General features: G+C 31.0%; 15 protein-coding genes and 1 non-coding gene across 28 annotated transcripts; 5 read left to right on the forward strand and 11 right to left on the reverse strand.

The window, feature by feature from the left end:
- Positions 1-5317: 5317 nt before the first annotated feature.
- LOC107429861 (puromycin-sensitive aminopeptidase) lies at positions 5318-13940 on the reverse strand. The gene is made up of 32 exons (XM_016040616.4): positions 13840-13940; positions 13135-13215; positions 12905-12949; positions 12595-12732; positions 12358-12433; positions 12192-12268; positions 11902-12015; positions 11717-11791; positions 11516-11623; positions 11223-11435; positions 11057-11118; positions 10768-10795; positions 10591-10677; positions 10432-10457; positions 10109-10172; positions 9899-9979; positions 9746-9793; positions 9613-9631; positions 9424-9428; positions 9309-9320; positions 9125-9181; positions 8897-9006; positions 8726-8806; positions 8437-8620; positions 7962-8110; positions 7735-7873; positions 7509-7655; positions 7281-7362; positions 7015-7190; positions 6098-6325; positions 5925-5996; positions 5318-5736 (listed from the first exon to the last, which is right to left on the reverse strand). Exons 1-32 carry the CDS (start codon positions 13915-13917, stop codon positions 5656-5658), a joined length of 2943 nt encoding a protein of 980 aa, XP_015896102.3. The 5' UTR covers positions 13918-13940; the 3' UTR covers positions 5318-5655.
- A 7128-nt stretch (positions 13941-21068) lies between these two features.
- LOC107429855 (uncharacterized) lies at positions 21069-25812 on the forward strand. 3 transcript variants are annotated; one of them, XM_025078712.3, is made up of 3 exons: positions 21070-21451; positions 21760-21929; positions 22556-25812. In XM_025078712.3, the coding sequence occupies exon 3, from the start codon at positions 22627-22629 to the stop codon at positions 25624-25626; it is 3000 nt and encodes a 999-aa protein (XP_024934480.2). In that variant the 5' UTR covers positions 21070-21451; positions 21760-21929; positions 22556-22626; the 3' UTR covers positions 25627-25812. The 3 variants fall into 3 exon arrangements, with proteins under 3 accessions (XP_060673988.1, XP_024934480.2, XP_015896095.2); XM_060818005.1 differs by having other exon boundaries at positions 21069-21929; positions 22514-25812; XM_016040609.4 differs by having other exon boundaries at positions 21070-21929.
- A 1978-nt stretch (positions 25813-27790) lies between these two features.
- On the reverse strand, positions 27791-27862 carry TRNAT-UGU (transfer RNA threonine (anticodon UGU)). Its single transcript has one exon. It is a non-coding gene; the product is annotated as a tRNA-Thr (tRNA).
- A 387-nt stretch (positions 27863-28249) lies between these two features.
- On the forward strand, positions 28250-31721 carry LOC107429854 (uncharacterized). Of its 3 annotated transcripts, none has more exons than XR_007238031.2 (4): positions 28250-28891; positions 29108-29200; positions 29320-30707; positions 31355-31721. XR_007238031.2 is itself a non-coding variant. In XM_060818311.1 (4 exons), the coding sequence occupies exons 2-4, from the start codon at positions 29157-29159 to the stop codon at positions 31549-31551; spliced, it is 564 nt and encodes a 187-aa protein (XP_060674294.1). In that variant the 5' UTR covers positions 28289-28891; positions 29108-29156; the 3' UTR covers positions 31552-31721. The 3 variants fall into 3 exon arrangements, 2 of the variants coding, with proteins under 2 accessions (XP_048320031.2, XP_060674294.1); XM_060818311.1 differs by having other exon boundaries at positions 28289-28891; positions 30385-30707; XM_048464074.2 differs by lacking the exon at positions 29320-30707 and having other exon boundaries at positions 28272-28891.
- Positions 31722-33566: 1845 nt separating this feature from the next.
- LOC107429851 (ubiquitin-conjugating enzyme E2-23 kDa-like) lies at positions 33567-37639 on the reverse strand. The gene is made up of 6 exons (XM_016040606.3): positions 37448-37639; positions 37235-37314; positions 36558-36672; positions 36375-36427; positions 36084-36212; positions 33567-33889 (listed from the first exon to the last, which is right to left on the reverse strand). The coding sequence occupies exons 1-6, from the start codon at positions 37489-37491 to the stop codon at positions 33759-33761; spliced, it is 552 nt and encodes a 183-aa protein (XP_015896092.1). The 5' UTR covers positions 37492-37639; the 3' UTR covers positions 33567-33758.
- A 7354-nt stretch (positions 37640-44993) lies between these two features.
- Positions 44994-49011, reverse strand: LOC107429872 (AT-rich interactive domain-containing protein 2). Its single transcript, XM_025079307.3, has 2 exons — positions 47570-49011; positions 44994-46500 (listed from the first exon to the last, which is right to left on the reverse strand). Exons 1-2 carry the CDS (start codon positions 48482-48484, stop codon positions 45613-45615), a joined length of 1803 nt encoding a protein of 600 aa, XP_024935075.2. The 5' UTR covers positions 48485-49011; the 3' UTR covers positions 44994-45612.
- Positions 49012-50331: 1320 nt separating this feature from the next.
- Positions 50332-54061, reverse strand: LOC107429874 (probable E3 ubiquitin-protein ligase RHB1A). Its single transcript, XM_060818221.1, has 5 exons — positions 53895-54061; positions 52664-52790; positions 51464-51890; positions 51178-51287; positions 50332-51074 (listed from the first exon to the last, which is right to left on the reverse strand). The coding sequence occupies exons 2-5, from the start codon at positions 52727-52729 to the stop codon at positions 51045-51047; spliced, it is 633 nt and encodes a 210-aa protein (XP_060674204.1). The 5' UTR covers positions 52730-52790; positions 53895-54061; the 3' UTR covers positions 50332-51044.
- A 2257-nt stretch (positions 54062-56318) lies between these two features.
- On the reverse strand, positions 56319-60953 carry LOC107429848 (uncharacterized). Of its 2 annotated transcripts, none has more exons than XM_048463847.2 (8): positions 60683-60953; positions 59653-59841; positions 59173-59560; positions 57386-57530; positions 57147-57280; positions 56915-56977; positions 56754-56825; positions 56319-56657 (listed from the first exon to the last, which is right to left on the reverse strand). In XM_048463847.2, the coding sequence occupies exons 3-8, from the start codon at positions 59362-59364 to the stop codon at positions 56553-56555; spliced, it is 711 nt and encodes a 236-aa protein (XP_048319804.1). In that variant the 5' UTR covers positions 59365-59560; positions 59653-59841; positions 60683-60953; the 3' UTR covers positions 56319-56552. The 2 variants fall into 2 exon arrangements, with proteins under 2 accessions (XP_048319804.1, XP_048319803.1); XM_048463846.2 differs by having other exon boundaries at positions 56319-56660; positions 60683-60950.
- A 3132-nt stretch (positions 60954-64085) lies between these two features.
- On the reverse strand, positions 64086-67611 carry LOC107429849 (serine/arginine-rich splicing factor SR45a). Of its 2 annotated transcripts, none has more exons than XM_016040604.4 (7): positions 67478-67611; positions 66713-66735; positions 66509-66592; positions 66307-66418; positions 65900-66049; positions 65148-65211; positions 64086-64501 (listed from the first exon to the last, which is right to left on the reverse strand). In XM_016040604.4, exons 2-7 carry the CDS (start codon positions 66733-66735, stop codon positions 64332-64334), a joined length of 603 nt encoding a protein of 200 aa, XP_015896090.1. In that variant the 5' UTR covers positions 67478-67611; the 3' UTR covers positions 64086-64331. The 2 variants fall into 2 exon arrangements, with proteins under 2 accessions (XP_015896090.1, XP_060674480.1); XM_060818497.1 differs by lacking the exon at positions 67478-67611 and adding an exon at positions 67429-67448.
- A 1195-nt stretch (positions 67612-68806) lies between these two features.
- On the reverse strand, positions 68807-73499 carry LOC107429859 (uncharacterized). Its single transcript, XM_060818533.1, has 12 exons — positions 72797-73499; positions 72506-72612; positions 72312-72380; positions 71679-72218; positions 71029-71561; positions 70789-70853; positions 70459-70538; positions 70220-70324; positions 69705-69844; positions 69476-69604; positions 69193-69345; positions 68807-69114 (listed from the first exon to the last, which is right to left on the reverse strand). The coding sequence occupies exons 2-12, from the start codon at positions 72608-72610 to the stop codon at positions 68988-68990; spliced, it is 2046 nt and encodes a 681-aa protein (XP_060674516.1). The 5' UTR covers positions 72611-72612; positions 72797-73499; the 3' UTR covers positions 68807-68987.
- Positions 73500-76085: 2586 nt separating this feature from the next.
- LOC107429866 (beta-adaptin-like protein C) lies at positions 76086-83125 on the reverse strand. Its single transcript, XM_048464039.2, has 15 exons — positions 82924-83125; positions 81897-82094; positions 81083-81196; positions 80677-80927; positions 80334-80469; positions 80038-80217; positions 79815-79907; positions 79501-79712; positions 79349-79412; positions 79067-79246; positions 78727-78819; positions 77841-78256; positions 77408-77597; positions 77107-77310; positions 76086-76635 (listed from the first exon to the last, which is right to left on the reverse strand). Exons 1-15 carry the CDS (start codon positions 83008-83010, stop codon positions 76336-76338), a joined length of 2718 nt encoding a protein of 905 aa, XP_048319996.2. The 5' UTR covers positions 83011-83125; the 3' UTR covers positions 76086-76335.
- A 1134-nt stretch (positions 83126-84259) lies between these two features.
- On the forward strand, positions 84260-91037 carry LOC107429869 (general transcription and DNA repair factor IIH helicase subunit XPB1). Its single transcript, XM_016040627.4, has 20 exons — positions 84260-84600; positions 84737-84780; positions 84867-84942; positions 85033-85198; positions 85300-85522; positions 85623-85679; positions 86060-86203; positions 86782-86862; positions 87045-87132; positions 87631-87968; positions 88064-88139; positions 88231-88424; positions 88704-88867; positions 88964-89036; positions 89484-89597; positions 89757-89837; positions 90005-90064; positions 90213-90296; positions 90382-90524; positions 90651-91037. Exons 1-20 carry the CDS (start codon positions 84585-84587, stop codon positions 90742-90744), a joined length of 2316 nt encoding a protein of 771 aa, XP_015896113.2. The 5' UTR covers positions 84260-84584; the 3' UTR covers positions 90745-91037.
- A 7188-nt stretch (positions 91038-98225) lies between these two features.
- Positions 98226-100242, reverse strand: LOC107429860 (zinc finger protein CONSTANS-LIKE 2). 2 transcript variants are annotated; one of them, XM_060818505.1, is made up of 4 exons: positions 99287-100242; positions 98994-99170; positions 98768-98840; positions 98226-98598 (listed from the first exon to the last, which is right to left on the reverse strand). In XM_060818505.1, the coding sequence occupies exons 1-4, from the start codon at positions 99944-99946 to the stop codon at positions 98582-98584; spliced, it is 927 nt and encodes a 308-aa protein (XP_060674488.1). In that variant the 5' UTR covers positions 99947-100242; the 3' UTR covers positions 98226-98581. The 2 variants fall into 2 exon arrangements, with proteins under 2 accessions (XP_060674488.1, XP_015896101.2); XM_016040615.4 differs by having other exon boundaries at positions 98228-98598; positions 98706-98840.
- A 7720-nt stretch (positions 100243-107962) lies between these two features.
- On the forward strand, positions 107963-112398 carry LOC125419173 (zinc finger BED domain-containing protein RICESLEEPER 2-like). 5 transcript variants are annotated; one of them, XM_060818516.1, is made up of 6 exons: positions 107963-108094; positions 108294-108424; positions 108578-111751; positions 111843-111894; positions 112002-112129; positions 112230-112398. In XM_060818516.1, exon 3 carries the CDS (start codon positions 110431-110433, stop codon positions 111397-111399), a length of 969 nt encoding a protein of 322 aa, XP_060674499.1. In that variant the 5' UTR covers positions 107963-108094; positions 108294-108424; positions 108578-110430; the 3' UTR covers positions 111400-111751; positions 111843-111894; positions 112002-112129; positions 112230-112398. The 5 variants fall into 5 exon arrangements, 4 of the variants coding, with proteins under 4 accessions (XP_060674499.1, XP_060674500.1, XP_060674498.1 ...); XM_060818517.1 differs by having other exon boundaries at positions 111852-111894; XR_009639438.1 differs by lacking the exon at positions 111843-111894 and having other exon boundaries at positions 108578-108691.
- A 2153-nt stretch (positions 112399-114551) lies between these two features.
- On the forward strand, positions 114552-118957 carry LOC107429871 (uncharacterized). Of its 2 annotated transcripts, XM_016040629.4 has the most exons (8): positions 114552-115022; positions 115161-115182; positions 116919-116975; positions 117063-117144; positions 117848-117943; positions 118089-118213; positions 118309-118327; positions 118452-118957. In XM_016040629.4, exons 1-8 carry the CDS (start codon positions 114923-114925, stop codon positions 118704-118706), a joined length of 756 nt encoding a protein of 251 aa, XP_015896115.1. In that variant the 5' UTR covers positions 114552-114922; the 3' UTR covers positions 118707-118957. The 2 variants fall into 2 exon arrangements, with proteins under 2 accessions (XP_015896115.1, XP_048320012.1); XM_048464055.2 differs by lacking the exons at positions 114552-115022; positions 115161-115182 and adding an exon at positions 115281-116553.
- A 4731-nt stretch (positions 118958-123688) lies between these two features.
- LOC107430201 (brassinosteroid-responsive RING protein 1) lies at positions 123689-124613 on the reverse strand. The gene has a single exon (XM_016041010.4). It carries the CDS (start codon positions 124465-124467, stop codon positions 123970-123972), a length of 498 nt encoding a protein of 165 aa, XP_015896496.2. The 5' UTR covers positions 124468-124613; the 3' UTR covers positions 123689-123969.
- Positions 124614-138736: the final 14123 nt, after the last annotated feature.

Genomic DNA, 138736 nt, shown 5'->3' on the forward strand with positions numbered 1-138736 from the left:
CATCCCCGCTTCGCAACAATAAAAATGGATATTGTTGAGCTTGCATATTCCTTCTTAATTTTATTCTGATTAAATGTTTCCATAAATATGACTTGACCAAACTTGAATCTATAACATCTTACCTACTTGCTTTTGGAACAATGGGTAACATTTGTCGAAAATCACCACAAAAAATAACAACTTTACTATAAAAAATAAAAAATAAAAAAAAGATCACAATTGTTTATATTCAACAACATTTTATTCGATGATTTTATATTCTCTTTCCTCATCATAGAAACCTTATCCTAAATTATCAACCATGCATCCCTTAATAGTTGAGCTAATCCTTATTATTTACAGATGTTACAAATACATCTATTTTCTATAATAAGTAGAATCTTAAATCTAGAATGTGCTGTTCTACCACAGAGTAAAATAAAAGCAGCAACTTCTGAAGCAGTTGTAGCAATTGCAATTAAGCCCTTTGATCGAACAACAATCAAGACATTTCATATAAAGATGCTTCCTTTAAACATTTTTCAATATCACTATTTGTAACTAATAATTCATACAGTAATGCTGCATCACAATTAGAACAACATTGAACACCAGTTACAAATTTCAAATTTAAAAAGTTGGTCCTCTAATATGATTTAGTAATAATCTCAAATAACATTATTTCCCATCTAAAGGACTAACTGTGACGAGTCTACTAACAACAGCACAATATTTCATTCATTTTTTCACGATTTTGATTATGTATCCCAATGTAATTTGTTGGCATTTCTTTATTCAACTGCTTCTACTTTCTTGACTTATTTTATTTATAGCAAAAAACTCTATAAGCAATATTCTACTGAAAAAATTGTTATTTACTATAAATTGTAAACTATCAAAATTTTTAAAAATTACATTTTACCTCTTTTCAAGATGCACTTGTAATGTTTGTAATGTCAATGACATTTGGGTACATTTTATTCAACAAAAACAATGAATTCTCCACATTGCTTCTGGTGGTAATATCCATTTAGCACATTGAAAAATTTTTCATTTCATCAACATCTACAATATCCTTATTTGCACTAATATTCATTGCAATTTTATTATGATCTTTGTACACATATTTATAAAGATATATGACTGTTTTAATCATAGAACATATTTCAATATTCAAATGGCAATCAATTTTGCAAGTAAATAGGGATTATAAAGAATAACCCAATGATTGTCAAGCACACAATTTCTAACGACAGCATAAATATCACTATATTTTCTCCTACATTGAATAACAATCTTTTTTCCATAATAGCATTCAACATAAAATGCTTAGGATATTGATTTTAACATTGACCATTCTTTTTCATACAAACATTCTTAGGCATCAAAATACCATATGATCCATGCATCACATGTTTAATCATAGCAACATATAAATGTGAATTCCAATTTTTATCAGGAATTTCAGCACAAACAATTTTATCAAATACATCAAGAGAAACTAATTTTGTATGAGATTTCAAAATAATCATTATGTGTGCATATGCGGTAAAATTCCTTTTTGAAGTTCAATAACATACATAAAGTTTCTTTTTCAAACAACTCTTTTTTCAAAGCTTGAAATTTAGCTTTGAAAGCACGTGCAACCAAATTTGGTCTATTTTGCACATCTTCATGTTTTCTTAATTTTTGCTTAATTTCAATTTAATTTGGGTTGCATGTCATTGTAATAAAAATGTTTGGCTTTCCATACACTTGAACTAATGTCATCGCATTTAGATATCTCCTATGCGTTTTTCTAAGATCTCTTATAAAATAAATAGGAAGTATTGTTTTGTTTCCAACATTGATACTTCTTTTTTCTCCAGTATTTATACTATCCATTATCCTTTGATACAATTTAGAATGAATCTTAAACTTTTTGCTTCAAAAATAATCAAACTTGGAAGTTTCTAATTTAACATACATATCTACAACATATTGCTGCAAAAAATGACCTGTTTTGAAATCTTTGAATCACTTACTTCTCTAATCTATAACTTGTAGCAATAATACTCATGGCATGAAACCTATCTCTCTTTTTCCTCATACCCATTATTGAAAAAAAGAAGAGCACAAATATAACAAAATCACATATTAATAAAGCATTCATATTAAGCAAGAATACAAAATTATTTAATATGTACAACAAAATAACCACTTACCTTTAGCTTATTTATCAAGCATTTTTACAATATAAGCCATTTTGACTGGATCATGCCAACTGGTGTCTCATAAGTAAACATTAAGGGATATTGCAAAGCATCATAACAATCAAAATAATATTCAACCTTATGGCTATATCCATAATAACTATTAAAAATAATTTCACGACATCTATTATCAACATGTTCCATCTTTGGTCCATATGGCAACAACTTAAGATACAAAAGGAGCATTATAAACTCTTTGATCTAGACTTGTATCCGATTTTATTTAAATGGAAAAATCATTTAAATTTTCTATATCTATAAGACTATGAAAAAACTTAACATAAGAATTCACTTTTAATATATTGATTAACTTCTATAAAATATCTACATTCATTACATTAGTACAAAAAATGCGATTTTGTAATTCATGCTCAATATCATAAAAATAAAATTGTAAGTAAGAGAGTTGTTTATCAAACTAAGGTATTAATTCATAAATATAATATAATGATACATTTGACCTTGACCCGAAATGTATAAATTACATTATTTCTCTTACAAAGATTCTTATCATACTTAATACCAAACAATGAGCAAATGTATTATCGTATGTACATATGTATATTCTAAATTATTTTCCTTGTTCATTATCATTGGTAAAAATACCATACAATTCATCAGGTATTTTGCCATGGACAATAAATTTTTACCATCACCACAACAAAATCCTTTAGATTCATATCGCATTTTCTTAGCATTATAACATTTGCAAAATGTAGGTTTTTTTTTTTAATACATTAATTTTATAAGCTATATTTTCTATTTAATACATTAATTTTATAAGCTATATTTTCTATGTAATTTGCCTCATTGTTCCTTTTTCTCTTTTGAGACACCTAATTAGTCGTACCTTTTTTTTATTTTCACTAATACTTTCATCGTTTCTAATATTAATTTCTTCAATACTAACTGTAATACTAATAGATGCGTACTCCATATTTTCGATATTTATTTGATTATACGAAGATCCTAAATATATAATATGATTTTTGCTATAATCATTGGCATCTTTCTTTTTGTTTTTCAATAATCTCTTATTTTTTTTCTCTTTTGACATATTGTTGTTTCTTTCTTTCTTTTTCCCCTACTAATCTTGTTCTTTTTTTTTTTTTTTCTTTCGACATATTAGCAAATCTTCCTTCCTTTTTTTTTTTCCTTTTTTTTTTTTTTTTACTAATATCTTCTTTTTTCTCTTTCAACATATTAGCAAATCTTTCTTTCTTTCTTTTTTTTACTAATTTGTTCTTTTTACTCATTTAGACATATTGGCATCTCTTTCTTTCCGCATTTTTTTAACTTCTTTTTTTTTTTTTTTCCTTTGACATAATATCATTGCTTGGTCTACATCTTTTACTGTTATATTCCTTTTTATATTTTGATAAATCATCAATTGTTTTTTTTATTTTTATTTTTATTTTTCCATCTACAAAGAAGAGCAAACAAATACAGAAATAAAAAATATATATATACTATCTTTTTCAAAGAAGTCAAAATTACTTCCATGTATATTGAATAATTCTATAATTTACAGCAAAAGAGAAAATGATAGTTTAACTAAATGCATGAACATAATAAAGGGAGAAATAACAAATACAAATACAACATTACATATAACAAAACTATATAAATGTATACATTAAAAAACAAAAGAATATTTAATAATACCTTTCAATTTCGAAGCGGTAAGCTTTTTCAAATAACAAAACCAAAACAACTGCTAAATGTACAAAGAAATTATAATAAAACTGACAAAACATAAATACGAAAGATCTCGTATATATTAAAAAATGTCATATCTATTTCTTTGTTTTAATTTATGAAATTAATTAATTCAAAACTATTATATTCCAGCATCAAAAAAAAAAAAAAAAAAAAAAAAAACAAACCTATGTAAATAGAAAACAACAATTACAATATTCGAACACATGTAACTTAATATAACATTCTACCAGCTGTTCAAATTTTTAAATTTTACATTAAAACCAAAAAAGAAAAATCATATACACAATAAACATGAAATTTGTGTCCCACCTTAACCCCATACTCCATTCCTATAATTTTTTTTCTAAATAAAAAACCAAATATAAAATCAAAACCAATATGCATTTTTTTTATCCTCATTTTGCATAATTCTTTTAAGAATATCTAAAGACCTAAAAGTTCAAATAGCTAAAAGTATCAGTTACTTAATGCAAGTAATTAGCAAACTAAATTAGAAACAATATATATATATATATATATATGAAACCAATAAAAAGAAAACTGTAAATATAAATTGACAATACCAATAATTTTTTTATCATGCATAGATTTTTAATTTTTTAATTTTTTTTTCTTTTTTGGTTTATTCTTATTTCCCAATAACAAATCTCTTTATGTTCATTGATTCCATTTCATATTATCAAACCCTTTAAAATAGTTAATCCATTATTTAGACCAATTAACAAATTAGTGGGAGGGTGGAAGGGACCCCTATGAGACTCATTATGATTATATATATATATATAAATTTGTTCAAATTTATTCTTTCCGTTACTATAAACAAATAAAACTTATAAAGGTCCATTTCAAGTCTACTGTTCTTAGTCTACTGCTCTTTGGCTTTTGTTTTGGGTTGCTTTTGGCTTAAGACTCCTAGAATATTAATAAAATATTGCATTTAATAGATAGCCTTTGGGGGATGGCTCTCACAAATTAGTCAAAGAAATACTAAAATTATTCATATTGATTTAAAATAATAATAATAAGTAAAAGCCGAAGATATTATCCATTTTGGTGAGTAAGAAAAGACAGACGCCTAACTTAGGCAGAGAGGCTACGACTTGGACACCAAGAAATCATTATAAAATATCATCTGCTAACGTGGTGAGATTTTGAGAGAGATACGTGGCAGCCTTCTAAAATGGGTCATAGGATTTATAGCTCTAAAAAGCTGTAGGGAAGACTTCAGCAGATCATAGTAGGTCGCCTCTACTATGTCAAAACCAATCCAGCTATCTTAAAAGTCTTCCCTACATTCCTCACCAAACAATGCTCCAAGATGTAAGATCTACCTTATGATCTATTTGGAACTTTAGAAAACAAAATAGAGAATTTCATTTAGACCCTTTTAATTTTATTTAATTTTTATCTCAGTTACAATTACATCAATGCTTATTCAAAATCTTATTCAAAATCCATCTGTTAATTTCAACAACAGTTAAAAATTTGTAAAATATAATTATAGTAAAACTAAAATCTCTTTATATCATTAAACATATAAGTATGAGAATCCACAGAATTGCAAGCAGCTCTGTAGCAGACATGTAAACGGCAGAAAGCATTGCAGTGTGTATGTTCTGTAATAACCAGCCAGACCAGGATTATTTTTTCATCTCTTGTAATACTTATATGCAGTTTCCCATCCAAAAAAAGATTTAATTGGTTAAGCGGCTAAGCTTTTCGACGCAATTTCGAAGACATTCTCTGACAATCCGTTGGTAGACAAGATTTTCTCCAGTTGTACCTGCAAAACAGCGTGTACCGTTTTAAGAGCACTGTCATTGTTTGGATGCTACAAATTATAACGCCACTGTCCCATGTAAACTTGTGTCCCTATTGCGTGTTTCTTAAGTTATAACAATATATTGTCATATATTTAGATTTCTCAAACATAACATCATGTAAAATGTGTCAGCGGTAACATTTCATTACCTTGGCAAGATTCTGCCGGTTTTTATCATATCGCCTCCACCTTGAGAAGGCTGACACCATCCTTGATGCAGTCTGTAATCAGTAGAAGAAACATCGTAAGGGCAATACAACTACAGAAACACAAACAATTATAAGAACACAAAAGGTTCAAGACAGATCTTCCTTAATATGACCTGAGGATTTAGTTTGTCTAGTTGCAGCACAATTTCTCCGAGGAACTCATAGCCCGACCCATCCTTTGCATGGAAATTCACACGAGAGCCACAGAAACCTCCAATGAGTGAGTACACCTTGTTTGGATTGCGCAAGTCAAATGCTGGATGGTTTAAGAGCTTCCGAACATTCTCAATATTTCCAGGTATGTCGGACATGGCTTGAAGTGCAAACCACTTATTCACAACCTGAAGAAATATTTAACAGAAAATGATCTTACTCTATTTCTTTCTCTTTTTTTTGTTTTTTTTTTTTGGGGGGGGGGGGGGGGGTGGTGGGGGGAAAAAGGGGTTCCCCAAAGAAATCAGAGATTACAACTACAATTACAAGCTCAGAAATAATTTTGACCTCATAAACATTGGATTAAGAGGACATACTGATCAAGTATATGAGATTGGATTAAGAGGACATAACTGAAGGTCTGCCATAGGATAATTGACTATGACTAACAAGATCTCTCTTTGCTGATCAATAAACAGCAACTATCAGGGAGCACCAATAGTTAAATGTGGCCTCATAATTAATATAGGAAATGACTCAAATTAGATTTTTTGTTTTTTTGTTCCATAAATTTGATTATGACCATAAGCTATAATAGAATTTTATAGTGGGGTCATCTATAATAGAATATGCAATCATTTTTGTTAAAGAATAACAAGAATTTAATAACTACAAGTGTCCAAGATCAGCAAATATAATTAATCCTAATTAAACTCATCAGCAAGAGTTTCCAATTCTGAGGACGGATCTCATCCAAGACCCACCATACTTCCCTTTGCATAAGATATGAAAGAAAAGAGATTGTTGTTTAAACAAATCAGCGCCAAGAAAAACAAAATTTTCTAACAATTTTATAGCAATTGAATCGCAGGTTTACCAAAAAGTCATGCTGCCACTTGTTGTAAAAATCAGCCAGAACATCGTCACGTGTTTTACCAGGGTTCTGGGCTATGGCCGCCAAAGCTGCAAATTGCTCTGTCATATTTGTGGAAGCCCTATACTCATGCAGTGCAAGCTCAGTGAATTCTGGTTCGTCAAGGGATGCCAGGTATGCTATAAAAGAAAGACGATAAACATAATCAGTTAATGAAAAGCTCATAGAACTGCTCTCACTTGCTTAAGATTTAAAACAACACAACTGACCAAGAGCAATATTCTTAAGAGCACGCCTAGCCATTTGAGGATGATCAAACACATATTCTTCGGAGCATCTATTGTTTACAACCTGTGAAACAGATAAAGAGCAAGTTCATTTGCCAATAGATAAGATAGAAACTTAAGAATGGATTGGCAAATTAGTTTTCTCTATTTCATTTATTGTTCCCAGGAGGGAGACGGTGCAGCAGCAGGAAACATTAAGAAGATGCATACAGTGCTGATAAGCTCTTCTTTCAGTTCCTGTGCAAGTTGCTTCCTGATAAAAGTACGAACAGCATGCACAGCATCTGGATCTGCAACTTCCATCATGTCCATTATTTCACCTTCACCAGGCAGAGTTATTGCCTTAGCAATGAATTCCTGTTCCAAGGAAATAAAAAGTTGAATTATACTAATTCTTCTAACCCTACAAAAAGATATAAGAGAAGCCCCATCATACCTTGTCCAAGCTTGAATCACTGAGTATGCTTTTTAGGCCAAGCACAAACTTTGGGTTCAGTACCAACTGCTTGTTTTGCTGAATATCAGCAACCAAGCTGAGCATCAGCTTACGCGCCAACACTTGTCCTGCCTCCCAACTAAAACGCAAGAACAAACCAGTAAATAAATTAAAACCAGATGCTCAACTATCCTATAAGAATTTCTGTTACTTTAGAAAATACAAACCGATTGAACTCATCCGAATCATGAGCAAGGAGGAAAAACAGATCACTATCCGATAGGTCAGTTTCAAGACGAACTGGAGCACTGTAGCCACGCAATATAGAAGGGATAGGCTGCTCTGGAATGTCAGAGAACACAAATTCTTCATCTTTCTGTTGAGTAACGAGAAGAACACTCCTTGTTAACAGAGGGGTAAATAACCAACAGCTTGATCATTTCTTGTTACAAGAATTTTTCATGCATTTGGAACCTCCAATTCACATCAAACTTTGTGAAATATTAGCAAGCACAGCATTACTAGTACGTGTGACATCAATATATGACAGCTAAATCCATATCAAACACAAACACAACATCTCATAAAACCCTTTTCACCATCCCCAGTACAACTCATATCCCAACCATAAATCCATACCAAACACAAGAAGATAAAAGATTACATACAAAGCAAGCAATCACATGCAAGCTCTGTGCTGACCTTGGTTACTGGAAGAACTGCTGTGTAAACTGGCTTATTATTGATTGCAATAGACTGCAATATCCCTCCATGATACACGGAGGATAAAGGCATGTCTTTGCCAGTTGAGTCCAGCAAACCTAATGCCACAGGAATGAACATGGGTTCTTTAACCGACTGCCCAGGAGTTGGGGGTACATCTTGACTGAAAATATCCCAATTGTGCACAAGTAGTTAACAACGTCACCAGGAATAAAAATGAAACAGAAAAATAAAATAAAATACAACAAGAGTTTTCCAGGATTTATACCTAAACTTCAATGAGAAAGTATGAGCCTCAGGGTTGTAAGATGTCGTAACTTTCAAAATAGGGGTCCCAGCTTGGGAGTACCTACCATATAGTTACATATGAAAATGTCAAAAATTTAAACCCAGAAACTATGAGTGGAGAAACTCCAAACAAATGATGACAAATACAAACCAAGTTAAAAAATTAGCAAAATCTGCGTCATTGGCATCACGCATGGCAGCAAAGAAATCTTCACAGGTTACCGCTTGACCATCATGTCTCTTAAAATAGAGATCCATTCCCTGAAATTGGGAGGAAAGGTGTCAACTAACTTCAAATTGGGTAGCAACTTCTCCTTATGAACTCACATTTTTTCAAAATAAGCATTTGTTTGAGGCTCAAACAGTTTCGCAGTCTTACTTTTCTAAAACCTTGACTCCCAAGTAAAGTTTTGTACATCCTCACAACTTCAGCACCCTGTCAAGATGGACCCGAAAAAAAAAAAAAAAAGCATTCACCCATTCAATAACAATTTGTTTATGAGCACAAACCATCAGAGAGAGAGAGAGAGAGAGAGAGATTTTAGTTGCACAGAAAATTGAACCTTTTCATACACCTGACAGGAGAAAATTAAAAAGAAAAAATTACGGTTAGATATATCGAGGATGAAGGTCAAAAAATAAATATACAAGATGCAAAGTTTAACAACTAAATCATACCGTCACTGCAAGTTCAAGTTGATGATGCCCCACAATCAGAATCATATTAGAAAATAGTTGTAGAAAATAGTTGAAGAAAACCAAATAGCAGAATGTTAAAACCATGTAGCAAATTCCAACACAGAAAAAGCCTTGCAAAAAACTATTACTCCAATCAAATCATGTAAATTATGTAGGCAGGAAACTCACCTGTGTAGAAGTTATCCATCTGTCAAGATAGGCATAAACATAGTCAATATGACTGACAAACAAATATAGCACAGGCATAAAATTTATATAGCTTTAGAAAAATAAACTGTGAAATAAAGAAAAGATAGCTGACCTTGATGTATGAATGTGGCCTTACAGGATGAGCCATGGGACCAGCATCCTAATAAACCAGAAAAAATAAATTAACATTTTAAAATGACATTTATACCAAACAGTGATAGATTTTGAACATGATATAGAAAGAAAAAAGGTATTAATAATAAACCTGTGGAAACTGATAGTTCCTAAGCTTTGACACATCAGCAATCCGCTTAACAGCCCGGCTCCCCATGTCAGATGAAAATTCCTAAGAACAATGAAATTACAAAAGTCATAAGAGACAAGGATATTTAGCATGTTAACAGATCAACCTAAGAATAAATTTTCATTAAGTTATATTTGCCACCATGTAGAAGAAGTTTAGTAAAAGCTAAACCTGATCACGAAAGACGGTTAGACCTTCCTTCAGACTTAGCTGGAACCAATCACGACATGTCACTCTGCAAATTGTTTAGTCAAACACTTAATGAAAGTCGAACATACCCTTGTGATGAAAGTAATTGATAACAAGTAACATGTTAATAATACACCCACATAAGTATATGGGCAGCAAATTTTGAATGATAAACTTGCATATACTATGTGAAGCAATAAAATAGAAGAAAGAAACAATTATTCTATTTTCTAAGAAAAAATGCAACTAAGACACAAAGGAAGGATATTGTATAAAAGAAAGATGCGTTAAGCAAATGAGCTAACCTGTTGCCAGTCCAGTTGTGGAAATACTGCAAGAAATGAAACATAACCATCAAAAATAAATCAATCAAAAACAAGAACGAGGAAGGGTATGACTCCATAGTCAATGGGACAAATATGTCAATAACACTTGTCCAAGAAGGAAATAAGTCAATAACAAACCTCATGGCCAACAACTCCCAAGATTGCAGCATAATCTGCATCTGAAGCAGTTTCTGGTGATGCTAATACAAGGTTTGAATTGAATATCTGTGTAGAACCATTCAGCACAACTATGACCAACTAGATCAAATGTTAGAAATCAATATATACAAACTCCAAACTGTGCAGAGGACATACATTTAAACTCTTGTTCTCCATAGCTCCCCTAATAATTAACAAAGCAAAACATTATTATGATTAGAGCAAGGGAATAACAAAAACAAAAACTGAGCCAGATATCACTAGGACAATCCTAGCAGATGAGTAATTAACACAAAGAAAAATAAAATAAAGTAAAATGGGAATATTTTCTTTTTTGCTTGTTAAGTGAAAGTTTTCTAAGACTTGAACTCAGAACCCCTTCATCTGTGAGGTGATGTATCTTCCATCACAATATTGCCTAAGACACCAATAAAATAGGACTTACATGTTGAAATCAGGAACAGCCACAATATTGTAGAGACCCAAGTCATACTCAAGACCAAAAACCTATTAGCAGCACCACATGACAACAGAGTAGGCCTTAAATCAAGATCAATAACATAACTTAAAGATTAAAACCAAAATTATGCTTAGGGGAGGTAAAAACTGACATCCTCATCCCATTTCATAGCCGCCTTAAGTGAATACATGGCATGTGCAGTCTTTGGTACATCTTGAGATGGGGTCCAAATTCTTAGGGCCACCTTCTGACCTGAACGGGTGACAAATGAGCCATCTCTGCTCTCCAATTGTCCAGCAACTAAGGCAAACAAGTAGCAAGGTTTCTTGAAGGGATCCTCCCAAATGGCAAAATGTTTGCCCCCCTGAATAAAGCATAACATATGAATAAGCCAAAAAGTAGCATTCCAAGCGGGTGCTTTTACACAATATAATTGATGTTCACCTCCAGGTCTCCTTGCTCCACAAGGTTTCCATTAGACAACAATACAGGGTACAATGATTTATCAGCTTCAATGTAGCATGTGTATTTTGCCATTATATCAGGGCGGTCCTGCTCAGATATGGATAAATCAACTAAATGAAAATTGATTAATAATTTATAATTTAAACGACATAAATATAGATACTGCATCAAATTTGCAACCTGATAGAATGTAATCTTGCGGAAACCCTCGGCTTCACACTGTGTACAAAAATTCCCAGATGACTTGTAAAGGCCCTGCAACAAAACTAAATTTATTATAAGCACAAAAAGAAGACCACATATCTTGTAAATACTATTTGAGAAGACCACATATCTTGTAAATACTATTAGAGACCAAGACTTGCCTCCAATGATGTGTTCTTCTGAGGATAGATCTCGGTAGCAATTTCCAAGGTAAATGTACCACCAGGTGGTGAATGAAGTGTCAAATGGCGTGAATCGACGCGATAATCATTTTCCTATCAAGGGGGGGAAACGAATAGTGTAAGCATGTTTCAAAACTCATATTCCTAATCCAAAATGGACTATAGAACCAAATGAAAACATAAACAACATAGCACACACATATGAAGTAGGAAAATACACATCCACAAAATTTATAAAAGAAAAAAATTAGAGATTATGTTACACATACCTTCAGTTCTTTTCCATTGACCCGAATTGTAAGTAACTTGACATCATGCCCATCCAACACCAATGGAGAAGAAGAACCTACCGTGCAAGATGATGAATTATCATAATATCAAAGATGCAAATACTTTCTACAAAAGAAAAGTGGAGAAGAATGGTCAAAATACTACCTTCAACTCTGGGGAATACAGTAATTTTGGAACTAACAAACGTTTTCTCCTCACCGAGATAAAACTTCAAATCCACCTGAAGAAGTAGTTCAATTAGTGAACAAAAGTATTGACCAAAAAAAATAGTGAACAAAAGAAATGCCATGGAAAACAAAACAAATAAATAAATAAAAAAGCCAAAAACAAAACAAACTTAACCAGTAAATCCTATTTACTTAAAGCACACATGTATATTACCGTGTCAAAGTAGTAATCGGGCATCTTATAATCCTTCAAAAAGATTTCTTTTGGTGTATCCATTTTGGATTCAACTTGTTTTGACAGGGTTTCTGTGGCAACCGAACAAATTAGCCTCCTGCTCAAGTGATTAGCCTTCTGAAACAAGGTTGAGAATTACACATGATCACCAAAAGCCTAGGGACGAAACTACTGGAACAAAAATTTAGATATTGAAATAATATACCAAAATATGATATCCATCCAACATGTATCTGTATTAGACATATAAGGAACCACAAAAGAATCCACTAAATTCATAATAACTTACAGAGAATGAAGGATATATAAACTTAAAATTCTTTCTGCATTCGACCTGAGATTAACAATAGACAGAAACAACTCAGAAATCTACTTGTCAAACATAAAGTTACTATGCATAACAGGGGGGAAAAAAAATTATACAAAATGGAAGATAAAATTAGATGCACGCCACATGGAGGAATAAAAAGCAAAATACAATATACTACATGGAGAGAGAGAAAGAGAGAGTCCACAAACCTCTGAAGTAAAGAACCGCTTATATTTACAGATACCTTTTGCTGAATTATTAAGAATACTAACACAGCACGTAGATTGAAGCTGCAAAAAAGACAGAGTTGAAAAGAATTAGCGCAGTGCAGCTTCACCAAGAGAAACCAAGACTTAATGTCAGACTAAAGAAGCTATAAGAGTAAATACTTTGCTTCAAACTTAAATGGTGAGAACAAAGCGGGAAAGTATGGCAGAGAGAGACAAGAGAAACAAAGATGAAAACACCAAAATATTACAGAAAACTTTATGTCAAGTCACAGGTAGAACCTCATATGTTCTTCATCTTTTAAACTACCGCACTTGTACCAGTTCACTTCTACTAAAATTTTAGAAAAATTTAGCAAAATCATTGATGGCATTCAGCCTGTATTCCATTTACGACTTGCAATACTTAACATCACCACAACAGTAAATGTTATGCAAAATGATATAACAACAGATAACCATACTTAACAAAAACTGTAATGTCTGTAGGAGAAAAAGGCCTAAAAAGAAAGGTAACTAAAGCCTTGGTCCAACAAAGAGTGACTCCAAAGACGATTACCCTTTTTGTAAAAATCCAAACTTTCATATATTTTCCTACATTTTCATGGTAACCCAGTAACATTCACACACTAAAAATGCCACACACCAATCAGTTAACGAGAAAAATAAATGGGATTTGGCAATCACAGGAGCAGATGAGATCAAACTCAAAAGACTCGTCCTCGCAACACTTGAACCCTTGCACGGCAGAACCAAACGAGCCATAAACGCAGAACTCCTAGAGTAAACTGGTATAAGACAATTTTCAAATACAACCAAAAAAAAAAAAAAAAAGGAGCTTTAAGGAAAATAAGCAAAACCCAGATGGTCAAAACCCAAAGAATATCCACAAATAAAAGTCCCCCAACAACCCTAGATCAGATAGACCCACAAGAGGAAAACAGAGTCAAAAACAGAACCACAGTACCTCTTACTCCAAAAGAAGGATATATGGATAATTGAAAGTCTTGACAAGAAAAAAGCGGTTAAAAAATTTTTAAAATAAGAGGACAACAAAAGATTTTACATATCAGTGAAACATTTTTATATACACATTCCAACAAAATTAGAAAAAATAAAATGAAATAATTCTTGAAGAGAGGGATTGATGATCGCATTTTTGCTTACCTTTGGTTGATGATCCAAACACAGAGAAGTATTTTCTCAGCAACCTTAAAACAGAATCAGCCATGAGCACCACACAAAAGAAGATATTTAATATTTACAACAGGATAATGTTTATTTATTTATTTATTTTTATTTTTTTGAGGAAAAATTAATAAATATTTAATTAATTCAATCCATCAAACAAATATTTAATTAATTATTTATTCATAATTTGAAATTATATTGGCAAATAGTGGAGATGGACTGTTTTAAAACAAATCTAAATTTAAGAAAAATGAAATTTTTAACCCAAAAAAATGAAATTCGTAGTTAATTTTGTCGTAATTAACTGAAAGGACAAGTTTTAATTTTATTTTTTTCTAAGAAAAGCTTAATTTTAGTTGATTGAATTTTTTTTATTTTTTTAATTGAATTGTTTTGATTTGGTCCAACAAGATAATATACATTTGGGAAAAAAAAATCTATTAGAAAAACCTTTTTTATTTTATTTGGTAATAAGTATTAAAAATTCTTCTAAAGTTTTGTTTGCTTTAAATCCAACAAAAAATAAATTAATTAAATAATAATCATTTTAGTTGCTTGTTAGCAAAGCCAGTGAAAGTACGAGATTCTTTAGTAAGATATAATATGTACATGTTTGAGTAATTTTTCATAGACGAAAATATAACTATATAAGAGCCGTTGAAAATTTAGTTTCTTAACATTTTATTTATAAAGTTCAAAGTGAAACAATTCTTTTAAAATATATGTCGTTTTCATGTTGATTGAGAATTTAGGTTTAAATATATGTTTTTAATAACATTTCCCTTTCATTTCCAATAAGCATACAAAAGATTAGTATCTCAAAAAGTTAGGATAAATGATATGAGAACTAAAACATAGTTTAGCATCAAATTGTTTATAAATTTATCTAACTGATTTATAAAGTTTTATTTATTCATTTAAAAGTTTATAATTTATATATATATATATATATATATATATATATATATATATATATATGTATATGTACAAATATAAATATTTGAAACAGAAATTTAATTATTTATATTTAATATATTTATTTAAAGTTATTAAATAATGTGGAAAAATATTTTCACATTATTTATTTAATCAGTACTATTGAATAACAACAACATTGTTTTCTTTTTAAAAAAAAAAACACTAGCATTGTTTTTTCAAACATAATTAACTAAAATATGAAACACAATGAAAGAATTTGTAACATTAAGCTTCTTTCGATTTTTAGGCAATAGAACTGCTCATTTACCACTTACCAATAAAAACAAAAAAATAATAATAATAATATTTGTTTTATCAAAGGAAACAATTTCAACCATTTGTTTTTATGGGAGAACAAATGGGCTCTAAAAATGTGGCCCATAAAGATGGGCTAAATTGGGCTTTCAATACTGGAAATTAACTTGGACTAAAACGTAGTCCCTGAACATACATTCACCCAAAACAAATAAAATAAAAAGAAAAACTCTGAAATACAGTTTTTTTTTTTTTTTTTTGTGGGGCAAATGGGGAGAAAATGATTTTATATTAATTAAGAAAAAAATATATTCAGTTTTACTCAATATATATATATATATCATATTCATTTCTAATAAAATCTCAATAAATAAATAAATAGTCTCTCTAAATAAATAAAATTATTTAATTTTAACTTGATCCGATATGCTAAATGAATAAACTCACGAAATGCATAAGATAATAATTTATTTTAAAAATTATTAAGGACTCTTTGAATATTTAAATTAATAATCATTTAAACAGTAAAACATAAATAATATAGATAAACATTTATATAGAACAGAGAGGGCTGTGAATAGGTTTTTGAAGCTCATAAACAGCTTGAGCTCGACTCAATCTTAGTTCGCTCAAACTCAATTTGTAATGAAAATGAGCCAATTTTGAACAATAAATAAAACTTGCGAGTTGATTTTGAACAATAAATCAAGCTCCTAAATAGTTCATGAGTGATTTGAATTTGCTATTTATATAGCTATATAAAAATTATTTTATAAATTTAATCTAATTGAATATTTATAATGCCAAAATAATAATTTTTATATTTTAAATTTATAAATTTTTTTAAAATAAATTAATTTTATAACAAATTTAATAGGATAAATAAAATTAGTCAATTATGAATGTTAAAATTATTATTTAAAATAAATAAATATTAAATTTTTAAAATTTTTATATTGTAACGAGCTAAGATCAAACTTTTTATTAGCCGAGTGAGCATTCCTAAAATCATGTGAGCCAAATTTGAAAATTCTAATACTTAGCTCGACTTAAGTCATTTACACCATTAAAAACATAACAAATTTCAGTGCTACATTTATACAAAATGTATAAAAAAAGGAAATAATATTTGAAATAAGAATTTATCAATTGATTCACAATTTTTCATAAGTAAAGGCAATTAATTAACCAACTTAACAATAACTTTTTTTTTTTTTTTTTTGACATTTATTGGTGAGATTTCTTCCATTAGTATACTTATATGTGTACATGATGAAATTCTTTATTGATTTTTTCTTTATTTGTTGACTGAGTGGTAATTAATCTTGCGATTATAGATTTGATGAAATCTAATTGATCTTTTCTTTTATTAATATATATATGCTTTATAGTTTGTAAAATTATTTCTTAAAAATAGTATAAAATTCTTTTTAAATTAATAAATATTTATTTTTTGATAAATCAATAAATTATTCATTTATTGATAAATAAATAATTTTAGTAAATGAATAACTTTTCATAATCACATCAATATTCATTTTATAGAATTTACTATATTAAAATTTATAAATAAAATAAAATAAATAAAATAGGGACTGACATCATGGATTTTAATTCAAAAGCATCTTTCCATAATAAAATACACAAAAACGAATTTCAGGATTATTTTAATTTGCTTTTCAGATAATTTTGGAGAATAATATGTTTTCATATACTATATATTTGGTAAAATTGTCACTTTTGCAAAACTCTAACCTATTCATACATATTACAAAAAAAAGAACCAGAGTCTAAAGGCGTAAGAATAGTACATGTTTGGAAATTATTGAAAAATATTAATTTTCAAACCATTGGAAGAGAGAGAGAGAGATTGCTATATTAGGCCCTTGATCCCCTCCCTGTACTAATATATCTCTCTAATTTTTTTGTTATCATAATATATTACGGTAGCTTTTTGGTCATAATATATTATGCTAGTTTATTTCTCTTAACTTGACCCTTTTATAAAACCCAGTTTATAATATATATATATATATATTATTTTTTAATATATAGACCAACCTGACTATAGAATCTCTCTCTTTATATAAATATATATATATATGTATATATATATATATTTTTTTTCAAATTATTACTATTATTATAAGAACAGACATTTATTTATCTATTGCAAAGATTGTGTCACTATGACAATTATTCTTGATACCTTATTCAGAAAAATCTCTGGAAATAAAGATGTATATATCTAAGTATGCTAAATTATGGGTTGAGACTTGAAGGTCCCAAACCAACAACCAATCAATATTTCCCAAAGAAAGCAAGATTCCAATCAACATACATGCGAACATTTTGCACTTGTAAAGTGATAATAGATAACTCATAGACAAAAAAATTTAAAAACCATTATCAAATTAATGTTTCAAAATCATATGTATTTATGGAATATGAGTCTAAATAGGGGTCAGAAAAAACAAAGAATTTTTACACCTACTATAGTCCTTTTCATTGGTCGAAGTACTTAAAATCATTCAATTATGATCTACCACTTTCCCTATCTTACTTTTCTATAGGAAAAATTACCTAATAATATTGAATATATATAACTTGCCCCAAAAGTTTGTAGGTGTTCCTTTTAAGGGATCCTTCATTTTGTTCCTAATTAGGCTTTTGATTGGAGCAAAACCAGCAAATTGTACAATTAGGCTTTTGATTGGAGCAAAGCCAGCAAATTGTACATAAAACTATAGGGTTTTGTTGAATCAGGTATTGTTTAATTAGTAGACCATAGACTGGTTCACCGCATGAGCCAAAGCCAACTCAAAATAAAATATTTTAACAAGTATACAGTATACAGTCAAAAGTTCAACTATTAAAAAAAAAAAAGAAATTTTTTTAATTGAATCTTGAAGTCCATCTGTCAAGAAACACTGTGTGTTTGGTAGAACACATAGCTTATTCTTATTGGTTCATTGATAAGGATTTTGCTTAATGAAAACTGTTAAAAAAAAGTTTAGAATGTAAAACCAAAACCAATAAACTTTAATTAGAAGCACATGGGTTTGTGTTTTTAATTTAAAATTAATTAGCTAAGAGAACCAAGGCAAGCCTCCTGATTATGGGCCTCATTATGAGCATTGAAAACTGTGCATTAACAAAACCTTTCAACATGCACTTTCCAGTTGTGTTTTGGTGCATGCTTGGTTGCTCCAAAACAAAATACTATTAGAAAAAAAAAAAAAGGGAAAAAGAGAAGAAGAAATTAAAATCCCAATGCATTTATGTTTCTTGCTGGAGAACTACATAAATTAATTACAAATTGTACAATTTTGTTTTTCTTGCTGTAGATTTTGGGCATCCTGGAGTGATTTAGCTCTTCCATGCAAAGTTATTGCACTTGGAAAAGTAAAATCCATCATGCATGTGGTTTGTTTCTAGATTTTTTATATTGTTTTTTTTTTTTGTTTTTTTTGTTTTTTGGCGGCCAAACTTAGTGTATGGCTAATTTGCCATGGATGTTTCTCTAAAGTGGACAGGTGTCTATTTGGGTTTTTGATTGGATAAACTTAGGATGGTGATGGATGATAATTTTTCATTGGCCCACATGCAATTTGTAAATGGCATGAATGACCCATGAGTGAACATTTCAAAGTTTTTTGTTTTTGTCCAAATACAATAATTCTTTTCTCAAGAAAAAAATAATAATATATATATAAATATATAAAAGTTTTAGAGTATGATATTTTAAGCTCTTGTCCTCTTATTAGCTACCAAACACTATAAAAGTTAATATTTGTTTATGCTTCTCATAGTTGTACTCTCAATTTGTCTACAATTTGTGGGGGCAGGGTGTTTTTAGGGTTAGGTGTGGATTTTGCATTCAACTCAATTTCAAAACTAGCAAATCTCTCTCTCTCTGTGTGAGTGATACAAGTGTTGCAATAGGAGCCATTGATCGAATGGACAATTTACGGTTGTTAATAGATCAGAGCCTCCATTCTTGTGTGGTCTCACATGGAAGCATGTGCTAGCAAATAGTAACGAAATAGTGTTTTGGACTGATGTTGAAACAGCCAAAATCCCATTGTGATTCAAGTCAACCCAACAGTCCTTTGTTAGATAGAGATGTTATCTTCTTACCACATCATTTATCCATGAAGCCGAGACAATATAATGTGTGAACAAGCCCACATTTCAAATCTACTCCTACTTAGTATTTATGTAGAAAATAAATAAATAAAAAAACAGTACAAGTTTTTACACATAACATGTTGTAAATGATGAAAAATTGAAAAAGGGTGTGTGAGAAAAGTACAATCATTAAGATAAACCCCAAATATATATATATATATATATATACAAATTTAAACAACACCAAAAAGTGAAAAACTTGGCCCAGGAAAAAGTATAAACTCAATCAAAACTTTGCATGCAATGATTGATACATGTAAATGGAGAACTATGATATTTGAAACTACAAAACAATGGAGTATAAATTGTCTTTCTCTATTATAATGTTGCTGTTCTAGCATTATTGTGCTCAAATTATCAAAGATAATTAGGAAGAGAAGGGTGGTTAAAATAAAAATGAAAAATAAAAAATAATAATAAAAGAAGAAGTTAATGTTCGATCATAGATGTAGGATGCACAGTTATTGTTTGATAAAAGCCAGCAGGTTTGTGCATATGTTAACAGAATGCATTAAACTAGAAACATGAAAAGACAGCCGTAATCTAAAACAAAGTCAAATAATAATTGTCATTGCATAGACAATAATTGGTGTATATCTTCAAACCAACAAAAAAAAAAAAAAATGGTGTATCCTCAAGAATGTTATTAAAAATTCTAATGACCTATGTGTCTATTTTCAATCAAACATGCCAAACACAGCACAGGCTTAAGACTTTTTTACCTAGGAGAGGGGAAACCAGTGTATCATTCAAACCATTATGGGTTTCTGTCAAATCAGCCATCCAACTTTTTTCCATTGCTGTATCAAAATGTAGAAATACTATGTTCCACTTACAATTGCCCCTTTATGGGCTATAAACTCCTTCAGCATATATGTATATGTATGATATTTGAATCAGCTTATCACCATAAATAAAAGTGTAGTTTCTTTAAATTTACTAGAATGTCTCTATAGTTTTTACTTAAACCATATAAACTTGGTTACATTCAGCCTTATGACTTATGTCAAGTGTATTTATGCTCAATTTTTAGGTATTTTGTGAATGAATAGAATTTTTGATCTTTACAAGATTTTGTATTGTATAATAATAATAGTTTTTATAAAGCATTAATTGCATAATAGTTATTAGCAAATTAAAGGGTGGCATGATATGGATGGTAAATATATATAAGTTTGCTGCCACTGTGTGTGACATAATAAGCAAATCAGAATAAACCTTAACCACCCACAGGAACAACTGGACCAAATCCAAAAAGTAAACGAAAATGTGAATTCAGAAGCCGAAAAAACACAGTTTTATTTTATTTTTTGAGTTTTGTGTCTTTTTTTTTTTTTTGTTTTTGTTTTTTTCCTCTGAAAATCTCACAGCAATAAAAGGGGGGGCCATGGAGCCTACCAACCATACTTGGTCAGATCCGTTCTTTGGGCCCCATTTTCTCCTTCTCCAACGGTGTTCCTTTGCCTTCAGACCAAATGCTCAGTCCCTCAGAAATATACAGTGACTCTTAGAGAGAGAAAGATAGAGCTCATAGTGAGAGATTGAAGATGGGACTGGAGGGGTTTTAGACTTTAGAACTTTTAGTTTTAGTTATACACAGAAAGGACTCTGTGTGTTTTAAAAGCCTCAGGATCTGAGACCTCTCAGAATATATATATATGTATGCTTTCTTTTTTCTGTGAAGGTAAAACCATTTTCTGCATTCGTTTTCAACCAAATCTTCACAATGTTTTTTTAACCTTTTCTTTAAATACTTTTTTTATTTTATTTTTTTCCCTCAAATCTATCTCAAAATGGTAGAACTTGATTTTCCTTGACTTCAATTGAAATACGCAGACCAGAATCTCTTCTTGTCAACATTTGTTATATTGCACTGAAAAAAAAAAAAAGAAAGTAAAAACTTTGGCTTAAAGATGTTTTCTTTTCGATGTTTTTAGTAAAAAAACGTAGTTTTTCCCCCTATAAAATTCACTTTGTTTTTACTTTTTGCAGGGTTAGTTAAACTTCAGTTTACTAGATTGTACATAGCGCTTTTAAGCATTTTGGTTCCTGAAATTGACTATTCTTGGTCATTTTAATTCATTTTTGAGAACTGGGTTGTTTTGACTTGAAGAAGCCTGAAGATGGATTTTGAAGACACTGTGTCTCAGATTTGAGGCCTGGTAAGTATTCAGATTTGAATTACGAAGGAAATGCTTTTTCTATTCTACTTTTATACTATTCTATTCTGTTCCTTTGAGAAGTGGGTCCTTCTTTTCTGAACTACTTTAAAAGGTCCATTAGATCTATAATGCCTCAAAATTACTGGCTTTCTTGAAGTCCTTATAATTTCTTTCCTCAAATCGTTGGAAGTGAGTCTCTTTGTGTTTAGTTGAATGGTACGTGTCAATTTGTATTTGTGAAACTGTTGACTGTAATTGTTTCTTCAACATATTCTTTGTAGGCATGTAGTTTATATGCTTAATGATCCGTTTTTAGCTTCTATTCATTATATACTTTGTTGCTTCCTTCTGTATTTTCTTGGAAATTTAGTGTATTCCCTTATTCACACCCAAATCTATGGACTTTTCACTGTTTGAAAATCTGCAAGGCTCTTGTCCTTTTTGTTTGTAGAGTAAATTTTAAAAATTTTCATCAGTTTTCCTTCGGGGGGTAGCAATGATTTTATTGGGATGTCTATCTTCATTTCTTAACTATTTGAGGCAATTGTATGTTACCAGTAATTTTTGATTTCTTTCTTCTACAGTGTCAAGAAATGGAACTTACTAAACAATATTTTGGATTTCAGAGTGGCTCTCTGTGGTTCAAGTGCATGTGCAAGACTTTTGACATTTTGAGGAAGTAGGAAACCTTTTAAGGATGGATCCTGGGGAAGATAGCTCCAGGTTTGGTTCCTTACCGACCACTTTGAGGAATATGTCATCATCATCTTCAGCATTCTTTTCGGCGAATCAGTCGCCCTTCTTCTCTCCAAGATCGCCATCGTGCCAGTTATCTGAATCGACAAGGTCTGATGCTCAATGTGACAGCATTCCTTTAAGTGTTGATCCCCTTAGTTCCAGCTCTGGAATTTTACAACCTGAAACTCTAGCAAATGTAAGGTATGCACTGTCAGACATGTCACCGACTCCGACCACTTGTATTTCCAGCAATTTTCAGGAGTTTGATCGTGCAGCGTCCTCAACTGGTGTCTCTAAAAGCACCCAATCTAGTTACAGCACTGCCAATGGCAGTGGTTATTCTGGGAACAGAGAGAGACAGAAAAAGCACGTGAAACACTATGGAGCCTCATTTATGCCAGGTTTGCTTTCACTTTCCTCTAACAGAATGAGGAGCTGTGACGTATTTGTAGGCTTGCATGGGCACAAACCTTCTTTGTTAAGGTTTGCTAATTGGCTCCGTGCTGAGTTGGAGGTTCAAGGGATAAGTTGCTTTGTATCTGACAGAGCTCGTTGTCGAAACTCCCGTAAACATGGACTTGTTGAGAAGGCTATGGACATTTCCTCTTTTGGGGTTGTCATTCTCACAAGGAAGTCATTCCGAAACCCATATACCATTGAAGAACTGCGATTTTTTGCTGGCGAGAAGAACTTGGTTCCAATATTCTTTGATCTGAATCCTGGTGATTGCCTTGTCAGGGATATAGTTGAGAAGAGAGGAGAGCTGTGGGAAAAGCATGGAGGAGAGTTATGGCATTTGTATGGAGGGTTGGAAAAGGAGTGGAAAGAAGCTGTTCATGGTCTTTCTCGGGTTGATGAGTGGAAACTTGAAGCTCAGGATGGTAACTGGAGAGATTGTATATTCAGGGCTGTCACATCATTGGCAATGAGATTGGGGAGGAGAAGTGTTGTAGAGCGGTTGACCAAGTGGAGAGAGAAAGTGGAGAAAGAGGAGTTCCCTTTCCCTCAAAATGAAAATTTCATTGGTAGGAAGAAAGAACTATCTGAGCTTGAATTTATACTTTTTGGTGATATTACTGGAGATTCAGAAAGAGATTACTTTGAGCTTAAGGCTAGACCAAGGCGAAAGAATCTGGCAATTGGATGGGGTAAGAACACTGCATTTGAGGAAAAGCCGAGAGATTGGCAACTTGAGACTGGCAGTAGGAAGGGAAAAGAACCAGTTGTATGGAAGGAATCAGAAAAGGAGATTGAGATGCAAAGTACCGAACTTCCTCAAAGACAACATCAGCCGAGGCCAAAGACTGTGGGGAGGTATGCAAGAAGAAAAAGATCAATGAAGATTTTGTATGGGAAAGGAATTGCTTGTGTATCTGGTGACTCAGGAATTGGCAAGACAGAGCTTCTTCTGGAATTTGCTTACAGATATCACCAAAGGTACAAGATGGTCTTATGGGTTGGAGGGGATAGCAGGTATATTAGGCAGAACTATCTGAATCTCTGGTCATTTTTAGAAGTTGATGTGGGGCTTGAAAGTTTCTCCAAGAAAAGCAGGATTAAAACTTTTGAAGAGCAGGAAGAGGTTGCCATTTCTAGAATACGCAAAGAGCTTATGAGAAACATACCTTTCTTGGTGATCATTGATAACTTAGAGAGTGAAAAGGATTGGTGGGATCACAAGCTTGTAATGGATCTTCTTCCCCGTTTTGGTGGAGAGACCCACATAATAATATCAACGCGTCTTCCTCGTGTGATGAATTTGGAACCTTTGAAACTCTCATATTTATCCGGGGTGGAAGCAATGTCACTGATGCAGGGAAGTGTAAAAGAGTATCCAATTGCAGAAATTGATGCTCTAAGGGTTATTGAGGAGAAATTGGGAAGGTCAACATTAGGGCTTGCAATTGTCGGTGCAATATTATCTGAGCTGCCTATAACTCCAAGTAGACTATTGGAGACCACTAATAGAATGCCTTTGAAGGAGCTGACATGGAGTGGAAAGGAAGCTTATTCATTGAGGCGGAACACTTTTCTGTTACAACTCTTTGAGGTTTGTTTCTCAATATTTGATCATGCAGATGGACCTAGGAGCTTGGCAACCAGAATGGTTCTGGCAAGTGGTTGGTTTGCGCCGAGTGCGATTCCTGTCTCCCTCTTGGCCCTGGCTGCTCATAAGATTCCTGAAAAGCATAAAAAGACCCGTTTGATAAGAAAATTGTTGCATTCTTTAACTTGTGGTCTTGCTTCGTCATACACCAAGAGATCAGAATTAGAAGCATCTTCCATGTTGTTAAGGTTTAATATAGCAAGAAGCAGTACCAAGCAAGGCTACGTATATGTCAATGAGCTCATCAAGCTTTATGCTCGTAAGAGAGGGGGAGCAAGCGGAGTTCCACAAGCCATGGTTCAAGCTGTCATCAATCGTGGATCAATAACTCAACACGCAGAACACATTTGGGCAGCATGTTTCTTATTGTTTGGATTTGGTCATGATCCTGTGGTTGTTGAGCTCAAGGTTTCAGATTTGTTATACGTTGTCAAGGAAGTGGTCTTGCCTCTTTCTATTCGAACATTTATTACATTCTCTCGATGCAGTGCTGCTCTTGAACTCCTTCGACTGTGTACCAATGCCTTGGAAGCGGCAGACCAAGCGTTTGTTACCCCTGTTGAGAAGTTGCTGGACAAATCACTTTGTTGGAGGCCCATTCAGACTAATGCTCAGTTAAATCCTTGCCTTTGGCAGGAGATGGCACTATCAAGAGCTACAGTTCTAGAAACTAGGGCCAAGTTAATGATAAGAGGGGGACAGTTTGATATAGGGGATGATCTAATTAGGAAGGCTGTTTTTATTAGAACTTCTATTTGTGGTGAAGATCATCCAGACACCGTGGCTGCTCGTGAAACTCTTAACAAACTCACAAGGCTTCTCACAAATGTTCAAATTCATACGTCCCTATAGATTCTGTATTTGTAAGCAAAATTTACTCTCAAATTCATACAAAAGTCTCAAATAAAACTATTGTATACCACTCAAGGAGATTTTCTATATCATTTTTATCTGCAAAAGAGATTCTCCTGCATTTCAATAATTTCCTCTCTTATTATTTTGATTCAATAACAGTTAATGGGCCTCATGTTGACTAAATTTTTCTGGCATTTCTATACTTTGTACGTACTTAATCTGCTCTTTCTCGTGTGAAGACTTAAAAACGTAGTAATCCTATAGAAAATGTGCAGTTGATTCAATCTTCAATACTGCAACTGTTGAAGACTAGCTTCATTGTATTGCATATAGCAGTCTGAGAATTCTGTTTTGACTGGATGTTTGAAGATGCATCCAATTGAATACTAGGATGATTTCAACTATCTGATATCCTTTCCTCCTTTCTCATTTTCAATACCAGATAATAGCTGAATCTTACTTATGATATGTATGGTTTATACATTAATCATGGACCTCTATCAACAAATATGAATTGCATACTTCTCAAAACAACAGATTAACACATTAGTGACATCCTGTTCATCACAGAAACTTTATAGATAGTTACTAATATTTTTTTGGGGGTTCCACTAATAAATAATGAACTGTAAGAATACAGATTAACTGTTTAGCAAGGTTCCTCAAGATGCCAGCTAGTTTGCAAAGGTGAAACATTTGACAATTTACCAGCCAACAAGGAAAAAGCTGAAATTTGGCCAAACCAGGTAATCTCAGGTCAGGTTTCTGACTTAACCTACTGACTACCTCTAATTAATTCCTTTGCACTATTACTGCATGTGGTTGCCTTTGCCATACATTTTAGTTATTGTATCAAAGAAATTTCTATCTTCTTATTGACAGAACCGGTAGGAGGAGAAGCTGTATGGCAACCAATGAACTTTTTATTTTTCTTCTTATGGACAGAACTGGTAGGAAGAGAAGCTGTACTGCAACCAAACAGCAAGAGCTTTAGCACCAAAAAATGTTGGTAAGCTTTTAATTTCTTTTTTACATGGATTAATTAGTCGTTAAGAGTAAGTAATATATGTCGATAATGCATTTATTTATGATATTCACCCTAACTATATATTTGTTGAAGACATCTATTGCTGCATCTGTATATGTATGTCTGTTTTGTGTTGCTATCTGGAAGTGCTGGTGATATGGCTCTTCATCAGAGATGGGCGTTCTCAAAAAATAACAGTTTGAGATATTAAAAGGGAAAAAAAAAAAAAAAAAAAAAAAGGAAGAGAGAAAACAGAAACTCATCTTGACTCTTTGGTACATATTTATGAATAGTTTCTTCAGGTGTCAGATAACAATGTGGAAAATATGAAATGCTATACTGCTGTAGCAGAAGAAAAAAAGCAACAACAATCATGCTATGCCAGACAGTATTTTGAATTTTAGACATTTTGGTTTTTTAGAATTATATGGTTGTCCATTTAACCAAAAGTTTATCATTATTAATTTGAACTGGTTTTAGAGCCTATAGCTATCCAACTTGCAAGTCTGTTGCTTGCATAATACCATGGTTATCAGGGAGTTATGGCTTATTTGGGCTATGCCATAACTTTTGGTTGGTCTAAACTAATGAGCTGCTGCATTATCTATAGTGATAGTGAAAATGGAAATATACCCATTTCATTTTTTTTTTTGGGTTTATATTTATTAATTTTTCATTTTCTTCTATTCCCTCTTACCGTGTAAAATATAGTAATAAATAAATGAAAAACAAACAAAATGGTTTTACTAAACCCAAAATTTTTAGTAAATGCCATAAGACTTTTCTTTTAAAGGATATTTTATATTACAATTAGGACTTAGAAGTACAGCAAAAAATAAAAATAAAAAAAACAAAAAGCATTCTATTGTTGGCTTAAGAGGTGATTTTGGACCAAAAAGGTGGTGGCAAGTTGCGGAAAACAAGGAAAGTGTCTGGTGATGATGTGATAGTTGGCGGCAAAGTCATCTAATGATTGCCATGAATTAGTTGCCCACTTGTAAAAAGCAAAGTATATTATAAAACTGTTTGATTTGACTGAGGTGGTTAAGGTAAAAACAAAAAAAAAAATGTAAAAAAAAAATGTAAAAAAAAAATATAAAAAATTCTAAAATAATAAAAGTCAAACCCAGCACGTGCCCCCACGCAGGATTGAACTACGGACCTTCAGTTTACAAGACTGACGCTCTACCACTGAGCTATAAGGGCTTTGTTAGGATTTTTAAAACTATCTTAGTCTTTTAATTTTTATTTCGCAAGGCGTAATCATTTTCAGCTCTATCATAAAATAATTTGCATTAAATAAAACATTTAAAACTTCATTCATGAACAAAATCTTTAATACTAAAATATTTTTCGACTGTAAAAACACTTAGAACATATGATGATAAATCTATAACTTTTTTTTTTTTTTTGGTAGTGAATTTAATCCTAAAGACTTGTGGTCTTATTCCTAGTAATTGATGAAAATTGCATAAAAATAATTGGGAAATTTCCTCTCGGATGATAAAAAAAAAATAAAAAAAAAAAAGAAGAAAGAAGCAACCATAATAAACCTCCGGGGCCAGGGTCAAGGTTCGGGCTTAGTTGGGCAGGCAGATTTCTGGTCCAGGTAAACTTACATACGATGGTTATACCACATTCATGACTGTATAAAGGCCAACAGTTATTTGCAATATCAAAATAAAATGGGGAATTTGGGTGAATGCCCCTATCGGAAGGCCATTGAGGATATATAACCACCCATTTCTGAAACTTTCTATTTCACCCTCTCATTTTTTAATAATCCTAAAATACCCTTAGAAATATCAAAAACAATTTTTTTTTTTTTTGTTTCTTTCACTTCTCACCAGCTCATCTCTTCTTCTTCCTCACCCTTTCCCCTAAAAACCCCAGATTTGAGTTTTCGAGTTTCCCTCTCATCGGAGCAGAAGCTTTGCTTTATGCTTGTAGTTTCAAATTTCGCAGATAGACAGAACAAAAAAAAATGGCCAAGTGGTGGTGCTCCGGTGCCAACCGAATATATCTGGAAAGCCCTGGTTTACAGTCATGGGTTTGGCCACCACGGCTATTGTCCCCGAGCCGCTTTGTAGCGCAAGATCCAAGCCATCCCGAAGCAGAGTATCGGTAAAAGATAGAGCCCAGGGGAGAATCCCTGCCATAGTGTTCAGCCAAAGCCTCTTGGACAAAAAACCTAGCAACCGATCAAGGGGTGTGGAAGTGGTGATAATGGGAAAAGTAAGAGAAATCTTTCTAATTCGGTATCAGAATAATTTAGCAAGTTTTTTTCCTTTTTAATATCTTAATAGATGCATTTAGTACTTTTTAGTGAATTTTGTCTAGTTGAAATTTTCTTATGGTTTGTTATTTTTGGTATTACTTTTTATATCAGTTTTATGTTTCTATGAGCTTGATAAATTCTCTGATCCTGGTTCTTGATTGATTTCAAAATAGACTCGTCCAGCTGTTTTAAGTGCTTTCAAAATGGTAGATTTAATTGGAAATGGTGGCATTGTTTTTGAAGTTTCTCCTGGGGTTTTCCTACAGGTTTGTCTATTTTATTTTTTTATTTTTCAACTTTCAATTTGTTTCTTGTTATCTTGAGGTTTAATGTTTAAAAAATTGATCCTATTCTCTTAACGAATACTATTGCATGTGCTGTTCAGGTCTTTTATCTTTTTTATTTTTATTTTTTAAAATCGGGATTACAATAAGTTCTACTTTAAAGGGGAGGAGGAGGTGACTCAAATCCACGACATTAAAGGTGTGGGTGTGAGGCATACTATGTGGCCAACCTCACTTGTCAGACCTTTTATCTTTCTAAAATGGCATATTTGTAAGATGTAGATAACTTCCTCACCTTGTCTTTACTTGAAAATATTTTCTACCAAATTTTATATGTAACATTTGTCCCTTGGAAGATGTGTTAGGCAGATAGAAGAGGACTATGAAATCCACTTTCATCCCATATATTCTTTTATACTATGCATAGTGAAATACGATAGTTTCTATAGAGTGAATTATAGACTGTGTTCTTAAATTGAAGTATGTCAATCCTAGTTTTAAAAGAAATTTTCACTACTTATTATCTGTTCTCTAGTAAATTCCAAGGGTTGCTTGTTAATGGTAGACAAGGTCAGGAAATTAACAGAACGAATTTGGATTTGAATATCTGCAGAGAGGTAACACTCATCATATTTTATTATTCACCTGTTCTCATTGATTCATTTAACGACATGAGATTCTTGTGACTAAAGTATAGGCAATGACCTGAATTTGTTGGAGTCTATATGTAAGCAACTTCCTTGTAATAGGAGCATTCACCCAAATTCCCCTTTTGTTAAGTTTCTATAGCTTTATTATGAGACCATACTACTATAAATCTAGATTGGCATAATGATTTATAGGTTAGAGAGAGAGAGAGCTTAATGATATTTGCCCCTTCATTTGCTATCATTTTTTTTTCTACCCTTCCAATTTTTGTTAATCCCAAAATACCTTTAAATTCAAATTAAATATTTTTATCTTTTTTATTTTTTTTATTTTTTTATTTTTTTCTGTTATTTCTTTCTTTTCTTCACCCATTCTCTCCTCCTTCATCATCTTTGTTCAAGAAGACCCCATTGTTGATAAGCTTAGAACCCATCTCCTCCATTGAATAAAAACATTGTCGGACTGTTTGTCTTCTTCTTCTTTATCGGGGTTGCATTTGATAAGCTTTGGACTTCCAGAAAGAAGAAGAACAAATCAAGGGTTGATGAAAACCGTTGTGAAGCTTGGCCACAAGTGTCCACGAGCTTTTCATTGTTTTTGGAGAAGGATTTGCAGAGGAAAGAGTCGGTGGAATGGGTGAATATGGTGTTGGGGAGGTTATGGAAAGTGTATAGAGGTGGGATTGCGAATTGGATAATTGGGTTGCTTCAGTCCATCATTGAAAATTTGAAGAAGCCTGATTATGTTGAGAGGGTCGAAATTAAGCAATTCTCTTTGGGGATGAGTCGTTGTCTGTTAGAAATATTGAGAGATGAACTTCTCGTCGTGCAAATGACCTGCAGTAAGTTTTAAGTTTTTGCAACTTGAATTCAATCCAGTAGCAATTTCTGTTTTCATTTTTTAGCTATTACTTGTTTTCCATTGCCTCTATTATGTTTTCTTTTTGAGAAATTGCTGATTATTAGACCCCCGACTATGTATTTTTCTATTTTGTGTCTATGTTGGGGAAGTGTGGGACCTGAGAGTTAAGTAGTATGCATAGTTTGGAGACAGTAGTCTTTTGTGATATACGAGTGAAACCTGAAGCTTCTTCTTTGTTTGTATGTCAAACTATGGTTTTCATTAGATGTTATCAGTAATTTAACATTGGCTGTGAAGGGAGAATGAATAAATTTATATTTTTCTGGTAGTCTGGATTAATATTTGTTAAAGGTTGGCCATCTGCTCAATGTATTGATTGAAATTGGGGTTTTTTTGCTGTTTTGGGGATTTGGGCATTCTTTAGCAAATTAGTCTATGAGATTGGATTTTGGTTCTATACAATTCATAGAAAGCAAGGGATATTACTTGATATGAGCTATTGCCTCAATTGTTAGATTTGAACTTTTATACTTCGTTATGGATACTCTAAATATTTAATTATTTTTTTTGAAACTTGTATGCTAAATATTGTAACTAATTGTAGATATTTCGTTTGATTTCATCCAGATGTCAAATCGATCTCCGTTATAGTGGAGCTGCCCCGTATGCTTTTAATGTTATTACTAAAATTTGGCACTATACCAATTGTGGTGCCAGTTGGTGTTCGAGATTTTGACATTGATGAGAAAGTTTGGGTCAAATTGGGATTGATACCAACAGAGCCTTTTGTAGGAGCTGTAATATTATCTAGTTTTTATTCATAAAACACTTGTACATTTTTCTCTTGCTAATTCAGAATTAGTTTTTAGTTTTTCTACATGATTCTCATGTAAAAATGAAGTGTAAGGATCCAATTTCATTATGAAACTCTCCATATTGTTTGAGATGTGGAAAACCAAGAAATAAGAAGGATGAGAATTTAAATGGATGGTAATTGAGTTCTCAAATATTGGCTCTCTAGTTTGGGACTATTTGAATTTGTTTGAATGATATGCATTGAAATTTAGTTAGTTTTAAATTGGAGACTATTCCTAGCTTGAAAGCTTCTTCCAATCTCCTTTAAAAATGCGGCTCCATGGTAGTATGTCCAAAAGAGAGTAGTTAGGAGGGAATTAATTGTGCAGTTGTGGAAAATATTTAAATAAATGGATATGAAAGTATCGAATAAATGGAACCATCTTCTATTTCTCATCTACCCTCATTTCTCATTAACTGTCGAATAAAGTGGAAAATATTTTGTATGTTGTTGCATTTAACACATATTAAGGGACTTGTGGAGGCCAAAAAATTGATAAAATGTGATAACCATAGGGGTTTCGGTAATTACCGATGAAACGTACGGTAATTTTTCCAGCAACTACAAATTGATTACCATAGGTTTCATTGGTAATTACTGAAAATCCTACAGTAATCAAATTTTTGTGCCAATTTGAGAATTTTTTTCAAAATTTTTGGGATTTTTTCTCTTTAGGATCATTGAAGAAAGTATATTTTGCATGTTGTTGCATTTAACACACATTAGGGGACTTGTGGGCGCTAGAAAATCGGTAAAATGTGATTACCATAGGGTTTTGGTAATTACCGATGAAACCTATGGTAATATTTCTAGTAAGGACAAATTGATTACCGTAGATTGTATCGCTAATTACCGAAGATCCTGCGGTAATAATTTTTTTTTGTCAATTTGAGAACTTTTTTCGAAGTTTTGGAATTTTTTCTCCTTAGAATCATTGAAGAATGTATATTTTGCATGTTGTTGCATTTAACACATATTAGGGGACTTGTGGAGGCAAAAAAATTGGTAAAATGTGATTACCACAGGGGTTTCGGTAATTATCAATGAAACGTACGGTAATATTTTCAGTAAGGACAAATTGATTACCGTAGGTTTCATCGTAATTACTGAAGACCCTACAATAATCAAATTTTTTTGCCAATTTGATAACGTTTTCAGAATTTTTGGTGATTCTATTCACGGCTTCTCCGGCCTCTTTGACTCTAATTTTTCAAAAGAAACTTTGGCGAGCAACGTTAGAAACTTAAAAACACCCACAAATCCTAGTAGAACCGGAACAAAACCACCATTTGCTAAAAACCCAGATTCGTCCGATCCACCATTCAAGTATTTCTGAAGTAGCAGAGAAGAAACAACCACAAGTGAAAAGGTAAAAGCATTCCGATACTCGTAGAAATAAAAGCGAGATTGAAGATGGGCATCGTCGAGCATTAGCCTGAAGATCTGAGCATTGCTTTCTTCAAACTCAAACTTGTTGTTTTTAGATTTGATCCTCTTTCTAATCTCAGCATTGATTTTTTATGAGAAGCCAGAAGCCAAATCGGAGGAGCCACAAAAGATTTCCTTATATTAAATCTAAAATAAAGGACATACAGATCTTTTAATTTTTTTTTAAAGATGTAATGGATATTAAAGGACAAAAAAAAAAAAAAAAATTTGACCGATGAAGGAGTATATATCATCATAGCCCTTCTAAAAGGGACATTGGGTCAAATTCTCCAAATAAAATCGCACAAAATGTTATATTGAGTGTTGGATTATAAAAGGTATGTTGGCCCATATGATCAGTTGAAATTGCATATAAGTTTGCCCATGTTCAGGTCTCTCTCTCTCTCTATGGTCATTTGATTCAAATATGACTAACATAAACTCGAATGGTTTTTATTCTCTAATCCAGTTTTTTTTTTTAATAGAATTCTCTAATCCAGTTACAACTACAGAAAAGAAAAATTGCAAGAAATTTAGATTTTATATGCAAGCATGTAAAAAGAGTGCAAATAAGCAGTTAATTATTATAGTTCCAACATTAAAATGAATTATTTCAAACACTAAATCATAGTCGATTAATTTACACCACCACCATGGAAAATAAAAGGCCAAAGGAGTTTTCTTGGGTTTCCATTTTCCAGGAGCACATAATATCATTATCATGTACAGACAGACTAGGCCAGAGCATTAAGGATCAGCTTTTCCCGCGACCCCCTCATCACTGGATGGATATTCATCTTCACTCAGCTCCTCCTCGCTGGATTCTTCCTCTTGAGCTGTCCCCAGGTCTTCTGGCTTGGCATATTTCTCACAGTACTCTGCAAATCAAACACAATTTATGAACTACCATACAGCTTCAGAAAAAACATATTAATCTATGTAATAATGGATGCCAGGAAAAAGAATCAGTGATGAATATGGGCTTGTCATCTAAGAAGTAGAAAGGTAGATCATTGCATAAGAATCCCATATGGGAGATCATCAAAAGAAATCATACTCTAAAACTATACCTTTGTACCTGTAGTTTAACTAACTTTATTTAGAATGTTTATGAATCAAATAGTAACTAAAGATGCATATGATAGAGGCATGAAATTATTAGTATTACATTATGCTACTAATTCCCCTTTACATTATATATATTTTGCAAGTTCACATTGTTCAAAACTTTCAATTTAGAAGTCGTGTTCATAATCCAAATTACAATGTTCTGATTCAAGGCTACTGGTTCAAATTCATACTTTTTCTTCAACTTAAACGTTTTTCAGCTGAAAAATTAGATCAATGAAGCAGAAAACTTTCAGAGACAAATAGTCTTTAACTTGAAAATCCAAAGTTATGACTGTCCAAATATCAACAACTACAACTGAAGTTCCAGAAATCTATTCATTTTCTTCAATACTCATCAACTTCAGAACATAATAGTAATAGTTTTCTTCAATATTCTTTTATTATTATTATTATCATTATATTTTCTTCCTGTCAACATTCCAGGGCTACTTTGAACAAGAGTAAATATTCAACATCCAACTCCAGGTATTATATATCTCTAAAGAATGCCTCCAAACCCCATCATGCTAAAAAATGCTCACTGGATTTCATCTCCAAGGCACAGTGACTCTGTAACTAAATACCTTTCGCATACCCTTGCAACTGCAACCATGTTCCCTCTATGCATCAAGTTATTGGCATCCTTTGATAGAGCTCTTCTATTTTATAACTGTAACTTCAAACAAACAATAACAGACTCACCTCAAATGAAAAAACATCCCTAATATTGTTTGTCTATATTTTGTTCAATTTTTAAGATATTTGAGGAGCAAATAACTTTTCAAAAGCAGGGTATTTCCACCTAATATATAACGATTCGGATAGGATTTATATTTTGGGGAATTCAGAGAAAATAGAATTGTCAATTTTCCCCTGGATCTTCAAAGTTGGAATAAAAGATACCTTTTTGACAAACTCCTATCCACTTAATCCAATGGAAATGCTAAGACCAAAGATTATCCAAATATCAGATGCCTTCAGATGAAATTTTCTACTTGACAACTATTGAATAACAAAATCATAACATCCTAAAAGACTCAGATTCCAAGAGGAAGTGGATCGCTCATTCTTAAAATTTTAATACAAGATTCACTATAAGACATTTAAGGTGAAAATGGATATCCAATTACAGATTCAAAGAACTGCTTATGAAGAATAAAGAAAGGCATATACAGAATTACAGGTGGATCATTCAATACACAATATTTACGCACAAAAGAATTATAAAAATAATGCTCTTTGTGCAAGATATACTAGGTTTACTGTAAATTTGTGTAAATTTTTCAAAAATAGGACTTGAAATTTTGTTGAAAACTAAGGGTGATCGTGCTGACGGCACCAAAAATGAAATTAATGATTGAATAAGACCAAAGGAAGGTTTCAGAAGTCTCATACTAATTTAAAAATTATGTTCATAGATCACATTTTTTATTTTTTCATTTAAGGTTTATATGATACAATCTTTTGGGATTATTATAAACATCAATAACTATATTCACGCTCATGTTTTCTTAATATTTGCAATAGAACAGCCTATCTTATGATATCTGATATGTTACACACATGATCAACAGCAAACAAGATCCCATTTCATTTTTCTCTCTTCCCTTCTAATAACTGACTTGAGTAACAACCAACTATCTAGATAAGTTCAAATTGGCATAACTTGCCTTTCGGGATAAGTATAACAATATCCTGCAACTGAGCAAGGCCAATATCCCAAAATTATAAATTCGTTTCAACAAACAAGACACTATTGTTGTGGATAATTAATGATAAAGGACTTTCTTTTGTGCAACAATTAACTTGAGAAAGAAAATACTGGCTCCTGAAATCGATTCCCAGATCAATATAACTGAATGAAAAACCATAAACAAGAAACTGAAAAATGGAGAAGCATCTTGCATACCATGTGACAAAAATTATGTGCTTAGATAGCACAAATACTAGAGGGGTTATTACCTTTAACTCTTTGATCATAAGCAGTACGATCACGCATCATCAAAGCAGCAGCTTCTCCATTCAATGGATCAGATGGGTTTGGATACAAAAGGAGTTGAGGAAGAAATACTTCAAACACATTGACCAGGTCTGAAAAATATTTTAAAATGAAAATAATTAATTCTCAATATCCAAAAATAGCAGCATTATTACTGAGCAAGAAACAGAAATGCAAAAGGAATATATCCTGGACCATATTCCTAAACCATAAAAAAGTTTACATATACAATGAAAGTAATGACTTTGGCCTACCAAACATAGGGCTCCATGTCTGGTTGATAACATCTAAACAAACCGAGCCAGACCTGGAACTCAAGAAACATCAAATTAGTCAAGCTTCATAGTGGATTCATATCTTACAAAATATTTGATTCGAAAAGGAAAATATTACAGGGACAAGACAAAATGCTAAATCTTTAGCATCTGCCAACTCACATTTCATCAACATTTGGGTGGTAGATTTTGTTGATAAACCCAATAGATGGAGATTTATAAGGATAGGCATCTGGCAGCTCCACCCTTATCCTCCATACACCTCCCTGATAAGAACCTGACATATTCCAACCCAAAAGAAAAAGAATTCCATTCCAAGTTTTAGTTATCCAGAAACATAATCATCAATAAATCCATTAGGAAAAAGTTACGATTAATAAACTAACAATCTCTTAATGAAAAAGAATCAACGAAGAATGCAAGTAAATTTTTTGACATGTCAAAATCCGAAACTAAATTGAATGATTTGCATAGATATGTGGGCATATTTCATCAGTTAAAATGACTGAATATAAATTAAAGTTCAAATCCACACCCACCACTTAATATATATCTCCAAAAAACTTTAAAAGGGTTCACTCAAAAACCACAAAAAGTTACATATTTTACAGAACCCCCAGATATTAACCATACAAGCTTAACCAAGCCGGTGGTAAATCTAAAATCCAAAGCACACAACAAAGAATACAGATTTCAGCACCAAAAAAATAAAAAATAAAAAATAAAAATCAAGAAAACCCATAAAGTAAAAGAAATCAAAATTAGCTCCAATTCCAACAAAGATACAAATAGATCATAAGAGAAACGGAAAAAATTAGATATGGGTATAGATGATTTACTGTCTTTAGGTCCATGAAAATCCACATAAAACTCTTGCATGCCATCATTGATCATCTCCACCTTATAATCACTCATCATCCTAGTTTATACAAATCAAACAAAAAGAACAGAAAAACAAAATAAATAATCACTAGGAACAACATTAAACGGGTAATAATTAAATAATTTTATTATTATTATTATTATTATTATTATTAATTTGGAAAATATACAGTTTCATCAAATCCATCTCCCGGCGCTTGCTTGGGGAAGACATTTTTTGTTTTTTGTTTTTTTTGGGTGGTTTTGTGTGGTGGGGGTGGGGATTCAGTGGGAGGCCGAGACACAGAGAGAGAGAGAAAGAGAAAGAGAGAGAGTTTCTTCACAGACTAAGAGACGCAGAAGCGGTTCAGACATGTATGAGTGAAAAGTGGACTATATATATGTATATATACACCTCACACTCCCCTCTTATCTACGGTAAATTTCTCAATTTTACCTTCTGATTTCCGGGCTTTGCAGTAATTTTAACAGATTTTTTTTTTATGTTTTTTTTTTTTTTCACCTTTTTGGTCAACAAGTTTTCAGAGGTTTCTTTAGGTGAATCGTCAAGTTATATATAAATATTAATATATATATATATATATATATATATTGATATTGGTGCGGAAGAATTAGAAGCAAAACTGCAGTAAAAATATAAAAATAAAAAACAGTCATTTTTATTGGTTTTTAATATCAAAATTTTTATTTTTTAAAAAAAATTGAAAAAAAATTTAGATTTGAAATAAAAATGGATAGAATTTCTGTAATATCTATTAAAATTTTTGAAATTTCATCAAAACTTCTATGAAAATTTTCATTAAAATATCAATTTTAAATCTTTAATAATTTAGTTAAAAAATATATAATATCCATCATAATTTTAAAAATTTCCATATAAATTTTTAAAATTTCTATGAAAATTTTGAAAATATTTATAAAATTTTTAAAAAATTTTAATAAAAAATTTCAAAAATATTATTGATGTTTAGTAAATTATTTGACCAAATTAATTTTGGTTATATTTTTTTTTAACTTTTTGATTATCTTTTATATTTAATAATATTAATAAAACGGAATAAATTAAATTAAATAATCTTGATAAGTTCTATTGATTGATAAAGTATATATACTTACTATACATTTTGTATAAGATGAATTCATTAGAATCCAATTATTATAAGTTAATAATTGATTATATAATAATTGAAATAATAATATAAAATAATAACATGGAAATACAAATTTATGTATAATTGGAATTGATAGTATTTAAATTAATAACATTAAACAAATAAAAATAAAAAGATAATACAATATATTATACTAAACATATAAAAGAACTATATTTAATACAAAATCCTTATGATTTACATATTAATAATTACATGAAAAATTATTAAAAAAATATATTTTTAATAATTACTTTCCATATTACATCTCGAAATGATAATAAGGAAGAGATTAACAATTTTTAATTATCAAATTCTACGAGTATTGAGAAGATATTTATGAATATTATGTAATTGTAATAATTATTTTATCTTAATTAATAAACAATTTTATTAAGTTTTTTTTTTGCATATTTTTATCAATAATAGTTTATTTATAATTATTATCGTTTATTATAAATTAAATTAATTGAGATAAATATAATATCTATTCAATATTTTTGCAATTTTTAGAAACAATTTGATAATTGATTGATTAAATAAGCTAATGCTAAAGTTTCAACAACAATTTTCATTTTTTAAAATAAATTTTCATCAATTTTTATCATTTTTTATAAATTTGATTAATATTCGATACTTTCCAATATTTTAATGGAATATATCAAAAGTAAAAGTTATAAAAGCATTTATTTGTGGTAATGGATAATTAGAAAGTATTTATTTCAATATCCAAGGCCCCATTATATTTAACTGGGGCAACAATATTTTATTTTCCTAGGAATTTGTCTTGAAAATGCCTGTTTGTATGTGAATAAGCATTGCCAACATTATAGATATTAGAAAACTATATACATACAGTTAATCTCATATCAAATCGAGCTATAATATTATATTAAAACCAATCAAATAAGCTTTTTGAATTTAATTAAAAAAAACACTTAATTAATTAAACAAATTCAATAGTAGTCATTAAAACATTAGCATAATATTAACAAGTGGATTTGTGAAAAACCTTGATATATATATGTACGAAAATGCTATTATGAGTAAAGTTGTCCACCATTTGGTAAACAATATCCATTTATAACCATCAAATTGCATTACATTATGCAGGTTTAACAGCTATAAATTGTTGTTGCCTACAATATAGAGTTTGAATTTACCTATAATAGCAGTTATATATATATATCAGCGATATCCATAAGTAAATTATATTTTTCAAATAATTTTGGACATATTAGCATAATATATATATATATATATATATGATTTAAAAATTATATATATATGATTTGATTTAAATACTTAATCTATGCATACATGAAAATATGTTTTTACATATATGATAATTTATGTAACTTTTGATAAGTTTTTTAAATAATTTAAAATTCTAGAGTTCCTGTTAAATTTGAAAATCTTGGTAGTTAGATATTGTAATATTTGAATTAATGTTTTAATATTTTTGGAAATATTTGATTTTAAGGAAGAAAATTGAAAATTATATATTTCGAGGTATATATAAGTATTTTGTATTTCAAAATATTTACAAAGGTTTATGGTATTATATTTTTTTACTGTTGATATTTATATCTTGGCATGAATTGATGATTTGAAATATTTAAATAAATAATCGGGTTTGAATATTAATTCTAGATTATGGTAATATATTTGTTAGGAAAAAAATGGAAAGTATGATTTCGTAAAAGTTGCTATGAATATTGTATTATTAGTTTTTAATAGGTATGCCATATAGTACTAGTGGTTTTGTTATATATTATTAGTCTTGTATAGGCTTAGTTATTCTATGTATAGTCATGATATGAGAAAATGATGATGAGTTATATGCCATTCGATCGTGAATATAGGATAACAGATTGTTATGATATGAGAGAATGGTGATATAGTCGTTTGTTATTCTCTTGGAATGATGATGAGCAGAGTTGTGTGTTGGAGTGATGATGAGTTGTGTGCTATTCTCTTATGAGATTGGTTTCTTTGTATCTCTTTACCTTCTAATGATGTTTTGGGATGCTTTATACCAACTGACAGTGCTAAATATATCACATAGTATATAATTTTTATGGCAGGTATATATTAGTGGTTTTGCCACAATTTCATGATCGCTTCTATGATTATGATTATATTTTTTATTCCCCAACATTAAATTTATGTTTTATTGGTTATTAATATTTTAAAATTTCTCAATTATGAAATACTCATTTTATGATATTGTTTTGGGATACAAATTCGATTTTTTAAAATAGTTTTAGAAATGAAAAATTTTCAAAAGAGTAAAAGTAAGGTCTTAAGTACAAATTTTTTAAGTTTAATGAGTATTTTCATATTATGATTTTATTCCACTAACTTAATTTGTTTCATAATTTTGTTTTTAAACAGTTCCCTTGGGTTTCAGTTGATAAGTTACATCTATTACGTCCAGACTTCTTCATTCTACTGCTGATATATCGTTTTTTTCCATTGACTCTAATGATAGCAAATATTATTTCTTTCATTTAATCTTGATGTATAATTTATATCAAGCATTTTAAATATTTTGCATTTGCTAATTTGTATTTTTTAGATTGCTTTGGTAAATAAACCGATATGTATAATTTCTATATTATTTTTAATCGATGATTTTGTAGTTATATCTAAATTACAAGAATATTTTATAGGATCTTCAATAGAAAATTTAGTATAGCTTTCCCAAGCTGGACCACTTCTAGTGTTCGAGAAGGACTCCAAAAGTGGTCCTGTCAAAAATTGTATTTATTTATTACCGTATTCCTACAGAGTTCACTTATCCTAAATAGAATTTTAGTATGATATTAAATTCATATTTTATCATTTTAATATTTTAAATCATAATTTTTATTACAATTCAAGAGCTAATAAAGGAAAACATGGTACTAAAAACATCAAATCGTTTTTATGTAAGCCTTACTATCTATATATATGAATTTTATGTGTGTGTTATATAAGATATTTAATATGGGGACCAACATAAGATCTTTTTTTTTTTTTTTCGGCCCTTGAATCATAACAAATGTTAAGATTTGAATTTCTATTTATTAATCATCAGATATTGATAAAGTTCACTTTTTCTAAATAGAGTTTTAGTATGTCACTAAATTCATGTATGACTACTTTTTGGATTTTAAATCCTAGCTCTTCATATAATGCAATGGTTATCAAAGATAGATAATTATTTAATAAAGTAAGGTGACTTTACTTGAAATTGATTGTATATATATATATATATATATATATTAAGCATTCTTAGATAAATTATTAGATTATTTTAATGACTGAAATTTAAAAATATATTTAAAATTTATATAAGTTCATGATTTACTTTACCCTTCTAATAATTTTAGTATATCACTACATTTATATAGTTTAAGATTATACTTTTAAAACTTATATAAAATCCATCAAGATGTCTAAACAATATATATATGGTATATGTAGGATAAAATTTTATATATATATTTATATATTACTCAACTCAATGACCATTCTAATGAAAAACTTTCGTGGCCTTTCTTATTGGGCATTAGACCTTTTTAAGGGTTGATATTTAAATATATATTTGAAGTTTATATGCATCCTAACAAGGTTTAAACCTTAGGTTTTTATTTCACTAGACTCATATAATTCAGGACTACATTTTTAAATCTTATTTCTTAAACTAATCAAAAGGCTGATAATAAAGATATTGATAGAAAATCCTTCTGAATTTTCTAATATGAGAATAACTTATACATATATATATAAATATATATATATATATATATATATACACACAACTAGACTCACAACAAATCAACTTGATAAATTTACTATCATAACTTTCTTTATAAACCATTGGATCATTTGAAAATATAATATTTAAAAATATATTTATAGTTTATTGAATCTTGATAGTGCTTACTTTATTAAATAAGGATCTAGTATTGTTGCTAAATCTATTGATTACTTAATTTTTAAATTCCAGCATTAGCACTCAAAGCGATTCAAGTGTTGATAAATAAAACTCTTATATTTAAACTATTAGATCTATCTTGTGTGAGCTTCATTCTCTTGTCCATTATGGCTTCCTTTATTAACTTTTAAATTATTTCAATAGCTAAGATTTAAAATTGTATAAATTGTCATATGGTTTATTTTGTCCTTTTAAAATTTTTAATATTTTTATTAAACTCATATAATTGATAATTACATTTCTAAATTTCATTCTTTAAAGTAATTCAAAATTTTAAAAGTTAATAATTAATATTATGATGGATTTACTATTGAGCATCCTAATCCAATAGTCATTATAGTAGAACCTCACTTTAAAATAAAGTGTATATTACTAGAAATATAAATTCATATGATCTGTATAATTGGATGATTGTAAATGGTCATTTCTTACTATTTTTTTTCAACATTTCGTCACTATAGCTCATCCGTTTATATGTGTGTGTGTGTGTGTATATATATATATATATATGAAGTTAGATGTGATTTGGAAGTTACACAGAAAATTTATTTATTTATTTTGTGAAAAGGAAAAAGTGAACGCATTAAAAGCACGAAAGAGCATAGAAACTCGTCTTAAATAGACTACCAGGAATCTTATACACAAAGTGTTGATTTTTTTTTTTTTTTTGGGGATAAATAACACTTTATCTCCCAAATTATCACATTCGTTATATTGGCCTGTACTTGAAATGCAATTTATCATTTTAAAAGTTAGTTGTCCATATTTAAATTACAACAAAATACTATGAGTATTAAAATATTTATCAAATAATATGGTAAATGATATGGTAATTATTTAACTGTAGTTTTTTTTTAACATTTATTTATCAATTTAAAAGTTTAATAATTTGTATTGTAGTTGTTTTATTCATTTATTAATTCATTTTTAAATTATACATATGTATTAACAAATATTATATTAATATGTATTATTTGATAATTATTTTTGCTTCTCTAGCATAATTGTTTAGGTTATATTAAATTTTCAATTAATAATATACTAACATATTACTTTGTCATGATATTTGTGGAAGAATACCTATCTTTTTAATTTTCTGGAGAAATAAAAAAAGGAATCGCGGCCATATAGGAAATTTGTTGGCAAAAGTTGGTCCAGAAATTGAGTAAATAGCCACCAGAATTGGGAACTCCAGCATTAAGATGACTCATATCTATGAATGTCGTGACACAAAACAACACAAAGCAGGTAGAGAGGCATTAAGTAAAAGCAGAAATCATGAGGTGTGTGAACTTTTGGAGAAGATGGGACTGGAGGTAATAGACATTGAATGTTTTACTGGTGAAGCACATTAGACAGAAAGTAAATAAATGCTCCAGGGAAAGTAATTAGTTGAACTGCAAAAATATCCATTTATGCACACTTTGTCAATCTTGTTTCCATGGTCATAGATGAAACTGTAATCATAACTGATAAAGAAATAGACTAATTCATCCAAATCATAAATAAAATAATTTTTTTGAAGACAGTTAAATGACAATCATCGTATACTATAAATTTTTTTCATCTTTTAATTTACTATATATATCCAAAATACATGTATATATATATATATATATATATATTAATTATTCTACCATCATAAGGATCTCATGTATTTCAAATAATGCATATCTTTGAAAAGATATGTTTGAATCCACATGATAATTCTATCAGAATATTTTAATAATATATATATGAATTTGATATGGTAAAGTCTATGTGAGAAACCTCGTAGAAAGAACTTTCTATGTAGCAGCCCATATCATATAGAACTATATATATACACATAAATATAAAGGGTATTGCATGATTTGAAAGCAGAGGCTAAAATAAAGAATATAGCTCTTGGCTTTATGGTGAAAATCTCAAGAATCATATTAATTAGGAAGAAGTAGAAGGTTTTCTACTATACTATGCTAAAACAGAATGGATAAACTACACCAACCATTTAATCCCTTCTTCTTCTTCTTCCTTTATTATTCTTATTATTAGTGACCAACCACAACCATTTAACCCCTTCTTTTTCTTCTTCTTCTTCCTTTATTATTATTACCATCAGTGACCAACCACTTGCCTAGTTGTTGGTTTTCCTTTTTTTTTTTTTTTTTTTTTTTTTTTTTTTGGGTGAGAGTGGGGGAGGGTGTGGGTGAAGACATTTATTACCTTATTCCATTCTGAAATACAATGCAAAAGTGAGCCGTCGTGTGTCTAAAGATGCAGAACCCAATAACAAATTGCAAGCCAAGAGCATACTTTTACTCCCGTTTGGAACAAAGTTAGTAGCTTTAAAGATCTTCCATGCACTTGAACAGGAGAGGCCACTGATTTTATCACCTGCATTTCTCGTATGGACAACTGAGAGCTTAATAGTAATCATACAAATTGAGCACCATCTTTGGTGGTGATGTTTGAGCTATCCTTTTCAGTATTTGGTTTACTTTTGGGTACTTTCTTGAATCTTTACAGCCAAAAGCAGCTTTTACCAACTTCCCCAGTTCAACATAATGGACTAAACCAATTAAAGAAGAAGAGAAAAGGTAACAGAAAAATGGGCCTACTTATATAATTTTGATTTTATGCCCCTTCCAAATATATTACTATCAATTTTGGCTAGCAAAAACATCTTACTGCACAAAGAGAGAGTATTTGCTTAGAAAGCTACAAGCTTAGATAGAAACAGAATTTAAACAGCAGAGCCTTGAACTGAGTTCCATAACTCAGGGAAACAAGAAAAGTACAACTTGAACCACAGACTGTATCCCTCTTTCATCTTCCGCTTGTCTAAAACAAGAAGGTTTAAACAAAGTGATGAAACCTGTATTACAACACAATATTCACAAGGCAGCTCCGCACATCAAACCAAAGACTTTTGCTGAGCATCAGCAGTAAATTCTCCATCACATTTGCATAAATTCTATAATATATAAGATCAACAAGAAACCAATTATGTCTGCTTCGATCACCATGGGCAAATAACCCTCAAAACTGCATCGTTGAAGATAGTGAGTATCACAAAACATTCAAAATTCTGAAGTACGGTAAACGATGCTTTCATAGGTGATCTTGGAGTAGATGTTTTAGACAAATTCAGACTGAGAAGAAAGTTGTTAGTCTGCAATGGTTCAAATCCCATATCAAATTTTAACTCTTAAGAAAGCTATGTCTGTTCAAAATCGAAACACTGCTCATTTTTGGAACATGAAAGGGAATTTGAGCCTGAAACCTTGACTGCATCATGCCCAAAACCCTCACTTAAAGATCCTAATTCTGTTTCGTCATCATCACTATCAATATTTTTTGGAGTCACACGATTTTGATAACTTCTACGCTGGATAAGGAATACATTGAAGTAATAGCTCACCAGCTTTTCCTGTGTCTTTGTCGGAAACCACTTGACTACATCATCCCAAAAGCACTTATTGTGGGACCTTACAATATCCTTAAATCTCTTTTCCTCTTCAGCTGTCCACTGAAGTGAAACTTCTTCACCCATACGATCAAATCTCCAATGATAAAACACTGAGCCAAGTTGGAGTTTCAGTTTCATCTTTGCCTCGGCAATGTGAAATCTGACACATTCAACAGAACCTCGAAGCGGACAGCCACAAAAATCTGATCTTCCCTGGCCAATAGAATCTGTTTCAACATAAGATTTGTATGCTCCACAGTCCACTGGCCAAACCTGCATGCCTAGCCATTTTGGATCACTTTCAGCAACCACACCAGTCCATTCAGGGACATCTGCTTGAAAGAGAGGTCCCACAGAAACATGCTTCTCGAGGGGCTCATCCTTTGGCGGGCTAACTTCTGTATCAGTAACTGATAAATCTACCTCCGCAGGTGCTTCCTCCTTTGGGTCCTTTCCCAACTCTAATTTGCAAGGACTCCTCAATTTACTTTGACTGGATGAACGTGAATTACAACACGCGCATAGACGAGATTTCACTAAATTAGGAACCCTTTCACTGCATCTTAACCTCTCTGTGGAATGGTGACTGGAAGCCATGTTATCCTCATACATGGATGGATGCATCTTTTGCTTTTTCTGCAAGTTTAGACCATGATCTGCTTTATGAAATTGCCAACTAATTTAATTTCATATGCTAACAAGTACAAAAGTTAATGATCATGGATGCAAGACATTAAAATGTGAAATTAACATCTATCTCAGGTCCATTATACTTCTTTGAGTTGAGAGCAGGATTTTATGTCGAAATTTCTAAGGTAAGTTCCAAAACAAAATTTCCTGAGTTTGAAACAATCTTCTCAAGAGAACATATTTCATTAAAAATAAAAGCACTTCCCAATACCACATTAAATCATGAAATTCCTGATCTCTACAGGTTATTAACAGAGTTTTTAACTTGAGATGTAAGAAAAGCACAAACATAAAGCACCAGGCACATCATGGAAGGTTGCCGAAAATGGAAAATCTTTTATCATTGTACACTAGAGAATAGTCCTAGTAAGGTCATGAGTTTCGGTGCCATGTAAGGCATGATACAGTTTTTAAGGGTAATGGATATAATTCATTTTCCCCACGAGCCTGTTCCTCATCTCACTGCTTTGTGCAAGTGTGCATTCATGATCACCTTCAAAACATAGAGAAGCAGAGGCATGCAGGAATCAAACTGGCTTGGTAAAAAGCAACCAATGCTGACAGCTTAAAATTCACAGACATTCACACTCTCTTTCCCGGCCATTGAGACCCAAAGTAGTTTCATTGAATTAAAATTTTGGAACAGAAAAATAAAAAAAGGGGAAAATTCTAATGACAATATGAACTTACATTTTAGCAGATGCATAATTTGTACCAGACTAGCGCTCAAATCACAAATTCCCCTCTACCGCCTAAACAAGGAGAATGACATCCAACAAACTGGATCTCAATTTATTTCACGGTCTATAACAAGGTTTAAATAATGGCACCCCGTTATGGAGGTTAATTCAAAAAGGATCAAGTTGCAAACTGAACCTAGTATAACAACTTACAAAGCAAGGGATCAAACCAACATGCATTTTTATATGCTATCTTGTGATATCTACAAGCTGGCAGCAGTATGGCATCGAAAACATAAATCTGTGGAGGAATATTAGAGACATATAAATCTTACCGGCAAGGGAGATTCTTCAGTATTTGAACAGATATGCCTTCTTAAAAACAATGCCTCCCTTACCCTTATTGCCTGGAGCCAGAACTCGTTATCCTTGTGATCCTTCCACTTAGATGGCTCTGGTATCATCCCAATTGAAGGATCATCCGAACGTTTGGCTGTCTGAATCAGCCACTTAAGCATTCCAGACAATGATTCTCGTTTTCTCTTCCACTCTTTTCCTTTCTTATCAACATTTAAGTCCAATATCTGGAGATCACCATCATCATCATGCCTACTTTTTTCGTCATTATCACTGTGGTATTTTCCAAAACCTGAACTAGTTCTGTATGAATCTTCATTATCTGATTCCAATTGAATTGGTCCACCATTTTTTCCCTTCCTGACCGACCCATTAGACAACAAACCTCTAAACTCTGTCTCCAGCTCTAATGATAGAAACTGAACATTCTTATCAAATCCATACTGTTCATTTCCCAAGCTCCTATCTTTACGCATCCCTCTGAACCATTTCACCAACTCATTGACATACTTGAAGTAGATCAATTTCACAGCAGCACTAGCACCAAGACTTAAACCAGATTTCTTGGCCACAGAAGCCCACAATTTTTTCTTCGAAACCCGATCATGACCTCCTCTGTCTCTCACTGTCCTAAACAATTTGAACAAATCTACCTGCTGGCCACCACCAAGCATTGCCGGGACAGGCCTAAGTACACCCTTTTCGGCAACCTCTTTCAGAAAAAGAGACAGAACTTGATCAAAAATGCATCTTGGCCTGACTTTATAGCCATCACAGTTATCATCATCAACACCATCTTCTACAGACTTACAAGAACCATTATTCCGACAAGAAACCACATTTTCATCGCAATCTAAGACAGTCCTACTTGTTAAAATCGACCATCCTGCCATGAAACTTTGAATTTGTGCCTCGGAAAAACCCAAAAAATAATGAAAAAACCAAACTTTTCTTTTTTTTTTTTTTTTTTGACCCTTCTCAAAGATAGATGAAGAAAGCAAGTAAAGCTAAATCATTAACAAACCCATTACTTTGTTTTTCATCGTAGCGTAAACTATTTTTGGTTTCACCTCATTTTCTGGGTCGTCGAAGACGTTTTGTTGCTTCAATTGCTTCGAGATGCCGCCAGGTTTTGCAGAGACACCACAAAGAGACAAAGGGCGTGAGAGCTGAGCTGAGCTGGAACACCCAAGGAAAAAAAAAAAAAAAAAAAAAAAGAAAATAGTTGGAGCTTACAAATTTCTTCAATACGATTAGTGGGATCCAGCAAATAGATCGAACTGTTAAATCTTTAGGACATTGATCGCTAATCACTAACCTTCAAAGATAAAAAGAGTTATGAAATATTTATATATATATAATATACATAGATAATTAAAAGTTTAGGGAAAAAGAAAAAGCAGAGAAATGATGGTAGAGAAGGGGATTTTTTTTCTTAAAAAAAAAAATTGATAAGGGGAGGAGGAGGGGAAGACAAAATTGTAAAAGAAAAATGAAATTGTAAAATGACAAATTAAAATATAACCTAGTATCCGGCACAAATAATTATGATTTACTAGAAAAAAAAATAGTGCATTATTATGTATGGATATAGCTTTTAGAGATGATCAGAGAATATATGAGAAAAACATGAATACATAAATAATAGATTAAAACATAATGCTATACGTATACTAAGAGATTCAGCAAATTATTTTTGCTTGAAAACTCTACAAATGATGGTAGAGAAGGGGATTTTTTTCTTTAAAAAAAAAAAAATTGATAAGGGGAGGGGGAGGGGAAGACAAAATGTAAAGAAAAATAAAATTGTAAAATGACAAATTAAAATATAACCTAGTGTCCGGGCATAAATAATTATGATTCACCAGGAAAAAAAAAAAATAGTGCATTACTACGTATGGATAAAATTTTAAAAAATGGTTAAAGAATACATGAGAAAAACACGGATAAATAAATAGTAGATTAAAACATAATGATATACGTATGTATATATATATATGTGTGTGTATGTATGTAGTTTTTGATAAATACTATATATGCATTTAAACACCTAAATTTTCCATATAATGGAAGCTTCTAGCGAGAAACAACAAATGATGTTAGATTTATGCTCATAAGTTTAGATCCCCTGTAACTCTTCCTTCAATAAATTTGATCATTTTCTTAAAAAATTTGAGCCTTAATTTAACAAGGAAAATTTAGTTTTCATTTTGATTTTATTTCGAATGATGAAGGATGAGTCAAATATAAATGCAGGAAACCATCCTTAAAAGTTGACACAAATTCCCGATTTTCAAACATTTGCATTTGAAGTTGATTAGAAAATCGGTTACCTACCGAGTTGCATATATATGGTACGGTTGATATGGATGTAACCTACTCTCATCAGCAAAAAAGAAAAAAAATGCCTGTGGCCGCATCGTGATATGGATTTTCTGAGATAATAACGATATTTAGAAAGATGTAATCTATAATTTTCTAATCCACAAATAGAATGATTGAATGATTTTCTTATTATGCTAAACTACCACCTTCAATTCCAAAATATAACCTACTCGGAATTGCAAGATATATCAACCTTATAACTTTTTTCAGACTAAAAAATAAAATAAAAGGAAAACGATTGAGACAATCAGAATGAAACACAACCCACCTTTACAGTGTGCCATTTATTGTCTCACCAAAAAAGTATAAAAGACACTGAACTTATTATAGGGCACTTTCAAAGGCATTCAACGTCTTATCTAGGGCAAGCAAAAAGAAAACTGAAACCCCTTAATTGAAAATGTATCATGTGCATTTACAAGTCTGCGAACTGTATCAAACTTGGTGCCAAAATCAAACATATATACATGAATCATCTGAAATACAGCACGAAATTCTTAAGAGTCCAACCTTCAATGACCCAGGTCAAAACCCCTTACCAGCAACGAACCAACGTAAACTATATGCCATTTACAAAACCAACTAGAACCCAAAAAAAAAAAAAAAAAAAAAAAAAAAAATGCATTGCTCAATCAAACAAACTGACAAAAAGGGCTATAGAAAAAGATAAAAATAAAGAGAGAAAGAAGACGTTGCCTACTTTTCGTTTGTACAACAAATTTCCACTTTGGATGATCAATATTGTAACTAATATCCCAATGCATTTAAGACGGACAAGGGACCTCATGAGTGCCATCATGCCTTTGTAAAATTCTTCCCCCCTCCCTTCCCACAAACACCCCATAAAACCACTCCTACTTTTCTTCCTCTTCTTTTGCTTGCTTTTAGCTCGAAGGAAATGAATGCACAACAGGCATGACTCCAAAAACAAACCAAACAACAGCCATATGTGTAGCTGCACCTCAATGGTGGACGCAAAAGAAACTGAAAACCTTTTGTAATTGTGTAAGCTTTCTTCTGCAACTCTGCTCAAGCAGCATACAAAACGACTTATATTGCTGGTTTCCACTATTCAATAGGTGGGTCAAATATCATTTCCTGCATCAGAAGAAGAACAAATTGCTATTCATATTATGCTAACCAAGCAGATATATCTTCACATCACATTGCCAAACAGAAGAATATATTATGCAAGGTAAACCTGATCACACACAGGACAGGTGTCACTTCTTTCCATCCATTCAAGAATGCATGCAAGGTGGAAATGATGCTCGCATTTTGTTGTAATTTTTGGATTCTCGGTATCATACTCTGCAGGGAAGAAGAGAATATTGTTGTAAACTAATATTTCTATTCATAAGGTTGCAAGCAAATGGATGAGTACACAGTTGCTAGATAGCCAAAGTTTAAAAAACCATATTAACCAAAAAGAGTCAACTAGAGGCCCTTTCTTAATAGATAGTCAAACACAGCTTTATAAAGTTTACCTTCCAAACAGATGGGGCAACCATCCTCTTCCTCGGTTGCTAATACAACAGATTCCACAGGCTTTGAAATTTCAACTTCTGTGTCCTTTTCTGCATCAAGTTCACATTTAGTTTGTGCTTTGCAGTCTGATTCCTTCAAGTCTTCGCACTTAGCCAAAGGATCTTGATTGTTGCCATCAGCTGCTTCTACAGAATCAGAATTTGTTGTCTGCACCCCTCCATCAACCTTGTTGCCACAAATTTCTTGAGCCACTGGTGGAGAATGAGGACTTCCAAAGGCCACTTCATATGGCATTGGTGCAGGAGGTGATCTATAAGTGTCAGGTATTGAGGTATCCAAGTTGGTATCAACAAGCAGCCCTGCAGAAAGTGAGGCTGGAGCATGGTGAGATGACAGGGGTACATGCTCTTCTGATGCTCTTGGGTACTGCACAAAGATTCAAGTTATTCAACAAAGAAAAGAATCAACTCACCGCCATCATACTATGATAAATAATCACTTTATTTATTCCAAAATCAATTGAATTTTATTCTCCTAATAATTAAAACAGCTGTCAGGTTAATTCTGTTATGCAAGAAGTTAGACAATGTGCATCTTTAGCAACAGATTACTGGCATAAGAATTACAGTATTAACTTGACATAATGAGCCACTCTCTACAATCTATACTGGAATAGGTTGACAAACCTCTCTCTCTGTAAGAGAGATAAAGGAGGGAATACAAGTAATTCTGTCAGAAAAATGCTCTAAAAATGATGGTTCAGTATGACCAATACACATGAAGTTGCACTCCAACCAAGAGCAGTTTTGCACATAAGTAAACAGAATCCATCAACAATAACAAATTAACACATACTGAATTCAAGGAATATATCTCCATGTAAAATCTGTTGTATCCTCATCAATCAAATTATAATATGGATATTACCACTAGTTAATGTCCAGCAAAAACTGCAGCGTTTTGTAGAACATATTATTAAAATCTCAATTTTTAGTCAGTTCAATTTTCTTAAATATACTTTTCACGAACCGAGCCAGAGAATTGGCTTGGCTAAAAAGGAATTCTCATATGACACGCTGACATCTTTGTTTGCAACAAACATACAAGTTCTATAAAAAAATTTAAGTTCAAAAGATAAACGTGACCAACAATATGGAAGGGCAGAACATGAACATAAAAAAGGAAGATAAAATACTGACGTAATAGTATGTTGGTGCATTAGTCAGTTCAGTTCCTTTAGAGGAACAACAGCAGCAACCTCCCATTTTCTTTTACTTATCCCTGCAGCAGAACTAAAACCGTGTATACTTGGTGCAGCATGTCCCCCTTAGCACAAGAAATTTAAAAATCAAATTAAGACTTAAAAACAATAGAGCAAAATCCCAAGGCACAACAGAAATGAGTCCCCCTGAAAACATGCCGACCCCTTTGAAGATGAACCAAAATGCATTTTTAAGTTACATAAAAGCAGCAATATTAAGAGTACAACAATTATAAGGAAAGAAAGTTGAAAAGAAAAAGAAATAGTAATAGAAAATTGTTCAGAACGGCAACCAGATGAAATCAATCATTCTGAAACAACGGGTAACATTTGGTTCTTTGAAAAGCATGAACATAATACAGACCACATTTACGCATTTAATACACACAAATACTTAGAACAACATGAGTTTATTATTCTTGAATGAATGCAGCAGGGGCAAAATCAGACCTCTATAACTCCAACATATTCATATCCATAATCAACTGCATAATATAATCCATCCATCTAAACTAAATATAATCATATTCCCTATTCATAATTCTTGCTCTAGTACAGTTGCATGAGTTTGTTAACAATAAAATTAAATGCACTATTAGGTATTTCTAAGTCAAGAATATTTAAAAGCTTCATGGGAAAGCTTTTCATATTAAAAAAATTAAATAAATGAATACATTCGATTAAGAGCTTAGGTGGACATGGAACACACACACTCACAGATTAGCAGAGCCACAAAGAAACACACACACACAAAAAAAAAAAAAAAAAAAAAAAAGAGCTCATGAAATCACCGAATTTAAAAAAGAAAAAGGCAATCCAATACAGATTAACAGCAACAAAAACGAATTGCGAACAGGGAACACCAAAAGCAAAAAGCTATGCACAACCAAACTTCAAAACCATAAACACACACACACACATACACACACACATATATGTACATATATATTTATATATATACTTATGTGTATAACAAAAAAAAAAATAATAATACAGAAGTAGGAGATAGAACAAAACAGACAATTAAACGAAAAAAATTGTAAGCTAAAATCAACAAAAAATAAATTAAAAAAAGAAAAAAGAAAAAAGGAAGCGATCGATTATCGGAATTCAGAGAATCGGAGAGAGATTGAATTCGGCGAAAAAAAGAGAAGGAATTGGATTTATACCTGTTGTTGTTGATGACAATTGAAGAAGAAGAAGAAGAGGGATTTGGATATGCTAATTGAAATTTCAAAGAGAGAGTGTGTTCAAGGTGAAGATGTGGACTTATATGAGTGGGTTTTTTTTTTTTTTTTTTTTTTTTTTTTGGGTTTTTTAGGCTTCGCGTAGAAGAATAGGAAAATGCCCACAAGGGCTTTTCGCTCTTCGTGTCTGTCTGTCTGTGTGCAAGTGCGTGTGAGACTTTGATAGTGGAAATGGACGTTTGAAAAAAATAATAATAATAATAATAATAATCATAATAAAATAAAATAAAATAATAATAATAATAATGAATGAATAAAAAGAAAGACAAGGTGGATTATTTATCAATAAGTCATTTGTTTGGGCTTTATTGGACCTTATAAACAACTCATCTCGTTAAGAGCCAGTTGGGCTTTCTTTTGTCCAATGAATGACTCTCTTTAACAGAGGATTGCTCTATCAACCAATTTTAAATTTTGACCCAAAAAAAAATAATTGATAATATATTTTAGCCCTTAGATAGGTACACCTAATGGTGTAAAAGAAGTGAAAAGTTCAAAGATGGTTACGGGATTTTATTCATTCAATCACTAAGAGGGGTATATGTCGATACTTTCTCAAATATATTGGTACGTCCAATCTGTACCGACTAATATAAATATTATTTTATCCACCATTAGCATGCTATGCTATTGGATTAGCTAGTATCTAAAATTTAAAAACACAAGTTTGACAGTTGTTGGAGTACTTCTTGCAAAATATCCCATATGTTTATTTTGATTTTCCGAATACTGTTTTTTCTTATTTTTTGGTCATTCAAAATTAAAATTTGAATGTATAAAAAATTTTGTAGTATCACTAATTTTAAAAGTTTAATATGGGGGGCTAAAAAGTCATAAAAGCATATGTACTCCAAATCAACTAAAAGAGTAAGAGATTCAATGGGTTGGCCTACCCCAATTTACTTTGTGCATGTAGAGAGTGGAGATAAGCCAAACTTGAATATGATATGATATTTTTATAGAATGTTCCAAGCATTGGTCAACTCCTAAATCTTCCTATTATTGTTTTCTTTAATAAATGAAAATTTGATTTCAGAGGATGACAATATTTCCAAGTACCACCCAATTTCTTATAAGATCCTCGGAATCTCAATTTTAATTTTGGCACAAAGGAGCAATACTAGTGTAGATAAAGCGGCTAGCTTTATATATGAAAAAAAAAAAAAAAAAAAGACCAAAGTAGCTTTGCTCAAAATTATCAACTGGGAGTAAATATAACTAACCGACATTTGTGCATCTTTATTCACCAAAAATAAAAAATTGACATTTTTTGCATTCAAAAAGTTGAGAGACATGGTCATACCTGCATTGACTCTGGCGGATCCGATGTTTGTTTTTTAATTTTAATTTTTTATTTTTAATTATTTATAATAATTTCTATGTTAATATAGTGAATTCACAATGTTTCAGTAAATAACTTATCAATTAGAATACTCTTGTTTAATCTCTCAGTTATAAATATAAAAGTTTTACCAAACCAACCCGCTTAACATCAAATCCCATGTTAAAGTGTAACATTTAATGATTTAATAACTTATTAGCCCACCAAAAAAGTATATTTATTTAATAATATAATAAAAAGATAAAAACCAAGCAAGCCAATTAATTTGAATTTTGGGTCAGTCTCTCAGCAATCAAGCTCCAAGGAAAATTCAGACCCACAAACAAAAATAAAATAAAATCCCAGTCGGTACGGTGGCACATCCACGTGTTCACATCACCCACAGAACCACATATCACGTGACACCAAATGACAGACTGGCTTCTCTCAATTAAAGCACCAACCTTAGCGTACTCATCCCAACTTGATAACCTTATAATTCCACCAATGGCTGCTTTCCAATTTTTTTTTTTTCCTTTTTTTAATTTTTCATTACCCAATCACCAAAATTAAATAATCTCCAGAGGTAACAGCAAAATTAGTGGAAATTACCAATTCTGCTCAATTCATTTCAAGTGGAACCCGCATTGCAATTTAATTTTCAAAACCAATGGGGCTCACTTTTCTTTCCATATTAGATTTTTAATTTAAAAAAAATAAAGAAATACAATTATAATCACCAATTTTGAAAAATAACGAAACTCTCATCTTGAAAATGTAATTTCCTGCAGAGGTTTGCCAAAATGTCACTATCATCTATTCCTTCTGTGTCAGAAACAGAGCACTCGGTAGCTTCACATTTGCTTGTCTACATATGTTTTTAAAGCTTTTGGCGTGGTTAAGAATAGAGGCCAAAAGCTAGGATGAGCTGGAAGAGTACGAGGGACGTTCTTTTGCCTCAAACTTTTTGCAAAAAATTGAAAAATAAAAATAAAAATTTAAGTACAGAGTAAAACAAACAGATATGATAATGAGAGAGATCTAGTATGTGATATGATCAGGGCCATCAGTTAAAATATTACAAGGTTAGAATCCATGGGAGAAAATATGGTCAAACAATCAAACGCCACCCCCCCATAATATCAGTCTACAATTAGATTACATCTAAAAGGTTAGGGCTAAGATTATATATATATATATATATATATATATCTAGATATATGTATAATATTATGCACGCAATTCAACATACAGAGCTCTCACTCTTTATGTATCTTTGCTGTTGTCTCAGCAAACTCGGCTTCTTCCTTCCTTCTCTTGGCAGAATGAACGAATTCAGTGATCACTGATGCCTCATCCAATGGCTTCTGTGATTAACCAATAAAATAAATTAAAATGATGATTAGAATTACGCACATCAGCATGTATGATCTTTGAATGTGAAGAGAGTAGAGAGAAACCTGATGTGATGTAAAATGTCGCTGTACTATATTAACCATGTGTTCCCTTGTAGGATCGGAATTGCTGCTTAACTAAAAAATGCCAAGTAGCTGAATTAAGAACAGAGTTATCCCAAACTAAAGGAAAATAAACCTGAATTCCAAAAGTCAGTAACACTTACAAGGTTGAAGTGTTTGCAATATCTCCGCAATGCGTCCATTCCAAGTTTCGCCATGTTTATGCTCTGATTATCCAAACAAACAATCAGGAAAAGACTAGACAATTGACATAGCATATAACGTGCATATTAGTTGAAACTTGAAACTCCGAAAATGTGAAATCAATTGATAGAACATGAACATTGAACTAGAACAAATCACATGAATATCTCCATCCCGTGCAAAGATTCTTACCGATTGAGATGTGTGGATAGATTGTACTTCTTTATAGGTGCTGCGATTTATTGGTTTTAGTGAGGTAGGAGGAATCCAGCGCTTCGCGTGCCGAATTCTTGGCTTACTCAGTTTGTGGAACTCAGTACTGCTAGCTGCTCAAAGAAAAATAACTAACTTTAAAAAAGACACTAATTTGGATTTTAGACAGAGTAGCATACCTTATAATTGAAAAAACACCATGACATGGCACAACTTACAGAAATCATTGTCCTTGTCAACGATGTCAGAACTAGTGCTAGAGTTGTCATAATCATGATCATCATCTATTTCATTGCCTGTTGGATGTTCCAGCACACTCAGTGCATTCCTTTGTAGTTTGACTTCAACCCCATTCTTCAGAACCTTGTATGCCAAATCATATGTAGTTCAAACACTACTCATAAATTACTTTGCTGACTTAGCATAGAAAGAGTGGATATCCACTTTTTCCTCAGAAGCATGATAGTCATGACTTTTAGCAAACAAATGAAATAGAATCTGTATCAATACCAGGTGATACAGAAATTCAAGAGCATTCATAACTTTGAACATGCTTCTCATAATTCACAAATTAATGACCCAAAAAAAATAAAAAATTCCACAAATTACTTCATAAATTAGTACCAAACGAAAAATTAGAGATCCAACTATTGTTGTAAAGGCATAACGCGCTTTCCTTTTTTTATAGTTTGATGAATTATAATATCACAGATCAAAGCAAAACAAAGGGAATAATATATTATCATTATCAAGACCAGTAGTCAAAGCATTCATAGTTCTAAACATCATTCTCACTAATAACTTTGACTCGGTACAGAAAATATAGAGATTCACTTTTCCATGAAGACAACTCCATTGCTTAAGGCAAACCAACATTAAAAGTATTTATTCACACAAAAAACATTAAAAGTACTTAACATCAAGACCATTGAGATAATTACAGATTTAGAGAAGTTATTTATGACTTATATAAGATATTCATGGTACAAATTATTAAAATATGCTCCTTTAAGAAGATCAAACAAGATCTAGGTTTAACCTCTAAAAATATTTGTTTCAGTCATGAACTTACGATCATGGAACCTCTCACCCCTAGCAAATCAAGCACTCCCTCATAAAGAAAATTTCATGAAACAAAAACCCATTCTTTATTTCAGTAGCAATTACATATTTTCGCTGCAGTTGCAGTATTCACATTCATAATTTATTGATCAGTAAGACGTGCAAAATGCCTATTCGACAAGATATAACTCAAAAATTTTTCTTCGGGCCCTATACTTGCTATCTTCCAAACTCAAAATCTGTACTTTGTGGTAAAAGCCATCCTATATATTTCCAGCAGTAGCGTGAATAAAAAAACTAAGAGCTAAAACATCGATGTTCAAAACTCTATACCACAAGAAAAAAAGGAAAAAGAAAGGTTTTCTTACTTCGCGAGACATGGTTTAACTTTTCAATTGACGAAGAAACACAAGGCAGAGAGAGAGTCTCCTAGGCAAAATACTTCCAAAAATTTAATTCTCTTAATCGAGAAGCTAAATCCTTTATTAATACGTCCCGGTTCGTTGAACCCCTTTCCATCCGATTGGACATGATACAACATACGACACTCAATTATTATTATTACTTTTTTTTAAGAAAAAAGAAGTCGGTTTATAGCGTAATCCAGATAATTACATAATTTACATATATATCTAAACGTAATTAATTCCCTTTGATGGCTATCACTTATATCATAAATAAAATATAGCACAACTTTTTATATCTCAAAGAATGGATTAAATTATAGATAAAAAAAAATAAAAAATAAAAATAAAAAGATTAAAGTCAAGCAAGAAACCATAACATTACTCAGCCAACTAGTAAAAAAAAAAAAAAAAAAGGAGCAAAAAAGAAAAGGTAGTTAAAAAAAAAAATTAAAAAAAAAAAAAGAAAGAAAAGCGCTGTTGTATTATTACCAAAATAATGAATTTAAAGAAAAGTCAGGCAAGGAATGGAAGAATACCAGCCAATGCCAACCTCCTAGACCAACAGCCTTCTTGACCACGCCTTGCAGACCCACCAATACAGACTTTGTTCTGTTGTTTCCAGTGACAATAACTTTGGTGTGTCTGGGTAGAACAGAAAGCTCTTCATCCCCACTTTCTTCGCGTAAAGGCGACAGAACTCGCGAAGAACAAAGCTCAGCCTCCAGCATTCGGATATTATATATGCCTTTCAAAATTTTTTATCCCTCAATTTCAATAAAAAAAGGTCCAGTTTTCACCCAAAAACAAAAGGAGTTTCACTTCCACTGGTTAATACCCAAAAAACCTATACAAACCCAAATCTTAAAATTGGGTTTTAGATTAATTGGTCATACAGGAAAATTCCCAGAACTCCATTTGCTACCCCTGATGAAGGAAAAAAACCAGTCAAAAAATAGCCACAGAGATTTCTATCCATTTTGTAGTTGGAGAGAGAAAAGAGAGATAGACAGAAAAACCTGCTTTCATGCATGAGTAAATTCTTTAAGCTCTGACACGAATTTTTTAGGGAAGTGTTTCAATGCAAAGAAGGGTATCCAATCACTGAATCACGGACTCGGATTGATCGCAATAAATGAACCACTGTTCCTTCAGATCGAAGATATGCTTATCACCGAGGTTTTTCTATGAAGTGACATCATGCGAGACTGAGAATTGAGAACACAATTTACAAAATTATTTTTGCTCTGAAAAATCCCATTAAATTAGCGAATAGCATGCTTTATTCACTTCAAAAAAAATAAAATTATATTACTTTTTGATAAGAAGACAGAGCTAAGTAAACCCACAAAAAAAAAAAAAATTATATTACTTTTTGATAAGAAGACAGAGCTAAGTAAACCCAAAAAAAAAAAATTTATATTACTTTTTGATAAGAAGACAGAGCTAAGTAAACCCAAAACCTCGTTTGCACACTGAGAAAAAATATTTTTAAAAAATTTTATTTTTAATAAAAATAAATTGAATCCCCAAAAATTATTAAAAATACAATTAGTATGAACAAGATTAAATCCCCACAACCGAGGCTAACATAGACAGAGCGAGATTTCCCCGTACCGCAAAAACAAAAAGAAGAAACAAAAAAACAATTTATTTTGCTCACTTTCTAGGAAAACAAAAAGAAAAAAAGAAAACACAAAATGGAATCTGCTAGGAAATACAAGGATATCTTAATCTCAAAATTTATCGAAAACGACGAATTACACTCGGCTCCCTCGTATTATAAATAATGCAAATACTTTTTACCAAAAAGAGAAAAAAAAATTCATAATCTAAATCCAATTTTTTTTCCTTTTTCTTTTAAATCTTCGATGCAATTAAAACGACTAATCCAACTCTATCCTATTAAAAAAAATAATAATAAATTATTTTTTAATAAAAAAAAAAATAAAGGTGAGCTAGGAAGTTTCAAAGCTGTATTGAAAAACCACCGAATTCGTAGTCAATACAAAATCAAAAATGCAAATGAGCATCAAAAAGCTGATATACCTGTTCGAATGCGAACGATTACAAGCGGAGAAAAAAAACGAATACACCAACTGCTACATAGATTTGGGGCCAGATTAAAAAAATTAAAAAAAGAAGAAGAAAGAGATTTCGTAGTGCAAATTCAAAAGAGATCTAATACACAAATTGCCTCAAAAAAGAAAAAATTCACAAACAGAGAGAAAGAGATAGAGTGTGGGACTAGATAGAGAGAGAGAGAGTTGCAGAGAATTTTCTTTTTCTTTTTTTTTTTTTTTTTTTTGAGAGTGAGTGAAACGAAATTCGCTGAGAGAGAGAGAGAGAGAGAGAGAGAAAGAGAAAGAGCACACTAAATGCTTACCAACTGCCAAGGAAACGACCTAGCATGTGCCCGTACGGTCACGACCTTCGGAAAACCGGCTTAACCGGTCATTTGCCTGTCTGTGTCTGCCTTGTCTGTCTACGTTATTTTTATTTTTCATTTTTTTCTGCCTTGGGCTCTGTGCTCTCCCTCTTCGGCTTATTTTTTGAGCCGCGTTTACTTTTGTCCTTTTGTGCGAGCGCAAAATTGCAAAGAGATTTCTTTGCGATTTGGTGGGGCCTCGTGTGTAAATATATATATATATATATATGAGTGAATGAACAAGAAATGAAAATCTTTTTTTGAAAAGCTAATTAATAAATTCAAATAAAATAAAATTGGTTTTGGGAAAATATGACGAACTGACAATTACGTGACTACTTTTTATGGAAACATGTTTTTTTTTTAGTTAATTTTTTGGATAGAGCAATATTCTTTTTTCTTTTTCGGTATTTGTTTAAAACCAGTACATATAAGTTTGAATTAGTCGTTTCATGCATCAAGATTTTTTATGACTAATTTTGAAATGATTTCACCTAAAAGTGCATAAAGAATTGCAAGTTACAAGTTTCATATATATATATATATATATATTTTATATTTATCCATAATTGTTTTCAAGTTTCAATAGTAAATACATTTTTGGATACATAAAATCATGTCAATATAAAAAAAACACTATTTGTTATCATAGTAATAGCACATAAGCATAATTTATATGTTATTTACATGTTAGATGACAGTTTAGTTTATCATTAAATAATTTAATTTTTTAATTTTAAATTTTCCTATTGAAAAATTAAAAAAAATTATATATTGTAAATTACATTAACATTGGGATAGTAAGTGATGATTATCAGACAAAAAAGTAGAACCTTTTAATAATGTTTTGTCAAAAATTTATAACCTTGATTTTTATTTTTAATTTAATAAATTTGATCAGTGAGTCAATTTTTACAATGTGTATGGTTAAAGTGGAATTTATCATTTATTTTTCCTTTTTCATGTACTGAATCTCTTCCTTATATTTTGATCATAACAACAAGAAGGATCCTTTTCAATGAATATACATTGTTCTTATTTACATCCCCTCCTTTTATGAAGTTATTTATAGTTGTGTTTCTATATATTTTCATTCCTCAAACACTCCGCTAATTGAATATGTAGAGAAAAATATAAATGCAATTTGAGTCGGATTACTACCATCAACAAAGATTATTGTTCGTATAATTATTATTTAGTAATTGTATTTAATTACATGTTAATCTTCATCCTAAAAACATAATTTGAAAAAAATAAACTTTTTAAACATCCATTTAAATTGTCAAATGTTATTAAATCTCATTCTTTTCACCCAAAAAAAAAAAAAAAAACTAACGTATAAGAATCTCAACAGTAATGATCATAAAACAGTAAAAAATGGCATCTTTCATAACCAAAATAGAAATCTGTTTGTTCATTTTGTCATTTTAAAAATGCTAGCATGACCACATAACTTGCACATGACCATATTATTTAGTATCTATTATTTAGTATCTAACAATTACCTTCTTTTGAAAAATTCTAATATTGGAGAGAAATCTACAAGAATTTGATTTTATGGCAGTTGGTTTCATGACGAAAAGCAACTAATTTGACTAATCTATTAACATTCCCTCATTTTAATATATATATATATATATAATATAGTATAAATGGAATCTAACCACCAAAAATTACACCTATGATCATTGATTTATTTAACTTGTAAAATTAATCAAGACAAAGATACACAAATGGAAAAATAAAATATAAAAAAGAAGATAAAATAATGTATATTATAGACTGAGTGACTCAACCGCCAATGGCCAAAAAGAATTTGGTAGAGCATGTGTAAGTTGTTAGCCACTTGTCCGACAACAAAATATCAAAGAAATCAACGGTCAGGATTCATTCTGCAATCCTCGTCTAATACTCAGCGCAAAAACTAAAACCTTTGGCTCGTTCTTTTTATAAGCCAATAATTTTATCTTCGGCTTTGGAGAAGCCAAGCCGATTAAACATGGAAATGACCGGTTACTTCAAAAAGAGGGGAGAGCCAATGACGTACACGTGTCAGGGATACAGCTGTCGGATCTTATCCGAGCAAGGCGGATACTGTGAATTTATACTCTACTCCTACTAAAACATAATTCGTACCTGGTACTTAAAAACCTTTTTTTTTTTGTATATTAAATATTTGAAATTTTAAATAATTTTAGATTAACTTCAGGACCTACTCAATCCAACTATTTTTTTTTTTTCTGTTATGGCAAAAATTTGTTTTGCATTCCCACAAAAAAAAAAAAAAAGGAAAGAAATTTGTTTTGGATGGAAATTTTAATTTATTTTCAAAAAAGTAGAAAAAAAAAATTGGAAAAGTCTTTGGTTTGTTTTTTATTTATTTATTTTTTCTTTTTGGTTAACGAAAAAAATTGCGCAAGTTTGAATTTGGATTTCAAGTCCGCCCATGCAGCTGGAGCGCACTCTTAAAAAAAAAGAAGGAAAAAAAGAAAAAAAGAAAGAAAGAAAGCGCGCTTCGTGATTTTTGGGGATTCAAAGTGTGGGCCCCACTTCACCCTTCCCTTCTCCAACTCCCACATGCGGCCATGCTCTAATTTTAATTCATTTTTTATTTTTATTTTATTTTTTATTTAAAATTTTTTTTTTCTCTGGTTTGCTGGGATTTAGTGCGCCTTTGAACCTTTGGTAGAGCTGCTTCATTTCTAGAAGCCACATTTTCATAGGAATAAAAAAAAAAAAAAAAAAAATTGTTCCTCCTAATCAAACACATGAAAAGCATTCAATCTTTATATAATGAAAAGCATGCAAATTTCTAAAAATAAAAAAACAAGAACTATGGGTATTCCCCTACTTCCCAAGGACATTGAGGAAATCATTGCCAAAAAAGCAAGTTTTTATCTTGAAAATTCAAAATTAGCATTCTTTTTAGGTGTAGAATACTTCATTTGCGTGCTCAACCAAATTTCAAGATACAGCAAGAGTAAATTCATTGCTACTGATAGTTTTACAGCACCAAAAACACAATAAGACCCAATGCACACAATCTCCTTATCCATTATTGGCATAATCATTGACTAGAAAATATGTCCGCTAAGTTTATAATTTAATTGTTGAGATACAACAACAGAGAGAATCACTAGAAGTACCCAGTAATATCAAAAGAAAAGAATACTAATTACCATCATCCCACACTTCACGAAGAATAATTCCCAAGAGCATGTTAGTTTAATTAACATGGAACATTAGTAATGCAAATAGATTTGATTGCTCTTATCTAGGTTCTGACAAGGAACGCTCCCTGCGCCTCCTATATGAGTCAGGATAATCATCCATCCTCCTACCATATGGAGAGCGTGATCTTCCTCGTCGGTCCCTTGAATATGGATCCCTATCTTGCCATCGACGAGGCGAGTAACTACGAGAACGTCTACGATCATATCCTGCATAATTGTTTTGATGCTGATGAATAAAAAATATATAAATATGCACAGCTGAAGTACATGAATTTCAAAAGCCTGCCCATTGAAGCACATGCAAAACAAAAGCAAGGATAAGAAGATACTGTCCTATAAGTCAGCCTAATTTTTAAGCAAGCACAAGAGCTGAGAATGTGCACCGAGTCTACAAGGTGAATTTCCTCAATGAAAGAATTAAACCAGGCAGCTGGACTGGTTACAAAAACTATCTACCCCTAATGAGCTAACAGCTGTTTTACCTATCAATCATCCACCAAATAAAGCATTTAACGGAAAGAGAAGACAAGCAGCCCAGCTATCATGTTCTACATCACTATATAAGGCCGGCCAAAACTCATTTTTAAGGCTCATAATTGTCGACAATAGCAGTTAAGGTCCAGAGGATCAGCTACACAACAGATGCTATACCATTTTGGGTGAAAGATGCAGGTAGGAGTAGTCAAAGTCCCAAATAAAAATTCAGACTTTTCGTGGGTCATGCATATCAAGTCTGACCATGATATCACCAGGAAACAAAGACTAAGTACCAATTCAAGTTTGTCTTGTCAACATCCAAACTTCAATTGACAAAACAACTAGCCAGATAATGAAATAGAGATCTTTGACATACCTCGTCTATCTCTCAATCCGTGATACCTGCCTGGAGTTGGTGTCCTCCCTCGCTTCCTTTTTGCCTGCAAATACACAAAAAAATGCAAGATAAAATCATGGAAGATAAGCAAGTTAGCATACTAGGCAAAATAATTGAAGTACAAGCAGATACTTTACACTTTGAAACTACTTTACATTACTGAATGATGATGGGAAATTGCCCTTCCATGAAATGATACAGGCAATGTCTAAAAACTCGAACACATTTTCATTTTTTGCAAGGCAAAAAGTTCCCAGCTTTACTGTCATGGCATTGGCACATATTCCAACTGCACTAGCATCTAAGAAAATTTCTGTTCACCTTTTTTCTTAATGTATAAGATAAGATATCCCTTGACAGATTAAATAGGATAAGCCCAAAAACAGATGCAACAAGAAGAGTTTACCACGTCTCTAGGGTATTTTATAGATAGAAATTTTTGACAGATGCTGTTGCCAATGAAGAAACAGGAATAAAGGGCATTCAACCCTCTGCAAAATAGTCGTATTTGAATCGATGAGTTTGAAATGTCGACGCAGAACTCATGTCGTAATGGGATAAGTTCAACAGTTTAGAGCTTAGATTGTGAATTCGATGGAGCTACACAGAACAGACCTGCTGCCAAAGTTTATCAGGCAACATTTCTGAAGAAAGAAAACTTCAAAGAAATTCTATGTAAATTATTCTCATGCTACTCAGTAACTACAGATCCTTACACCAGAAGATAATACCTTCTCAACAGTAACTAGTCGACCTTCAAGCACTGAACGATTCAAGTATTTTATGCAGCGTTCTGCATCTTCAGTTGTTTCCATGGTGACAAACCCAAATCCACGAGATTCTCTGGTACGAGGATCTGTAACCAGATGGCACTCCAGAACCTGAAATCAAAAGTTAGATGTGAAACTTCATGCATTGGTGCAGCTACTATGCAAGGGCTTCTTCCCATACTCTACAAATATTTGTCTGGTATGAGCAACCCCATAAATGGGTCATGACTTCTTGAAGCAGCCACATCATCTTAGATTAATGTAATTAAAAAAAAGCGCCATCAACAAATTATAAATTCTGGAGTCATATATGATAAAAAGATTAATTTTAAAAAAAAAAAAAAACTGCATTTTGCATGAAACAATACCTTTCCTTCTTTGCCAAAAAACTTTTCAAGCTCACTGGTAGTAACTCTTGTCGATAAGCCTGTCACATACAAGTTATTTCCAGGATTGGTTGCATCACCAGAATCATTGCTCCTGCAGCAATGGAAATTAAAGCCATTCTTTCAACTTAACAAAATCAGCGTGATAAGCAACAAAAATTACAGCTTCAGACTGCCAGTATACCTGGAACGGCTTCTCCTTGATCTAGACAATGATCTTGATCGACGGCCTCTTACAGGTGAGACGGAGCTACGTGGTGAAACAGATCTAAAGAAAAAGGTAACACAAATTTAATACCTTGTTTCTGACCCAAATTAATTAAACAAGTGCCAAAAAAAAAAAAAAAAAAAATCATATTTCGAAATTCTATGTTAAACCGAGACTCACCTTCCAGCTCTGGAGTATGGCATCTATCAATACATAAGAAAACATCACCATATTAGATTCCTTTCAATGTTATAAATTTTCAGTATGACAAATGCTAAGCGTGCTCGTGAATCAATATTCATATATTTGAATGTCACTGTGTGGATTAAAATAAAATCTATATATATCTATATATATATGTAATAAAATAAAACCCAGTTCCATGATTAAAAGAGAGAAAGATATGTATAGTTGAATTCAAGCTCAATGCACTCAATGCGACAAGTTGAAACTTTTAAACATTTCAATTGTCCTTTACTTTCTCATCCACCAAACAGATTACAATTAACTTAACCTTCAAACCATCATAAAAAAAAAAAAGAGAAATTTTTTAACATATATACTTGAATTAAAGCCGAAAGTTTACAGATTTTAGCTCTTGTCGAAAAAAACCAAAAAACAAAAAAAGAAAAAAGACAACAACAAAATACCAAATTCAAAACATTTCAAAATTTCTCCTCTATTTTCCCCTATCTAAGCTTACAAAAAAAAGAAAAAAAAAATTAACAAAACCCTAAATTTTCGAATTAAAGAATTCCAATATGAAAATAAATATTCTCTAATCCCCCCCCAAAAAAAGAAAAAAGAAAAAAAGGTCCTCGAGAAATCGAACTCAAAAACAGTAAGTGGTAACTACAAAACACAATAAATAAAGAGGTCTAAGGCATAGGTTTTACTTGGGCGACGAAGAATTGCAGATAGAAAATGATAGTTATGAAGCTTTACCTGGAATGGCCGAGTCAACTCGGAAACCAAACGATGTGAAAGAATTTGCCTTTACTTGCGGAACGAAGGAAAACAGAGTCAAAAAGGAAAAGCACAAAAAATGCACTATCAAACAGGGACGGGTAAAGTCGTCCAGCGGGACTGGGCCTTGTTAAGGAGCCCATGGTTGTTGTGAAGAGCATACCAGCCCAGCGTTAATGGAGGTTTATTCCTAATCCACCGGCTTATATTTAATCATAATTATCAAATAATTATTTGAAAATGATTCTAGCGTAAACCTTAGACGAATTTGAATGATACAGATATTAGCCACTTATTATACTCTGATAGCTCATCATCAAAAAAAAATTATACTCTGATAGCTCTATAAGTAAGACAAAGTTTTCATTTGCTAAACCATTTAAGAAAACGTAAAATTTCAAGTGTTTTTCTATTAATGTTGAAAGAGCTAGATATATAAGCAAAATAATATATGTTATTCCTCTGAAATTTGTAACGTGAACAAAAAACAACAACAATAAAATTCAAGTTAGGATTAATTATTATTAAAATGTATATTTTCATTTAAGAGAAATTTTTAGATACATAGTAATGTCTAATTGTTGCTACTTTTACATGTATAATTGCTTTGCACATCAAATGGCCTTTTGGCAAGGCAAAAGTAGTTTTTAAAACTAAAGAGCTACTTTTGGACTTATTAAGCCAATTCTTTAGAAGTGCTTTCTCTGATTAGAAGTTATTCTATACGAATTTGATAATTTTATTTTATTTTAATAACAAAATTAATACATTATGACAAAATAATCAACTAGCCATTACTAATATTTTAATATCTTCTGACACATTCAGACCAGGTCTAGAAGACCTTTGAAACAAAATACCTTTCAGAAAATAGTTTCCAACACCAATATAAAAGCCACTCAAAAGCAGAAGCAGAAGCAAAAACAAACCAAACTCTGACATGTAAAGAAATTCTTTTAATACCTTTTGACATATTCAGATCAGGCCTAGAAGCTCTTTTGAAACAAAATACTCTTTCAGATAATAGTTTCCAACACCAATTCAGAAGCTACTCAAAAGCAAAAGCAAAAATACGCCAAACTCTGACATGTGAAGAAATTCTTACATTTGGTACATCCAATAAGATATCTTATATTTGATATTGTTTTAAGATTCAAAAAAAATAAAAAAATAAAAATATTATTTAAACCCTTTATTGATTTATTTCTACTCCATTGTAATTCAAGAGGTAACACCCAAAAATAAAAAAATAAATTATCATTAATAATTTTCAATTCAATATTATTTAAATCACAAATAAAACTAACGGGTATTATAAATATATAGTATAGTTTTATTGTCTACACATTTATACATTCTTTTGTTTGAAGAAGTAATTGCTGCTCTTGGCTTGCTTCCCATTTTTTAGATTTTGTTTTTCCTGTCTATATCTTCATTTTCTTTACGAAGATATGAACCTAATTAACAATTTCCCATCTCAGTTTATTTGTCAAATTGATGCAACTGTTTCATATGAAGATGCTGTTCTTGGTCCTCCATCCAAATCACCTTTTGGATTGCTTTCTTTAGAGCAAAAGAAAAAGAAGGCAGATGTGTATATAGAAACATGCCATAAACTGAAAACCAAAATGCACATATAGTTACAAAACATGAATTGCATACCTTTAATCAAGCTAGTAACAGTAATATCCTACCTGTGAAGTATCCAGTAGTTTTGACTGTTTTCGTTTTCCCTGCTTATGGCAGCAATGGAAAATGCAACGAAGCCAAGGACCACATAGACCCAGCAAAAGTATCTATAAAGTGTCTTTCCTATATTTACAAACCCAACTTTCACATTCTGCCTTCTGCAAAACCATTATCAAATGCGTATAGACAACAAAACATGGATTTTGCTGAAATGTTTTAAATCAAAGCTACTTGGAACGTAAGTTATACTATAACCTTGTTTAGAAACTTATATTTAAGATTATATACCTCTTGGGGAAGCTTAACATAGTTCCTTTGTCAGACGAGGATAATTTGTTCACTCTGCATAATTCTGTCAGCCACCCGATAAGAAGGCCTGCAGCTCCCATCGATAGAACAATAGGAATATTGCTTGACCTGAAAGAAAACCAAAGTTTTGCTTTAATTTCAGATTTGAGTGTTAATTTTCATTAAGGCAAAAAGGAAAATTGTTAATGGTTGTTGATTTTTCCAATACCTGGTTGCACCAGTTAATGCTAGAAGGGCTGAACTTATCGATGCAATTGTATGCATAGTTCGTTTCGCGGCTTCACTAACATTGCATAGGTAAACAAAAGTGCTCATCACAGCCAAGAAAGATAGCCAAAAGTCCATAAACTGATACCAAGAAAGCAAGACACATTAGAACTTTAAACTACAAACTCAAGAATATTAATTATGTAACACCAATCCATAAAAAAATTGAAACATTTTGAATCTGACTGGGAAATGGGAGAAATCCTATAGAACACATGGATTAGGGGAAACACAATGCATAAAAGGAGGAGAATTAGAAATATTTTTCCCAAAAACATAAGTTCTAAAACTTTAAATACAGACTCAAAACTGATATTATGTTACAATAATAAAAGAATTCTGAAAGCTAAAAAAGAATGAAACAGTTGGAATCGAACGGTAAATATATGTCAACTTGCAGTTCTAGGACTAGTAATATCAAACACAAGAAAGATAGTTGAATTCATTTCAAAGTACCTGTAGAATATGAAATTGTAAAATACACCGGTAACCCACATCGCAAGTATGATATAATGCACTTGAAATTCCACTAGAGATGAAGATTAAAAAATCTGCAAATGCCTGCTCAAGGAAACATATTATATTTTGTTATTTGTTCAAGAAATTTTCCATGGAAAATATAACTTAACAAATGTGTTGCAAGTTGTAGTGCTCGGTAGCAAAATATCTATATATGCTGACTTGTTAGAGCTTACCTTCTGTTGAAGGGCCTTAAATGCAGGAAGTATGGCTGCAACATTTGAACCAATAATACAGGTCCGATGCCATATTCTTCCTGCATTAGTTGTTCGTTCATCAAGTATTAACATTTTTATATGTGAAGCTTTCAGTGGCAAGTAGGGTAAAAAAACCAAACATAGAACAGATTAGTGCTTAAATTAAAACCAACAGTTTACTTGCAAGAACTTGCAGTTAATAGTAATGACTAGTATTACTAGCCACAAAGGAAACACAAATAATGCATAAGGAAGCTAGTTTATGACAAAAAATTTCCTTAACAATAGAAAAGTAGAATTGCTGATAACCTGCTCTGGAAAATAAATCAACACTGCAGTCAAATCCACCATGGTTTCTATCACAGGAGCAGTAGCTGAGGAAAAAGAAACGCCAAGAAAGTTAAAGTTTACCATCTCAAATTTCAGTAATCCAAATAACATATAAGTTGCAAGTATTAATAGGAACTCATTTCATGCTTATTTGAGAAGAAAACACTGGTAATTCCCTAAGATCTTAAAGACAAAAAGTTAAAAGAAAAAATTACTGACTGGTAGTAAATTGTTCGACTTCCATCATAACATGCCTGATATGTTCCCTGATTTGAGCATTTATTTGGACACCATTTAGCTGAAACAGACATTCTGGTGTTTGGTCTGGAAGAATTTTCCACCGAAACAGGATGTCTTAATCCAATGATCCAAAATTCATTTCTGGGATATAAGACATACAAATTGACTATTTGTTCGGTTGAATCATACAATTTAACCATTGAGTTATTCTTGGACTTGGCTGTCTGGTTTGAATAGCTGATGTCCCACATATCAACAGTTGGTAATCCATTAAATCTAATATAAATTTCATAGTTTAATCTTGTATCTGATAATAGTTGAATGTGGATATTCTTTCCTTCTATATGTTGCGGCGTGTCAAAATCAAAATAAGTCCAAGCATAACCTGACTTCTCCACATCAGAAGATTTGCTCAAGAGGGGTTCCAGAGGAAAACTAGTCAATTTTGTGTCCACATGTTTGCTATCTGGAAAATAAACTTGAGGAACAGTTGGATTATTTTGATAAACTCCCTACAAAAAAAAAAAAAAAAAAAAAAAAAAAAAAGTGACAGTAAATTGACCATAAAATATTTCCCAAGTCAGATTAGACTTAAAAAAAAAGAGAGAATGAAAGAGCTAATAACAAACCTTAAGTGTATACTCTTCATAAACACAGTTTGGTCCATCCTTCTTTTCGGGGCAAACAACCATTTTCCATTCCACTGAAGTGCAAACTTCTGCATCTATCTCAACTTTTGACCCATAAGTGGCCTGGATAGAAAAATACCACATACCAGACTTCGGTATAGGGATAACCAGGGGACCTTTTGTTAAGTCATATGAATAATCATACAAAGAATTATCCGGGATTCCATTAAATCGAGCATAAAACATTATAGATAATTCATTGGCATCCCTTGTGCTGTTTGAAAGAGTCTGATTAAAACTGAAGTCTTTAGCACTTATTGTCATTTGGAGTCCTACGTAGGTGTCAAAGGAGTAAACTTTTGGCTCCTCTTTCACAAGGCATAAATTACGAGAAAAGTTCAGTACATGTCCATCATAAGCAACATGTATATCTGAAAGATCCTCAACAGTCTGATCACAATGTTGGCCCTGCATTGCAGGGTGTGAACAGCCTTCCACTGTTACATTCGCACTGAAGGAGTATGATGAGCCACTATCAATCTAAAAGCCAGACATAACAAATAAATGGAATGGAATTTGGTCAAGAAAATGATTTTTCAAGGCAAAACTTTTCTTAAATCTAGAATCACATACCATTTTTGATTGAGTTCTAATAAGTCCAAGGCCGTTGAACAGGCCAAAATAATAAATTCCTGGAATGAACTGCATATGATATTCTTTTCCATGTTAGTTGAGATAGAAGATTTTAGATCCTACAATATTAAGGAATTATAAACAGAGAAAACACACACACACACACACACACACACACTAACGAACTAACTAACCTGACCATATAGCAATTTAAATCTGATCTTTTTCTGCACTGGATAGCATTGGTCCACATTCTGAAGATATTGTATATTTTCAGCAGAGCCATTATACTGATTCATCACTGAAAAAGAAAATTAGAAAAACAGAAAACTGAACTACTCTCCTTTCATGAAAATGAGCATGGACCATCTACCACTTCCAGTTTGTTAAGTTTTCAATCAAAGATTACTTCGACATGAGATTGAGAATTCCAATCAAAATGAAGTTGTCCACACTTTAGAGCTATTTTATCAAGCAAAACTTACCTAAGGCTTTCAAAGAAGCTTTTGAGAAATCGGGAAGTGGAGGACCTCCATTTCTAAAGCATATGATTGGCAATGATTTGTCAGGATGTAAATAGAATATTTTAAGATCCTGCAATCATCAGAGGTTGATGATAAAAAGACTTTGAAGGCTCAAATCTGACTTCAAGCAATATGAACTCAGAAACTTCATATAATTAGAATAAGGACTTGAAATTTAAAAAAGCATTTATAACCTTGGCAATTTATTATATGAGGTATTTGTAGGCAAAAACTCACAAGGTTTACATCTGAGTCTATTGCAATGGATGCTGAAGAAAAAACCTGTGGCAACTCAACTGATATATATACCCAAAAAAGAAAAGAAAAAAGGTCAAAATGGAAAACAGTAAAATATATTGCATGGTTTTAAGAATTTCCATGTTTTGAATATTGGAACCACAAAAGAAATTCATGATTCCACAACATTTAGGATCATGTAGAAATTACTAGCTTTTAAGACCCCTTTTATTATACTCAAAATAGTTGTAGTTCTCTGCCTTCCTCCTTTTACTATATCACACAATTAACTAGTAACTAGTAAGTTAGCTCAAAATTTTCAACTTTGAGTTTAGAAATGTTGCTGTTTCAATTTTAGTGAATAATTATTATCTGGAAACATGGGTTGGTTTCTGTAACGAAAGGAAAAAGTACTTGTGGAATTGGAATTCCTCTGCTATGATTAACCATATACATCACGACTTTCAATTTATTATATGAATTTTTAGTTCAAGTATTCAGCAAAGCCTATTTCTGTTACTTTTGCAATAGTATAAAAAAAATGTTTTTAAGTCCAATAATGGTGGATAAGAAAACCTGATGATGATGATGATGGGAAAGAATAAGGCCAAACATAAATCACTATGCATGTCCAAAATGATTAAAAAAAGTCAAAAAGGTTGCTTGTGATTGGAACTAAAAACCCATTACTAAGCAAAGTCTACATAAACTTAAAGCCATTGTTTGGCCATGTAATTCAATAACTGCTTTCTGATATATGTTCTTTTTTGGAAACAAAAAACAGTTTTTTAAGTTACATGGTTTCCAGGTGCATGTACATGAGTCGGTCTTAATTAAAGAAGAGCATCATATAAATAAAACAACAAAAATTAATGAATATCTATCTCTATCTGTCTCTGTGTTATATGTATGTACACAAACTACTGAATTAAATCCCTGAGACTGAGCCATGACTTGTTAAATGCTTATATTAAGTCAATGAACATAATATATGAAGCTTAAAGCCTAATTCATATAAAATCAAACAAAATTATAGCAAACCAGCTCTCCAAACTTGCCAAAAATGTGAAAAATCTTTGAAGTAAACCGTGAAAACAGAACTCTATTGTATATGGTGTAAACTTTTAAACCCGAAAATAACAAGGAAAACCCAAGTCCATATACATATAATTGACAAGGAAGAACAACCATTTTATAGTACCTCTTATGTAGGTCCATTCATAAGGCTGAAGCTCTATTGAAGGAACATTAAAACCTGAAATTCTTGAAGTTTTACCAGAAGAAGAAGAAGAAGAACCAAAAGCTACAAAATAGCAATAAAAGAAAAAGAAGAAAACACAGAGACTCTTTGAAAACTTCATGTTTTTGGATTCAGAACAAAGTGCTGTTCATGCAGAAGCAGAAGACTCGAAGAGTTTCATGAATTTTTGCCTTTGTTTTCTTACGTAAAAGCAGGAAATCTTATAGAGTAATTATTATATTTATATTTGTCAACTTTGTGTTTTACTTTAATTTTTTTTCCTTCGAAAATATATTGAATAAAAATGAAGGGGACTGAGGAATCATATTCTGATTCCGAGATGTATGAGGTTACAGTGCAACCGCACATGATAACCGTTCGATTGAAGATTAATTTAGAACAGAAAAGAGTATTGCATTAGACTCTTAGATAGGATTAGAAATCAAACGATCAATGTTAATAGACATAGACATGGAAAACACACCAAGAGATTAGTGTGTATGTGGTTTTTTTTTTTTTTTTTAATTTTTTGGATAAAAAATTATTTAAATTGTTATCCATAAATTTTATGGAAGCTGTAGAGTGTTGTTGAAATTCCCCACTTAGGGATTAGGGAATGGACGTGGTCTAAGGAAGTGTTAGAGTGAAATACAGACACTCAAGACTTGGAATAAAAATAAAATACCCAAGAAAATAATATACAAATTTATAATATATACTTATTTTTTTTGGGTATACTATATTATACATATATATATATATATATAAATATATTTTGTTTGGTTAGGAATTAAAGCTTTGATATTGACAGCGAATTTTAATTTTGGATACCATGAGAATAATATAATTTAAATATTAATAGAAGCTGCCATAATTTGCTCGTGTAAAAAGCCCAAAGTTAAAGAATTTCTTTTTCAGCTGCGAAATAAAAAATTGCGTGTTTCATTCCTTTTTCACATCTTTCATGCGACAATTAATAATAAAAAAATAAAAAATAAAAAAAGAAAAAAGAAAAAAGGGGAAATTCCTTTTCCACTTCCATGCCAACCACTTTCATCTTTGCTATGTATTTATTTTTTAGTGTTTTTGGAAAAAAGCTAGAAAGTTCTTTTTGTAAAGGATAATTTCTCATTTTGTCGCTAATTCTTTTTACATGCCAAAATATTACTTCTTAAATTTTGTTATTTTTCACATGCCAAATTATTATTTTATACATATTGTTATTTATCATCCAGGATGGTAATCAATTGCAGAATCCACTATTTGACAATAATTGATTGACTTTGTTTAGAGTTTTAAATCCCAAATTTTAAAGCTAGAAAAACCTATCTAAAAAAAAGAAGAAAAAAAAGAAACATGTTAACAGGAAAAGCCCACCAATGATCATGAACTATGTAATATATAAATATCAAAATATTATCTAAATAATACATTTTAAATATTATTAGTTAATATATTTATATAATATAAATATAAAAAAATAAACTGTAAAACTTTAAATAAATAAATGAATTGAAAAAATAAACCAATTAAATATTACCTTATTATTTAATAAATAAATTTAGAAAACATTTTGATAACTTTATTATTATATTTTGATAATTTAAACTGTATTAATATATAATATATTATTTTCTTTTCCACTTACTTCCTATTTTACTATTACAACACTCAAAACATCAATGATTGACAAATGGAACAAGTACAATTAAATTGCAATTATAATAACTTAAAAAACAAAATGCAATCCAATAATACATGCTCACAAATCCCTGCAGCCCAGAAAAAACTATATTTTATGCCACTTTCCATTCTCACTACAGAAGCTGGAAACAACTTGGATTTCAAGCAACCACAAGTTTCGTAAATCTCAAGTTTTTGAGTTCTTTTTAATTCAATGTGAGGTACAAAGAATAACTGAAATGATGAGAGAATATCAACCAAAACTTCAACAGGACAGATTTTACAAACACTAACCAAAAAAAAAAAGGGAGAAACTAAAAGAAAAGTTATATAAACAAAATCAAGCCTTAAGGAGAGTCTCAATGGATTCAAAGAAAAGGGCTGACACGTCAGGGTTTGGAGTCTTGACTGCGCACTTAACTCCAGGGTTTCCGATGACAGTGGTGAGCTCAATTAAGAAGGGAATTCCTTGAGGGATTTTCGCAGAGAAGTAGAATACATCCTGGTTTGCATGCTTGCGCCTTGCGATGAAGAACATGTTAGAAGCAGCGAGCTGGTCTAGAGTTGCTTCCACACTACTCACCACAATACCAGGGAAGTCTTTCGAAACCTCATTCGAGTCGGGGAGAGATCTCCATGTCTGCAATTAGGACAAAGATCAGGGACAGATAATATGACCAATTATCTAATTCTCTGCATTAACATCTTTCATATGGCACAACTTATTTGTTTGACCTTCTTTTAGTCGTTTGTATTGATCTTCTCTAAAAGATAACATAACAATTCACCAACAAAGTACGGCTTGCTCACCAGCTCACCACAGTTGCAATTAGCGGATCCAATATCATATTTAATTGCATCTTAAAATGTCATACGTCATACTATGCTAATATAGAGGTTACTTCAACACTCTAACAATTAACCGAAAGAAGTCCTTAAATATTTTCTATTATTTAGCCAATAAGTTTTAGAAGAACAAATTCCAATAGATGCAATGATGGTGGCTTTGATTCACTTACTAGCAATATGAATAACAAATCGAGAACATACAACAGCCAACCATGCTGGAAGAAAACACAGGGAAACAGGAAGTGCAAATTGTATTTTTTACCTCAAGGAAGCTTGCACGCTCCATTCTCCCATCCTCAGTGAATAACACATGCAACGAGATTTTATCATTGAAGTACCAGACGGGTTGTTGATTATTTTTAATAGCAACCTGCAAAAGTGAGCTAGGAGGACCTTGAGACAAGTTTTGGAACAAAACCATTGGCAGGAGAGTTGCTGCAGATGACCCAGGTTGGATTTGTGGAACCTATAAGACAAAGTAAATCAAGCTAAAACTTAAACAAGAAGTAAATAATAATAATAATAAATAAATAAAATAAAATAAAATAATGCTCAATGCCTACCTGTAAGGGTCCAGCAGCAGCAAGACCAAATGTATTTTTGTTGAACTGAATCATGAACCCATCAAGAACTGTCTGTGAGTTGTTCTCAAACAATATACTGTAAAATAATTGACCATCTCTTCGTGTCAGCTGAGCACTGATCTGTAAACCTTGACCAGTTGATGCTGGTAACAAAATAGGCAATGGAGGGCTGCAGTCATCATCAGGAAACTCGGTAAGTAACATGCAGAATATGCATTAGTGATGTGCAAACTATTACAATAACTGTCTCAATCACACAGATGCATACATTCTTAAGCATCAACCAAAAGATCCTGAATAACTAGAAAAGCTCCCAAAATATAATTCAAATAAATGAAATATTCTTTTGAGCAAATTGACTCCACATAAAAAGTACCAATGAAACAACATGCACATCTCAATCAATACTTACCCTGCTGGAGTAGCAGGCTGGTCCACAGGGACAATGGCACTGTTATCCAGGCCTATCAAATCACCAAGTAAATCTGGGACTGCAGCAGCAGCAGGCGGAGATGAAGATTGTGGAGGAACTGGTTGTCTTGCAGCAGCAGATGGAACATAACTTGAACTAGATGGTGGGGATGCAGCACCATCAGCAACATGTGCAGGTGATTCAGAATATCCTGGTTCAGTCCCTTCAGGATATTCATCGTCATCAGTTCTCTGGGTTGTGGTCTTCACGCGGGTTACAAATGCTTCTGGAGGCTTGTGATATACAGAAGATAACGTAGCTATGTTTGCTAGAAGCTCATCAAGAAGTGTTGGATCAAGTTGGTTCGAATCATCACTTATCACTGGCTTCTCAGCTAACACAACATCCTTGGCTGCCTGCACCATAGAAAGTAGGCGTGTCAGCTGTCAGACAAACAACACCACTAGTGCAGCTCTGAGAGAATATGTTACTATACATGCAAACAAACTACTGGTAGTGAAGAGCCTTAGGGCTCACTAAAGGTGACTTTACCAAGAGATCCCCACCCTTGCTTCTGCAGGAATTTACGAGTCAATAGAAACTACCTAAAATGGCACTGGAGGTATTACAGGTAAGCTATTGGAGAAAAATCTACATAATAAGGACAAAACTTTGTTGAGTTCTATCTGATCTCATATAGTGGTTAACCTGATCATGAAGTCATGTCCCATTACATGAGAACAACAACAGCAGGCTGCTCTGTTGTTCAAACCAAAAAGCCACTCACATACTATTCATGAAATTCCCAGAAAAAAAAAGAAGGGAAAACAACAAATGTATTTATATCTCAAGGAAAGAAAAAAAAGGACCAGAAGGTCAACCACACCTCTGGATCAGTTGATAAGAGGCGCCAATATATGTATGCACGATCACGCAGATCAGGATTGTCTGTCTCCACTGTTGCATTATTCAAAACAACCTGTAAAAATGAAAATATACAGTGAGGACTTAAAGTCCATGTCAGCAAAAAAACACTGATCTTCGGTAAATGAGAGCAATTAAATATCCAACACATAACAAATCAAAAGATTATTCTTGACTTGTTATAGGGGAAAAAGATATGCTAAAAGGAGGGAGGGAGTCAACATTTTAATAACCTATTTGAAGATAAATGAGGGAAAACAGAAGCCAGGAAAGGATCAGTATGTGTGGATAATAGTACAGACCTGTATCATCTGCTGTGGGCCTTCAGTTGGCTTCTTAAGAAAAAGTTTAACAGTAGCAGTCAGCAATTGTAACTGGACTTGTGCAGGCTCTTCAGGAAAACTCTCCAAAAAGCTTTCAAGGAGCTCATCAGCATTATCAATTCTTTCCGCATATTCACCAATTATCCAGATCATTGATGCCTAGGGGAACAGAAAAAAAGGAAGGCCATGTGTTTTAAGTATGGAAAGAATGAGGAAAATAAAGAAACTTAAGCTGTGAAACTGTTTAGCAACAGTAAGTACCTTAGCTTCTGGTTCATCTAAAGTGTCTAGGCTCTCACACAAAGTTGCAATGATGGATTCGTAGCTACAAAGGAAAATAGAGATTCACGAAAGAGTCTTGGAAGGCCAAAAACTATTACTCTAACACAAGAATGTAAATTAACATAACTTACGTATTAGGATATCTCCTAAAGATATCTTTTATGACAATAATAGCTTCTTGAACCACATAATTCACTTTAATCTTGATCAGTTCAAGGAGAACACTAATGCACCGCTCAGCTGCTCTTTCTAGTTTGATGGCACAGCGGCCAATGGCACGCACGGCCTTTCTGACAAAATCTACATCCACTTCTGTAGCATACTCTTTAAACTCCAAGAGTACCTGCGGAAGTGTCATGAGGATGTCAAAACTAAATACACTCTGATTACCAAATCATGCATGTAAGTTTTCAGAACTTAGTACTTTCTATTGAAATATACATACCTGGTCTATATTTCGGTCAGAAGCAAGCTTTATCATGATTTCTAGCTTTTCCATCTTCACATAAATAGGATCATTGTACTTGCAGAAGAATACCTAGTGATAAATATGCAATTATAAGCAGGCATTCCTAACAAAACCGCAAATGCAAGAATAGATAACATCTATATTTGTTTGCATTTATGGGTGTCACTTTAGATCTCAAAGCCAAGTTATATTAATTCACCTTAATTTCATGGGCGAGGATTGTTGGGCGTCTTTGTACTATTAGATTGATGTTTCGTAATGCAACATACTGTATCTCAGGTTCAGCAGAAAGTAATGTCACCAGTGGGGGAGCCATCTTTTTACAAAGATTTCTAACCACATCAGTGCTAGTGATAAGTTCCATTTGTTGGAGGATCATCTGCAAGGGAAAAAGAAGGAAATAGATAAAACAATAGTTGTTTTTGTAATTACAGTAACTGTTGAAGCATTAGCAGCAGTTATAATATGCAAACAATCAACCAATAGATAAATCACCTTCACAGCTGAAAGCACAACTGCACAGTTAGCATGTTGTAATCGTGGGGTAACTCGCTCAACTATATTTTCAGCCTCACGAGCATCAGCTGCCTTGTATCTGGATAGAGCATCCAATATAAAAACTTGACCCCACCTGAGAACATGTATTGTTTCAAGTTAGAGAATAAAACAGACAATATTTTTGAGGAAATAGCTCAAATACACACAAACACTAATGAAAGATCAAAAAGAACAATCATACTAAGTCCTAAACATTCCCATACATAAAGTTACTCAAATGCTGATGAACAAGTTAACATATCCAAAATACAAAGAAAAGATAAATTTAAACTAAACTTACTCTGTGCATTCGTTTAAAGCAGTAAGCAGCTTTGAGAGTGTATGACTAGTGATCTCAAAGATGGGTTTATTACTATTATCTTGAATTTCAGCAAGAGAAGCCACAGCATTTGCTACAACCATTGGATTATTGTCCGATATCAAATCCTTGAGAGCTTCCAGAAAACCCCTATCCTCAACTAATTCAGCATTTATGTCATAAAGTTTGGCAACGCATATGGCTGCTGTCTTGCGAACATAAGGATCATCATCCTGTCAACAGATAGGATTAAATTAAAGACAGTGGCAGGAAAAATAAAAAACAGGCAAAGTTGCTAAGAAGTAATATTGAAAATAGATAATCAAAAACTTAATTGCTTGTCAAACAGCCAGGCATGCACAGAAATTTTATCAGCTATGAAATCAACCTTAAGACATCTCTGAAGGGGATCACAAAGATATTCTGTGATTTTATCAACACGAATGCATCCCATCGTTCGAACTGCCAATGCACGAATCAAAGGATTTGGGTCCTGTGAATCCTGCATATGTAATCATATAGTAAAATTCATTAAAAAACACATCAAGCATTAAACTAGAAGATACAATTCAAAATATTTCAGATGAAAAAATAAATACTTAGTCTTCCATTTAAAAGATAGCACGATCTTCATGTCATTGTGAGCTTCAATATTAAATCTAGGTTAATTTTTGTAGACAGTGTTCTTCTAGGCAAAATTTCCTGCTTCATCCAAGTACTACTTTGTTATCTTTCATTAAGTTTTCTTTCTGATAAACAAAAGTATGCTTATGATGCCTTACGATAATGTCACTCAACTTGACCAATTACACAATAAAGATTTGAGCTCTAGCTAGTTGATAAACTTGGAACAAGAGGAAAATTGTGATAAATGCACTAGCCGTAACAGCTATGCGTCGAACAAGGCAGATGATTGAGCAAAACCCATTTGACTAGGAACCAAATTTGGCACAATGAACACAAAAATTCTAGTATTAGGTGGTAGCTACATCTTCCTAATCAATAAACTGGAGGTTATTAGCTAACAAAAAGAAGATCTGTGTTTTCGCTTGTGCACTTAGAAAACATTGATCAATTTATTTCATTGTTTCTTCATTGTATTATTACTTTTCTTTTGTGGGGGTGTCAGTTATCTATGTTAAGGAAAACAAAACCTAGCTAAATCAAAGATTAAGAGACAGAAGATTCATTGGAGGTTTTACCTTAACAAATGTATTCACGGCAAGTATTGCTAGGTCAGGCTGGCTTTTAGCATAATTTATAAGATACAAATAGACAAGCTTCTTCAGCTCCAAATTTTCTGTTTGCATGCAATTCACAACATCCGTGAAAAGCGATGAGACATCCTTCCCAACAGTCATAGCAGCAATCACCTTCTTAACAGCATCTTTTCTTTTATCCTGCATGACATATAAGTTAAGATACCTCCAAATATTTTCTGATAAATTACAAGTGAACTCACTGAAAGTTTACACTTTAATGTTGTTAAAGGAATTAATAAGACACACAATGGCGTGTTTCCATTGCACCATATGAAAGAAAAACAATAAAAGCCACCTACAATGAATCATAGGAGTTACAGAGTAGAGCATTAAGATTATTTATTCATATTCCCTTTTTGAATACTCATAAACCTCAATCATCAGCCAAAAAAATAAAAAAGAAACAAAAGAAAGGAAAAAAACTCAGAAATCTCATAGATGTAAGACACAAACTCAATACTAACAGGGAGCAGTCCACAATATCAGCTACGCACCACCAGGATCAAAACCACCACCATTTAACAGGTTCAAATTTGCCATTCAATTCAATGAAATTCCAAAATGATAATTCAATATTTTCTTCCTAATTTCCAGCGTTTTACTTGGGAATCAAATGAGAACGTAACATCCTCGCATCAAAATTTACATTAAAAAAAACTTCAAATTCGATCTACATTCCAGACAAAAAAAACAAAACAAAACAAAAACAAAAACAAAAAAAGACAGAGCAATGGTAGCATGGAAATAAAATACATTTCCATGAAATCGAAAAAAGCAATATTAGCAACGAATCGAAGCGATAAGCGACAGATCTGCGGAATAAAGCTCACGATTGGGAAGTAAGATCAACATACCTAAACGATGCAGATCAGAGATCCACAACCACATACATATATATATTTATGTTATAAATAAATATATATATATATATATATATATAAAGAGAGAGAGAGAGAAACATAGAAACCTTGTACTGAGAATTGAGCTCCTCTTTGAGCTCAGGGATTTCACCCTTTTTGGTGGTAGAGAAGTACTTGGAATCGTGCCCGCTCATTTTCTATGGCTTCGTCTGCTCTATTGAGAGACCCTTCCACTCGACGATGACCAAACCAAACAAAGATGAGAGAAGAAGAGCAATTTCGCACTTTGAACGCACCAATTAACCCAGGCCGATTATTCAAACCTCTCTAATTCGACCCGGTGGGGCTATTCGGGTTACTGGTCATGTTATCGTTGACGGGTAAGACCCAACCTGTATGGGCTTCAAATAAAGGTTCATAACTTTATTTATTATTGTTTTGGTGGCTAAATTTCTCTGTTTGGTGCATTTTAGTGCTTAAACACTATTTTTAAACAATGAATTGACCAAATTACAGTATCAATAATATTTAATTGTAAATAAAAATCTATATAAAATGTTAAAAAAAAACTCTATCAAATGGACTTGAATTATATAAAATTCTATATATAAAAATTTTATTTTTATCAATTATACTGAATTAATACTATATATTATGTTCAAATATATTATTATTTTAAATAAATAATAATTTTATATTGATAGACAAAGTCTTTATTATATTGGACAGTAACATGCATATCATATGTTGAATACGTGATAAAATCATTCCGAGGCATTCATTGTCTAGAAAAAAAAGAAAAAAGAAAAAAGAAAAAAGGATTATATATATATAAAAACTGCAACAAAGTAGAGAAAAATAATTTTAAAAAACAAAGTACATAAAAAATTAAAACTTAAAAACAAAATACTAAAAAATAAGGAAAAAAAAAAGTTTAGAGGTCCGCAGATGTGTTTCACGAACTAAAAGAGTTAATTAAAATGACACAAAAATGATTTTGTTTTGTGTATATTATTGTATAGTACTATAATTAGTTTTTATATACGTTGACTTAGATGTGGAAAATATTTAGAAAATAATAATTTTTTATATTCATTACTCATTTGTAATAAAATATAATTATCTAATTAGAATATAATAAAAAGAGCCATCTCAATTCTAGTAACGGGTAAAGGATTTTAAAATTAATTAAGAAAAATTTTCCATGTTAATTATAAAATTTGAAAATTATATAGCTTTAAATTTTTATTTTTTATTTTTATTTTTTGCTTAAAATATAGCTTTAAAATTTTTAGATTTACGTCTAAAATGCATATACATAAATTTGAATAAAACAAATATATATAATATACATATATATATATATATGTTATTTTATATACATAAAAAGGTCGTCTTGGGATACAATTAGGCCATTAATCATCGTCCGGAGTTACTGGGCTTGGGGCTTTAGAGTACGGGTCTTCATACAAAACCTATTCATTTGCCCGTAGATCCTTCACGAATTTACAGCTTATGCCACTACCGCATGGAAGCGGAGGCGGTTTCCTATTTTGTAATAGAAAGGGAACTGAGGCTCCTTTCAAATTCGTTCATTCCTAAATTTCTTACATTTGTCTGCGTTTACTCTCTCTCTCTCTCTCTCTCTCTCTCTCTGTGAAGCCGATCCAGCAGAAAACACCAAAGAACTGAAAAATCAATTAAAATTAAATTAAATTAAATTATTAAGCTTGAATTTTGATTTTCTGTCGGGAAAAAAAAAATAATTATGGGACACGGACATGGTATTCAGCTTTCTTTATCTTTGAAAAAAAAAAAAAAAAAAAAGAATTCCATTTTTTTTTTTTTTTTTTTTTTGAAGTTGCTGTCTAAAATTAAGCAAAGATTGGTGTTAAATCATGCGATTCAATCTTTCTTCAGGTGATAAAGGTCGGCCCAGTAAAAAGCACAAATCATCTGCAAAGGTATTGCTTATTTCTGTTATTTGTTTCTGATATTCTACATGATTTCTGTATTTTTCGTTACCTTTCAAATATGTTCTTTCTTGTAGGAGGAGCAGAGGATCACAATGGTCGATGATGAAGATGCATATTTGGGCAATGAAGCCGACGATGATTTTCGTGATGGTATGTGAGTTTTTTTTGTGGGATTAGGAATTATGCGGGGGGTTTTTGATTGATTTTTGGATGAATTGTGCTTTGATTGATTGATTGAAGGTGAAGAAGGGAAAAAGAGGGACTTCAGCAAATTAGAGTTGAAACCCGACCACGCCAATCGGCCTTTGTGGGCTTGTGCTGATGGCAGGATTTTCCTTGAGACATTCTCTCCATTGTATAAACAAGCTTATGATTTCCTCATTGCCATTGCCGAACCCGTTTGCAGGTATCAAAGTTAATAAGTCTATGAGTAATGATAAGTATAACCAAGCTTTTGAATTTTGCCCAATTTACTTAATTGTTTATGTATGTGACTAAAATTTATAGGCCGGAATCGATGCATGAGTATAATTTGACCCCTCACTCATTGTATGCCGCGGTGTCGGTTGGTCTAGAAACAGAAACAATCATTGCTGTTTTGAATAAACTGTCCAAAACCAAACTTCCCAAAGAAATGATTGATTTCATACATGGTTCTACTGCCAATTACGGCAAAGTTAAGCTCGTGCTTAAGAAGAATCGGTATTTTGTTGAATCCCCATTTCCAGAGGTAAGGATTTAAGGACTTTTTTTTCTTTCTTGTTCTTAGTTCTTACTAGTGATGGACAGAGGTTTTTAGCTTACTAATATCTGATGCCAATCGTCTGCAGGTGTTAAAGAGATTGCTTAAGGATGAAATTATATCTAAATCACGGATTATCTCTGAGGTCCGTTCTTGATATGATTAAATTTGTATATAGGTGTGTACGTTATAGTCAATGACATGGCCCCTTTCCTGTAGAATCTATTGGTTTAGATTGTTGTTTCTGTGTTTTTAAGTTTTAACCTTATTTTCAAACATTCATAAATTGTACAACTATAGAACGTATGTTGAATATGGATTCCTTCCTTTGGTCTTGATGGTTTTGAAAATCATTGCTTGCTTGTGCATATTTTGGTTCTTCACTCGGCTATAAGCATTATAATTCAGTTTAGGACACCAATATACCTCCGCTACTAATTTTTGTCTTCCCCCATGTGTGTGCGACTGGAAATTGTGTTTAAGAAATTGTGTTTAAAAGACTATCTTAACTTATGTCATTTATAGGGTTCAAATGGAAATGATGGATTTACTGTTAGCAAAGCTTTGGGTGAAACGGGAAATGGTCATGGTGATTTGCTAAATGAAGCTGAGTTGGTGGCTGCAGCTGAAGAAAAAGAAACTCACTCCTTTGAGATTGATCCTTCACAGGTAATGTAGGTGTAATTATGGTTATTTCTGCCATTTGGTCTGTGGGTCAATTTTGTTCTTTTTATAATTTTTTTCATATTTTTATTGCATTTAGACTTACAGTTGGGCATTCATCTGATATGATTAAATATCAGCCAAGTTTAGCCCATCCTGGATCCATTCATCTAAAATTATTTGTTGGTGGTCATAGAGGCTCTGGGTGGTACGGGGATAGAATTATTGGGCAATCAGGCATTGGTGTGTGTATTGGGCACTTCTCTTTAACATAAATTTTATTTTGTTGGGGGCAAAAGGCTGGGAGTTCAGGGGAAGGGAGAATTCATTTTATTTTATGTTATTTTATTTTTGTTATCATGTTTCCAGTCTGTCGATCCATGTTTATGCATTCAATTGCAAGATTTACAAGCTAACAAAATTTGATAAATACCAATTTATTCCATCGACATTGGATGAATAAAGAAGCAGATTAATGGATTTGACGTCACTGCTTTATCCTGAGAACCATTTGGTTGGTTAGTAGCCCATTGCTACATATCCTATCTAGCTTTGGATAATGAAGCATTTTCTTTAACTAACAGGTTGAAAATGTTAAACAACGTTGTCTGCCAAATGCTTTAAATTATCCCATGCTGGAGGAGTACGACTTCAGAAATGATACTGTGAGTTACATTTTGCAAAGTTTTTATGCTATATGGATAATTATTTTAAGGTTGAAGGAAGATATACTCTCTTTGTAAAAAGAAATAATGGATTTGTTGTGGGTATGTGTGTGTGTGAGTGAGTGAGAGGCGAGAGAGTATGGTATCTGAAAATAAAAATTGCTGCTCATTGGACACCCCAGGTCAATCCTGACCTTGATATGGAACTGAAGCCACAAGCACAACCACGACCATATCAGGAGAAGAGCTTGAGTAAAATGTTTGGAAATGGTATGATTAGCCTGTGAATTTAAGCATTTTTCTCAAGTAGTGCATTCATCCTAATGTTTTATTTAAGAAAGTCTCTAATTTCTGTGACATTCTTTTTGTTTTGGTTATAGGAAGCATTTCTCTCTCTTTTCTTTTCTTTTTTCTTTCCCCCCTTTGTAAAGTGCAATTTTAGCAACATAATTAAGCTGTATATAATAGTAATCAATGAAAAAAACAATATGATTATAATGCTTTTTTAATAAATTTTTGGAGAGAGTTTATTTTTTTAACGTGTTCATTTTCTATGTATGTTATTTAAAATTTTTGGAGGTTTCTTCTCTTAGTATTCGTCACTCCTCATAAAATCCTTAATATTGTCTGATAGATTTCCATCTTGCTTTCAGTATTTAGTCATTTGCATACTTTTCATGGAATCTAACAATGATAACCTCACTGCAGTCTTCAATAGACAGAATATATCTGCAATTGACTTTTCAACTTTAATATCTGGAATTACAGGTAGAGCAAGATCTGGCATTATTGTGTTACCCTGTGGTGCTGGAAAATCTCTAGTTGGTGTTTCTGCAGCCTCCCGAATAAGAAAGAGCTGCCTTTGTTTAGCAACAAATGCCGTATCTGTGGATCAGTGGGCTTTTCAGTTTAAGCTCTGGTCAACCATCCGGGATGAGCAAATCTGTCGTTTCACATCTGATAGCAAAGAAAGATTCCGTGGCAGTGCTGGGGTGGTTGTGACAACATACAATATGGTTGCTTTTGGGGGTAAACGATCTGAAGAATCTGAAAAGATCATTGAAGAAATAAGAAATAGAGAATGGGGATTGCTTCTCATGGATGAGGTGATGATTTGATTTTATTGTTTGACTCTTGCATTGGGAGCATATATATGTTTATATGCATTATTGAATATAATAAATTGAACCTGTTTGTTCAGGTGCATGTTGTTCCCGCTCACATGTTTAGAAAGGTCATCAGTATAACAAAATCTCACTGCAAACTTGGACTTACTGGTATAGCAGATATTGTTGGTTTAGATAATTACCAACATCCTGCCTCTTATCTTTTCTTCTTGGAAGTGAAAATTTGTTTTAATAATTGCAGCCACACTTGTTCGAGAGGATGAGAGGATTACAGATCTCAACTTCCTTATTGGTCCCAAACTATATGAAGCAAACTGGTTGGATTTGGTAAAGGGAGGATTTATTGCAAATGTACAGTGTGCTGAAGTATGGTGTCCAATGACGAAGGAGTTTTTTGCTGAATATTTGAAGAAGGAAAACTCCAAGAAAAAACAGGTCTTGCTATTTTAAAAATAGTCATTCTTGTTGGAATAAGATTTCTATAGTGAGGCAAATTGTTGGTGTTTCATAGTAATGCAAATATGAAATCCTTATGCACCAAGTCACTATTTTAAGTTTCTTTTGCATCTGAATTTCTCTTTTGAGCTAACTTCTGTTGTTGTATGGGGATCATATAAGGTTGCTGTTTAGATTCTGTTATGTTTTTTCATACTTCCATTGTTCAATCAACTATTTTCCTCCACTCATGGAGTTAGTGATCTGCAATTTTTTCAGGCGCTTTATGTGATGAACCCTAACAAGTTTAGGGCATGTGAGTTTCTCATACGCTTTCATGAACAGCAACGTGGTGATAAGATTATTGTCTTTGCTGACAACCTCTTTGCACTCACGGAGTATGCAATGAAACTTCGCAAACCAATGATCTATGGTGCTACCAGGTTGTCCATAGACATATACTGTCTTTATGAACAGCTCTTTACTTATGATGCTTTACATCTAACTCAGTCTGTTTGCCGGTTCAATTTATAATGCAGCCATGTTGAGAGGACAAAAATTCTTGAAGCTTTCAAAACTAGTCGGGACGTAAACACAATTTTCCTGTCCAAGGTACTTTATTGGTCTTATCGTCCTCTTTTTTGGTATTTTGAAATGCTAAATACGTACACATTAATTTTCCATGGATCGATACGTTTATTTACTATTGATCAATATGTACATTTTTATCGTAATATGCTCAAATGAAATAAGGAATTGAGCTTTATATGGGTTTCATGTCTCATTTCTGGAAGATAATATATTGCGGCTTAGAATATTGGACTCATTGAATGTGATGACCAATTTGGGTGGATGAGGAAGACTTGCTTTCTTGATGCTTTTGAAAGATTTTCAGTTATAGTTATGTATCTATATTTTACCATGTGAATCAGCCATCATTCTGTCTTGGGAACAAAATAATTTTTATCATAATCTAGGAAATAATTTATTCTTTTGTCTTGTAGGCTTTACATTCTTTGAAACATTCATGCAGTCTTAAGTTCTTTAGTAAAATTTCAGGTAGGTGATAATTCCATAGATATTCCAGAGGCGAATGTGATAATTCAGATTTCATCTCATGCTGGTTCAAGACGTCAAGAAGCCCAACGTTTGGGTCGTATTCTTAGGGCTAAGGTGTGTTTTTATTTTATTCGAGATGGAACACTAGTCCCTTGCTACCTTCTAATAGAGGCTTGATGGGAAATAATTATCAATTTCTCGATACTACTGCTGCTGCTAATAAGATTCTGTAACTGAAATGGCTTATGAGAAAAAAATGTATTGTATGAACAGGGTAAGCTTCAGGATAGGATGGCTGGAGGCAAAGAGGAGTATAATGCGTTTTTTTATTCCCTTGTGTCAACGGATACCCAGGTTTGCGTTTACTATCTTGATTTGTTCATTGCAGTTGAGCCATTGGTCACTTTTGATGGGTGGTGGACACTAAAGGCACATATGTAGGCACCCAATACATGCACACACATGCATTATATATTTGTGTTTTAATATCAATTTCCAACTAGTCTTCTCTTCAAATCCAGGAAATGTATTATTCAACGAAAAGGCAGCAGTTTTTGATTGATCAAGGTTATAGCTTTAAGGTACGCAGTTTTAATTTTTTATTTATATTGATTTCTCTTCGCTGAAGATATACTGTTAATGTAATTACAGAATTTTTAATAGTCTTGTATCAGCTATAAAACCTGCAATTTCTGTTGTCTAATCAACTTTTCTTAATATTTGTGACAGGTAATAACAAGCTTGCCTCCACCTGATTCAGGAGCTGATTTGAGCTACCATCGCCTTGAAGACCAACTGGCTCTTCTTTCGAAGGTCTTTGTCTTCCTTCTTTCCAGTTTTATCTTTTAGAACTCATTTCTTGTTTTGTAAAACTTTCTGACAAAGTTATACATACCAGGTATTGAGTGCTGGTGATGATGCTGTTGGCTTGGAACAGTTAGAAGAAGATGCAGATGACATAGCTCTTCATAAAGCTCGTCGTTCCATGGGATCGATGAGTGCAATGTCTGGTGCCAATGGGATGGTTTACATGGAGTACAGGTATGATAGTTCATTTCCCCCCTCATCTGCACTGAATGTGATCTCTGCCAACTTCCATAACAAATTGAATTTTGTGTTGATATTTACTTTCTTTGGGTTCTTGTCTGATTCCTTTCTATTTCACAGTACCGGACGAAAGCTTGCTGGCCAAGGGCAGCTTAAGAGTAAGCCTAAGGATCCGGCCAAGCGGCATTATCTATTCAAAAGACGATATGGTTGAGATGAAAATAAGAACTACGAGATTCGAAGATTCTGCTTCTGTATGTATCGTAATGCGATAATGAGTAGGCTTCTGTAAGTTTCCAAGAAATAAACATGTTTCAGGAATTACAGAAGTGCAAGATTAGGCTGTTTGGCTGTTGTATATGCTTCAACATTGTTCTTATTAGCAATCCATGATTTGCTAACTAATCCAAAACTTTCAAATTTTGTACTAAGTGTGCTGCTTTTATCATGCTGCTATGTACTACGTTTCTTAAATATTGCAGCAAATCCTCCTTGCTATTTACTTTACCCCTTCACTTGTAATAACACAAACAATTTCTATTTTCATAATCATATAACAAAAAAACATCCTTCTGCAAATAAATATAAAAAGGAAAATGTTGACATCTGTGCTACAACAATTTTTATATTCATTATTTTCTCAGAGACAAATCATTATTTTTTGTCTTAAGATAATTACAAAAAGATGTTTGAATTTTTACACTAGAGATCAATAATGAAAATACAATAATACTATTATCTAGCACTAATTTGTTATCAACTTTTTTAAATATTAAATAATATTTTTAGAGTCAATATAAAATATAATATAATATTGTTATATTAATTTGCAATAATTTAAAAAATATCACATTAATTGATATCCTACTTACAAATGAAAAGGTTTTAAGAGCCGACGCACGTGCACACACACAAACAGGCTGGTGGGTCTTGTAGTGGACAGGTGTAAAAGAATATGAAGGCGCCACTTATGCATGCGGATGTATGTGGCCAAAATGAGCGACAATGGGGAGAGACTGCGCCGCTGACCATTACACTGCCGTATTTGACATAACTTTGGTCTCATTTAGTGTTTTTCTGAAAAATGAAAAAGCTAGGTTTTTTACTGGTTTTTGTTAAATGTTTACAAAAATAATTTTGAAACTTTAAAAGCTATTTTTTAACTTTATAATAAAAGTTATGCCAACTTTCAAGCAAGACCTTTTGTTTTTTTTGTTTTTTTTGTTTTTTTTGTTTTTTTTTGGATTTAAACTGCCAAGCAAGACCTTAGAAGTTAAAAAATGGGCATGGCTAAGGAATTGCAATATATTCTAATTAAAAGAGAGAAAATTTCGTCCAGATCTAATTGAAGTTATAAGTATATTTTCAATAATTTTATTATTAGATCAAGTCTATAAATATATATATATATATATAAATCAGGTTGACCACTAAAGTTTTTAATCACAATGAAATTGTTGAGTTTGTTTGAATTTATTTAATTGAATAGGTTGATCTGATAGATATATGGTGCTATATTATTATAAGAGTCTGATTCTATATATATATTGGACTGGTTAAAATGACAAACATTACAAATTTATAAAATACACATTTCATGGAGCGTGCTTCGTTTTGCTAAATTTCAATTCATAGATCTACTATACCATTACGTAATATATCCAATTAGACTTTTTAATTTTAAATCATAATTTAGAATGACATATTTAATATATGATAATACCATTTTAATTTTATAATAGGAATATGTTACCACTAAATCATTTAACCCTTTACTTGAATATATAAAAACCACTAATTTGCTGCAGCAGAAGTCGCTGGTGTTGACGTTTGGTCATGGGGCATAACATATTGAACAACAAAAGCACCTAAATTTTGTCCCCAGACAAAACAAAACAAAAAAAAAAAAAAAAAAAAAAACATTTATGAGCTAATTATACCTGTCACCATCTTTGAAGTTGGTGAAGGACCCCACAATTCCACACAGGCAAGGTACAATTTGAAGAGAAAGAAGAAAGAAAAAGAGAAGAAAGAGCTGATGGATTCTTTTCATGGATTCTTCACACGATGGGAAAGAAATTATTTTCTAGTCTAATTGTATACCAGCAAAGACCTAGGAGATAGATAGTAGCCTATTTTAGCATTTTGACTGGTTTTCTTTTTTCCTACTTGATTATTAAGCTTGCCATTCCCACTCTATATGGATGGTTTTATTGGACCTATTCGATACAGATCAGAAAGTAAGAAACAAAAGGCCAACCAAACCCATCAAGGCTAAGATTCACTTCACCCAGTCACTTAATCAGTTTAATGCTATAATTGCTGCTATATAATATATATATATATATATATATATATATATATATATATATATATATATATATATATACACATATATGTACCAAAAAGCTAATTCACCTGAAGAAAAAAAAAAATTTGTAGGAAAAAGCTATATGGTAGGGTGGCCACAGTCATTCACATATATTAGATTGCACAAATTGTCAAACTGCTGTCGATTGCCATGACTCATTATGTAGTGTTTGATTTCGTCTGTAGTAGCAACATTGTAAAATTGAATATATATATATATATATACATGTATTAGTTATTTTTCTATTAGGATGTTTAAATGATTTTATCATTAAATTTTACTATTTATCATCAATGGTCATGATCCTAATAAAATTATAGTTAATATGGCAATTGTTTATTGCCTGTATTTAATTATGTATTAATATTTTTAATCTAAAAGTCTAAATTGGGAAAATAACCCTTTTGGATAGCAACTTAAAATTATCTAATAATATATGGATTGCATAGGTAACAAATGGTATTTTTATTTACTATTAGCTTTTGATTGTTTTAAAGATTGAAGTTTTAAGATGCACTTGTGTTTATAGTAGTAATGAAAAGCTAAAATTGTAGAAGGTCAAAATGAGCGATGTGTAAATGTATGAACAGACTTACTTAAACTATATGTTTTTAAAAAATTATCACATAAGTTCATCTATCAATTTTTTCAATAATTATATTTTTGTAATATTATTCAATCATATTTAAATTTAATTGGTAAAACTGAAAGAAATATCTATTTTAAAATATTACATATGATATTAAAGAGAGGTTAATAACAATTTTTTTAAAATGTGGAATTTTAGTATAATCATGATAAAATCGAAAAAAATTGAATGAAATTTATCTTATTTTAAATCTATACCTTTAAATCAATTCAAAATTTGATAAAGAATTCTTAAAGATTTTTTATCAGAATATATCTAAATATTTTTGAGTTTGCACAGAGACACAGAGAGATAAACAGAGAGCTTTATAGATAGAGTACAAATAGAATAAGAAACTGCCAAAAAAAAAAAAAAAAAGGCCAACTGAAAATACCTTTATTCACCAAAAAAAATAAAAATACTTTTTAGCATGAAATGGACACCACTCCTAATCCCAAGTAGCTAGTGGAGACAAGAAGGGGCCAAAAAAAAAAAAAAAAAAACAATAGGAATTGTTTAAGCAGTAAAGAATGTAGGAGTGCTACAATTCGTATGAAACTTTGTGAATATAATAAACCGTTCAAATTAAACTTGTTTTCTAGTCAAAACCCAAAGCCATTCATCAATATATATGCAAAGAAATCTGCTTGATTGGTTTAATTCATCAATTAAATTTCTTAAAGCATATATTATATAAAATATGATGCTTCATTTCTGTAATTTTCTCCACAATCGATCAGATGGTATTCTGAGTACAGATAGAGACTGCTGCAAAATTCTCATTATTATTCTGTGAAATGAATACATTTTTTGATAAATTATGTGAAACGAATACTTGCATAACCAAAAAGCTGGGCTCCATATATTTCCCCACCTTGTCTGCTGCCTTTCTTTCCATGCTTCTATTTTTAACTTCAACAAAAAGTTTCATCATCGAGTGACATATATATAGGTCCTCTTTTCTTGTCTGCTAGGTGGACAATAACCTAACCCCAAAAAAATAAAAAATAAAAACAAGAAAAGAAGAAGAAGCAGTCACTTAAATAGTCATATATATATATATACCATTCATGTAGCTTACTTGTTAAAAAAAAAAAAAAAAAAGTTTTTTTGTGTTAATTATCATCAGACAAATCATTATTGAAGTTCTTATAATATGGAATTTTTTTTATGTACCAACAAGGACCATTTTTTTAGACCAACAGAAAAGGACAAGTAAATTCAACAACTTTTCTCAATCACTGGTCATATTTTCTCTCAATCGCAAGATCTTTTTATCTTGTAGACCCAAATTTATCAAGAAAATTCTTTTTCTGAGGGCATCTTTTGGAATAATAAGAGCCTAGTGTCTAATCTTCATATATAATCTATAGTATTTCACCGTAAAATATTATATATATATAATCTATAGCAGTGCAATGATAGGATATTGAAGTAGTACAAATTTAAATAATAATTTATGTTCATGTTGTGGTGTAGTCAAAAGTGAGTCTTTGGAATCATTGTTATTGTGCGCTTGTGATCAATTTAAATAACACTTCTTTTCTTTACTGCTCGACCCATTAAGTGGGTTGTCTCTCTTTCTCTCTCACACACTTTTATCACAGCAAGAGAGAATTTGGTCTGCAAATCCTCAACTAATTGCACAATCATAAACTTTGGAAAAAAAACCAAAAAAAAAAAAAAAAAAATTGCAAAATGGGAAGCTATTGAATTGAAGATTCGGTCTTTATATCTCCTTTTGTGAGTCTCTTATTAAGATGCTCAATGTTTCTTTTATGGGTTTCCCTTGGCATTTTTGACAGAGTGATCTATCAGATAGGCTGTCAATCTGAACATAGAAACTAGGGTCTTTTTATGAGGTTCTTTCACTGATAAAAATGTTCAAATTTTTTTTTAATTAAATATATAAAAGAAGGTGGTCAAATTATGATAATAGTAGATTAAAGATGCCAATTAGTTTGATAAGAGTTATGACTTTGCAATAAAACATTTTAAAATATTAAATTTATTACGAACAAAAGCTATTTTTTTATTAAAAAAAAAAAAAAAAACAAAGAAAACAAAAGCATCTGTCTTTCTATTACCAAATATAATAACATGAAAATAATAGTACCATGATGATTCGAAAGAAGAAAAATTTTTTTTAGTATAATAGTGGTCTTAAAATCTACTCTCTTTGGTGCTTAATCTTTCATTATTGTTATTTATTTTATAATTTTCAAATACTAAGTGATCGTATCCTGTAGATATGGTTCCCGCTACAATACTTAGTTAAAATATGTTGTATGTCCCTTTTGCACTGGTCGATGCTAGCAAATTAAAGCAAAGTCAATCCGACTGACACATGGGGAGGCTTTGCTTTAGATGCGTCTTCACTCAATTATTTGATGTACAAAATATCATAATTTAGTCATACTACAAATTTTGTTCTTTAATTTGATAAGAATATTGCAAGCTCACAAGATTCACAAAGAAAAAAAAAAAAAGTAATGTTATGGATTAACATGTCCATTAGATTTCAATGCTGAATCAGATTTCTAACGCTATGTAAAAGATATATGGGAAAAAGAGCAGCTGAAATTGAAAGATGAGAAACTCCATCATTGTAAACCCTTTACAATTTGTGGATTTTGAATGCAGGTGCATTTTATGAATATAGGGATCACATTAATCAATGAACCATTAATCTATATCTCTTTTAAATTATGTTTTGTGTGTTTACTTGATACTTATCTCTTATAGTCTTTTATCATGCACTTTGATATTTATGTTTGAAATTTCTAATCTCGGAGGATACCAATCTAATTGGAATGTCCTGGCTAGTTGCTTTCTTGTCCAGTCACCATTTTTCAGTTCTAATTCCATTGACAAACAAAATCCTAACAAATTAGGAGAAGTGTCTGACTTGCAAACATTATATATCTCTAAACTTGTCTCACATTTGCTTGACAAATCTTATAAACTATTTCAAAAAGAAAAGGAAACCAAAAGACAAAAAAAGGGTGAGTTCCAGAAGAGAGAAAAAATCTACGGAACTATTTTCCTGTACAAGTTGTCTTTGGAAGATTTTTGACAAAAAAGCTTGAGGAAAGGCGTGCCACCCACACTCAATCAGCAGTTCAAAGTGTGATTTGTGTGTGGTTCATCATCGTGGCTAATGATTTGACAACACTAAAAAGGGTTGAAACATATATAAATTAACTACATTACAAATCACCCTCGGGAAATTCCTTGACTGAAATGTGATTGGGAAATGAAAGTCACTTTCTCATTATACATCTCTCCAACAAATTAATATACAATTATTTTACTGTTTTTTTGAATTTTGTTTCCTAATTTTGGGTGTGGAAGGGGAAAGTATGTATAAATATATATATATATATATATATATATGGATATGTAGATGATTTAGCAAAATATATATAGATATGTATATATATTATATATGTATATCATTGTTAATCCCAAGCAAGCCTCAGTAAGTTGATTGGTTATTGTAAATCAAAGATTCAAACTTGATTCTTCTAAAGAGGGAAAAAAAAGGAAATGACATTAAGTTTAGTGCAGAATCATAAGAATTTTCGTAGTCAATTAAAATCTAAACTTAATTGATTGTTTTACCGACAAAAAAAAAAAAAGTGAAAGAGGATTTTAAACACAATAGGTTTTGTAAGCATCTTTTTAAGGCATATTTCCTATTCCTATGTACACCGTATTTTCAATTAATTTTTCCAACCCATTTGAGAAAAAAGAAGCCTATAATTCCATATACACATGCACTAGCATATATTGTTATCAATTTGAGGGTTTAAACAATATGGTTGAAAGCTACTTTAATGAAGAATGACTTTTTAATGGCTGCTTAAGGTATATATAGCTTTTATTGTACATAAATTAGAAGACCAACTTTTCTTTTTGGTTAAAAAGATTGTCAAGATGAAATAGGGTACCATGTGAGTACTCTAAAGGTCATATTCCAACAAAGATATCAAAGAACTTTGCTTTTCTAGCTAATCAATCACTAGGTAGAAAATGTTGCAAAATTCCTCTCTAAATCCAGATAACAACTTGCAGGGTCTAAAAGTATATATGTAATTGGAATTGACATAAATTTCTGGCAAAAAATGGGAGTTTTTAAATTCTTACATGCATAAATTATAATAACAGCTTTGCAAGTTGCTTGAAAGCTAATCAATTTCTTTAATTTGGAGTTGCCACAGGAGATTAATTGAAAAGGCAATTGGGAAAAAAAAATAATTTTTCATTGATTTTACCCAAAAACGAATTTGCCACCATCATCCTTCATGTAATGACTTAGAGCAGCACTTGGTTTTTGGAGGATGGATAAAATGGATCAAATATTAAACATGGTTTATCTAACAAAATCATTCTAAAAAAATATTATATTGTTGCTTTTACATGAAATGCAGTAAAAATCCCAAACAAGCTAAACATTTTTGTTGTTTTGTTTTGTTTATTTATTATTATTATTTTTATTTAAAAACAGTAAAAGTAATTTCAAACTCAAAGATATATGAATCCACGAGGATTATTGCAAGCTTGTAGCCAAACAAACCATTAAAGTATGCACAAGGGCCAGAGATTTGACTCAATAGAAAAGTCATTATTGTTGACAATATACATACAATAACAATAATTAAAAAAAAAAAAAAAAAAAAAAAAAAAAAAAAACAGAAAACAAATTTATGGGAACTAACTACTACCAGCCTATAACTACCAAACCTGAATTAAACTCGATCATCAACAACATTTGATTTTTTTTCCCTTTTTTTTTTTTGTTTTTTTTTGTTTTTTTACTTCTGATTCTTTGCTCAGAAGGACCTTTTTCTCTTTTGGTCATATTGTGATCTGGAACCTAAATATATTTTAAGAAAAGCATCACCAAGGAAAAAAAAAAAGGGGTTGAAGAGCTTCTTCAACACTTTTCAATAAAAACTCTATCAAAAGCCATGGTACTGAAACTGTGGAGCTCCATAACAACTGTTCATGAACTGTCCTGTTCCCACTGTTCCATTGTCTTCCTCTTCTTCATGCAAACCTTCCATCTGCATAAAAACAAACAAAACCCACATGCAAATCCAACTTCATCATAAATTTCATAAAACTAAAGGACTAAAAAAAAATATATATATATATATATATATATATTTACCCAGAGCTCATCTTCGTCTTGATCATCTCTGGTAATAGAACATGAAGCCTTGAGAACCTCACCGGTTTCGTCGTTTCTTGCGAATCTGCCACGTATACGGGGTCTGTTGTCGGCTAGTGTTTTTCGGCATGCATACTTTCAATAAAACAAAAGAAAAAACCAAGTCAGTGTTTTTTGGTTTTCTTTTTAATTGTTATATGAAAAACGTTTTCGTAAAACAGAAAAAAAAAAAAAAAAAAAAAAAAAGAAGAAGCTTTAATTGTTTTATTATTATTACTATTATTTTACCTTGATTGTTTTGTTGAAGTTCCTGAGTGTTCTTTTTGCTCTGTATTTTGATATCCTCTCTTTCCTTTCTTCTGCACTGTATTTTCCAACTTTGAAATTGTTTTCTTCCATGAACGAGTTCTCAGAAGCTAAAGGACTCGAAAAAGATCTCTGTGTCGAGCGAGCTGTTCCAAAATTCTGAAAACAAAAAAAAAAAAAAAAAGAAAAGAAAAAAAAAATGTATCCATTAAACATGGAATTAAAGAAAAAACAGAGAGAGAGAGAGAGGAAATTTGGAAAGAAATTAAACTGACTTGTAAATCTCCAGTGCTGCAAACCCTTCTCATTTGACCGGCTAAGAAGCTGTTTTCAGGGGAACTCAAGGCTTGGTTCTGAAAATTCGGAGACTCCATTAGAGTATCAAAACGAGGTTGAAAAACAAAACCGGGTTTTCCATCAAAACAATTACTGCTATAACTCCTCTGCATCATCTTTGCCACATTTTCAGCATCACCACCACTATAACTATGAGGACCAAATTGTTGATGATGAGTATCATAAGCATTCTCGAAACCCATTTGGCATTCTTCATCTTTCACCTGCAAAGCATCCAAAACAGAGAAATTCCCATACCCATTTCCCAAATTCGAATTGTTATTTTCAAGAGGCTGAAACTGGGTTGTTGTTGTCTTGTTCTGACAAAGACTCAAACTTTCTAATTGCTGACTAGGAGGTGAAGAAGAGAGAAACCCAGAAGAAATTTGGTCCAGAGAATGAGATTCATCAACTGGGTTTCGGTTTTGGTTTGGCTGTGTTGTTGGGTGGTCTGAAAGTGCTTGAAGGATATCAATGGCGGAATCTGAGAAGGGAGAGAATTGGTCTTCTGCAAAGAGGAAATCAGCTTCAGAAGAAACGGCGTCTGAGCTTGAATGTTGGTAGAAAGAGCTATCGAAAACGAAGAGATCAGAGGCCATTGAAAACACAAAAAGAAAAAAATGAAAAAAAAAAAAAAAACAGTCCAAGAACCAACGAAAAGAAGAAGAACAAGAAGAAGAAGAAGAAGAAGAAGAATTTGGTTTTGCTTCTGTGTGCAATTATAACTTTTCTTTGGCAATATTTGTCTGCGTTTTGGTTCTGAAACAGCTCAAAAACCACTATTGACAAATTGGGTAGCGATTTATTTAATCAAAGGCTTGGATTTATAAGAGAAAGAAGACAAAGAAAAGCCATTTTTCGTCTCTCTGACTCTCTCTCTTTCCCTGTCTCTCTCTCTCTCTCTCTCTCTCTCTAAAAGAGAATTTCAAACAACACAGGAAGAAACAAGTCCACCTCTATGGAGCTATAAAAAGGTGTAAGCTTTGTATCAAAGCCCCAACTTTTCTTATTATTATAAAATTCTCCCCACTAATTTTTGTATATTCTCATTTACGCCCAAAACTATTTTTTATGTTTTCAAAGTTACCCACTATTGACAAATTGGGTAGCGATTTATTTAATCAAAGGCTTGGATTTACAAGAGAAAGAAGACAAAGAAAAGCCATTTTTCGTCTCTCTGACTCTCTCTCTTTCCCTGTCTCTCTCTCTCTCTCTCTCTAAAAGAGAATTTCAAACAACACAGGAAGAAACAAGTCCACCTCTATGGAGCTATAAAAAGGTGTAAGCTTTGTATCAAAGCCCCAACTTTTCTTATTATTATAAAATTCTCCCCACTAATATTTGTATATTCTCATTTACGTCCAAAACTATTTTTTATGTTTTCAAAGTTATCCTTGCCTAGTTGGCGTTCATTTTTTATTTTATTTTTTTATTTTTTATTTTTACCTTCTTCTTCTTCTTCTTTTTGATCGCCATGTAAGCCGTAACGTTTTTTTTTTTTTTTTTGGCGCATTTAATGACTTTCCATAAAAAGTCTGTATTTAATGAAAAGTATTGATTTAATATATTATTTTGTCATCATAAATAATTTATGTATTTGTCATTACGATCAAAAAAATTTTGGCCAGGTTTGAGTTATTCATTAATTGTCACATAGCTTGGAGTTGATATGCTGTTGTGTAGTAATTACAGATACAGATATGCTGTTGTGTAGTAATTTATTAGCAGTGTGCAATAATGACAAAAAAGGGATAGACTGTGGGTAAAACCCCCTTTTTTTTTTTCTCTTAAAAAATTTGATTTCAAATTCGAATTTTTATAATTTAAATTTCATTTTGCTTCTTAAAACTATGATAACCATCCCACTTTGTCCATCAAACTATTGTTATTGTATCACTCTAATTCAATCACACAAATTTTTCTAATAAATTTGGTTAAATTAGTCATATACCCTGCACAAACTAAAATATAATATCATAGAGCTATTTTCAAACAATCATATGTTCTCATAACTTAAATTTTATTTCTCAGACTGACAACCTTCTCACTTTGTCCCTCAAATTATTGTTTTTGAATCACTTTGGTTCAATCATACAAAATTTTCTAATGAATTTGGTTAAATTAGCCATTTCACAAAAGTAAAATATAATATCATAAAACTATTTTAAAACAAAATTAAATATTATCATAATTTAAATATCATTTTACTACCCAAACTATGACAGCCTTTTTACTTTGTCCCTCCAAATATTATTTTTGTATCCTTTTAGTCTAACCATACAAATTTTTCCAACCATTTTGGTTAAATTGACCATATACCCTGCACAAAGCAAAAATAATATTATAAAACTATTTCAAACAAAGTTATATGGTTTATGTACGGTCAACATCATCAATTTTATATATTGAAAATGTCTGATTAAATTAAAGTGACACAAAACCAATAGTTTAGGAGGCAATTCAAGAAACTTTATAGTTTTAAGAGCAAAATAAGAAACATGGCCTAATTTGGGAGGTAAATTAATATAAACCCTTCAATTTATTGTCTATGTGATGGATTATTTTATTTTGTTAGACACAACAGCCAGCTATGATTTTTAATATTTCATGAAATGAATTTGTGAAAAAGACAGTGCTTCCAAATGCATAATTAGGAAAATACATATATATATATATATATATATATATATATAAATTGTCTTTGTCAGTAACCTATTTATAATTACCCCATAATTTTGTTGCTAGTGGTATAAATGTGTAAAGGTTGCCTGTCAACTTAATAGTATTTTTTGTTAACAATAACAATCGTGTTTGATATTATTTGTCGTTGTTTTTTTAAAAAGGTTTTTCTTTTAAATTTTTTAATGACATAATTATTATACTTCATATACGTATACCAACTTATTTGTCAATTTTTTAGAGATCAATTAATTTATTGCAAAATAATAATAATAATAATAATAATAAGTAATGTGAGATTGTTTTATTAATTCATATATAGTTCACTTGTCCATTTATTTGGGTTATAATCACTAATCAACCATTTATATAAATTGGTATTAAAAAATATAATGTATTATTTATATATGCAGTTTTGTATAATGAATTTGCACATATTATATAAGATAGATGAAGATAATCTTTGTTAAAAAGAGATTGATATAGTCCCTTAGGTTATGGCAAATGCTATTCTCATGTACTACCTCAGCCCAGGTTCAATCCTTATTGTGGGCATGATTACCAATCAAAAAATAAACAATAAAAAAGAGATTGATATATGGATGTCATGTAATTACGCACAAATAATGTGAGCGTGTCAACTCACTATAGCATAACTAGAGTGGGAGATATACTGCTCGGTATTACATGCATTGTGATGCACATACATTTAGTAATATAAGCATATATATTTTATAACTGAACTATATATATATATATATATATATACACACACACATATAGCCCTAGTCAAATCAAAATATTGTACAATTTATGGGGATATACTGTCTAATACATGTAATCAGTGGGAGATATATTGCTCCATATTACATGCTTTTGATGCACATGCATTTAGCAATATAAGCATACATACTTATTTTATAACCGAACTATATATATATATATATAAATATAGCCCTGATCAAATCAAAATAACCTAAGTATACAGTGCAAATCAATTATGGCCGATTGATCGTTTATATTTCATTATGACTTATTTACATTGGATGACTCTATTCACATTACAAATTGTAATACTCATATTCCATTATACACACATTAATTTTTATTTCAATTTTTAGTATTTACACCAATTCAATTACACCTAATTTATCTTTAATATAATTGAATGTATATACCTCATCTTATTACTCTTAATTCCTTTTGAAATTAAATACATACATTACATACACTACACTATAAACCTAACACATACATTACATACACTACACTATAAACCTAACTCCCAGATCCTTGTAGTTTCATCTTTAACAATCTATCTCGATCTGGATTAGCTTATCCATGAAAACAACAATAGATCAAAATGAGAGAAAAGTGTTTGTTCTTCATTTTCATGTATCTTTGTATTTCTGTCCATATTATATAATTTGAATATGACTAGAGTGATTCGGTATACATAATTCAAAAGGCTTTAATTCGTGTAGGTTATGCATACCAGACACTCATCTTTGTATTTTCATTTGTACTATATAACTCGGATATAACTGAAGTATTCTGATATATATAACCTAGATAAAGTGTATTCATCCGAGTTATATACATACCAAACAGCTTTAAGTATTTTTTTATTTTCGTTTGGATTATATAACTTAAATAGGATTGGAGTAGTCTGGTATATATAATCTAAACAAATTTAATTTGTTCAGATTATGTATATCGAACTGTTTCATATATTTTTGCATTTTCATTAGGATTATATAACCTAAGTATGATTAGAACAGTTCGGTATGCATAATTTAGACAGATTCAATTTGTCCGTGTTATGTATGCCACACAACTTCACTAATCGTTGAAATAATTATTTTCTTCTATATGCAAAAACTCAGAAATGATCAAACCATTCTTGCTACATATGCCAAACAATTTCGAAGTGAGAATGACAAAAATAATTGTTTGGAAGAGCACATAGAACAAAAATTAAAAATAAAAATAAAAAAGCAGATAAAAAGATATATAAAGAAAGCAAATAAGTGATTACAAAAAAGCCAAATGTTTACATTTTTATGATTGAAATGAACGATTTGTTGATCATTAATGTCGATTTTTTCCTCATTTATCTTTAAACTCCATTATCTCCATTTTTAAAGTTTAATTTTCTTTTCCTAAAATTCTATTGTAGTGTACATAATAATTTACTTTATTGTATCTATCTACTTAAAGGTATAAATGACTTTTTAACAAATAACTAGTATTGATCCCGTGCGATACACAGTATGTATAATTGTAATAGATGATTTTGACAATTAATTAAATTCAAATCAAATCAAATTAATTAACTAAATAATTTTTATTATAACGTAAATTGAAATTAAAGAAGAAATATTGTTCAATATTTATATGTTTGATTGATTGGGAGTTAAAGATACTTTACTTCATTACCTATTTATAAGTGAAGACCTTCAATCTGATAAGGATACAAATATTATTCTGAATAATTAATGTAAATTTTTCTTAATTCCTAAAATGAAACCATCATTCCAAATTAAAGTTTTTATTATTATTTGAATTAACTTGAAAATTGACCATATATAGTCACCACTCCTTTTTTCAAAAGATTAAATAAGGAGATCAATTTTATTATTGAAATCTATATATTATAATATTGAATTATCATAATTAATTTCAAATAATTAATTATATTATGATATTGAAATTTATATATTATGATATTGCAATTAATTAATTTATCTATATTAAATCCTCATTGTAATTATATTTATTATTGTTATTATTATTATCATTATTATGTACCATATAACCTTATGTGGTAACTTATTTATGATTAGATATATTTTATTAAGATCAAATAAGGAGATTAATTTCATTATTGAAATCTATATATTATGATATTGAAATTTTATTTATTACACATCTATATATGTATATGTATTAATGTATGGAATCTAATTATTAATTACCATATACAAAATCTTTTTATTTTACAATAAAATAAATATATTAAACTAGCAAAGATATTAATAAAGAGATTATAAATCTATTTTTAAATTTTTTATTCTAATTTTTCTTTTTTTTGTATTCCTTATAAATGATTAATTTCTTTATATTAAATCATTATAATATAATTTAATTACCTTTATTTCTATTATTATTATTACTTTTTACTTTGTAATAATAATAACTTTGTAAGGTTATTATTATTATAATTTCTATTATTATTATTATTATAATTTAATTATTGCTACTAATTTTTGATTTGTCATCAAAGCATGGGACCTTTTAAAGTCTTAGGAGACGAACTTTGATTGTCCATTACATTTTGTTAGTATTGCTCTGATTGATAAGATCGATCTGCCCGGTCATGTTTGAAAATCTATATAAAATTTTTATTAATAATAAGTAGTTTTGGATCTTATTATTATTTTTTTCCAATGTATACAAAACAATATTTAATATGCAAAGGAAGGATAATATACAAATTCGGCCTCCCGAAAATGGTAAAATTTTGAGATTATAATTCTGATTTTTTGCAAAATTTGTTTATGAGATAAATTTATATTTATCATCAAGTAAAATAATTATAATTTAAATAGTTTTAGTGTTAATTAAATAGGTCAACATTTTCCTTATTAGTAGTTAATTTCTTTATTTTATTTTCAAAAAATTATATATTCTAAAAAGGAAGAAAAATAAAAAGAAGAATACTATGTTATATATACATATAAGTAACGGTGAACAATATATGTATATATTCTAAAAAGGAAGGAATGGTGAAAAATATAAAAGTAAAGTCATGAATTACACTTACTATCACATGGTTGTAATATTGGAAAATTGCAAAGTATCGAATACTATGTTATATATACATATTCATATCTTGACTTGATTATCTAATAAATTATTTTCCATTTCTATGAACTTAAAAAAGTAAAAAATACATAGAATATTTTTTATTAGATAATCAAGTAATCAAATTATAAGATATTTAACCTTAAAACTATAATCATGGAAATACGTTAATTAACCCTAAAATTATAATCATGGAAAGAGGTTATTTATGGGATAAATTGATATTTATCCTCAATTAAAATAATTATGCCAATAGTTTTAGGGTTAATTAAATAGGTCAACATTTTCCTTATTAGTAGTTAGTTTCCTTATTGTAGTTTTTATTTTTTATATTTTCATAAAATATATATTCTAAAAAGGAAGGAAAACAAAAAGAAAAATACTATGTTATATATAAATATAAGTAACGGTGAACAATATATAAATATATTGATATATACATATATTCTAAAAAGGGAGAAACGGTAGAACAATATATAAGTAAAGTCATTGATAAAAATATATAGAATATTTTTTATTCGTTAATCAAATAATCAAATTATGAGATATTTAACTCTAAAATAATTAACCCTCAAATAATCAAATTATGAGATATTTAACCCTAAAATAATTAACCCTAAAACTATAATTATGGAAAGAAATTATTTATGGGATAAATTGATAGCTATCTTCAAGTAAAATAATTAAAATTTAAATAGTTATAGCGTTAATTAAATTGGTCAACATTAGTTTCTTTATTTTATTTTTTTCATATTTGTAAAAAATTATATTTATAAAAAGGAAGAAAAATAAAAAGAAAATATTAAAATCAAATATATACATATAAGTAACGGTGAATAATATATATATATATATATATATATATATATATATATTTTAAATTAGTAAAGAATAGCCCTTTATTACTAAATTGATGCCAATATCTTCTTTCTCAAATTGGATCTACGAATTATTTTATTACTAAAAATATTTTACAATTGAAGGGAACAATTAGGAATAGGAAAAGAATAATCTAATAAGCAGCATTACTAACATTATAATGAATTTAGTATTTATAAGTTATCGTTGAATGCGTTTGCCTCTTCAACTAATGAATTTAGTATTTATAAGTTATTGATTATCCATAGTATACACATTTTGTTAAGGGAAAAACTAATTGTTATGAGAGAAATGAACAACAAAATTCTTAATACAGTTATCAAGGAAGAGAAATCAGAGACAACAAAATCAGAATATATTTATATATATTTTTATATGAACTAAAAGAAAAAATGTGTAGAAATTCCATACTTGTGTTGGTGAAAGAGGGATTTAAAAGACATCAATCTGTATCCCGTTCAGAAGCACTAAAAGTGAAAGAAAGCAAACCAACTCAGAAATGAGAGTTAGAAAACGAAGCATTCAGAGCAAACCCATTTAAACTAAAACTAGTAAAAGCAAATAAAGCATGCAAACCAAAGAAGTCCAAAAACCAACAGACCAGCGACAACTCATATCTTAAAAAGGCAACAAAATACAATATCAGTTTCAAAAATTCATCAACAATTTGTTCTAAAAAGAAAACAAAATTTGGATTCTAGAGCAGAAAAAATAAAAAATTAAAACCCAAAAAGAGTAGAACAGATAGTTCCACATTCCCAAAATTGAATTGAAAACATACTAAGGAAAACTTCTGCGCTTCAACTTTAACGCCAAAAAGGAGCTGCAACATTATGTTAAATATTGGGGTGGACAAAAACCCGGTCAAACCGAACCGAACCGCTAAAACCGACCGAACCGAACTTCTACGGATCAGATTGGTTGCGCTCGGTTGGGCGGTTCGGTTATTATTTAACAAAAAAGGAGACGGTTTGGTTCGGATGTCGGTTTTTAAACTAAAAATCATCAGACCATCCGAACCGAACCGGATACTTTAAATATTATAAAAAATATATATAATTACATTTTTATATATAATAATAATAATATGTTTATAGTTTTATTAATTTTATATTTGATATTAAACAAAAAAAGAAAAAAAAAAGAAAAAAAACACTCTCTCACTCTGCTCTCGTCTCAAAAGTTCTCTTCTGTCTTCTCCCCTTTTTCTTTCAATCTCTTCTCTTGTCTCTGGTAAACCCTAGCTCAACTGTCACTCTCGGTCACCATTCACCATCTCTCAGGCCGATGAGCACCTGTCCTCTGCCATCTCTCGGACAACGGTAATCTCCCTTATCTTCCATTCTCTCACTCGCAATCTCTCACCATTTAACCCTCTCTTGTAGATCTCTTCACTCCTCTCTCTCTCTCTCTATATATATATATATATATATATATATATATCTTGCTTTAAAATTCAATCTCTCTCTATCTTTTTAACTCTCACCTCACTCTCTCACTCTCCAATCTATCCATTCTCAGCTTGAGGTAGCTGTCCGAAACCCTAGCCTAGACTGTTAGACATTGTTACTCTACGGTGGCCCGGTAGCTGTGAGACCATCAAAAGCCTCAATTACCATCATCTGGTCACCAACGATCACGTTAATTCGAAGGTAATTTTGCAAATTTCTATTTTCCCCAATTTTTTTCCTTTTAGGGTTTAAGTTCTAAGAAATCACTATTTCAAAATTATATATTTTTCTTTGATTATCTCCTCAATTCTGAAATATTAAATGTTTAATGACTGTTGGATTTTAATATTAAAGAGAAAATTGGCCATTCAAGTTGAAGGATTGAAGGTGAGGCAGGTCCATGGCTTGTGGCTGTGTCATTCTCGTGGGTGGCTCTGTGGCCTGTGTTTAAAGCTGTAATAACTTAAGGTAAGTTGTTCTTTTCTCTTAAACTCTCACTGGCTGTGGATGGATAAAGTGTGATTGCATAAATAGACTATAGATTTTGTTCTTTCTTTGTAATTTTGTGAAGGAAATAATCAGATTAGCTTTTGTGAGACTGAACTGTCTGTGAAATGTTGAATTATATCTGTGAATTGTCTTTGAAACTCTTTTCTATGAAGTTTTGAATTCAAATTGTGAGATTGCTTGCATTTCAGAGTCTTTGTGACTCCAACATTTTTGAAATTACAATTTTAAACATGTTAGCTTACATTTCAGAGTTTTTGTGACCCTTAACTCCTAAAGTTACCAATTTTAAACAAGTTAACTTTCATTTCAGAGTCTTTGTGACTCTGAATTTCAGAAATTGCTTTTTAATTGTTAGTTTTTTTGTTTGTTTTGGAACTATGGAATATTGTGCAATTTCTGAATATTGTGGAATTGAAATTGTGTAGTTGGAATTGTGCAATTTTTAAAGGTTAGCTTATATGTAGAGTCTTTATGACTCTGAAATTTTGAAATTGCTATTTAATTTGTAGTCTTTGTGGAATTGTGGAATTTTTTTAGTTGCTGTTTAATTTTGAGTCTTTGTGGAATTGTGGAATATTGTATGCTTGGTCCTGAATTTTTGATGTATATTTGGTCATAGTGCATATTTGGTCCTAGATTTCTGATGCAGATATTGTATTAGTGCATATTTGGTCCTGGATTTAAATGGAAAGTTCTAATGTGAATAATGCATGTAGTTGGAAAATTTTCATGTGGTTGTGTATGATAGTTTGGTTTAGGAAAAATGTATTTTGTTGGTAGTTGCTATCAATTCCGAAAACATGCTAATTGCTGGTAGAAAAAATGTATATTGTTGGTAGTTGTTGGTAGTTTGGTTTTAGGATTAAAGGGCTTGGACCTGATGGTTCTATGTTATTATTTAAGGAAGCAAAACTATTATTTGCTGTTTAATTTATTGTAATTTAATTTGATTGAGATTGTGGAATTTGTGGCCTTGAATTGTTGTGTAATTGCTGTCTTGTTTTTGTTTGTTTCCTCTTATGTAAACAGTGTCCTAGTTATACTTAATATGAACGCAGATTCCCCATCATCAGTTAATGCACCTTCCTCTTAAACCCCAATAGGTCAAAATCCATCACCATCACTGTCAAACCCTACACCTTCCGATGCCAAATCTACATTACCTCCACGACCTCCATTAGGGAAAAAAAAATGTTCTAGGCCAGCAAGTGATGAATGGGATCACTTTATCAAAATAGAAGGTGGTGATCCTGATGACCCTAGATGTGAATGCATTTACTGCCATAAGGATTATGCATGTGGTTCTAAAAAGTGTGGAACTAGTACCCTAAGGAATCATATAAAGCAATGTTAGAAAAATCCTTATAACTCAGATGAAAAGAAGCAAAAGACCTTAACTTTTGATAGGAAATCCGATGGTAGTGGTAGCAATTTGGTAGCTACTATTTTCAATAAAGAGGCATGTAGGATGGCATGTGCCAAAATGATAATTTTGGATGAGTTACGGCCGTGGGTTTAGACACTTTTGTAGTGTTGCATGTCCTAAGTTTGATCATCCATCTAGAAGAACCATTGTGAGGGACATTTATTAATTGTATTTAGATGAGAAATTAGCTTTAAGATCAATGTTTGTTGCAAACCAGCAAAGGATTAGTCTTACAACTGATACATGAACCTCTATTCAAAATGTTTGTTATATGTCATTAACTGCCCATTATATTGATGATTATTGGATGTTACATAAAAAAATTTTAAATCTTTGTGTGGTTCCTAATAAAGGAGAGGCAATTGGAAAGCTAATTGATATTTGTTTGCATGATTGGGGTATTGAAAAAGTGTTCACGCTAACTCTTGATAATGCAAGTGCAAACAATAATGTAATTGCATATCTTAAGAGGAAAATGGTACATTGGAAAAATTGTATATTGGATGCTGATTTTTTGCATATTCGATGTAGTGCACATATTGTCAATTTGATTGTGTGTGAGGGTTTGAAAGAATTAGATGAGGCAATTGCTAGCATTCGTAATGCTGTGAGATATGTTAGATCATCTCCTTCTCAATTACAAAAATTTAAGGAGTGTATAAGTCAAGAGAAAATTGATACCAAATCTTTAGTATGTTTGGATGTTCCAACCAGATGGAATTCCACATACTTAATGTTAGAGTCGGCTTTGAAATTTCAAAAAGCTTTTGAGAGAATGGAGGAGGAAGATGGACATTATGCTTCCTATTTTGGAGAGGATGATAGTGGTAGAAAAAAAATTGGACCTCTTTTAGCTTGGCATTGGGATGATGCCAAAGTTTTTGTCCAATTTCTTAAGGGTTTTTATGATGTAACTCTTAAATTTAGTGTCTCTTTACATGTTAGCTCCAACATATATTTCCATCAAGTTTCTTCCATACAAAAACAATTGGATGATTTATGTGTTATTAAGGATGACCGGTTGTGTGTTATGGCAAGGAAAATGAGAGAAAAGTATAATAAATATTGGGGTTCCATGGAAAATGTCAATAAATTGCTTCTAATTACAGCAGTGCTTGATCCAAGATATAAGTTGGATTATGTGTCATTTAGCTATGGGATGCTTTATGACAATGATGAAAGCAGGGTTACTGAATTGACAAATGGTTTGAAAAAGACTTTAATGAGGCTGTATAATTGATATAATGAAAAAGAAATGGGTTTAGATGGTATTTGTCAATCTTCCACTGGTGTTGAGTCTTCTGGAATTAGCTTGGATAGTACTAACAGTGAATTAGAGCATGCCAACTATGCTGACCAAGTTTGGATTGCTTATTTGAAGAAGAGAGAACAAAGCCAATGTAAGGAGGTAAAAAATGATGTGGATAGGTATCTGGCCGACCCTTGTGAATCTGGTTTAATTAAGGATTTTGATATCTTAAATTGGTGGAGGGTTAATGGAGAGAAATACCTTGTGTTAGAGAAGATTGCAAAGGATGTCTACGCCATTCAAGTCTCCACTGTGGCTTCCGAGAGTGCTTTTAGCAGTGGAGGTAGGATATTTGATCCTTTTAGGAGCTCTTTGACTGCTAAAATGATGGAGGCTTTGATATGTTGTCAAAATTGGCTTAATGCTTCTCCAAGTTTTGACAGATTTTTTTTAGAAGAGATGCAGTATTATGAAAGTTTAGAGCAGGTAATGTAATATGCAATTGAGATTATTTTCTGTTTGTATGCATATCATATGTTTTTTGAATGCTTTTATAATATTTGCTTATGTTTGCTGTTTGGTGTCACTCCAAGACCTATGCCAAAGCCAAACAGTAGCAGTGAGTCCAGATAGCAGCAACAAAAAGGATTGATGGTGCATTGAGTGGAATCAATGGATGTACTTGAAACTTGAAAGCTTATGAGTTTTGACAATGATGAAAGTAACTCTCTTCATTTTATTTTTCATTTCTTAATAATCATCACATTGTTAAACTAATAATGTATTGGTTTAATTTATTTTGGTGTCCTTTGTGATTGTAGGTTTTGGAGCAGTGGCAGTGAAGGATTTGGCAGTGCTAATTGCAGGCTGCTTATAATTTTTTTCCTACTATTTCTTTTATGTTTACTGTCAATGTATTACCATTTCTCTTAAGTCATTTGTAAAACTTGCTTATTAGTTGCTTTGATAGTAGTAGTTATTATTTTTTTCTTTTTTGTTTCTATTTCTTTGGGAACGGATGGGGATGTGAGATTGTTATTTTGATATTTGTATTTTGTGTCTGCATTTCTGATTCTCAATTTTGGTGAGTGGCAGTGGCATACTGGCATTGCATTTCTCAATTTCAATTTTCTCTTTAATATATATTGAAGTTTTGATCGTTTCATACCTAAAAAAATTTGTCATTTCATACCTTAAAAGTAAAAAATTTGCCATTTCATTTCAAACCTAAAAAATTTGCCATTTCATTTCCGTTGGATAGTTTTTTAAAAAAATTTAAACCTTCAAAATAATTGAAAAGCAAAACTAATGAAGGTAATTTCTAATTATATATTGGACAGGCCAAAAACTATAGGTCCAAAAATAAACCTAGCCCGATTAGCTGAAAGTATGCCCAAAATTGTAGGCCCGAAGATAATTTCTAGCCCACTAATTCGAAAACAAGCCCAAAATCGAATGCCCAAATATAAGTCCAAACCGACCAACCCGAACCCGAACCAAACCGGCCTGTTTATTTGGTTAAATGCTTGGTTTTCCATTGTCCACGGGTCAGTTCGGATCAGTATTTGTGGATAACCGAATAATCGGTTCGGTTGGAACTCTCAGGTGGAACCGATCCAAACCGAACCGTGCCCACCCCTAGTTAAATACAAAGGGAAAAAGATAAGCAGGATTGGCTTCATTCTTTGCTATGAGCGCGCAACATGTGAGTTGAACTCCTTCAGTGCCTGTTGTGTGCGACTGTTTATGTTTGTTTTGGGATCTTATTTTTATTTTTATTTTTGGATGGTTTATATTGAGAAGTTGACTAAAATTGGTCCCAAATTGATTTATATAATATCATCGATAATCGCTATTTGAAAATTTTTATATGATATTATTGACACAAAACCTTTAATGTATATATTATTATTGTTTGATAGTTATGGAAAATTATATCGAAAATTAATTTTATACATATTTTGTTATATTAATATACGGTAAGATAATGAATATAATAAATAATAACTGATGATAAATAAAATAAAATAATAAATAAAAATGGTGCTTTTGGAAAAAATTTGAATGAAACGTATACTGATACATATCGCATACAGTTATTCTTTTATATATTATATAGATATTTTTGAAATATTAAAAAGTAATTAAAAATATAGTGCAGACTCAAATCTTGTTGAGTGACTAGAATTTGCTTATTTATATTTTACTCTAATTTTATAAATTGAGTCATATTCATTCTAATTTATTTGCACTATGTTCTAATTTCATAAAATTAAGATATTCTAACTTAATCATAACTATATATATTCAAATATATTTTTAAATCATAACTTTTTAAAAGATCGGTTATAAAAATTTGAGATCCTTTCAAGATTATGGACATTTATTTTAGGACAAAGGTTTGAACCTAATGGAAAATCTCATTAGGAGCATGCAAATATATATGGCCATAGAAATTTTAGAAGGTTTTGAGCTTGAATTTAAGAATTATCATTGATATTAATTTTCCTCTATTTCAGTGTTTTAAATTCAAAATTTTTAAAAAATATGTGTAAATAGCATATCAGTAACCCAACCTTACTTAACATAGTCATAAAAAAATTTGGACCTAACAATAGCAATAAATTTTTGTTTTTATAATATAGTTTCCAAAAGTATTACAAGCTTATAAATACACGTCAATCCGGATTTTGACCAACTTTGTTTACCTTATTAAGCATAAGAAGAATTAATTTTATTTTTATTTCTTTTTTTTAAAAAAAACGTTAGAGAGAGAGAGAGAGAGAGAGAGAGGTAATTTCTGTTAAATTTCTATGCAATTTCAAATTAATCTAAAAACAATTTTAAAAGTACAATATAAAAATTCAAAAAAGAAAAAAAAAGAAAGACAAAACCGACCCGATTGGACCTATATCCGGACTGTCGTTTCAGAACGGAATCATCGGATAAAACCACACAGATAATATATACCCGATCCGTTTTGCCTTTTTTTTTTTCTAGAAACGAGAAATCAAAATTCAAAAATAAACCACAACTGGCAACAATTAGGAAATTTACATCATTTATTATTATTATTATTTTTTTTCAAAAAAATTAAATATAATTAAAATCTATCATTTAATTCTCCAGGTCATCATCGTCGTCTTCATCGAAACTGTCTTCCTACGCGTTAAGATATCTAATTTCTAAAGAAAGCATCCCCCAGACCCAAAAAAAAAAAAAAAAAAAAAAAAAAGAAGAAGATATTATTATTATTTTTATTCTTGCTTTGTTTTTCTCAATAGACTTTGAATTTCTTGCCATATATTTATTCATTTTTTCCAAAACTTTCTTCGAGATCTCCAACTTTCTTCTTCTTCTTCTTCTTCTTCTTCATCATCATCTTCATCTTCCTGAAGAAGCCAAACCCTAGATTTTTGAAAATTTATTTTTCACCCATTTCGTGTGGCTGTGACAGAGCGTTTTGTGTTTCTGAGGGGTTTGGAGTGAGATCGTAAGAGGAATAATAATAACAATGGCGTCTCAGGAGCACATAGACAAGATGCAGCTTCGCCAGAATTACCGCAATATCTGGCACACTGACCTCATGAGGACTATTCAGGCCGACACTCCTTGTATGCTATTCTTTCTCTCTCTCTCTCTCTCTCTCTCTCTATATATATATATATATATATATGTATATATATATGTGTGTGTGTGTGTGTTTATGTGAATCTTCTTCAGTATTTGATAGTCTTTAAATTTGTGTGCAGATTGCTGCCTTTCTCTCTTTTGGTAAGTTCTCTGGATCTATTGCTTCGGGTTTTTTTTTTTTTTTTGATTAATTTTGTTTAATTGCTCTGTCGTTTTTTTTTTTTTTTTTTAAGATCTGTCTGGACAAGGATATTGTTTTGTTAATCTGATTATTATTAGCCTTTTGCAAATCAGATATGTGTGCAAATTTTGTTTGTGCTGGTTGACTTGGGTTGAATGACGTTGACTTTAAATATTTGCCCTTTTTTTATTAATTTGTTTATTTCAAATTTTGTACTTTATTTATTCATTTTTCCGTTGCTGTTTAGTTTCTATCGTGTTTGGGTAATTTTGTTAGGCAACGATGGTGATCTTCATTTCAGATGTTTTTGTATACATTGTGGGATTTGAAACATCTTAGTAGTATCGTAAAAAATTAAGTCGATCAGATTGGTTATGGAGGAGTTTTTTATGTTAGCGTAAGTTTCGAAGAACGGGAAGTATGTGATGACTATTGAAAAATCACATTTTTTTTTTTTTTAATTTGCACATATTGTGGAGTTATGGTAAAATTAAGTTGATTGAGAGACAATTCTTTTTGTTAGCATAATTTTTTGAGAATGGGAATTGTGTTATGATTTTTGAAAAATGTATTTAGTTTGAACAATAAACTAAGTTTATGACAATTTCATGGCTTTTATTATTGTAACATACATTTTTAGAGTCACAGAAATAGCGGATTTTTGTTTTTTGGTTAATGCAAATAGTGGATAGTGTTAGCAGATCATTTTTATTCATCGAGCCCAAGATATGCAGTAGGGTTGTCACTCAGCACATCAGGACCTAATGTTGCATGCCTGAAATCCTCATCAATAAGCTTAATAATGACTGTGAAATAAAGTCTGTGACCAGGCGCTGTTGGTTGCTTATGTTAATTGTTTATATGAATGTATGTAATATTCTACTATAGCATGTCACTCAGCACAACAGGACCTAAAGTTGCATGCTTGAAATCCTCGTCAATAAGCTTAAAGTGTGAAATGAAGTTTGTGATCAGATACTGTTGATTGCTTATATTAATTATTTATATGGTATATGTAATATTCTATTATAGCTTGTCACTCAGCACGTCAGGACCTAATGTTGCAAGTGTGAAATAAGGTTTGTGATCAGGCATAGTCGATTGCTTATATTAATTGTTGTATATATGTAATATTCTACTCTGCAAGCTGGTATTCGATGAATCATTTTGGTGGTATTTCAAGTGTAATCGTTTAACTGTGCAATTTTTATGGTTGGAGATATCTGGTCGTGTTTTTGTAGCTTAAATTAGAGTCAAGTTCCTTAATAGATCTTGGGAACATCAAGCACAGTTGGAGCTTCATGGACCAACTGTAATTTGTTTGTTCAGAGGTATTCAGTTTTGCATACTCCCGAGTTTTTTCTCTGTTTTCTGTTCAAGGTGCAATTTTCCTTAGGCATTTCTGGTGTTGAAGGAACATGCCACAAGGTGTGATTTATGGTATCAGACAATATTTGTATTTATTGTCCACTGCTGATTGCTGTGCATGAGGACAATGTGCCATGCTGACTGTTATTCTGTCAAACTATGCACATACTACAAATACATTTGGATCCTATGTATGTAATATATATCAGATGTGTAACTTATCTATCTGCAAGTCGGCAGAATATTCATTGTGTCTTGCATATGCAAATTCTTTAAGGATGATTGTTTGTTCCCTTGTTCACTTAATATTTTTATTGTTTTACTCCAGTGCACCATGTGTGTCATACATGCTTCGCAAACGAGCTCTTTACAATGACATGTCTAGGTAATTGATAGTTTTGATTCCTTTCTAACTCTGTTTTGAAGCTGTGTGAGCTTTTTTTATGACTGTTTGTTCTCTTGTTTGTTGTAGATACGTATGCTGTGCTGGTTATATGCCCTGTAGCGGCAGGTGTGGAGAAAGTCGATGCCCTGAATTTTGCCTGGCCACTGAGGTATATAAGTTTGATTCTTTGTTACCATGCTTGTGTAAGCCATTTTTTATGTTTTGATTGACATCTGTGTCTTTGCTTTATGAAAACTAGTTTTTTTAATCATTATTTACATGTTGTTTGTTTAAGTAAATTGTATGTATGATTTGACTAGCAGTAGCGTGGGTATATTGAAAGTATTTGAAACTTTGGTGTATATATGGAAGTATTAGAAACTCAGACATGGTTTCTTATTGGCTTACTACTATGGTGGTATTAGAAACTCAGACATGGTGGTATACCATATCACCATATTGCATTAGTTAATACCTTGCTTTCATATTAGCGTAATATGAAAAATGAGAAATCAGCTTAGTTTCGAAACTAGATTAGTGAAAACCCGGGTTTCTGCCTAAATTTCTGCTGACTTTTCAAGATGCCATCATAGACCGTTTGATAGTTATTGAAATATGAAAAATCGAAAAATGTTTGACCAATGTAATGTGTTTTTTTGATAGCTTTGTGTATTGCTTAGTGAGGTGAGATATCACCATATTATTGCGTGGCCCTTTTTATATTTATTTATTTTTTTTTTTTAAATAGTAAAATAATCATTTCCAGCTGTTTTGAGTCTTGCAACACCAGCCACAACCATATAATTTCTTGTGGCAGCTGTATATATAATTTGTATCTAATAAGAATTCCTTGCCATATGTTTGATTTGCAGGTTGTCCTCTGCTTTGGCAATTCAGTGGCCTCAACCCGCTTTTTGTTACAAGATGAATTTAACATACAAACTACGCAATGTGACAACTGCATTATTGTACTCTCTCTCTCTCTCTCTCTCTTCTCTTCCCCCCCACCCTTCTCTTCCCTACATGTGTGTATGTGTGTGTGTGTGTGTACTATCTATTGGCAATTCAAAGTGACTCTACCCATCTCTTAAACATGTTTCCTTCTATTTTCAGGGTTTCATGTTCTGCCTACAACAGATTGCTTGCATTTTTTCCATAGTTGCTATGATTGTTGGAAGTGAAGAAATTCAAGAGGCTTCTCAACTATTGTCTTGTTTGGCCGACATGGTGTATTGCACGTAAGGCATTCATCCTCTTTTTATTCCGAATCCTTTCTGCCATTCTGTGTTGAAAGTTGAACTTAACCGATTTCTTGATTTTGTTTGTCTTGTAGGGTTTGCGCTTGTATGCAGGTATGGTAATGATTTATTTATTATTTTCTGAAGGCCTTGCAATGGAAATTGGAAACTAATCAACCTTATAGTTGATTCAAGTGAAAGACTGCTTTATGATTAATTCACTGGGGTTAATTTACAGACGCAGCACAAGATTGAAATGGACAAAAGGGACGGAAAGTTCGGGCCTCAGCCAGTGATGGCAGTGCCCCCCATGCAGCAAATGTCTCGCATAGATCAAGCAATTCCTCCAACTGTTGGATATCCACCTCAACCAGCATATGGACAACCCTACAGTTATCCACCTGCTCCGCAGGCTCAAGGTTATCCAGCTGCTGGTTATCCTCCAGCTCAGTACCCTCCCCCTGGTTATCCACCTTCTGGCTATTCTAGGTGATTCTTTAACGTGTCTTGGCGGTTGGCCACATTCAGTATCTTTATTACACTGCCTTATATATTGTGTTTGCAAGTAATTTGCTGGGAAGTTCCAATTTGTGTTTCAAACCTGTCAATGTATGGCTGGCATTTCTTGGATTTACTTGCTGGAGGGGTTTATGAGTATTGTGAGTGATATTGTTTAAATATTGTTATTACTCGTTAATTTGGTAAAAAATATATATATATCAATAATATACATTTTGGTAGGAATTAGAGGAGCTGAACGTATAAGCTTTCTGTTTGGTTATTTTTTTGACATATTTAATGCCTCACTTGCCATATGATTGACCTAATGTTGTTTCTTGGATGCCATGCTCCTGTCCAGTTTGGCTGATATGACTCCAAATACTGTTTTGAATTGTTACATGCTGAGTGCTTCTTGAGCGAAATGTTATTCTATAAATTAACTTCATTCCAAAAGTCATATTTTTATTATTGTTGTTTTGATTGATAGAAAATAAATTGGTACTTATCTCTACATTTATTAGTTTATTGGTGTGAGAAAGTTTATGAATCGTAGTTATATTATTTACGGGAGAATCAATGACCGAACTGTTTGTACAAAGTATATCTGAAGATCTTCAGTTGAATAGTTCCATATGGTTCTAGATTGTGGAACAAAAATGACTATTGCAGTGTAATACAATGAGATCTTCCAAATTTTAGATGTTATCTTTGTTATTTTTTTGTTTTTTTTGGTTATTTTCTATTTTAAAATAAGCTATATGTCATTCAGTCAATTTCATTAAAATATTAATTAAATGAAAGATGAGCTGTGAAGTGGGAGCGCAAGTCCCTTTTTTTTTATTTTTATTTTTTTATTTTATAATATTAATAACTGGGAGCGCAACTTTGGTTATTAGAAGATGGTTTTACTTGTGGTGGAGATCAAGCAGGCTTGATCAAAACAACGCAGAGAAACTAATACCAAAGGATGAATTTATGAACAGATGAGACAATTTTTCAACAATCAATATGATCTATTGAAATGTTTTATATATATATATATTTAATATAGTACGTCTGCCCTCAATTATTAGGCTTTGACATTTTGGTCTTCGTTTTTTATTTTTATATTTTTTTGTCCGACATTACTATCTTTAAAATTTAGTTTTTGATATACCATACTGTTGGTCTTAAAACTACATATATTTTGTATACTATTTTGTAAACTACATATATTTTGTATACTGTTTTGTAGTTTTGAGGCATGTAGTATACTTAGTGCATCAATAAAACAATGAAATTACAAACAATGTTACAAGATCCTACGTATTATGTAAAGTGTATTGCATGCTACAATGTTGTTAAAAAATAGACAAAAATAATTTAAGGATCAAAATACATCCATAAAAATTGAAATTTAAGAATCAAAATGCTGAAAAGAAAAGTTAAGGCCAAAGTGCAAAAGCTTTATAATTCAAAGGGCATGAGTGCTGAATCTCAAATAAATAAATGAAGAAGGAAATGTATAAAATTGTTCCTCTTAGATACAGATAGTGCCAAAGTTGAAATGCAACAAAATAACCGATGTTACGTCTGAAATTGGAACTTCTCTGTCAAGTAAACTGGATGTCTATTTCCATTTTGTTAAGTTACTCCACTCACCTAATGGATTAATATACTTCTTTTCAATAAAAAATTTGAAAAAAAAAATGATAAGAAATGAGATGAACATTGCCAACAAGGAATGAGTCATTATCTCTTAACTTAAAGCCCCAAGTGTGGACATTTATTAGTAATAAATCTTGGAATAAAGAGAATTTGTACGTAGTCCCTGAAGACTTTTGTTCAAATAATATGAAATCTAAAAAAAATTATTTTTTTGGGTAAAAAGAAATCTGAAATAAATTTAGACTAGAGCAACAACCCCACATTCTAGAATGATGATAAATGTTTTGGCTCCAAATTGGTGGTAGCAAAACAAAGAAAGAAGTGGTCAAGTTGAAAACTGGCGTAGGTACAACAACTAAACCATCTACCATCTTTGCTAGTCATCCACGTTTCCTTTCTTGGGATTTTTATCGTCTTTCCTATGTACAAAATTATTGAAAACATATAAAAACAATAATCTACATATTAATACAATTAATAAAGTTATAAACGTTTTTGGGTCCTTTTCTTGGTTGCCGTTTGTATTCATAAATTAACCAAAAAAAACATAGAGAGAATTCTTATAAAATTGGCTATTTATATATTATTATCAACATTTAGTACGAATTTTCTGAATCCTTGTGGGCTCATTGTTTCATTATCAAATACACAAGGGTCCCTTTCCTGCATGCCATGGTGCACTATGTACATAATGTAAGCTCTTGCATATACATACATGTAATACACATATAAATACATATAAGTAACTTTATGTTGTGAACATATTTTTAATATAAGATAAGAAACTTTGTTTTTAACAGATCAAAATTTTATTTACATATATATAAATTTGTACTCATTTTAGATGGATTTGATTGTTTTATTATTGAGTCTTATTTATCAGTTAAATACATTAATAGTGCAATATTGTTGGATAAGACTTTCAGTAGTCTAATTTTGTATTCCAAATGGATAGGAAAATGTGAATATATAAAATCAATATAAAAACTAATGTAAGCCTACTTATGTAAATATAAAATTTGATAAAAAGGCTGTAATATACCGCCCAGATCTATTTCATGCATGCCATTTTTTTGTTTCCCCTTAATTTTGCTACCACCACAGTTCGTGCATGCTATATCGTTTTATATATATAAAGGTATACATATATATAAATACACACATATACGTATATGATATATATATATATATATATATAAGAAGAGGCTACCATCCGGTCTGCATCAAAACTGACATTTAAAAAAGAAAAAATATCGACTTTGTTATGTAGGTATACACAGCTATATACAACAAAGTCAAAACTGTATACAATAAAGCTGAAATTTTTTTTAAAAAAAAACAGCTTCAATTTTGGTGTAGGTTCGCACAAAAACGGACCATACCGTAACCTTTCTTTATATATATATATATATATATATCACTCTACTACATATTTAAAATGTTATACCACTAATGGTAGAATATATTAATCATATATTTTCACATATCAAAATCAAAATAAGTACAAAATGAGAATACCATAGGATAATAATTGAAAGTGGAGAGAGAGAGAGAGAGAGAGAGAGAGAGAGAGAGGGAGCTCTAAACATGATAAGTACAAATATATATATGAGAATACAAGTGCAATTTATAATCAGTCAGTTCTTTTAAAGACGTATCTGTACCAATAATCAACATTTTCGGTGACGAACATGTACGACAAAATTAGTTTATAACCAAAAAAGAGAAATCCTAATACATATAATAGAAGATGATATTGGATTGATATATATATCATCGTCATTCACAAAAAAAATATACATATATATATATATATATATCATTGTCATATATGACCATCAAAATATATAGATTTCATTGTCATAAGTTGAACCTGTTTATGCGGCAATCTAAAATTTCTTAAAGTCCGTAGTAGTTTTTATTTATGGACGTTTTCCTACTTTGATTAATTGTTTATTCCCATCTCTAGAAGACTAGAAATTAATGCTATTAATAAGAGATTTATTGAAGAAGGCGAATTTCATATCAAGCCCAATAAAAACATATATATATATATATATGTATATATTTTAAATAAGAGAAATCATCTGTTTTAACTAAAAAAAAAAAATAATAATAATAATCTTTTGGATGGAAATTCAATTTAAAAAATATAATATCAATATATATACCTTGTGGACCACATGCAGTTTACTGCTTCTAATCGGAGTTGGCAAATTGTCAAATTTTCAAGACCCCTTTTTTTTTTTTTTTAATTTTCTTTTTCTTTTTCCATGACTAGTTATATGCTTACTTAACAAATAAAAAGGAGTAAATAAAGAAGAAAAAGAGAAAAAGAGCTTCACCTCCTTACCCCACAAAAGGGGAAAAAAAATAATAATAAAAACAGATTCCCCTAAAAACAAAAGTGAAAATGATTCCCGGAAACCCGGATGAATTTTCTTTTAGTATTACAAAAAAAAAAAAAAAATGATATCATCACATATATATATATATATATATATACTACTATGATAATCTCTCATCAAATAATTTTAGACAAAAATTTATCTGATTGTATTATCAATAATAAAATTCTTTTTATTATCCTATTATCAATAGAATGATTTATGAAATAAAATTATCCATAATTTTTGAATAGGAGAAAATTATATATATATATATATATATATGATATTTGCCAAAAAAATAAAATTATTAAAGAAATATTCGCACGCATATGTGTACTCATGGTTTAATTATGATATGCCAATGAGCCGGCAACATCACTTAAAAAAGCATCAAAAGTCCTGGTATTGAAATGATTAAGTTATTATTCCCATCATCTTGATCATGATGAGAATGAAAAAATAAATAAATAAATAAAATTTGGAATTTGCAACTTGTAATTGTGAAGTTCTTAATAATATGTAAACTTTTATTTCTTTTGGCATGGAATTTTATTTTATTTTATTATTATTTTATTTTATTATTATTTTTTTTTTTCTCTTTGTGATTTCGACAAAATCCAAGCTTTTCTTTAACCCATTTTTCTTTTATTTTAATCTGCCAGAACATCTGTGATTTTTTCGGTACATTGCTTGACCAAATCTTAGGCCAACCATTGCATCATCTGTCATATCCCCCATAAAAAAACAAACAAAAGTGCTTTAATTTTTCCAAAATGCCAAAACCCAACTCTAATATTAAAAAACAAACCAATTAACAACCTATCCAATCCAATTTGAAAAAACAAACTGAAAATTAATGAAACTTCATCATATTAAGCACTTATTACCCCAAAAAAAAAAAAACACACAAATTTATATATATATATATATATATATATATATAGAAGATCGAAATTCTTATTTCCATTTTTTGTGAATTCGGATAAAAAAAAACTGTACAAAAATCATAATCTAATTCCGGTAACCGGACTCAATTTTCTTGTGGTGAAACCCCCCTTTTTTTTTTTGTTTTTGGCCAATATTTACACCACAAAGCCATGTGGAATTTTCCAAACTCAAAATCTAAACCCCCATCCCACCCCCCAAAAAAAAAAAAAAAGAAAAAGAAAAAAAAGAAAATTATAATTTTCTTTTATAAAATCTAAAAAAAAATTAAAATTACAAACCAGTAATATGAGAATATTCGCCATAAAAATCAGGAATACCAGAAGCAGCCCAAAGCCTCTCATTGAAAGAGCCTTGCATATCTTCCGGTATAAACGGCGTTCTACAAAGCGGACAGGTTCTCTGATCGTAACCCATCCAACGGTCCAGACACCCTCTGTGGAATATGTGACGGCAATTCGTCAGCCGTCGGATCTCATCCTCAGATTCAAACTCGTACAAACACACCGCACAGCTCTCGGGTGGGTCCACAAGCTCCGAGAACTTCACCACCGGTAGGATTTCCCGTATTAACAACGCAGACATGGAGTGGAATTCGGGTATTCGGGTTCCCGGGTCGGCCCAGCTGCCATTGTCGGGTTCGATGAAATCTTGAAGACCCAGACAACGGAAGAGGAAGGAGATGAATTTTCTGATGAAACCCAGAAAGGAAAGAGTGTGGAAAAACAGTTTTGGAAGGAAAAGCTCTGTGTAGCCCACTGGAAACCCCATGTTTTGATTCTTTGAAGAAGAAGAAGAAGAGAGAAGCTTTGAGCTTTGTTTGTTTATAATGTGTTTTGTGTTTTTCTTTTAGTTTGTATTGCTCTGAGAGAGAGAGAGAGAGAGAGAGAGAGAGAGGAGGGGGAGGGTGTTTAGGATTTGGCTGCCTTTTATAGAGGCTTGTGACTTTTGAGTTTTGTGGAAAATGACAGACTATTATTTTAGGCTTTATTTTAAATATAGATATATATATATATATATGTATATTTTTAACTGATTTTTGTCTGAACTTACTTTTCACTGCTGTCAAGTATTGGTTTTTATAGAAGGAGGTATGAGATTTATTTATTTATTATTATTTTTTTTTTTCGGATAAAGAATGAATTTGGGATTTATTACGGTTCAAGTTTCTGATTTATGTATATAATATATATATATATATATCTTAGCGTGGAATTTGGACTTTTTCTATGTTCATATGCTACTTTTTGGATAACATAACAAATATGGTACTAAATTTACACCATTTGTGATCTAGCATTAGGCATGGTTTATCATTACGAGATTACAAAATAAGTTTAATTAGTTCTTGATGAGTGAGGTTGGTCCCTCCAACAATACTTGCCACAGAAGTCCATACCCTTGTAGTGCCAACAAAATAAATAAAATAAAATAAAATAAAAAGCTCTTTTAGAAGTTGGACAAACGCTTCACCAATTTTTTTTTATTCACACACACACACACACACACACACACACACAAAAAAAAAATGTTTTTCCAATTTTCTTTTGTAGAAGTTCATTTTCTAAGTCATTGCTGACCCAGGTGGAGCCAAGAGGCTGTAGGCAACAATCATATTCACATTGACCCTCTTGAAGTCATGTGAGTTTGATTTATATCACTTTCCTTATATTATAACTTGATTGAACCTGCGATTAAAAATCTGTCACTCCTAATTGATAAATATGTCAAAACAAAACCAAATTAGGTTAGATCTTTCCATATATATAAAAAGTTGGTTGGTTAGTAGGTTACAAATTTCACTCCATCTAAAGACTGGGTGTAAATTTTTTACATAGGAAAATATATCAATTTGATTACTTATATTACATAAGGGGATGACTCTTTTATCTCTTTGTTCTTTTCTTCATCATTTCTTGGATGGAATACAAGGAACACCATAGGAGCCATTTAAGAACTTTAATTATTGATCTATTGTTAGGAATTAGTATATTCTAATTAACAAAGGGCGTTAGTTATTGATATATTAGGTGTAGAAAAATTATGGAATTTGGGAAGAGACGATATATTAGAAAAATATATTTCACCAAAAATCCCTCATTCCGGGAAAGCTGGGACCAAATTATATGGTTAGGTATACATTGGCCATGATAATAATGCCATACTATTGACTCTCAAATCGATGTAATTAGGACAAAGGTTGACAACAAAAATTCTTAATGAAAATTAATAATATTGATGATATCTTTTTGGTGGTATATATATATTTGCATCATTTTCTTCATCTTGGTTGTCAATATGGAATTGAACAATGAAAGAAAAGGTCATTTAAGTGCGAGAAAGATAATGGCCCCCTTGAAAATGAAGTGAGTGATAATTAGTTGTTAATTATTAACTTCTATATATATATAATATCAATTATATGATGAAGTCTCCACATAATGATACCATAACCGAATCTCCATACCACTAACCAAAAAACAAAAAAAAAAAAAATGAAGAAATTAAAAATGGCTAAAGAATGTAAAATTGCAAGGTGACCAAAGGCAACAAGGGAAAATAAAAAGGGAGTTGCATATTGGTGATTGCCTTGAAAGGTCCTATACAAATTAGGTGGCTGCTAAGACTTCCATATCAAAATTCGCTTTTAAAACCCACAAGTTTAAAAAAAAAAAAAAAAAAAAAAAAAAAAAAAAAAAAAAAGAAAGAAAAAAAAGAAAAGCTAGATAAGTGAAAGATAAGATGGGCGGGAAAAAGTTAATGGGAAAGAACTGGTTTTGGTCATGGCAAGCTAGTGGGGAATGATATAATTTGGTATTTTGTCACACATATCATTGACTCAATTGTCCCCCCATGTTAAATGTCATTTTGCATTTGGTTTGAGGTAATATCTCTTTCCATATCAAAAAACACAGGACTAGTCCCTGTCTCTAGGGTTTAACTGCACTTGCAAGAAGAATGTTCTTTTTTCCACCTCCCTGACCACCACTTTTATCCTCTAGCTTTATTATTATTATTATTATTATTATTATTGTTATTGTTATCAACAGTGGCCTCTGGGGACTAGCTATCCTTTTAGATAATTTAAGAGTTGTTTTTAAAAAAAGTTTTTGGTGCTTTTTGAAAAAAATAGAGAAGTTTATCTCAAGTGGGTAAAATTTTAATTTTTATTGTAAAACTAAAAAGTACTAGAAACAGCTAGCTGATTGTTAATGTTAAATGGGTGTTAAAGAAGAGATGAGGACAAAAGAAGGGTCTGACAGAGAGTGTTGGATGGGAGGCCAAGGCCAACCAGGCAATGAGGCAGGATGGGATGGGTTTTGCAGAAAGATGGCGTGGCTCTCTTTCTCTCAATGTGTGAATGTGAAATTGTGAATGAATGTGAGGAAGGTGAGGCCAAAGTGGTGGGAAGGGAAGGGGATCGAGGAGTTCAATTGGGAAACTGGGTCTGACAAATATGTCTGATAAGGCCAAGACACCCACTGGACCATCCAATTACACACTCCCACAGCCCACTGTAGGGGCCACAGTTCCTGTGCTAATTTTGCTCATGGTGCTCATTGGTGGGGCTGCCTTTTGCCTCTGTATCTATGCCAATACCATTACCACCCCTTCCCTCTTTCTTTTCCTCAATCCCTCCCCCGACCACCCTTTGTTTCCTTCCTTTGTCTCTTCCTTTGTCTTTACCTCTATGCCCTCCATTACTCACTTTCAGATTCACAATATCATCAATCCCTTCATCATCATCATTTCTCTCATAATATATATATGTATATATATATATATATAATTTTGTTCTGTTGGATGTTGTTCCATGTTTAAGGGAATATTTCTAGTACTATCGAAAGTATTAGTCTCATCTCTTACACACACTATGTGAAAGATTGATTGATTTTTTTAAACCGACTATTTATTAAGTATATATCTATACCATACATACAGTAAAATTTTTCATTTTATATTTTATGTATTAGATATTTCTATTGAGAGTTTTATTATTTGTTGGTATTGACAATGATCTCCATTTCATATAGCAAATTTTAATTTGGATCCTTAATTATATTGTTTTTATTTTAAAATTTTAAAAATAAATTATTTAATAATAATTATTTAAATTATCATTTGATATATAAATATTTTATTAGTGATCATTAACCAGTGAGAATAATAACAATTTTTTTATGTTATATATATCGTATATTTTACACACACATATATATATATATATAGTGAATTAATATTTTTTTTTCATAATTTTAAACTGATAAAAGATAAATTTCCTTTATGTTTATACTCATTTATAAGGATGATCACATTTTGGATTCAAATCGGATCCTTACACATGTTTTTCTATAGGAGCTAGCTGTCAAGTTTTAAACACATAAAACCTAATAGACCTCTTGGTCTAATAGCAAATTGAATATTAAATTTTTTTAAAACTTAAGCTAATGAAAAATGATGAATTATCATTATATAATATCATTATAAAATTATATCTTTATACAATTATATTTATATAATATCTTTATGCAAGTATTCATAGATTAAACTAGCTAATAACTTTACGTTTGTGTATATATCTATATGTTAGTTTTTATATGTACTTTGCTTTAACCATTTTCTCTTTCTTGGGTCTTTTAAGGGGAAGAGGAAATTTAGATGAAGTATAAGTAGGGACAGGAATATGTAGGGGTACGGTTCAAATTGGGTTGGCAAAAAGCCTTTAAATGGGTATTTAAGTTAATTTAATTTTTGTTTTCCGACAACAAGAGTACCAAATTATATAATAACAAAAAGGAAAAGAAACCCAAAAGGGCTTTGGTTCTTATTTTGTTGGTAGTACTTAACTACTATGGTGGTGGAGGCCGAGATGGTATTGTAGCTTAATAGGAATGTTACTATTATTTATTTGCAAATAATTAATATAAGTAGGATTTTAATAGTTTAGTTAAACTAGTAATCATATATATCTATATAATAAAATATGTGGGTGACTTCTTTCGGCTTACCTAACAGATCTGTTTTGAGAATGTTTCCTCTTTTTAATGTTGGTGTTCCTTTTAGGCAAGTTTTATAATTATAAAACATGCATATACTTCTTCTCTTACATGTATGGTTTATCCAATTATTAATTAAGACCTAATCTCTTAGAACATGATTAAAATTTCACTATTGAACCTGTTACCTTTCAATTAATTAACAATGTTTTCTTTTTCCTTGTTTAATCAGATGCATTAATTTATTTTAATGACTTGATATATACCTTTAATTTTAAAAAAGTTTGTCAACAGACAAGTTCGTGGCTATGAAGTTTAATGCAGACCAATAAGCAACCAAAACCATCTTCATTAAACAACAAATAGAAATAGTTAAAACTATAAAAATTAATGCATTTGCTGGTGGATTTGTAATTTCTTAAGTAATACTGTAATTTAACTTGACCCCTCTCTTTCAAGTCCTAAGCATCTTGTAGAAATCTTAATTAATATATATATGTGTATACACACACACACATATAGGTACTATTTATACACCCACCACTTGCCAACATCAAAATTATTCTGTCAGAAAGAGAGAGAGCTTGGTTTTTGTTCCCTTTCACGCCCAGTTTTTCAGCTTTATGATCAGAAACATATGTATGATTTGTATGCAATTAGAATTCCAAACTATCATTAATAATATAATATACATATACATATAAAATTATATATATATATATATTATAAAGGTATATTGGGTCCCTCATATAAATAAGGTGGGACAATTAAAGCATCGCAATCTGTCTACCTCTATAAGTTAAAAAGAAAGAAATTCCATCAACCCCCAACCTTGTTCCTCAGAAACTGTCTGATCTTCATCACAAAGTCACAAGACAATGGCATGAAAATTGACGTATAATTATTATATTTAATGGGACAGTTTACACCAACTTGCTCTGAATGAAAAAGGCAATTGCAAAAAAGGATCTTTCGGGGCCAAGCTCAAAATATGACATGTGACTGCACGTTCATTATATATCTATATCTACATATATATATAAATTTACCCCCCAAAAAAAAAATCCACATATATAACTTTTCTTCCAATAGAAAATTCTTTAAAAAAAAAAAATCCAGAATTCATCTAATTATCAATAATAAAATAGTGAAAGATATTTTATTATTGATCATAGGATGAATATTAAATAAATTTCGATTCTAAAAATAAAAAACTAATATATATATATATATACATAAATACAGTCCGTTTATGATGCGGACGGTCTTCGTGCGGATTACAGTATTGGTAACGGTTTTTCATAGTATTGGTGACGATTTTCTAAAAAACTATCGTTAATATTATAAAAAACCGTCACTAATACTGCGATTCTCATTCGGACTGTTCTTACCATAGAATTTCCATACATAAATATATATGGATATAAAATTTTTTTATAATAAACGATATTGTCAAATCTATTTTGAGAATGATTTATCAAATCATATGTAATCTGGTAGTTGCCTATCAAATATTGCATCGAATCGGATCGATGAAGCATAAGAGAACCTTTTTTTGGTATAAATGTCCCTCTTTTGTTTTGGGAAAAATATATCATAGGTCTAATCATTAATTTGTTGATTGTTCACTTCAAATGTATTAATTTCCCTACAATATCCCAATACCCAACTTGACCTATATTCATTTGGTTAAAAATATTATGAATAATACGGATTCAAAGAAATAGAGATTTCAATTGTTAAGCATTAACATTATAGGTATATTTTAGGCACTGATTGATATGTTTGTCCTAATAAAGGACCAATTTATTGGAAAGAGACCTAACTATAAGACTAAAAGGTAGAGACCTCTGTCATTCCTATAGCTGTTATATATAGGTTTCTCTCCAGACCTATCTCTAGGGACACAAAAAGACACACAAATTTAATTAATGAATAAGCATTGCATGCATGCAAAAAAGATGAGAGACCTAGCTTAATTTGTGACCTGCATGCTTAATTAACTCACTTTTCTTTCACAACTTGCTCTAAGTAATTAATTTACTAATATATATATATATATATATAAATATATAAACAAGAATTTAATTCTGTAGTATTACAGGCCATTGTCCCCTCCCCCTCCCTCCCCTTTTCATCAAAATAAAATATTGAATGCAGAGTGCGTTTGCTTTTGCTTTTGAAGTTTTGATGATCGGATATTAGTTTTGTAATCGGCATTATTATTTACTGTATATCCACGTTTTGTTTGTGGAACAAACCTTATTTAGGAAAAAAAAAAAAAGTGGAATATTTTGGGGGAAGGAGAGAGCTAGTGACAAGTGACAATCACTTCCACTTCATTGATTGTCCTTGTATATACAGTAACCCTAACCCCTCTAATTGGAATCTCTTCTAGGGGTTTCTTTTAGCTATCCTTGCTTTGAATTTTAAGCTCCAATACAATATATATTATTTATTTATTTATTTATTTTTCTCTTTAATTTGAAATAATGTGTTCTGTCTTTATTCTTTAAGGATGCCTGTGGAATCATCGTACTGTTAACCCTTTTCATGTGGTTCGACAGGAAAAGTTGTGTTCTTAATTTCAAACCATCATGATGGCTCCAATCTCTTTTTATAAATTTTATTAAAAATATTATATATATATATATATTTATTTAGATGGAATAATATCTAGAAATATAATGATTTTTGCCACTAGTATGACTACCTCAATGGGATGTGAATGACAAAAAATTAATTAGTTTGTTCATTTAAGAAAAATATATAGATAAATTATTAAAAAAAAAATTTTCCCACTGCAAAGAGTTTATCACGTTGATGTGTCAAATATATATCCATATATATATATATATATATAGAAAGAGAGAGAGAGAGAGAGAGATCCAAAGTGTGTCTATTTTTTGAACTTTTGTTAAGCAAGGTAACTCAGCAAATATTTTAAAAAAACCATTATCAAAAAAATAATTTATAATATCGTTTAAAAAAGAAAATAAATATGTATTGAGTAGATTTCTATGCAAGATGGGTAACAAATTCTTCATACTTGTGTGTCATGTCAAACAGATACCAATCCACATCACTAGTGGAGATGTTCTAACATTACCATAAAGCACTTTAATTAATTTCAACTTTTAGAAGGTAAAATTAAAAATCCTATAACACACACACACACACACACATATATAATAATTATTAGTGGTAATATATTTCTAGTATTAATCTAAAGCGTAACGTAGATTTGAGGACTGTCAAGGGAAATGGATGGTTTGAGTTGGGACCCCATTTGAAATTGAAAAAAGAAATGGCAAATTATTAGCAAATGAGAAGAGTAATGGGATGGAGAATTGGAAAGGGCAGCTGAGTGGTGATGATGATGGATCAGAGCGATGGCAGAAAGAAAGAGGTGATGAATATAGAGATTATTGCAGATAACGATACTTAGCAGAAGAGACATATATAAGTCAAATTTGTGGGCCATCCTCACCATGTGGGATTGTCTCATGTCCATGTCTCTCTCCCAGTCTTCTTCTAAGTTCTATACTTCTCCCACCACCAAAAAAAAATAATAATAATCTAACCTTCTTCTAAGTTCCATATATGTCAAACAGCATGTGATTTTCTTTTACCACCAAACAAACACTCCTTCATTCCCTCCGCTCTGTCTCTCTCTCTCACACTCTCACACTCTCATTCACTCATCCTTGTTCATGTATGTGTGTGTATACATCTCCCCCTTTTTTTTTTTTTTTTTTTTTGACATTATAGTCTTTGAATTTCAGTTTTTGTTATACTTTGGTCAATAAAATTATTTTTAATATAATTTTTAGTGGTTTTTAGACATTATAATGCATCAATTGCAACATAAAAATAAAATTACAAGACCATGTTAAAAAAAAAAATGTATTGCAGGCCTCGGAATTGATAAAAATCAAATTAAAAAAATGGTTTTAAAGTGGTAGAAAGACTAAAACTTTCTTAAACTAGAATTTTAGAATAAAAAATTAATAAATACTTAAATACTACCAATTAGCCATTGTTATGTTAGCAATGGTATTACTGTAATCAACATGATTGATAACGAATAGCAAAATATATATATATATATATATATATAAAGATTTTCAATATTTAAAGGATCAATTTAATATAACGAGAGATTTATAGATAAAAACAGTAATGGATAGCATTTATTATCGGTACATATAGTAGATATATATAATTTGTACAATATGATGATTATGGATCATTGTCCTTCACAATCATTCTTCACACATCCCTAAGTGTATCAAACATATTTAAAGTTACTTAATTCTATAAGGTGTTCTTGGATTTAATCAAGTTTTTTTTTTTTTTTTTTTTTTTTTAAGTCTATAAGGTGTTCTTGGATTTAATAAAGTTTTCATTGGGCTTGTTTGGAAATATTTTTTAATAAGTATTTATTTTTAAGAAGCAATTATCTTTTGTAACATTTTTATTAATAATTGTTTTTATTTTAAAATAAATGGTAAAATATTTGGCTATACATAAAGGAAAACACTTTAAATTTATTTTTAATATTTTTATATTTTAATTAATGTATTTAATATCTTTTTTCTTAAATCCTAAGCATTTATTTGAAAAGGCATTGATGCTTTTAGAAGTGCCTTTAGTGATTATTATTTTGTCATAAAAGCTTTTTTAAGTTTTTTGCTAAATATGATCATGTTTTTTTTTTTTTTTTTTTTTTTTTTTTTTTTTTTTTTTAACTTTTGAAAGCATTTAATAGAGCTCTAAAAGCATATCTAGTTACATCTATCATATATACATATATAGAAAAAATCTGCATTACGTCCAAAATATATACTTTTACACACATAAACACATGCGAGATCAACATACATGTGATCAACTCATTATGAATAGTACTCGGACTATTGCAGATTTTTCCATACATAAAGCTTATACATGATTTCTATACAACTTACACTTTACAAAATTTATATATTTATACATAGCAGCTTAATTAATAGTTATTTGCCAGCCGCAAAGTTTTAAGATTAAATTAATTAATAATGCTAAAGTTATCAAAATATTTATCAAAATTTTTTATTAAACAATATATTAATATTTAATAGGTTTTTTTATTTTTATTTACTTATTCATTTTACAGTTACTTTATCTATATTTAGATTATATGAATATATTAATTAATAATATTTTAATATGTATCAGTTCATAAATAAATTTTGTTAACATTTTGATGTTTGTAGCATGACCATGAATTTATATATGTATATATGTTTGTTTTCTCACTTCAAAATATTTTTGCTCGAATTTTTTTAAGTTAGAAGGTAGAAGTTTATCAATTTCAAACACAAATTTAAGGAATTTTAAAATTACCATATTGCACTTTTTCTTTTTCTTTCTTTAATTTTTCTATTTGTTTGTTTGCTGAGAAGGAAATAAGATTGCCAATTAGACAATCCTATTTGATTGTATACATGGTATTTTTCCCCTCCTAAATGATATGGGTCCAAACTTAGTATAATCTAATAAAATTCGAGGTCCAGTTTGCAATGCAAGTAATAAGAGACAAAAAAACAAAAGGGCTATGACCCTATTGAGAAAACAGCTAAAAGTCTATAACCCATTCAAGATTTAATACACATTAATTTCCTAAACTTTTAACTAAAGATTACGACTTTATTACCACAATTCCACTCTGTTATGTCAAAAAGGCATAAAACATAAAGCCATATAATACAAGAAAACAAAAACAGAGGAAGCAATGACAATTTGGACAGCCAAATGCTTCAAGAAACTACAATACCAAAAAGAAAGAAAACACATAGTTGTCAAGGCATTAATTCTTTTTTTCCATAATGCATGCGTTGAAAGGTAGATTTAGTGTAGGTCACGCGGTCTCTGTTAAAAGAGAATTTTCAATGAATAAACTTCCTATGACAGAGAATTGTCCATTGCCCATTCACAACTTGTTTAGTGCACCATAATATTTAAATTATCTGCTTTCATTTTTCTGACAACTGCCATTTTTTTTTTTTTTGGGTCAATATCCATGTTGGCCTTTGGAATAGAAATTTTTTTTTTTCTTTTTAGCATATTGGAAAATGGAATTCAAAAAATATCATTTTTCAAATTTGATATTTTTTTATTAATGAGTTCCACTTGGTCCAAATTAGGTTGTATTAATTGGAGAATATAGTAGACCTTTAAAATGACAAAAATTTACAACTTAATTAAGAAATTTTAAGCTGCTTACCCACTCGATTCACTCAATGTAAGGATGACCTCGTCTCATGCACTAAAACTTGTTTAATTATTACTCCTTAAACGTGTCATTTTTCAGTTAGTAAACCTCTATATGATTTTTCACTAATAAATTTTGCACTCAATTTTCTATAATTTTCAAAAGCCTTTATGGCCGAAATTCATGTTTTGGGCTCATGGGCCTACTGTCTGGTAGCAGATATGTTTGTGGGTTTTTCCTTTAATAATAAGAAATTTTTTATATGTGTTTTTGCTTGAGAGAGTGGGAATTGATGCTGTCCCCATGGGTCCCCATAATATATATATATATATATATATATGTCTTCTGGGGCTAAGAATTTCATATATAAACTTGTAGATGAAGGCAAGGACCAATTATAAAGACAAAAGTATACTTTAACGATACATAATAATGAGACGATCGCGTAAATAACATTGTGTTATTTTTTTATTTTTTTATTTATTTTATTTTATAGTTTAAAGACTAGTTGTAGTTTTACAATCAGTTCTGTTTGTAGACTTCTTTTTTATTAATAAAAAAAAACTTATATAAAAGATTTACTTTATTAAGAAAAATTTTAAATTTAATTCTTATATAGTTCATGCTTCTTTTTTTTTAATTCATAGTTCATCTTTATTTGCCATTCATGTGTACTAATTCTCATATATAGAGATGCAAAAATGAGAAGAAAAGTTTTTCATTATTAATTTTATTGGAATAAGTAAAACGTAAAAACAACAAAAAGGAAACTATCAATGTTTTATTAAACAATTTTATAAAACATTATTGTTGAATGATTTTTTTTTTTTTTCGACATTTGTGAGGAAATTTGTTTAGGTGTTGAAGTTCATATGTTTGGTTTTCGGTTCAATTCCAAATGCAGGCGGGTAAGTTTTAGATCAGAGGCCTCGTCCACATTCTGAAGGATAGTACATATGAGATGGGTCTGGCTCTACGATCTGTGATCCAGGCCCATTTATGTTCCGATCCATCTGGCCCAAACCAATCCAGTTCTAAAATTGATTTGTTAAAATCAGTGTTTTTTTTTTTTTTAAATACAAATTAATTTTTTTAAATATTGGGATGAGGATTTAGCAACTTTTGTTATAGAAAATGTTAGTTTGAATACTAAATTTTGAGGAACAACTTGAGTAAAAAGTCCCTTTAAAATGTGTGTTTTAGTAATTACCAATGCTATAGGATATATAAGAGATTTTCCAAACAAGGTTATTGTTAAACTGGGAAATTATTTTTTTATCTAGGAGCCAAAAAAAAAAAAAAAAAAGGGTAAAAAAAGAAAACCCCAAGTGAAAGCATAATTTTAATTTTTAAGATTAATATAAGAAAACTGGTTAATTTATCAAAGTTCAATTGTAAAAAGGATTGGTAGTCAATTATAAAAAGGATTGGTAGTTGGTAAAGCTTTAAGAAGAAACACAATCTGATTGAAGTTCCACATTGGATCTGTAAAGAGAATAGTTTTAAGTCATTCAAACTGTCCTTTAATAAAAACTTGCAAACTGCGAAACTTTGTTATCCAACAATATTGGCATTGTATACTTTGTTATTTTCAAAGTCATGATGAAAAAAGTCTACAAAATGGAAACTGAATTTTTATTTTTTATTTTTTATTTTTCCATAAAATTGTCAATATTCCTTTTGCAGTCTGTGAAAGAAGGTAAAAGTAAGGTATATAGATTGGGTAACCAAAAGTATTAAATGTGGGCCATTTATATGCTTTCCACCAAGATAAAATAGATGGCATAAAAGGAAGATTTTTATTATTATTATTTTTAATTCTTTCACTTATATATACAGCAAAGAATATGATAAGGTCTATGGTTGAATAAAAGCCCATTTGTCCACTCTAATATGAACAAGCAATAAACACCCGTGAGAGATTCTCTAAGTGAGAGAATAGTACAGAGGATTGCTCTTCACATGATGCCCAAAAATCCCCAAGTAGATGTATCAAATAAAGTGAAAGCTAAGAAAAACATCCAAGCTGTGACTCAAAAAGTGTATCTATATATATATTTGATAAAATAATAAATAATTGTGAACCAAACCTTCTCTACTCTATATTTTTTTAATTATTGTTTTTTTTTTTTTAAAAACCAAAAAAAATTATTTTTAGCTAGTGGATTCTTGAGTGCCATTGAGTTCTCTCTTTTTACATAATACCCCTTTTGAGTCAAAGCAAGAGCCAAGCTTTCTGTCCCCATAGCTTAGAAGCCAAGAGTATTCTTGATTCTTTGTTAATGATTATTGTGTTCTGGACATTCATGATCTTTTTTCTCAGGTGGGTTCTCCAACATTGGGGTCTGTTTGGAACTTTGGACAATGCCTTTTTTTTTTTTTTTTTTCCCCAAACATTTTTGTTGATTAATTGGCATAAACACATAGAAGAAATCAATAAGGGAATTGGTTTGGGAAATTGTACTGTATTTAGTTCTTATGGTCCCCAATAGCCTTGGTTAGGGCCATATGGATTAATTCATATTGGTGTGATAAGGGGGGCCATTGCAATTCAATTGTACGTAGACACTTGCATCAATTGTCCAGTAAAGAGAGATATTTTAATGGGAATTTTGTATTGGATTATTTAATTAAGATATTTAATTGCCTTCTTTTTTCCCCTACTAACTGCCAAAAAGAGTAAATAGAAGTTTAAACAGAAAAAATATCTTGATTGGAATTCGTGACTTTTGGCTTTTATTGATTAGTCTAGACGCTAAACTAAAAAGAAATAGAGAAAGTAAACTCACGCTAATTTGGTACTGTTATAATTTCTTCAAAAAAAAAAAAAATCAATTTCAACATTTTGAATTAAAACTACTTAATTACATGGTAATTATGCTGATAAATGACTACAAGAAACAAAAATTATACATAATTATTTAATAATTTTAAATGTAAAATTGTTATAAAATTTAACAATTATTGAAATGGACATGATATATATAAATTATATTTTTTTAAATAATTTAATTTATATACAATAATGTTCAGATTTTTTTTTTACATTAAATAGAATTCAGATATATTATTAATAATATGTAAATATTATTAATATAACTATAATAAATTTATAATTAAAAATTATAAATATATATATATATATATTAATTTAAATGTGGTTGTTTTATAAGATAAAGATAAATATAAATGTAGTTTTATTGATAAACCTAGAATATTTTGGAAATTAGAATTGTTTATTGTGATTATGAAAGAATGAGAATTTTTGAAAACTCTTAATTTAATTAGCTTTTTAACTTCCAAAATTATTTAATAATGAAGTTATAATCAGTTTTTCCAAATATAAAAGTATCCTAAAATTGTAGAAGAATTTATTCTGGGAGGTCTGGAATCAATCCCAAACCCGGCATTTCATTGATTGAAAATCACAGTAAATAATCAAATGAGAATTTATTTTATTTTTATCATAAATGTGAATTAAATTTGAGTCGTAGTTTTCATTAAAAAAGCATTCAAAAGTGTCATTACTAAAGTTTTTTATGTTTTTGTTTTCCCGGTTCCAAGTATTTTAAAGGATAAAGAATCTAAGATGAATTAAATTTACTTCCCAAGTTGTCCAAAAAATAGTCACACTCACACTTGCAACCAAACCAAAACACATTACTTTCTGAGAAATTTATAGTATATATTATTCTCCAAAAAAAGAAAAAAAAGGGAAATATATACACACACGCACACACACACACACACATATATATATATATATATATAAAAGCATCATCTAAAAACA

The sequence above is a fragment of the Ziziphus jujuba genome, chromosome 6 (genome assembly GCF_031755915.1).
Source record: "Ziziphus jujuba cultivar Dongzao chromosome 6, ASM3175591v1".
NCBI classification, from domain to species: domain Eukaryota; kingdom Viridiplantae; phylum Streptophyta; class Magnoliopsida; order Rosales; family Rhamnaceae; genus Ziziphus; species Ziziphus jujuba.

What these genes read in the sequence shown, in the direction of transcription:
- LOC107429861 (XM_016040616.4), bottom strand. Translation starts at nt 13,917, where the DNA reads ATGGCTCGTTTGGTTCTGCCGTGCAAGGGTTCAAGTGTTGCGAGGACG. An exon ending in TGGAGAACAAGAGTTTAAAT is followed by an intron (nt 10,678 to 10,767) that starts GTATGTCCTCTG and finishes GGTTCTACACAG; the next exon opens with ATATTCAATTCAAACCTTGT. An exon ending in CAGTTCTTCCAGTAACCAAG is followed by an intron (nt 8,111 to 8,436) that starts GTCAGCACAGAG and finishes GTTACTCAACAG; the next exon opens with AAAGATGAAGAATTTGTGTT.
- LOC107429855 (XM_060818005.1), top strand. Translation starts at nt 22,627, where the DNA reads ATGGATCCTGGGGAAGATAGCTCCAGGTTTGGTTCCTTACCGACCACT.
- LOC107429854 (XM_060818311.1), top strand. Translation starts at nt 29,157, where the DNA reads ATGGTGGCATTGTTTTTGAAGTTTCTCCTGGGGTTTTCCTACAG. An exon ending in CTCCTGGGGTTTTCCTACAG is followed by an intron (nt 29,201 to 30,384) that starts GTTTGTCTATTT and finishes TTGGACTTCCAG; the next exon opens with AAAGAAGAAGAACAAATCAA. An exon ending in CGTCGTGCAAATGACCTGCA is followed by an intron (nt 30,708 to 31,354) that starts GTAAGTTTTAAG and finishes GATTTCATCCAG; the next exon opens with ATGTCAAATCGATCTCCGTT.
- LOC107429851 (XM_016040606.3), bottom strand. Translation starts at nt 37,491, where the DNA reads ATGTCTTCCCCAAGCAAGCGCCGGGAGATGGATTTGATGAAACT. An exon ending in TTTTCATGGACCTAAAGACA is followed by an intron (nt 36,673 to 37,234) that starts GTAAATCATCTA and finishes GGAATATGTCAG; the next exon opens with GTTCTTATCAGGGAGGTGTA. An exon ending in CACCCAAATGTTGATGAAAT is followed by an intron (nt 36,428 to 36,557) that starts GTGAGTTGGCAG and finishes CTTGAGTTCCAG; the next exon opens with GTCTGGCTCGGTTTGTTTAG.
- LOC107429872 (XM_025079307.3), bottom strand. Translation starts at nt 48,484, where the DNA reads ATGGCAGGATGGTCGATTTTAACAAGTAGGACTGTCTTAGATTGCGAT. An exon ending in CTGAAGAATCTCCCTTGCCG is followed by an intron (nt 46,501 to 47,569) that starts GTAAGATTTATA and finishes CTAAACTTGCAG; the next exon opens with AAAAAGCAAAAGATGCATCC.
- LOC107429874 (XM_060818221.1), bottom strand. Translation starts at nt 52,729, where the DNA reads ATGGGAGGTTGCTGCTGTTGTTCCTCTAAAGGAACTGAACTGACTAAT. An exon ending in ATGCACCAACATACTATTAC is followed by an intron (nt 51,891 to 52,663) that starts GTCAGTATTTTA and finishes ATCTTTGTGCAG; the next exon opens with TACCCAAGAGCATCAGAAGA. An exon ending in CCTGTCCTGTGTGTGATCAG is followed by an intron (nt 51,075 to 51,177) that starts GTTTACCTTGCA and finishes CTTCTGATGCAG; the next exon opens with GAAATGATATTTGACCCACC.
- LOC107429848 (XM_048463846.2), bottom strand. Translation starts at nt 59,364, where the DNA reads ATGCTGGAGGCTGAGCTTTGTTCTTCGCGAGTTCTGTCGCCTTTACGC. An exon ending in CTATCCACACATCTCAATCG is followed by an intron (nt 56,978 to 57,146) that starts GTAAGAATCTTT and finishes TTGGATAATCAG; the next exon opens with AGCATAAACATGGCGAAACT. An exon ending in GACATTTTACATCACATCAG is followed by an intron (nt 56,661 to 56,753) that starts GTTTCTCTCTAC and finishes GGTTAATCACAG; the next exon opens with AAGCCATTGGATGAGGCATC.
- LOC107429849 (XM_016040604.4), bottom strand. Translation starts at nt 66,735, where the DNA reads ATGCCATACTCCAGAGCTGGAAG. An exon ending in TCAAGGAGAAGCCGTTCCAG is followed by an intron (nt 66,419 to 66,508) that starts GTATACTGGCAG and finishes CCATTGCTGCAG; the next exon opens with GAGCAATGATTCTGGTGATG. An exon ending in TTTTTGGCAAAGAAGGAAAG is followed by an intron (nt 66,050 to 66,306) that starts GTATTGTTTCAT and finishes TTTTGATTTCAG; the next exon opens with GTTCTGGAGTGCCATCTGGT.
- LOC107429859 (XM_060818533.1), bottom strand. Translation starts at nt 72,610, where the DNA reads ATGAATCAGTATAATGGCTCTGCTGAAAATATACAATATCTTCAGAAT. An exon ending in ATGAAGAGTATACACTTAAG is followed by an intron (nt 71,562 to 71,678) that starts GTTTGTTATTAG and finishes TTTTTTTTGTAG; the next exon opens with GGAGTTTATCAAAATAATCC. An exon ending in TTAAGGCCCTTCAACAGAAG is followed by an intron (nt 70,325 to 70,458) that starts GTAAGCTCTAAC and finishes TTCCTTGAGCAG; the next exon opens with GCATTTGCAGATTTTTTAAT.
- LOC107429866 (XM_048464039.2), bottom strand. Translation starts at nt 83,010, where the DNA reads ATGAGCGGGCACGATTCCAAGTACTTCTCTACCACCAAAAAGGGTGAA. An exon ending in AGCTCAATTCTCAGTACAAG is followed by an intron (nt 82,095 to 82,923) that starts GTTTCTATGTTT and finishes TATGTCATGCAG; the next exon opens with GATAAAAGAAAAGATGCTGT. An exon ending in TCTTATCAACTGATCCAGAG is followed by an intron (nt 78,257 to 78,726) that starts GTGTGGTTGACC and finishes TCTATGGTGCAG; the next exon opens with GCAGCCAAGGATGTTGTGTT.
- LOC107429869 (XM_016040627.4), top strand. An exon ending in AGCACAAATCATCTGCAAAG is followed by an intron (nt 84,781 to 84,866) that starts GTATTGCTTATT and finishes TCTTTCTTGTAG; the next exon opens with GAGGAGCAGAGGATCACAAT. An exon ending in ACACAATTTTCCTGTCCAAG is followed by an intron (nt 89,037 to 89,483) that starts GTACTTTATTGG and finishes GTAAAATTTCAG; the next exon opens with GTAGGTGATAATTCCATAGA.
- LOC107429860 (XM_016040615.4), bottom strand. Translation starts at nt 99,946, where the DNA reads ATGGCCTCTGATCTCTTCGTTTTCGATAGCTCTTTCTACCAACATTCA. An exon ending in GCAGCACTGGAGATTTACAA is followed by an intron (nt 99,171 to 99,286) that starts GTCAGTTTAATT and finishes TTTTGTTTTCAG; the next exon opens with AATTTTGGAACAGCTCGCTC. An exon ending in AAGACGAAGATGAGCTCTGG is followed by an intron (nt 98,599 to 98,705) that starts GTAAATATATAT and finishes GTTTTTATGCAG; the next exon opens with ATGGAAGGTTTGCATGAAGA.
- LOC125419173 (XM_060818515.1), top strand. Translation starts at nt 110,431, where the DNA reads ATGTCATTAACTGCCCATTATATTGATGATTATTGGATGTTACATAAA.
- LOC107429871 (XM_016040629.4), top strand. Translation starts at nt 114,923, where the DNA reads ATGGCGTCTCAGGAGCACATAGACAAGATGCAGCTTCGCCAGAATTAC. An exon ending in TATTCAGGCCGACACTCCTT is followed by an intron (nt 115,023 to 115,160) that starts GTATGCTATTCT and finishes ATTTGTGTGCAG; the next exon opens with ATTGCTGCCTTTCTCTCTTT. An exon ending in AATGTGACAACTGCATTATT is followed by an intron (nt 117,944 to 118,088) that starts GTACTCTCTCTC and finishes TTCTATTTTCAG; the next exon opens with GGTTTCATGTTCTGCCTACA.
- LOC107430201 (XM_016041010.4), bottom strand. Translation starts at nt 124,467, where the DNA reads ATGGGGTTTCCAGTGGGCTACACAGAGCTTTTCCTTCCAAAACTGTTT.